Source organism: Sorex araneus, chromosome 7, assembly GCF_027595985.1.
Source record: "Sorex araneus isolate mSorAra2 chromosome 7, mSorAra2.pri, whole genome shotgun sequence".
Taxonomy (NCBI): Eukaryota; Metazoa; Chordata; class Mammalia; order Eulipotyphla; family Soricidae; genus Sorex; species Sorex araneus.
The window spans coordinates 69,556,509-69,700,687 of record NC_073308.1 but is presented as its reverse complement, the minus strand read 5'-3'; positions in this window follow the sequence as shown (position 1 = coordinate 69,700,687).

Below are 144,179 nucleotides of genomic sequence, written 5' to 3'. Positions count from 1 at the left end.
TATCAACCTTGGTGATCAATGGGGAGACAGATGTCACAACCACGTTGCCCTCACATCCTGCAGGCATGTTTGAACATCAGTCTAATGCCGAAGTGTAAGTTGGGGATGAGGATATCCCAGACAGACCCCAGCGACCTCAGATGACCGTGTGTGGGTTAACAGAGGCTGAAGATACCCAGGTGTCCGATGGAGTGTACATAGGACCCTGTGTTCCAGGAGCCAGAAATCAGCAACAGGGAAGCACAGTGATCACCCCCTTGAGGGCAGGGGCCCTGGGGCTGGATGGGGCCAGGGAGCAGGTGGGACGTGACACAGGCATTAGGGCAGGAGCCCGGGGACCCCTTGTCATGACCTTCAAGGTGGGACTCCCTGGGACTTCCTCTCATCTCTGCGATGACTATCTCGTCTGAGTGAACGCCTCATCTCAGTCACGTTCTGGACAAGAAATGGGTACCGTGCTCCTTCCATTTACAGATCAGGAAACTGAGGCTCCCGTTGTCCTAGCTCAGCACCAAGCTGAGATGGTAAACACGGGGCTGGGCCCCCCGTTGGGAAACTGATCCAGATGCCTTCGGCGCTGGGAAATGTTCCGTCCAAAGTTCTCAAGTTCAGGCTTAGCCAGCTTGGGTACAGGCAGCTCTCGCACGCTGGCAACGCTTGCCCGGCAAAGCCTCAGCAAGGAGGTGTGGCGGGGGGGGGGGGGGCACAGCAAGGAGAAGGCAACGTCCAGACGTCCACTGTGCCACAGCCGAGCGGCACCCAAGCAGCTCTTCCCAGGGGAGCTCTCCCACCCCACATGAACTCCTGTCAGGCATAAGGACGAAAGCCAAAGCCTTCTGCTCAAGAAGGGCCACAAGGAGAGCTAGGGGGACAAGCCAAGGGGTGAGGCGATTGCAGTGCGTACAGCGGGCCATGGTCTGATCCCAGCACCTCACGGGGTCCCGGAACTGCACCAAGAGTCATTAACCCCTGAGCTGAGCAGAGAGCCGGGAATAGACCCTGACCACATTTAGGCGTAGCCCCCCCGAAAAAAAACAAAAAAAAACAAAAAAATTTTACAAAAAAGAAAAAAGGGGGCAGAGTCAAAAGTATAGCAGAAACTGTTGGAAAGACAAAACACAAGCTTGATATCCTATTGGATGTTTTCCGCCTCACATGTGGCTTTATTGCTAAAGTCCAGCTAAGTCCCCAGCAGTCTGTGGCTCGAGCTAAGAAATATTTACCCACTCCCGTGGGACACACGGTGGTAAACTGCCAGCCTGTTGGACTACAGAGGGGCCCACAGGTCCATGCACAGGGTCTGTGCAGGCTGCTCAGTCTAGGAGGAGCAGCAGCTCTGATCGAACTCCAGCTGCCAGAAGGTGAAGCCACCACGCCAGACAGGATCTATCCATTCAGCCAAAAGGCAGCCCCTTTACATGACCTCCAGGACACGTGTCACCTGCTATTTATCTCCTAATCCGAAAACGTGCTTCCACCAGAGACTGTCTTCATGGGGTGAGACCTGTGTTTAATTTCAAGCGTCCCGAGTTCTTGCACTAGTTGTTGACATTGCGGTAAAGAGCCTGCCTTGAACAAAGTGCCCCGGGTTTATCTCCAACACCACATATGGTCCCCTGAGCACCACCAGGAGTGACCCCTGAGTACAGAGCCAAGAGCAAGCCCTGAGCACTGCCGGGTGAGGCCCTCCTCCCCCCAGAATAGCAGGTGGCATAACTGAACTAGCTTGAAGAAACATTCATATGGCCTACATTTTAGAAAAAGACAACCAACTGCTATGAGGGGTCAAAGAAATAGGAACGTCGTTCACTGTTAGTGGGGTTGTAAACTCGTTCAGCCTCTGTACAAAATTTCTCTAATGATGGAGACTTCTCAAAAATTAAAATCAGGACTTCCACATGATTGAGCAATTCTACTAGGTATGTACCCCAAGAACACAAAAATACTAATTTAAAAGCTATATAGGCCCGATGTCTATTGCAGCACTATTTACAGCAGCTAAGATCTGAACAACAATCCAGGGGCCCAACGACAGATGCGTGGATAAAGAAATTGAGTACAGGGCCAGAGCGACAGTACAGCAGGTAGGGGGTTTGCCTTGCATGCGGCCAACCCAGGTACAATCCCTGGCATCCCATATGGTCCCCCAAGCACTGCCAGGAGTAATTCCTGAGTGCAGAACCAGGAGTAACTCCTGAGAATCGCTAGGTGTGACCCAAAAATCAAAAAAAAGAAAAAAGAAATTGAGTGCAGGGCTAGAGCAATAGCACAGCAGGTAGGACGTTTGTCCTGCATGCAGCCAACCTGGGTTCAGTTTCCAGCATCCCATATGGTCCCCTGAGCACCACCAGGAGTAATTCCTGAATGCCAAGCCAGGAGTAACCCCTGTGCATTGTTGGATGTGATCCAAAAAGGAAAAAAAAAACATAAAAACAAAAGAAATTGAGTACCTAAACACAATGAATAGTACTATTGTGTATTTTTAACCAGCTATAAGAAAAGATGAGACGTTTAAAAAAAAAATTTATTAGAGAATCACTGTGATGTACAGTTACAAACTTATGAGCTTTTGTGTTTGCATTTCACTCATACAGTGATCGTTTACTGAGAGGATGAGACTTTTCCTTTCTCTAAAATATGGATAGAAGTGGTGAGGGCTGTGGCCAATAAAATCAGACTCCGAAACACTGAGGTCGTGGGTGTACATGCCATTCTCCCTAGACACAGCTGTAGACTCGCCGCTGGCCTGGCTTGGCGGGCACTGATTCTGGGCCATCTCCACCTGAAACCTGGCACCGAGAGCTGGGCCCGAGAGAACAGTGAGTTCAAGCAGCCGTCTCAGCTGACCCTTGTGGGACCACAGTACCAGGCTGAGTGACAACTCCTGTCCAGTGAAACACCCCCTAGCCAGGCTGTGGCTCACTCTGCGGATGGGACACTTCCGTAAGGCCCCTTGGTCCCACTCTCCTGCTCATCAGTCTTTATTTTTCTTTTGAAGTTTCATCATTTCATTTCATTCCATTCGTGAAACTCATGACTTCAGATCTAGATGGCTTGGATTCTTACTCTGCCGTTCAGGATGCTACTGCTGATCTCAGTTCAATGCATTTGCACATTAGGTAAGCATCTAGCCCATGTATTCATCTAAACTGTTAAGAAAACAAAAACAAGAACAGAATCTCGAAGCTGCCAGCCCACACTCAGTACACTCGAGGATGGATTCTAATCCCCTATAAAACCATTTGCCTGTGGCACTGAACTTATCTAAATCTATTAATTCTGTCAAATGGTATTTGCGGTTAGTTTAACACAACTTGGTTTGGGTGAACTCACGGGAAGGTCACCTCTGAAACAAGCTGCACGAAGGTACCAGGCTGGGACCCTCAGCAGGCGCCCGTCTCTGGTCAGCCCGGTGCATTGTTTGTACTGCTTATCATTTCCTGTGCGAATTATTTATTTCTCTAGCTTCTCATCTTACTTCTCCATATTCTGGAATCCTTGAGAGGGTTGTCCAGTTCTCCCGGCGGTGGCTGATGGAGATGCTTTCTGTTCTCGGAGATCAAAAGCCTCTGTCCATTGAGGAGCTGGACTTTACACAGAGACGAGAGACTTCCTGACTGTCTCCCATCTGAAACTTTATTCACTGACTAGTACCACGTGGGCAGAACACTTAATTCATCCTTGTTACTAATCACAGGGGACCTAGGGTCATTTAAAAACAGTCGTGACCAAGAGGAGCTGTGTTCGGTAGATTAATTTTTAAAATGATATACCGCCCCCAGCATTCGAAAATCCCAGTGGAGTTGCCCGAGACTCAGGACACACAGCTTTTCACCCTCCAAGGGCTCGTGCATCCGCCCCTCCCCTCCTGCAAGTGGCCTGAGCACCTCCCAAGCCCACCAAGAACTCAGGCTCCAGGGCTGGAGCGCTCGTACAGCGGGTAGGGCATTTGCCTTGCACACGACCAACCGGGGTTCGATTCCCAGTATCCCATAGGGTCCCACAAGCACCACCAGGAGTGATTTCTGAGTGCAGAGGCAGGAGTCAGCCCTGAGCATCACCGGGTGTAACCCAAAAAAGCCAAAAAAAAAAAGAACTCCGGCTCCTCTGTGGGATGTGGCTCCCCTGAAAGAAGCCCCAAACTGATGGGGGTTCTCCAAAACCCCTCCCGACGCACCTCAGTCCCTTAACCAGGCGGAGAGAAGGTGCAGAAAGGCAGGGACGCTGCTGGCCCCAGACGCTGCTCCAGGCAGGACACAACAGCCCCACAGAGTGTGGGTCCCAGTGATGACACAGCTGGATGAGAACGAGGTGGCACAGCTGGATGACAGTGAGGGGGCCTGGGGCAGCCTCTGGCCTGAGCCTGTTCGTCCTTTAGAGTTGATCTGGATCAGCCTTCCAGACACCTCACTTGCTTCTTTCTTTTTTTTATATTTTTTTTTATTTCTGGGTCACACCCGGCAGTGCTTGTTGTACCCGGGCTTTTGGGTCACGGCGTGAACGACACAATCAGAGAGACAGTAATGCAAGTACAAAGGAGTTTTATTCCCGTTAACTGGGGTCAACTATCTCACCCACAAAGTGGTCTCTTCATAGCACCCCAACCTCCAAGTGCAAGCAGTTCATACAGGTCCCAAGGCTGAGCAAGCGCTATGACAACAGTGACCAGGCAAGCGTTGTCAGTGATTAGTCAACATTTAGTAATAGTTAGCTTCTTGTTGTTCCCAAAAAATGGACATAGTGACAGTTTCTGGTTGTTCCCAAAAAAAGAACATAGCAACCCCTTATGACCAGTCAAATGATCTAGCAGTTCCTTACCAGAAACTGCAAGTACAATTTCTGGGAAGCAGAAACTTGGGCCTAGTCTAAACTGAACATTAGCTGTGGCCTGTCATGGCTGCAGTCTGGCTCTAGGCCTCGCTTTCGGGGCCCTAATGTGCTCAAGGGTTACTCCTGGCTCTGCACTCAGGAACCACTCCTGGCGGTGCTCGGGGGACCACATGGGATTCCGGAGATTGAACCCAAGTCGGCTGCGTGCAAAGCAAATGCCCTACCCACTGTGCTATCGCTCCAGCCCCGCACTTGCATTTTTTTGTGTTCTTTTCTGCCATTGGCTAATGGTGCGTCCTTCTGCCCACCCTGTGAAAGTAGGGTGCCTTCCCCCCAGCCCAGTTCTGCTAGGCTAATGGGTCCCACTAGTTTCATCCCAGACAGCAAAGCTTGAAGCGGTTATTTCTTGAACGCGCCTTGGGTAGCCTCCTCCACCCCCTCTTTGCAAATGTTACTTCTTGTCACCACGAGCACAGGATGAAAACTGCACTTTCGCACGCCCTGCAGAATTCCATGCCCAGTGCCTGTCTGAGCTCGGAAAGGACGGGCTGTCCAAACAATGGGCTCTCGCCGTTACTTTCCTCTCTGCAAGAGGCCGCCTTGCCGTGAGCTCTGCTCTCCGGGCTCACCACTCTGACTACACGGCTTCGAGGCCGTGTGTACGTCTGGCCCTGAGGGGGCAAAGACAAGATCAACAGTCCCCGTGGAGCAAGAGGAGCTGGCTAAGGCAAGCTTCTCTCTCAGGCCCCAGCTGTCATTCAAGGCAGCATAGCCCCAGACAGGGATAAAACGGGATCCACGGACTCAAGTATTCTGATGGTTCTCACTCAACTCCAGTGGACTCTGCCCGGAACTGTGCTGGGGGGGTAGGGGAGGTGATTATTCCTAACTGTCCGGCCTCCACCTTTCTTCGTTTGCCTTCTGGCTGCGTGCAGTGATGGATGACCTCATGCAGCCACACCAACAACTTTGCTGTGGTATCGCTGAGAGCAACTAACTTCCCCCACTTGACATTTCAGGGAAGCAGCTGCAACTTGGTCCCAGGATGAAGCCGGGTGAAGTGGGGAGCAGCGGTCTGGGCGAGAGGCGGCTCTCAAGCCCGTCCTGCCTCTGGACCTCTGGCCGGGTGAGTACTGCGCCTCTTCTCCAGAGGCCATTGCTGTGGGCTCTGACTCTAAGGGACTCGCTGACCTCCTCTTGGTCTCCGTGGCCTGCTGCCCCAGCCCCTGAGTTACTTCCGATCCGTAGGTCAGGCCCAGTGAATTCCTCCCTAGCTCCAACCCTCTACAGCGTGCAGAGACCATCCGAAACCAAGACTCCAGAGCTGGACCCGGGGCTGGGCTGAGGTTGCCCATTCCCAGATAAAGCGTTCGGGATCCAGGCCTCTTCCGCTGATGGATCCCGCCCACATTTGGGATGGTGTTTCCTATCACTTCTCCCAACTGCCTTCCAGAAAATAACTTTAACTTCCGTTTTAAGCACTCTACGCACTCACACCGCTACGTCCATTCACCGTCCACAAGGGGTCGGACTAAACGTTCCTGGGGGTCTTCTCACCAGGAAAACACATCTGTGGCTCTATAAGAATCCGTTCCTCCGGCTGCCCAAGAGGCCCCATAAATGTTTCCCTTTCCTCTGAGCGTACACCAAGTGGGACACCGTGGGAATCTCAGAGCAAAGCCATTTTATTTTATTTAGGATCCTTTTAGGACAAAGAGATAAACTAACTAACCAAAAACCTCCCCAGCCGTTGGCCTATCAGTTTTCATTTGCCGTCAGGCTGGAGGGAGAGTGTGTGCGCCAGAGAGACCAGCCTTACTGCCGGCCAATCACTTCGCGCTGCAGCTCCTCTCTGGAAAAGCCGCCTGCATGCCACCCAGGCTGGCTAACGCTGAGGGGGAGGGAGCAGACTCCCAGGGGACGACTTCTCGTGCCTCTTCCTCTGACCCCTCCACCAGAGTCCTGGGGCCCAACCAATCCATCGCACAGCCCGGATCCTGTGTGAGAAAGAATTTTGGAAATGCCTGGTGTCATCGCTAGAAAACTCTGGCCACTGCAGGGTGTGTGGTCTCCGAGGGATGTGGCTCTTTCTAGTCAGAAGGAGGAGGGAAGACGCCATGGCACCAGCCTGCCTCTTGTTTCTGCTTGTCACTGAGCAGAGGGTCCCCTGGGGATGGCCAGGGCCACCGCAGTGCCTGCTGGACTGCCACCAGCAAAGCCAGGGAATCCTCGTTGCCCACTTCAGCCGCCTCCATGCCCGCTGAGAGCTGTTGTCCCCTTGAGTGTGAAGGGGCAGAGGCACCCCGAAGGGAGGGAGCTTGTCTTGCCGATGGCTGACGCGGCACCACCTACCACCTACGGTCCCCTGAGCCTTGCTCTAAGCACAGAGCCAGGAGTAAGCCCTGACTACTGCCAAGCATGTCCCCAGAACAGAGAGAGAGAGGGCAAATGGTCGCAGGTAACCGCCGCCATCTGGGCTGGCTAAGACGGTGGATGGGTCTAGAACCCCAGAGGAAGACCCAGGCACAGGCCAGATGTGAGAATCTTCCAGGCCTGCTGAAGACTAGCCGGATTCCAGCAAATCCTGGAGAGAGCAAAGGCAGGGCGAACAGGCTCGCACACATGGCTGCCCTCTCAGGCCGGACACGGGTATGTCAGAGCGGGAGAGGGTCTGTGTCTCCAGGATGAAGAGACTCTGGCCTGGCCCCAGGCAGCCAGTGGTGATTTTCCATGCTCATGCAAAGGCAGTTGGGGTGAATGGAACCAGGTTCAGAGCATAGATGGGGGGAATGTCAACCTCCCCAACTGCATATTTGCAAAAAGGACATTACCTGGATGTTTCCTCATGATACAAACTATAACCAAAAGCAGACACTATGAATTATGTATGATAACACTGGTATGTCCTTTCTGGAGCTTAGGTTTATCAGGTTACACCCATCACAGTGCTCCCGAATCACTGCCATTCCTCTGTGCTTATCTGTAACTGCTCTGTGCTCTCTTCCTCAACTGGTCTATCACCTTTTTCCCTAATCAGACTCTGTTAACTTGAAAGGTCAGATCCTTCTAAGGACACTTGACTTGTATTCATGTATTGCCTTTCTCCTCTCCTTATGTCTTTTGCATAGTTTACTTTATAGCAATGTCCTTTTTGTATAGACACAGGAAGACAGTTAATATTATGCTTTTATAGCTTGGGAGTTATTTGACTCCAAATAATTTTCACTTCTGGGCATCTGCTTTCTCAACTTAAGCCTCAGTTGCCTTTAGTTCCTAGCACCCCAAACACCCCAAAAGCAGGGTACTGACGAGGGACTGAATGGACCCAGGGCAAACTGTGAGCTACCCTGGCATCAAAATGGGCCAGGCCGAAGCTCCATAATACTTAACTGTAAGTTAAAAGCATGGTCATGGACAAATGTTGTCATGATCCAAAAGTTACAAAGAGATTAGGATCCTGTGAGGGTTAGGGAGGACTAATCTGGCCTGAGCACTGTAGTCTGAAACCTATAGCAAGATGGCCCCAGGAGAACAATCCTATAAGCTTAGTGTATCTCTTACTGTGTCTATACAAAATGATTAATATTATGAATGTTTATATGTTTGTTGGACAAGGAGAGGAGGAACACACCATGGGATTCCTCTCTTGGGTGGGTCGTCTTGCTGAATGAGAATCTGTCCTAGAAGAAGCTTCCTCTGAGGGAAAGACTTTACCTCTGTTGACTGTGACCACACCTATGTGTAAGCCCCAACCTCTCATGCTTTGGGATTTAATTAGGCTGTAAGAGTGGGCTTTGATTCCAAGAAAACAGAGGTCCATCAGTTGATGATGTTCACCCCTTCATCCCACTTTACTTAATAAAGGATAGAGTCCTTTGGGTGCTTTTCTTTAAATTGCTCTAAAACATACTAATCTCTCCTTTTACACCAAAGGGGTCCCCCAGCGAGTTCAAGTTCACTTGCAATGAAGAACACTGGTCTCTATCATGATGGCCTGACTTCCATCAAAGCTACCATGACTGTTGAGAATGGTAAACTAAGGTTTCTACTTAAAGGAAGTGCGGCTGATTTTTCAGAAGTGAGTTATCCCAGAACTTGGGGGTGAACTATCAAGTGAAAAGTAAATTAACTGGCCCAAGAATATGACAAATCACTAACGTTATGGAGAGTTTGCCACGTGCACAAACCTGGCTCCATTCTCTCCGTGCCCACAAGCCTCCTCCTTCCCCATCTCACCCTGCTGCAAATCTCAGGGAGGGGCCAGGAGCCAAGCTCCCTCTGGGTTGAAAACTACAGCTTGAGGGTGACTTGATCTCCAAGCGATTGCCCTAGCAGAAGACAGGACAGGCAAGAGTGTCAGGCTTTTTAGAAGGGACAATGTAAAGAATTCCGGGGCCCCAGGAAGGAGGCACAAACCAACTATCAAAGAGATGCATGAAGACAGAGAATGTGGAGTGGAAACATTTTCAGATTCCCTTGGAAGGTTTCTCCCCACCAATATTCCATTCAAGAATATAAAGACCAGTCCTCCTGCGTCTGAGGAGGAAGCCAGAGAGAATCCCACAAGGAGGCTGTGATGAACTTTGCCCTTACAATTTGCTACACACACACACACACACACACACACACACACACACACACACAAACCCTTCAGGAGAAGTGACTACGAACCTCCGGGGAGCAGTGCAAGCTCAAGCCCGCCAGCCTGGCATGCCTCAGTGGGCTGAACTGACTGGGCATTTTTTATGAGGTGTTTGGCAGCCTGAGTGTTTAATTTCATTTTTTTTATTTTATGTTTCGGGTGCACATGCCCAAAGGCCTTTGGACAATTGCCTCTTTTTTAATAAAGCTAATAAATGCCCACAGGAAATTTACCTATATCTGAACTGACATAACAAAGCTGATACATCAGAGGGGTCAGGCAGGCGGGATTCCAGCAATTTATATAAATGGAAGAAGCTGGCGTGAATTTGGACCTGCCTGGGGTTATTACTCAGGCATTGGCGGGCATCCAGGTGGTTCATAATTTTAAATAAATTCTGATCTTGGTGATGTCTGCTTATTGATCAAGTTTTCAGAAAGTCATCACCACGTGCACTGGGAGTGTGTATTGATCTGAAATCCCCACCGCTCCCGAGAGAGCTCTGGCATCACATCAGCTATTATCTATACCCCGTTCCATCCATCTTTTCCACCAGGCCTGGGGGGAAGGGAGACACTCAGGCCCCCTTACCGTACTGAGCTCGTGCACCTGGCCAGGGGCTGGAAAACGAGATGTTAGGGCCTGTGTCTCCATTCACCACTTGGTTGCTTGGATTATTTCGCTTCTCAAATGTTCAGAGTCTCTTTCATATTAAAAAATAAAAAAAGATGGCAGGGGGTCGGGGAACATGTCATCTGTGTTAAGGAAGACTGGAACCTTTCTCAGTTCAAATTCCTCTTCAGAAGCACCAACCTGCTTCCCTCCAGACCCTGCTACCTTGCACGGAGACCTCACACCCACGCTGTCTGCGGGAAAGGGTGGCTGGACACAGGAATCTTCCGGGGCCTGAGACCTGCTGATCAGTTCCAATTAACTGGGCACTGGCTTGCATGAAGTCGACCCAGGCTCAATCCCCAAAACCCCTCAGCCCACCAGGACTGATCCCTGAGCACAGAGCCAGGACTAAGCCCTAAGTCCACCCGGGGATGGCCCAAAACCAAACAAAAACACAACTGAAAAGGGAAGGAGATTTGCAAGTCTGGAAATGGGCAGTTCTGAAGCAGAAATGGCCAGGAAGCCAATTGGTCACACCTTCACTGAAGCCTGGAGAGACCCGCACTGAGCTGCACACACAGGTCTAGAAGGTCATCGATCATGGTATGTGAAGTCACGGGGTTTAGGGCCACTTGTTCCAGCAAGCACAGGACACTGGTGCAATGACGGTCCTCCCCAAAGAGTAATGAATCACTGAGACCACAGAGGACAGTTTGTGGAGTTCACCAATCACCAAACAGCCACAGGGTCCGTGAAGGACCCTCTGGCCTCACAGCCACATTGTCCACGGCCAGGATGGCTCCCCTGGAAAACCCACTCCTCTTTGTTCCCCACTGAGCTTTAAGACCAGGCCCCCTCTGCCCCCTACGCTGCCAGTGGGGCCTTCGGCATCCTTCTATCACAAGAGGAAAATGCATTTCTAGAAAGTTCAATAGGGCATACGAGACAGGTAACAGTTTTTATGACGAACCCTTACTTTTCGGGGGCGGATGGGGACGGGGGTGGTCAGGGATCTGGGCTCCAACCCAGGCCTACCATGGAAGGCACGTGCTCTCCTTCGACATCCATCCCCTCTCTCCCATTTCGATGTTCCATACCATATTCCTGCTTTTATTACCCACCTACTGCCACGCATAGAATCCTGTGATCAGCACGGGTCTGGGGAGCATTTGGGAGTTATTACAACACCTGTATGTAGTCTGGCTGTTTTATTCCATCCATCTGCCCCTTTGGCTGTATGCCTGGTGCTAGTGGAAGGAGATAGGAGAAAGCAGACTCTTCCCCTCAGTGAGTTTTTCATTTATAATGGCATGGGACAGGAGAAGTAGACCTGCAGTCTACAAATACGGAACCCCTAGCTAGCAGCAGACACAAAATTATACTGAAAGACAGAAATGGGAGTTCCATCATGACCACAGATATAAAGGGGGTTAAAGGATCACAGAGCAGAGAGATGTGGGACCAAAACTGTCGCTGTATCACTGTCATCCCATTGCCCGTCGATTTGCTCAAGCAGGAACGAGTAATGTCTCGCCAAAAACAGTAACAACAGGTCTCACAATGGGACCAAAACTAAGTAAGTAAGTAAATAAAGCTGGCATATTCAGATTCTTTTATAGACATTTTTCCCCTCTTCAAATCCTTACAATATCTCTTCTGTAGCTATTAACAAATCCATTTTACAGATGAGGAAACTTAAGGATGGTCAGTCACTTGCTTTTAAGTCACCACAGATAGAAAGTGGAGAGAAGGGCACAAAATACCAAAGAACCCACCAGCATATTAGCCAAGACAAACTAAGGCAACGGGAAAGTTTGGGAAGTTAGGCAACAGCAAAGCGTTTTCATTTCTAAACACGGGCAGCTAGCAACCGTTACAGACTTCATCTCCGTCTTCGCTGGGGAACTTTACAAGTTCTAAGATGTGGTCATCTGTCGAGTCAGACGGTTTGTTGAAAGAAGGGAAAAGGTGTTAAAGCCCCAAAAGAAATTATCTAATAGGAAAAACACGTTAACTGATCATTCTCACACTCTTTCTGCCCTCAACTCTGGCCTGTTATTGTTTTCAAAATCTAGAGGGGATCTTTCTCATTCCTTTCAAGCCCGGGCCTGGTCACTGTGTTCTCTAGTCTGCGTCATCCCAGGCATGTGACACCTCAATTAATGCTAACGACTGAGCGTGTGTCCCACACCGCAGGCCCCTAGGAGTGAACTGGAAGACTCATCGCAAGGACCATGAACTGAACTTTTTTCTTGCAAAAATAAAAAAAAAAAATCTAAATACTATTTTGAGTTCTAATTAATTGGAAAGAATCTATTTTTCTAAGAAACCTAGGAAAACAGAAAGAGCACTAAGTCTGAGAATCAGAAACCCAGACTTCTGGCCAGAGCGCCACGGTTCAAAGTCCATCTCACCTCGGGCAAACACACACAGCCCATCTTTAGATCCAGTTTCCCCCACGACTGAAGGGAAACGAAAGCCCACCCCATAAAAAATTTCCATTTCCCACGAATTCCATGAGAAGTGATTTCCCCTGAATGTGATCCATGGTGCCACGGAGAGGAGCATTACAATGATGATCGACTAAGACATCGGCAAGAAGCAACGAAGCAGTAAAAATGCACCAAAGTCAGTAATTACAGTGAGTTTTTCCTGGAAGCAAAACACTGGACCAAAATAATAACCAGGAGCTATTACTCTGCGGAGTCACACCTACTACTCCTCGCTTGCACACGATTGGAAAGAGACTTGAGGCTCTCCTAAGTGCTCTCCTGCCGGCACATGCAGCGTTCCCCAAATTACCCAGCGTGGCACAGGTTTCTTAAGACATTTAGAGTCTTGAGGCTGTTTCATTTAGGACACCTCAGATGGGGGCAGGCGAGGCCCCTCCCCACCCCACCGGAGCAAAAACCAGCAGCCAGAAACCTTTAGAACTCAACTTCGCCCTACTCACGGCCGCTCTCCACACAGGCCTCACCCAGGAGTGAATCTATTCCTGGACACCTCATACTTTACTCCACCAATATTCCAAGAGTAGCACACCACATTTGATTGAGCTTAAAGTAGAAGCAACCGATCTTAGGGGGAAATATATTTATACAGATATAGATATAAGCACACAAGGCTCAGCCTTTACCAACATGTTAATAATGTCTTAAGGGCTTTAAGACATTAACCCTAATGTCTTAAGGGTTTAAGGGCTCCTGAATGAAATTCAACAATCTTCACACACTTTCCTCTAAGAAATCTTTTTTGTCTCGTTATTAGTGGATTATTCATAACAAGCAATACAAAATAAATTATCTCGATTCTGCCTTGGGCGCAGTGTTTGGGGTTCAGGATGGAAATATGTTGGTGGAAAGGTGTAATGGTGGTGGGATTTGTGTTCAAGTATTAAATGTAATAAAATATTGTGAACATTATAAAATAATATAAAAGTTTTTAAAAGACATTTAAAGTTTTGATCTTTCCACTGCGTTTTGAGTATAATGTTCCAGATATGGTCACGGAAGCAGAGGAATAACTACTAGCATAGAGCTTGCTTACATATTTCCATAAAACACAGAATTTCACTACCTCAGGGGAGGGGGGGTGAACTGCATTTCTTAGGCATTTTCAACCTGTCTATTTATTTTGATGACTTATTTGTTATGATGAAATTTAATTTCATCAAAATTAAAAAAGCAGGACTGTTGTTTTTAATTCTAAATCTGAGATGTTACTTATATTTTCTTGTAGAGTTCTCTCTCTCTCTCTCCAATCTAATGTAATCACTTAAAATGAGGATTCTCATCCATCACTTCCTCCATTGGGTTCTGTCATCCACAAATTTGATAAGAAAAATTTCTACATATTTACACAAACATCACATTTTTTTAATGTACAAGTCAGATTTTAAAGAAACTGTAAACAGATTGTTAGAGATTTTCAAAACTCAAGCTTTCCACTCATGGGGCAAAATTCTTTGGAATCAAATATTAACTGGGATGAACTATGTTCCTAGTGTTTCCTTAAAATTGTGTTAGAGATTCCCAGGCTGACCAACTTTCACATTTTCTTAGCGCACGCGCACACACACACACACACACACACACACACACATTTCCCTTATTTGATTTTTCAGCATCTCTTTGGTTCTGCCTGGTTTTAAAATAATTAACAAAACCAAACTCCACTATTATGGGCCAAGATCCTTGAGTGGTCTAAGGTAATACACTTCGACACTTGAGGTTTTATTTTTATATACTCAGAGTCTGCCTAAGTAATCATCATCTTCGGGTGTCTACAACCAATTAAATATTTTTGCCTTAGCAGCCCCATTCGAAATTCTTCTGGAGAAAGGAAACAAAACCCAAATCAACTTTGAATGTTCTTTCTCCCCTTATTTGCCTGCTCCGTGCCATCCATCACAGAGAGGATGTATTTTCATAACATGAAAGCATCTCTTTGTTGTCGCTCCCATTCCTTTCTGCGATCAGTGCTCATCTGTCATGCTTTTCTCATCTCCGTCCGCACTCGAAGCGCTCCTGCAAACCTGCACTCCCAGAATTACACCTGCCAGGGTGTGTTCAAAATCCCTCCCCACATCCCTTCCGACTGGAAGTCACCTGTCTCTTATCTAATGTCACTACCATGAATCCTACCACTACGGAGAACAAAGTGAAAATTCCAGAATCCAGAAATTTAGAAACATTTGCAATACACCCAAGAAGCACTAAGGTCGGTGATGAGGGCAGAGAAAGAAACATTTCAGAAAACCATCACCTCGGAGGAATTCACACAGGCTGCGCCTTTGGTCTACCTGTGCACATGAACTTTAACGACCAGCATGCTAATAATTACGCTGTTCCCACAAGTCCCCCTAACTTCAAATCTATTTTCAAGAATTGCATGTTTAGTAACTGGGTTTCCTGGGCATGTCTCACTAGATGGACTCAACTTCTATTGTCTGAGGTGCCATGGCGGCTGAGTATTGCCTTGTGTGATAGAAGACCAAGAGTCCACAGCTGGCCCCTCTTTCTCAAGAGAATTCTCAGTGTATGGTGCTTCCGTCTTGGACATTTGCCGAAACGATCACAGTAATGAGTGGAGAAGAGATGATGAACATGCGGAGAGAGAAAACTAACTTCTATAAAATAGGCTGTGAAATGATCCTGAGAAGTCAGGTGAAAGACGTGACATTCCAGGAGGCTCTCGGACAGGGGGTGAGTGGGATGGGGCCGGAGCAAAGCTGGGTGGATATTCCTCAAAAAGCAAACACGGGTGGGGCCGGAGCGATAGCACAGCGGGTAGGGCGTTTGTCTTGCACGCGGCCGACCCGGGTTCGATCCCCGGCATCCCATATGGTCCCCCAAGCACCGCCAGGAGTAATTCCTGAGTGCAAAGCCAGGAGTAACCCCTGAGCATCGCTGGGTGTGACCCAAAAAAAAAAGAAAAGCAAACACGGGCACTGGGTAGCAGCTACTAGAAGGGACATGGAGGAGGACGAAAGGTAAAATAATTTCTACTAATTTACTGGGGGGTGTGCGCAGAAGCTAGCTCTGGCTCTGTGCTCAGGGATGACCCCCTGGTGGGACTGGGAGATTCGATGACAGGCTGAAGATCAAACTGGTGTCAGGCCGTGGAAGGCAAGAGTCTCGCCCACTGTACTGTCTCTCCAACCTATTTGTAAGAAGTTTGACTATATGTTGTAAAATATAATTTCTTCCTCTCTGAATAGCCTGAATAACTTGGCAAGGTTTTCGAGAATGAGCTGGAGAATGAGTCCCCTCTACCAGATTTTATTGACTTATTGGATGTCCTAAAACTTCATGCATTGAGACAAAAATGCTCAACGGGGACACAACTAACTTGCTGAGAAATAGTTCACTTCAGTCCCAACTAATTCTCTTTTCCTAGTCTCCAATATGAGTTTCTTAAGCCTTTTTCCTTTTTCAAACAAATTTCCCCCAGATTTCTAACCTTTAGCACAGCCGGTAAGGCATTTGCCTTGCATGCGGCTGACCCAGGTTTGATTCCTCCGTCCCTCCCGGAGAGCCCGACAAGCTACCAAGAGTATCCTGCCCACACGGCAGAGCCTGGCAAGCTCCCCATGGTGTATTTAATATGCCAAAAACAGTAACAACAAGTCTCACAATGGAGACGTTACTGGTGCCTGCTCCAGCAAATTGATGAACAATGGGACGACAGTGCTGGATTGTTAGCCAGGGTCTTCTCCCCCGTAACTCGCTGAAATAACAGCTGAGCAGGTCGCTCACCTCCCAGGCATCCCTTCTCCTTTCTGTCCCTCTTGCTTGTCCATGCTCTCCTGGATGGCTTTGGGCTAACGCGGAGCGCCAGGTCCTGCCTGCTCACAAGAGGAAGCACCACGAACTCCCCGTCTTCCTTTCCATCCTGTCTCTGTGCCTTTTAGATTGAGCTTTTTGTGATGAATTCAGAGAAACAGTACTCTAAAGGGGGAAAAAATAGAGTAGTCGCTACACTGATTTATCGTGGTACCCACCTGAAATTTATAGAAGGTTACAAGTGCAAAGTTAAATTATCTCTAAAATATTGAGGTTTTTAAACCTGAGACTAATTTTATTCATAGTCACATTCTTTCCGCCTATATGTGACAAATACCAGTTACTGAACAAATTTGCTTCTGATGAGTTTGATAAACACACCATCATTGGACTATCTGGACTGTTTGCTGCTATTTTTATTTTGATTGCTTTCATTTTCACACATCACACACAAAAATATTGCTTCTGAAATAATGTTTAAATCTAGTAGCTTAAGCGTGCTTTTGCGTTTTGGTTTTAATTTGGGGGGAAATAGAGCAAAGAGAATTTGGTTAATAAATCTGACCCTTTAGAACGACCTCAGCATGAGCAGAAACAGCCTTTGCCTCTGCCTGGGTGTCCACTACAGGCCAGGCACTGACCTGACATGATCCATCGGTATAGAGTCTTTTTCTTCCAAAGCAAACCACGTGGTGGAATAAAATAACACATATTCAGGAAGAGAGGAACAGACATAAAATGACTGCACTCATTTGTGGAATATAAAAGAACATGAGGCTGACACCCAAGGACAGTAAAGACAAGGGCCAGGAGGATCGCTCCACGGTTGGAAGCCTGCCTCATGAGCTGGGGGAGAAGGCAGCTGGGACAGAGAAGGGATCGCTAAGTCAGTGGTGGTTGGAAGGTTCGGCCGTGATGGGAGATGTGTGCTGAAAGTAGACAAAGGACCAAAAGTGATGGCCTCTCGGTATCTGTGTCGCAAATTATAATGTCCAAAAGTAGAGAGAGAGTATGGGGGAAATTGTCTGCCATGGAGGCAGGGGGAGGATGGGAAAGGGGAGGTATACTGGAAACATTGGTGGTAGAAAATGTGCACTGGTGGACGGACGGGTGTTTGAACATTATACAATTGTAACTCAAACATGAAAGCTTGTAACTGTATCTCATGGTGATTCAATAAAATAATTTTTTTAAAAAAAGAATAAAAGAGGAAAAATTTTTTAAATAAAAATTATTTTTTTTAAAAAAAAGATAACATGTATTCCTTTTGCACGTGAGGAAGTTGAGTGCCTATCCCAGACCATAGCGCAGAACGGGGCTTCCAGGCTGTCTGTCTGTTCACAGTCTGTCTCTTGAACAGATCAGAGACAAATCTGTTCAAGACAAGAACCTGTGCTTGCTCAGTCAGTCCACGGCGTCCTCCCTAAGCGCATCAGGGAGAATGGTGAGGACTGGGTGCAGACTCCGGCAAATTAGGCGCATGTTGATTAGGAGCAGGGAAAGCAGGGCGCTGGGAGCGGCGGCTGAATGAGGGATGAAGTGAGTAGGCACTGGAGGCTAGCACAAGAGAACCCTTGTCACTGCGTAGCCACAATTTGGAGTGCTCGACTTGGTGACCACTGTCCCTTCTTGCCTCAGCCCTCCCAATTCCCTTCTGGATAACCTTCCAGGCTGGCCCCACGACAGCACCAGAGCCGATCTTCATTTCAGCTCCCGTTCACCTCTTATCAGAGCATCCCCCACTTCCTGGAAGGGTCTGGGAAACCATCGGTGCCCAATGGGTGTGATCACCCCCGGAGCCTCGCCAACTGGCAGGCAGCTTCACACTTTTCCTGCCAGTGTCTGCAAGTGTTTCCACCGACTCGAGGCAACGTGCCCCCGAAACGCACTAAGGAACACAGGGAGGAATCCCGTTGCTCGTCGATTTGTTTGAGCGGGCACCAGTAATGTCTCTCATTGAGAGACTTATTGTTACTGTTTTGGGCATAGCCAATACGCAAGGGTAGCTTGCCAGGCTCTGCCACGCGGGCTCGATACTCTCGGTAGCTTGCCGGGCTCTCCGAGAGGGGCGGAGGAATCGAACACGGGTGAAAGGCGAACGCCCAACCGTTATGCTATCGTTCCAGCCAAACAGGGAGGAATAGCAGAAACAATTGGAAGCAATTTTCCCCTGATATTTGGAGCTCTGTGCCCTGCGTTAATGGAGCTTTCATTGCTGGGAGAGCAATTTGGTTGTATGGAAATAAAGATGCTCCCTACTGCATCCCGCAAAGCCTGAACTCTTGCTCTGTGTTCGAGTCTACGGCCATCAATTCCCTCCCCCTGCCTCTCAACGCCTCCTCAGGCCTGACCCTCTCCCCATAGTAAGGGGCAATGTCCGGAGAGTGTGAAAATCCAGCCAAGAAAAATGTCTCTGTACTCGAAGCCCGATGCCAGATTGTTCTGCTGGAGAATTACCCAACTTCTCCTTTTTCCATTTTCTGCCTTTATGATCGTCAATGTTTCATTAGATCATAAGCCCATGGGGAGAGTTTGTGCTTTTAGGATCTCTTCAGCGAGGAGTACATTACAGATGCTGAGAAGATGCTTATCTTTGGAAATATGCAATGATGTAAAGTTATAGTAGTCATGCAGGAAAAGAACTGACCTATTTCTTGTGGAAATTATCTGCAGTTTTATGCCTCCAAGAGATAAAAGTGTTTTATTCAAACAATTAACCTCCAGAAAACCTCCCAGACTAACGGCAGGAACCTTGGCTGAGAGTTAGAAAACCAGGCTCCAGTCCTGATTCTTTCACCAACTCAGCCTAGGAAATTGGGCCAGACTTTGGGGGAGTCTGTGAAAAAAAAAATAGTAGCTCCAACCCCACTTCTCCGGAGCCAGTTAAGGACGCAGTTAAACACGCAGTCATTGGACAGAGCCATGGATTATCGGGGTTACTGTCATCACCGTGGGCTATGCTTGAGGGTGATTTCCAGATCACCACATGAAATAATACAGGCCTTTGGAGGAAGAGGAGGAGGAGGAGGAAGAAGAGGAGGAGGAGGAAGAGGAGGAAGAAGAGGAGGAGGAGGAGGAGAAGAGGAGGAGGAGGAGGAGGAGGAGGAAGTGGAGGAGAGGAGGAGGAGTAAAAAGAAGAGGAAGAGGGTGAGGAGAAAGAGGAAGAGGAGGATGAGGAAGAGGAGGAGGAGTAAGAAGAAGAGGAAGAGGGTGAGGAGAAAGAGGAAGAGGAGGAGGAGGAAGAGGAAGAGGAGGAGGAGGAAGAGGAGGAGGAGGAAGAGGAGGAGGAGGAGAAGGAGGAGGAGGAGGGGGAGGAGGGGGAGGAGAAAGAAGAAGAGGAGGAGGAGGAAGAGGAGGAGGAAGAGGAGGAGGGGATGAGGGGGTGGAGGGGGAGGAGGAGGAGATTGAATGGATCCCAACACAGGCCCCCAACGCCAACAGGGGTGAGGAGGATTTGGAAGAGGGGCAGCAGCCGAGCACAGCTGAGTGTTGGATAAAGGCGTGTCCCACCAGGCTGAGTGGGGCGGGCTCGGCACTGAGGGTCTGCGGGATAGAGCCGTTCCCGCCCTCTGTTCCTCTTCTCCGAGACAGGAAAAGGAAGCGCCCGGACACAGGCAGGTCAGGGGTCCCCGGCCTCCACTCCCCGGCACCTGCACCCAGCAGAAGCCCCAGAGGACCCTCCACTGCACACACCTGGCCAGGGCTTCGGGCCGGAGGGACATGTTCTGTTTGGGGGGGCTTTGGGAGCGGGGGGGGGCCACACCTAGCAGTGCTCAGGGAATTGAGGCCGCTGACTGCAGCCGAGGCCCGTCTCTCCCTCTGGTCCTCAGAGGGGGCCTTTGGCTCCAGTCACCGGGAGTGTTTCGGTGACGTGACATGAACGGGCACAGCGCCACGTGTGGGCCCGCTGGAGTGCGGAACACCGAGGCTAAAGCACTCACGGTGGGGCCCGAGAGAGCGACAGGGGCAAGGTGCTTGCCTCGCACCACAAGCTCCGTGTTTGAATAAGACACTTTCATCCCTTGGAGGCATACGCTACCGGGCAAAACTGTGGCGCCCGTCCCTTAGCCTGACGTGAAGCTATTCAACCCAGGAGAGAGGCAGAATACTTCATTATTAAACACAGGGCCGGGGCGTGGCTCAAGGGCAGGCCCTGTCCACATGAGCCCCGGGTGGACCCCCGGCACCATCTGCTCCCTGCCCAGCTCCACCGGGTATAACAACCTCTGGGCACACCCCCCCCCCCCGCCCGGAAAAGGACAACGCAAACGCGACCTCCTAGCCGTTCTCGCCCGTGGCCCAGGCCTAGCGTTGAAGCCGGGCAGGCTGGAGGGACCCAGAGCTCTGAGGCGCTCCCTGTCCATTCTCCCTGCCCTGACCCCAGCCAGCCAGCGTCCTCCCAGCCTGCGTCAGGCCCTGCAGAGCCCTTGGGTCGCCTCCAAGTTCCCGTCCCCCGGGAGAGTGCTCCTTGCGAAAGGAGAGCTCGGAAATACACGTTCCGTTGGAAGCTCGGGTATTTCTTCATAAAATTCATCAGCAACCACAGCAACTGGGTAGCACTCGGGTAAACTATCTGCGGGATGCTGGGGGTGGGGGTGGGGGGACTTGACACCCAGTGCCCCCCGAGCTAGGAGCCTGCTGGCAGTCAGGTCGGCTTTATCGGCTGAAACCCCAGCCGCTGTGCAGGCCAAGTGGCAGGAAGCGGCTCCTCCTTCCACCCAGAAGCCCCCTGGCTGGGGTGGACCGGCCCCCAGCCTGAGCAGTCTCAGCCCAGTGTCCCTCGGCCCAGGCCACCTGCCCTCGGGTCCTTGACAAAGGACGCAGCCGGCCCTTGCTGAGCGCCCCGGCTCCTGGCCTCGCTTGGCACTGGGCTGGGACTCCACGACTCTGGGATCTTGCCTTCTGGAGCTGACGGTCAAGGTGCCCAGCACCTGCCCTCCCGCCCTGCCTCCCCACGGGCCGCTCTCGTTCAGAGGGCACCGGCTGGACGGCCGCCTTACTGACCACCACAGACCCAGCCCAGGGGACAGCCCCAGTCTGAGAGGCCCAGTCAACCCTGCTGCCCGCACCATGCCCGCCCGCCCTTCCCCCTCCCTCCCCTGAGACCTTGGCTCCTCCCTCCCACCCGGCCCCTGCCCCCCCCCCCCCGGCATCCCTCAGACTCCCCTTCTCCAGGCCGTGTCACTCTCCTGTGTCCCACTGGATCAGGCCCATCAGACCCCAGAACGGAAGAGCCCTCCACGTGCCACTCTAGTCACTGCAACGTGCCATGGAGAGGGCACACGAGTCGGTCCGGGGGAGGGGGGCTCCGTGCTCCTCCTATCCAGCCCACCACCATGCCTTCGTGCCCGCCCCGGCCCCTACCAGCCCCGAGTGTTGGGGAGTGAAGGCCACGCTCTGGCTTCACGTCCACATCTCCCGCCCCGTCCCCTGGGAGAGCCACCACGCCTGCACCCTGCTCTGGGCGCGACACGGACTTTGGAAGCCTGGATGCGCGTCTCGCGAGAGAAACACTCAGGTCAGGAGAAAACTACAAGTGTCACCTGGCTTGGACACGGCGATTCCCAGGCGGCCTTGGGGCGTGCAGCCCGAGCTGGAGGGGCTGGGGCCTCGGGGGGAGTCAGGGCCCTGTCCACCGGGAGCACCTCACCCCCGTGGCCACTGGTCACTAGTCACATTTCAGCTGTGGCGTTGCTGTTCTTCACTCCTCCCCTCAAAACCTTCTAACAAGCAACGCAAGGATCATGGAAAGGGCCGGGAGTATTGTTCAGAGGGCCGGGCACAGGGTTTGCACGCTGTGGCCCAAGCTCAGGCCCAGGCCCACATGGTCCCCAGAGAGTACACTGGGTGTGTACCCCCCAAATATATCACTGTATCACTGTATCACTGTTATCCCGTTGTTCATCGATTTACTCAGAGCGGGCACCAGTAATGTCTCCATTCGTCCCAGCCCTGAGATTTTAGCATCCTCTCCCTACTAGTCTTTCCCAATGATTGGAGGCTCTTTCAGGGTCGGGGGAATGAGACCTGTTATTGTAACTGTATTTGGCATATCAAATATGCCTCGGGGAGCCTGCCAGGCTTTTCCGTGTGGGTGGGATACTCTCAGTAGCTTGCCGGGCTCTCCGAGAGGGACCCCCAAAATATACATTCAGATTAATACATGGAAGAGAACAAGGGAGGAAAGCAGTTCAGTTGAGTGGGGTCCTAGCCGTGGTTTACGTCTGGCTCTGGGCTCAGGGACTACTGGTGGTACCCAGGGGTCACTCCTGGTGGTACTCAGGGGTCACTCCTGGTGCTGGTCAGGGGTCACTTCGGTAGTGCCAAGGGGTCAGTTCTGGTGGTACTCAGGGGTCAGTCCTGATGGTGCTCAGGGGTCATTCCTGGTGGTGCTCGCAGGTTACTCCTGGTGGTGCTCGGGGGACCATATTCAGTGCAGGGCATTGAACACAGGTCAGCGCATGCAGGGCGGGCACCAAGCCGTCTAAACTACCTCTTTGGCCCTGGGATTCTCCTTAAGGACATGCCCTGGAGGGAAAGGAGCAGGTTTCCAGAACCTTCCACTCCATCAGCCAATCAGGTGTCTCCAGCTACACGGAGCCCAACTACATGGAACTGAATGTGTGTTTATTAACTGGCTACAAACAGACAAATACCTTGTCGATTTTCACCAATTAAGTCAGTGCTAGGGAATCAGAATGAGGATTTCATTGTGACAAGCATCAACACCAACATGCTTCTGATTTCTGTGTTTAACTAACACTCTGCACGGCGGAAGCCAGAAACATAAATGAAGCCGCGTTTGTCTTCTGCCTGTTATTGTATTACATTTATGCCTCAAATCCACGCAATGCTCCAGCTTGATCTGCTCCACATTTAATTATCCTTGTTTCACCCAAAGTCATCTGTGTTCACGAAAAAATTAAATACACAATTTAGAGAAGAGGAAAAACATGCCATTCAGTATTGCCTCACTCTCAGGAAATAATTCTGCCTCTATGTAGAACTTACTATGAACGAGGGAATAATTTAACTTTATGACCCTCATATTTGGTTGTTAATTACTTTTTCCTTGTCCTCAATCTATTTCTATTGCATCAATGGGAAGCAGGAGTCGTCCTCCAGTGACCAGAATTATACATATCAATTGTTATGAATATTAATTAAAACCTCTGTGTCTTCCCAGGAAACCAGCTACAGAACTTCCTACTTCAAAGACATTGACTTTCGGGGCTATAAAAAATTTACTGCCGTGAAAACTTTTCGTCAATAAGATGATAGGTCCTTTTGTTGTTCTTCTCCCACTTCTGGAAAGACAAATCTTTTTAAAGGCCGGCATTGATCTCCAACCCGGTGTCTGCAGCGAGTCGGTCTCAGCAGCAGGTGAGTGCTGGGGGCCTGGAAGATGGGGACCACGCACGGGGCTGCATGTCCACTGATTGGTCTCGGAGGCTCGTCCGTAGAGCCGGGAGAGACCGGATGCCTGTTTGCTGTGTCCGCTCACGGCTGGGTGACTGGCCCTGAGTACGGGGTTCTCCTCGATGGCCTGAACATCTAGACCGACACAGCTGCAGTTCTGTACTAGAAACAGGAAACAGCAAGCTTTGGAAGGGCAAGTAAGCGTCGGCAGGTCTGTGAAGCACCTCAATAACTTGGTGATAGAAAAACGCTCTTGGTTGTCTCCATCAGCCAGGCTCCAGATACATCCTCATTTGTGCAGCTCTCCGTCTATTCCTTTCCTCTCTGCCCGGTGCCAAGGGGAAAGAGTGACTCCCTTGATTCTGAACATGAATCCACACCTTCTCCCATCCCCCAACCTCCTTATTAACACACTTTAGGGACTGCATGAGTATTCTGAGGGAAGCCCACCTTCCCCTGCCTCCAGACGTCATAGAGAAACCCCCACACTCTAAAACAAGGAAATGACCTTAGATTTTATTTCACATTGTGGCGTTTTACCCTAAAACAAAATGTCCCGTTATGGAAAGTATATTCCTTCGCATTTTCAAGAAATGCACTTCCGACAACATGATCTCAACGCTTTTAAAATTCAAAACAGGAAAGACGAGAATGATGATGTGATAGCTACCAGGGTTCTAGTTAGTTTATTTAAAGTGGGAAAAAGGCACTCGTTTCAATCACAATAAGTATGTTTCAATTATATATGTCCTCTCAACTTTTGTGCCCCTTTGGGTTAGTAGGAGGACACATTAAATAAAAGATTGAGTGCATAAATAATCATTATGCTGAGGAAGAAAAATGATATGCAAATTAAATGGAGCGTGATATAGGGATGTGCCATAAAACAATCGAGCTGACGATATACAATCAACCACAGAATGTTTCTCTTAATGAAACAGCAATGACTGCAGGTGTCCAGTAAGGCCATTAGCATGTTGAAACTACGACTATCCATTATTCTGAGCTCTGGGGAGCACCTACTCCAAGCCCAGACTCTGAAGAAGTCCACAGACTCTAGATGGTTCATATCTAGCGGTATGCAGGACCCAGACAAAGAAATCACACACAGGGTTATGACTTACCTAGAAGAGTCAGAAGCTGCTCCGATTGCTTACACAGGTCAAATATAGAAGCTGCTCATCGATTACTTCCTTGATTTACTGAAGAAAGAACAATTGCTGGAAGATTCAAATAGCAATTATCTTCTACAAATGACAGAAAACTGGGGCAGTCACTTAAGCGGATTGAGATCTACAAAAGTAGAGTCTAGGAGTAGGCATGCCAGCGTCGATAAAGTGGCTCAAGTGTGTCATCAGGGACCACGTTCACTGTCTTTCCACTCTACTGTCTTAGTATGTGGACCCAGATCTGTGCTAAGGCTTTTTGCCTCCAAGTTATAAGAAAGCTGATGTGCTGCCAAAATCACATCCAAGTTCCAGACAAGAAGAAGAAAGGACTGGATAAGGAAAGAAATGTATAACTTCTTTCCTTAAAGATTTCCTGAATCTTCCACATTTTTCTGCTTATATTTCATTTCTCTAACCCATGCCAATAGGTACCCCTCAATGTAATGTGGAAGGAAGAGTTTTATTTTAAAACTTAAGATCTTAAGAAGCAGGGTAGAATGGATGTTGGGTAGGAAATGATCATTGGGTCTTACCAAGAGTTTTTCCATGGTTTGAAAATCCCCTGTAAGAAAAACTAAAAGCCTTCTCTCTAAGATCAGGCACAAGACAAGGTTGTCCACTCTTGCCACTTCTATTCAATATAGTACTGACGGTACTTGCCATAGCAATTAGGCAAGATAAAGATATCAAAGGCATCCAGATAGAAAAGAAAGAAGTCAAGCTCTCACTATTTGCAGATGACATAATACTACACTTAGAGAATCCTAAAGACTCCATGAAAAAGATCCTAGAAACAATAAAGCTGTATAGTAGAGTGGCAAGTTACAAAATCAATACCCAGAAGTCCATGACTTTGCTATATACAAATAATGAAAAAGAAGAGCTAGATGTTAGAGAAACAATACTATTCACAATCATGACTCATAAAATCAAGTACCTCGAAATCAGTGTAACTAGAGAGATGAAGGACCTAACCAAAGAAAACTGCAAAACACCACTTCAGTAAATAAAAGAAGACACAAGAAAATGGAAACATATCTCCTGCTCATGGATTGGATTAACATTGGATTGGATTAACATTGGATTAACACTGTCAAGATGGCAATCCTCCCCAAAGCAGATTCAATGCAGTCTCCATAAGAATACCCAGGACATTTTTCTTTTTTTTTTTTTTTTTTTTTTTTTTTTTTAAATTTTAAATTTATTTATTTTTAATTAGAGAATCACCGTGAGGGTACAGTTACAGATTTATACACTTTTGTGCTTATACTTCCCTCATACAAAGTTTGGGAACCCATCCCTTCACCAGTGCCCATTCTCCACCACCTGTAAACCCAGTGTCCCTCCCACCCTCCCCAATCCCATCTCCCCCCCACCCCACCCTGCCACTGTGGCAAGGCATTCCCTTCTGTTTTCTCTCTCTAATTAGCTGTTGTGGTTTGCAATAAAGGTGTTGAGTGGCCGCTGTGCTCAGTCTCTAGCCCTCATTCAGCCCGCAACTCCCTTCCCCCACATGGCCTTCGACTACAATGTAGTTGGTGATCGATTCTCTGTGTTGACCTTTCCCCGGAACGTGAGGGCAGCCTCGAAGCCATGGAGTCAACCTCCTTACCCAGGACATTTTTCAAGAAAATATATCAAACACTCCTGAAATTCATATGAAAAACAAACCCCCAAGAATAGCTAACTCAATCTTCGGGGAAAGATGGGAGGCATCACCTTCCCCAGCTTCAAACTGTACTGAGAGAGAGAGAGAGAGAGAGAGAGAGAGAGAGAGAAGAAAAGTGCCTGCCAGAGGCAAGCAGGGGAGGAGGCAAAACCTAGGACCTTTGATGGTGGGAAATGTACACTGGGAAGGGATGGGTATTGGAAGAGTTTATGACCCAACCATGAACAACTTTGTAACTGTGTATATCAATATGATTTAGTTTGAGAAAATTTTAATCCCCCATAAAAACTTTTTTTATAAATTATTTGTTATAAATTACTGTGTGCCTGCTAAGTCTTGAGGCACACTTGGGGGATGTTTTGGAAAATGGTGATACAGTGGTGGGGGGAAGGTCAGACTGGTGGTAGGATTGGTGTTCTAGCATCAAAAGGCCACACAAGTGTATTATAAACAACTTTGTAAACCACGGTGCTTAAATAAAGTATTTTATTATTAAAAAAACTTTAAACTTTAGCTTTTTATTTTTATGCTGATTCTAATTTGTTAATATAATCTAAATATTGAGCTCTCAGGTTGCCTCCAGTTATTTGAGCCAGAAATGCTTTGTGATTTCTTTGTCTATGTTTAAATCTGTATTTATGGTGGAACTGATGCCAAATAACATTACTTTTTTATAGGGAGGTGGATAATAAATAAACATATGCCTGGACAAAGTAAAAAGCCAATGACATCATAGCAAACTGTACTATTAGCAAAAGTAGATAAAATAGCCTACCCCATCATTAGCCAAGACTTTGCCTTTGGCCAATCTCTTGAAAATGTACATTTCCAGGCAATGACAAAGAGGTATTTGGAACAGTTTCTTTATTGCTCCCAGTGTTTAGAGATTAGGTAGTGAGAAAGCCATGCATTTAGAGCAGCTGAGCCCTCTAATTTAGACATTTCATTAACAATTGTGAATGTCACTGTTCCAAAAACATTAAAAACCCAGAAGTTTTTAAGAAGAAAAAGAGAACTGTATATATGTACATTATGTCTACAAGTAGTACATTCTTCTGTAGCTTTTTATAGATAGTCTCAGGGTTGTGTTTTGGGAAAACAAATCTCACTGTAACCATCAAGCATAGTTTTAAAAAACAAAATCACCCACTTTTAAGTCTCACCAGAACTAGTAGAGAAATTAGATGAACTTTCATTTTGCTGGCCGGGAAGCGCGGCCTCGTGATATTCCTGAATTCTTGCTCCCTTTCAATGCACGGTCTGTTGCATGGAATTTGGAGGTAGGACAGACCAAGCATTGGATCACTCTGACCAAGTCAGCCCATGGAACCAAACTTACTGGACACAACCCGCCTGGGTTTCAGACCCACCAACAGGGCGACAGGCAGTCAGAGGGTCTCCGCAAGTAGGGTGACTCCACTTCTCAGCATCGACTCCGGAGCCAGAAAATAGTGGTAGGCACCCCTTACCTTCACTGCTGCCCTTAGCACAAGCTTTAGAATCCGGAAACAACCCAAACGTCCAACAACCAATCAGTGGATAAAGAAGATTCGGATAAAGCAGAAATAAAGACGTGGCATATGTAAACAAGGGAGCACCACTAGACTGAGATACTGTCGTTGGCTGCAACACAGATGGGACGGGAGGATGGAATCTGGATGGGACGTGAACATTAACGGAATTTATTTCACACTCAGTGAAACAAGACAGAGGGAGGAAGACAGATCCCAGATCATCTTACTCATTTGCAGTCCGTAGAGAAACAAGGGGACAGGCAGTACTGGACGGTCACAAATCCTTGGCTGACCAACACAAGATCACCGAGGGGTGCGATGAAGGTGACAGGGAAAGAAGTCAGACTAGAGGTGAAAGAGGGCCACTTTGGGGGGACAGGAACATTGTACATCAAAGTCATAAATACTAACCCTATTATAATATAAAAGAGAGAGAAAGGGGGTGGATAGCACAGTGGGTAGGGCACTTGCCTTGCATGCTGCTGACCCAGTTTCCATCCCTGACATCCCCTTGGGTCCCCCAGCCCCTCCGGGAGTGATTCCTGAGTGCAGAGACAGGAAATAAGCCCTGAACACCACTGGGTGTGGCCCCCAAACCAAAAGAGGGCAGGGGAGGGTAAAGGGAAATTCCTTTCTCTGCCCCCTTTAGAGCCAGCTCTCCGCCAGGGCGGTTCTGAGGCCTCCTTGCTTCTATTTAACGCTCCTAGAAGTGAAAACTGCCAGTCAGAGGGGAAGGAGGCGGCAGCCGAGAGTGGGCATGAAGGACTCCAGCTTCAGTTGCAGATTTTGCCTCCTGAGGCTGATGGACTTGATGAGCTCCAACCCTGGGCCAGCCCCACCTTTCTCTGAGCCGTATCTTCATCTGCTCCTCGGCCGACTGTGAGTGGGGTGCCCTGCCGTGCCTCTCCTCCGGGCTGCCTTGCTGCCTCTCCCTCCCCCCATACTGCGAAAAGCTCTGACACTCCACCTCCCCCTGGTGCCACCCCACCCAGTGAGCCTGAATGACAGACGCCAGCCAGCACCTTGGGACTTAACCTCTGGGAAAGCCGAGGCTTGGGTCTCTGGACCCAAGGTGACACGTCTGGAACCAGGACCGGCTCTTCCAAAGATCTCTTTTCCCTGCCTTCTTTTCCTTCCCAACCTGTCCACACCCAGCTGGCTCCGATTCTTCCTGGTTCATCCTTGACTCTCGACCTAAGCTCTCGCAGACAATCTCGACTCCTCGTTCTGCTCCTTCCGCCTCTCTCCCTCTCTGTCTTTCCTGGGGCCAGTCTGAACCCTTTCCACTGGACTCCTCCGCTCCGGACCTCTCCTTGACTCTGGTCAGTGACTCAGCCCATCTCTGCAGTGGAGCCACTGGGTAACGCCCCAACGGGGTCTCGCGTGTGAGATCATCAGTAGATGCATCCTACTGAAACCGGGCGCGTCTTTGCTCCCCTGTGGCTTCGTCAGACCTTCTGGTCTTCCCCTCCTTAGCGGCGGCTGGTGCTGGCCCTGAGTTGCTGGTGGCACTCACCATCCAGACGGTGGCCCATTCCTCCAGCCACGCAAGAGGAGGGCCGGGGGAGAAGGCGGCCAAGCAGAATCCATCTCGTTCCTTTTTCCAAATAATGAAGTAAAAACTTCAAATGTGAAAAGTCTTGTGGAGAAAACCACTGACTGAGAAGAGGAAGGGAGCTGTAAGAGGGGCCTGGGCTGGTTCGTGCCGTGACGCTGGTGGAACACTGGTGGGGGCTCAGGGGCCTGCAGTGAGACAGCATTTAGGTTGAACAGGCTCCCCAAATCCCAGAGTACTGCACACCATCGGCTGAACAAATAGAAAATTTTTAATTTAGATTATTTAGATTTCCTTTCTAAAAATTATAGGGAATTAAAAAATTATCTAAATTTTTTAATTTTGATTATTTAGATTTCCTTTCTAAAAATTATAGGGAAGTAGAGGGCTGATGAGATAATACAGTGGGTAAGGCACTTGCGTTGCACACGGCTGACCCAGGCACGGCCCCAGCAGCACACACAGCTGACCCAGGCACGGCCCCAGCACCACACACAGTTCCCTGAGCACCACCAGGAGCAACCCCTGAGCACAGAGCCAGGAGTAAGCCCCGAGTACAACAGCTGTGGCCCAAAACTAACCAAAAAGAAGCAGCTCTTGTGGCGAACTCACAGGCCCTGAGGCTGGGGACCAGCTGAAGAAGCTGGTCGACGGCCACCAGGTGCTTGTCCACCAGGATGCTGGAGGCTTCCTAGGGAACAGCGTCAAGCCCAAGAGGCGTGCAGTGACCCCCCAACCTTCAATCGCTGCTTTCTCCACCAGAGCTCACACAGCCACCTCAGCGGGAGCCCCGGAGAAGCCCCTGGGGCTGACAATGGCCCCGGCCCCTTCAGCACGACTCACTCAGACACACCTCAGCCCACGGGGGCCCTTCCAACCCCGCAGGGCCCACGGGAGGTGGCGCAGAAGCAGGAGGCGGACGCATGACGGTGAGCAGAGGGGAGCCCCTGGCGAGTACCGGCCCTCTCAGGAAGGGCCACCAGCGGCCCGGGGCTCCCTCAGCCCAGCCCCCACTCTCTGCTCTGCTCCCCCGGAGCCCAGAAGGGCCTCCAGGCGCCTCCTGCACATGGCCACGCCCGAGGCCAGCTCCCGCTGGCGTCCCGTGGGCATCCCCCGCGCCCTGGCATTTCCTGTCGTTTCCGTCTCTCCCGCAGACCCCCGGGCATGCCACGAGCTCTCTCCACTCCGGGGCACAAGGGCCTGGAGCTCCGAGCTGAGGACAAAGCCAGGTGACCGTAGGTCAGGAGAGGGAAGGGGTGGGGGACCCGGGAGCAGGCGGGCTGTTCGGTGAGGGAGTGGGGGGTGACTAACTGGGGGCCCCTCGCCCTCCCCGTCCTGCCACAACCCCCCTCCCCTGCAGCTCTCCTTTTCCTTCTTGATTGCAAATCCAAGAGGAAAGCATGTGGCCCAGAAATGTCTCCCTGCACCCTATAGGTCGGTTCCCTGTTTCCCGGCATGAGCCAGGTCTGTCACCAGGAACACGAGCAGACACGTGCCCTCCGACCCTTCACACAGCTGTGCCACAGGGGCTCCGGGTGGCCCGGGCACCAGAGGGGACTCAGGCCCCTTTCCCCTGGGCAGGAGACCCCCGGGAACAGGGGGCCAGCCCATTCGGCCTGGCCTGCCAGAGCCACCTTGCAAAGGCCGCCTCTAGCCACTAGGCTGAGGGTCCTGGGAAGGACCATGCCCACAGCCACCCGGCCACAGCGGTGACCCCGGGACACACTCTTGAGGCTGTCCTCAATTCCTTTTTTTTAATTTTATTGAATCACCATGAGATCGTTTCAAGCTTTCATGTTTGGGTTACAATCTCACAACGATCAAACACCTATCCCTCCACCAGTGCACATTCCCCCCCACCAATATCCCGGGTATACCCCCCTTTCCCACCCTCCGCCTGCCTCCATGGCAGACAATATTTCCCATATTCTCTCTCTGCTTTTGGGCATTATGGCTTGCAACACAGACACTGAGAGACCATCATATTTGCTCCATTATCTGCTTTCGGCATGCATCTCCCATCCCGACTGATTCCTCCAGCCATCATTTTCTTAGTGATTTCTTCTCTATTCCACCTGCCTTCTCCCCTCTGCTCATGAAGCAGGCTTCCAGCTATGGGGCAATCCCCCTGGCCCTTGTCTCTACTGTCCTTGAGTGTCAGCCTCATGTGATGTTATTTTATACTCCCAAATGAGTGCAGTCCCTCTATGTCTGTCCCTCTCTTTCTGACTCATTTCACTTAGCATGATATTCTCCATGTCTATCCATTTATAAGCAAATTTCATGACTTCATCTCTCCTAACAGCTGCATAGTATTCCATTGTGTAGATGTACCAAAGTTTCTTTAACCAGTCATGTTTTAGGGAACTCAGGTTGTTTCCAGATTTTGGCTATTGTGAACAGTGCTGCAATGAATATATAGGTACAGATGTCATTTCTACTGTGCATTTTTGCATCCTTGGGATATATTCCCAGAAGTGGTATTGCAGGCTCATACGGGAAGCTCAATTTCTAGTTCTTGAAGGACTGTCCATATTGTTTTCCAGAAAGGCTGGACCAGTCGGCATTCCCACCAACAGTGAAGGAGCATCCCTTTTTCCCCACATCCACACCAGCACTGGTTGCTTTTGTTCTTTTGAATGTGTGCCAGTCTCTGTGGTGTGAGATGATATCTCATTGTCGTTTTGATTTGCATCTCCCTGATGACTAGTGATGTGGAGCATTTTTTCACATGCCTTTTGGCCATTTGTATTTCTTTTTTGAGGAAACTTCCATTCATTTCTTCTCCCCATTTTTTGATGGAGCTGGAGATTTTTAGAATTATACAATTCTACTAGTGTCTTGTATATTCTGGATATTAATCCCTTATCAGATGGGTATTGGGTAAATATTCTTTCCCATTCTGTGGGCTCTTTCTGCATTCTGGTCACTGTTTCTTTTGAAATGCAGAGGCTTCTTAGTATGATGTAGTCCCATTTGTTTATGTTTGCTTCCACTTGCATGGTCAGTGGTCAGACTCTACAGAAAAGCTCCTAGAAACAATAAGTCGATATAGTAAAGTGGCAGGCTACAAAATCAACACCCAAAAGTCCATAGCTTTCTTATATACAAATAATGAAAGAGAAGAAAGAGACATTAAAAAACAATCCTGTTCACAATAGTACCTCAGAAAATCAAGTACCTTGGAATCAGCTTAACCAAAGAGGTGAAGGCCCTATACAAGGAAAATTACAAAACACTGCTTCAAGAAATAAAGGAGGACACTAGGAAATGGAGACACATCCCCTGCTCATGGATAGGGAGAATTAACATTATCAAAATGACAATACTGCCCAAAGCACTATACAAATTTAATGCAATCCCTACCAGGATACCCATGACATTTTTCAAAGAAATAGACAAAACACTCCTGAAATTTATATGGAACAATAAACCCCCATGAATAGCTTAGACAATTCTTGAGGAAAAGAAGATGGACTTTTGGCATCACCTTCCCCAACTTCAAACTCTACTACAAAGCAGTAGTCATTAAAACAGCATGGTATTGGGATAAAAACAGATCTGCAGACCAATGAAACAGAGTTGAATATCCTGTCACAGAACCCCAAATATATGGCCACTTAACCTTTGACAACGGAGCAAGAAATGTGAAGTGGAACAAGGAAAGCCTCTTCGACAAGTGGTGCTGGGAAAACTGGATAGCTACCTGCAAAAAAATGAACTCTGACCTCTGTCTAATGCCAGGCGCAAAGGTCAGATCAAAGTGGATTAAAGGTCTCAATATCAGACATGAATCCATAAGGTTCATAGAGGAAAATGTCGGCAGAACTCTCCATGACATTGAAGCTCAAAGCATCGTTAAGGATCAAACAGCTGTCCCCAATTTCTGAGCAGCCGCCCCGCTGCAGGGACCTGTGGAGGGGGAGGGAGATCAAAGAGGCGAGCTGAAGCCACGAGAGCTGAGAGCATGTGAGCACGGATAAGAGCGTGTGAGCACGGATGAGAGCTAGAGGGGGGCGGCGAGGGGGGCGGCGGGAGGATGCCGGCTGTGATGAGGGGGCTCGGCCCTTTAACTCTTTAACTGTTTTCCTGGCTCGGCAGGTGGGGGGAGGGAAGGCTGGGCCGGTTGGTTCCGAGGCCCCTGGGGTCCCTCGCAAGCCTCTCCCATGTCAGCGGCAGCCACGAGCCACCGAGGGGCACAGCAGAGCAAGGACGGGGTGGGGGTCTCGGGCCTGCTGGGACACGCCAGCGAGAGGCGAGGCTGTCAGGTCTCCAGGGGCCCGGGGACAGGCAGTTGGAACTCGGCTGACTTCTGAGCCCACGGGAAGCAGCCCCAAGTGCTGTCACGAGCTGAGGAGCAGCCCCGGGGCCCAGGAAGCCCCTCAGGGCCGGGCACGGGGTGATGGAGGCGGTGGAGACACGGAAACGGGTCTGTCTCCCGCCTGGGGCTCACCACGGCACCCCATGGGGACCTGGGGGAGGCTGAGACCAGGGCAGGATCGGGGCCCCTCCCAGGGGACCCCACAAGCACCTTCCCCCACTATAGGAGCACTCAGGGAGAGTCCAGGACCCGACGCTGAGAATCCAGTGGGAATCCAGCCCAGCGTCGCCGCCCCCAGCCCTGCGGCCACACAGCAGCTGCCCCCTGGGGACACTGGGACAGCAGTGACCGGCGGGGAGGCCCGGGGACATGGAGGCAGAGGAGGATGAAGAGGGACACAGGTGGGTGGGTGGAGGGACAGGAAGGGGACATGGTGGAGAGAGGGACCCAGGCGGAGGAGGGACGATGGCCCCCAGCCGGGCTCACCCCTCTGTCGGCTGGGGTCTGAGAGCAGGATCCCCGGGACCCCTAAAGGTGGGAAGGGTCAGCAGCTCTCGGCGGGAAATGCTGCGGCAGATAGGATGGAGGAGGGGCAACTGGTAGTGGGCTAAGGGGGAACTGAGCAGCCCTGAAGGAGCACAAAGCCAAGAGCACCACGGCCCCGTGAGTGGTAAGGCCTGAGCTCTCTGGGGATGAAGGCACTGAGCCAGCACAGGGGGACGCCCTGCAGCCACGGGGACTCGGAGAACTGCAAGGCCGTCGTGGGGTGGGAAGCCGGGAGGGGCTGCACCACCCCCTGGGCTGCCCTGCCCGCAGCCCGCAGCCTCCTCCTTGCTGGAGAAGCCGAGTTCCCCGCCCAGGTGCGTCTGTTCCCCCCCGCCCAGGTGCGTCTCTCCCTCTTTCTCTCCTCTCACATCTCTCCAAGGCAATGTCCTGAAATAAAACTATTCTACTTTAGGCCAGAGAGAGGACAGCCGGCAGGCACCTGCCTCGCACGCAGCCACCCCAGGCCCAGCCCCCGCCTCCCTACAGTCCCCCGAGCACAGAGCCAGGAGGAAACCCTGAGCACCGCCGAGTGTGGCCCTAAAACCAAAACAAATTTTTTTTAATCAAATTATATATATGTGTGTGTGTGTGTGTGTGTGTGTATACACTCGTTACTGAGATTTTAGCAGCCTCTCCTTACCCGTCTTTCCCAACGACTGAAGGCTCTTTCAGGGTCAAGGGAAAAGTTTGCTAAAATCTCAGGGCTGAGTGTAATAGAGACGTTACTGGTGCCCGCTTGAGTAAATCAACAAACAGCGGGATGACAGTGATACAGTGATATATATACATACATATATTATAAGGCCAAGGAAAACAGAAGCCAGAAGGACTGGTCAATGGTTGGACCCTTGCCACAAGAGGAGGGGTGGGCAGTTAGGATAGAGAAGGGATGGACATGGCCATGACAGATGGAAAGGGTCCTTTGACAGGACCGAGTGTTGAAAGCAGGCCGAGGGATCCCCCTGACAACCTTCTGGTATCTATACTGCAAACCATAAGGCCCAACAGGAAAAGGAGGGCGAGGACAGACAGACAGACAGAGACAGAGAGAAAGTGCCCACCATAGAGGTGGGCTGGGGGTGGGGGAGGAATGAGACATCGGTGCGGGAAATGCGCACTGGTGGAGGGACAGATGCTGGAACCTTATATGACTGAAACCCTATCGTGAACAACTCTGTAACTGTGCGTCTCACTGTGATTCAATTAAAAAATAAATTAAATTTTTTTATAATCAAACGCTTCCAACATTAATCAGTCGTCGTGGGGGTCTGGAGCTCAGCGGTGCTCCGCAGCTGGGGTCCCCACCCCTGGATGCTCCGGGAGGCGCCCCCATCCGCGTGGGTCTGCCACCCTCACTGAGGGGCTTTCCGGAACCCACCCTTCCCAAGGAGCTGAGTCAGCACTCTCCTCCGGGGCCAGCGGGTCCCAGAGACAGTTGGCAGCAAAGGAGAGCTGGGGAGGGGGCTGCGAGTGACCCCTGTCACCCGGCTGGCGCTTCCGAGCGCATGACACTCGTATTCCGTGGGGAATAGAGACTTCAAATTAAAAGGGAAGGAGTTATTTTTAGTTTGCAAGGGGCTGGCGTTCTGCAGCCTAAGCGAATCTGCCTTGCTACCTGGCCTCCTGATTTCCCCGCGAAAACGGCCCAGCAGGGACCCTGCTGGCGGCAGTGCCAGCTTGATGACAAAGCGGCCCAGGACCGGGGCGTGGCCACAGCGAGCGAGCGAGGGGGCCGGTGTGGAGGGGCCGGGGCAAGGGGGCCGCCTGGGCTCCCCCGCACGGAAATCACCTGGGAAAGAGGCAGGGAGAATCGGGCGGTCCCTGGACACGGGGCGGGGGCTGCGGCCTAAGAGCGAGAGCGAACAGAATGCAAATTGCCCTAAAAAGGAATCATTTCTCTGTGCTTGGCTGCCTAACTGGGGCTGCCCGCGGCACAGTCACAGCCGATTTCGGAGGCCCCTCTGCGCACGGCGGGGGGAGGGACCCCACGCGGCCTGCTGGAACACGCGGCTGGAGACGCCCTTGAACGAAACGCGTGGAGGGGCAGAAGTGGGGCACGGGGCTCGTGTGCCACAGGCAGCCACGGCCGCCCCACCCTGCCCCTGGGAGCACCCTGGCAGACCCCGAGCGTCGCAGGACCCAGCAGCGCTGAACATCCTCCAACCTCGCACGGAACCACAAGTGCCTGGTTGGCCCAGAATCCCTGGGAGGGAACCCCAGTCCCAAGGAGACCTACAGGAGCACCCCGAAAACTACGGAGATGGCAACTCCTGTGATCCAGCAAATACCACGCCTGGGCATTTACCCAAAGGCCATGGGAACACTGATTCAAAGGGCGTCTGCATCCTTCTGCCCACCGCAGCCGAAACACGGTCGGTGTCAATACAGGCCCAGGGGCTAGGCAGAGGCGCTGTGGTCAGACGTGCCAGGAGGCCACTCTGCATTGACACCGGCCAATTGCATCTTTGGGGACAAAATGGCTGGGACTTGGGGCGCTGTTCAGTGCAGAGGCAGGAAGCAGAAGGCAGTGAGTGGCGTGAAGGCAGGTGTCTAGAAGGAACCCAGGCAAGCCACCTGGCCAAACAACTGACTTCTGGGGGTGGCAGCCATGATCACAGCACTACATGGCAGTGTGGGCGGACACAGAGGGGCCTTCTGGTGGGGGTGGCCCTCCAGAAGTCCATGGACAGAGATGCAAAGCATTAGCCCTGAAATTCTCTAAGAAACGAATGATCAATCTAGTTCTTTTTTTTTTCTTTTTGGGTCACACCTGGTGATGCACAGGGGTTACTCCTGGCTCTGCACTCAGGAATTGTTCCTGGTGGTGCTCAGACCATATGGTATGCTGGGAATCGAACCCGGGTTGGTCATATGCAAGGCAAACGCCCTACCTGCTGTGCTATAGCTCCAGTCCCGATCAATCTAGTTCTTAAAAGAAAACACACCCCATCAAGGATTTCTAGGAAACTGCTTTTGCAGGAGGCTGCTAGGCTGGGCCCCACCAAGAGATCTCGGCCGGGGCCTGCTGGTCAGGGCGAGGGTCCACACCGCTGGGGACCTGCAGGGCCAGGGCCTGCCTGGGTTAGCCTAGTGGCCTCGGGGCCAGCCAGGGCTGTGTCCAGCAATGCCAGGAGGTCAACCCAGCCCAACCCTGGAAACCGATGGGTTTGTTTTTCAAAGAGCAGCTCCTAGTTGATTGCAATGCGATTTCACTGTGGTTCTCCTGGAACGTTCAGGAAGGTTGTCACTGAATGTTCGCCTCTGCTTATCCACGTGCCCCACCACCTCAGAAGAGAGGGGCCAGGGACCCCGTCTCTCTGAACCCTTGCGGGCTGCCTCCTTCAGGTGGGGGGGGGGTGGAGGGCAGAGCACTCGGTTGGGGGCACTTCACCGACCAAGGGTGGTCAAGGCTATCGTCTCTGGTCAGCTTCACTTGGAGAAGCAGATGCCGGGGAGACGGGGGGAGACAGACGGGTGCAGGAGCCAGATGGCCACCAAGCTGAGCCCCAGGAGCCTCCATGGCTGCAGGAAGCAGCCAGGCGGTGCGAGGTGGGAGCTGGCAGCCCACCTGACATTCCTCACCAGCGAGCACGGGAGAGGCGGGCAGAGAGGGCGGAACAGTGCTGGGGGCTTCGGTGCACTACAGATGTCTCTGTGTGAATGGGGCCAGCCAAGGCAGATGCCCACCAGTCTCTGCATTCTGCCCACCTGCGCTTCTCTGAGGTTTTGTGGGCTACGGGGCTCTCTGCTCCGCTGTCCCCTGGCTGTGGCTCTTCAGGAGCTGGCACATCCCGCCCCGTCGGGGCAGCAAATGCCTGCAGAGACCCGCATCTCTGAGCTGTCTCTGTAGAGCTAGGTCCTGCAGAGTGGGTCCTGCAGACCTGGGTACTGCAGAGCTGGGCATCTCTGCAGAGTGGGTCCTGCAGACCTGGGTACTGCAGAGCTGGGCATCTCTGCAGAGTGGGTCCTGCAGATTTGGGTCCCGCAGAGCTGGGCATTTCTGCAGTTGGGTCCTGCAAAGCCCGTGGCACCTCTCTCGTGGGCCATACAGAGACCCGGGCTGGAGCCCAAAAGGGGTCTCCAAGGGCACTGTGACCTTGGAAGGACAGAGCTCTGGGAAGTAGCTGCAAGCTCCGCCCTCCGAGTGGGAGGGGCTGCTGTGTCCGGTGCCATCCGGCCAATAGCAGGGAGGCACTTAGGGGACGGGGCGGGGAGATAAGAAGTGGGCGTGTCTTCGCGCCCAGGACTTTTCCAACCCCTGCCAAGACCCCAGCTACCTTCCAGGCTCTGGGAACCCCAAGTTCCTGGGGGTGAGGGATCCTAAGTGCCTCCAGGCACTTGCTCTTTCTCCCCTTCCTGACCACGCCTTTGTGACGCCATAAACCACCTACTCACTCTGGACAGAGCAGGGCGTGCGTGCGTGGGGTCCCCGGGGCAGAGGGCGCCTTCCAGCCCCACGTCTGGGCAGTGAGCGGTGGTCCCGAGGGACGCCCCCAGGTGCCAGGGCCAGCCTCCGGCCCAGTCCCTTCCCCTCCTTAGGCCCGCCGGAGGGTCCGGCCGCTCTGGTTTTCACATGCCGTCTGGAATGCTGGCTCCCTCTTATCTCCCTGGGAAGGTCCGAGCTCCGCGGGGCGGCTGCCTCCGCAGGTGCAGGCGCGGAACGCGATGTTCCCTCCTGGGTGGTCCCCGGGACCGCCCCCGCACGCGCTGCGAGGAGGGCTCCCCCATTGGTGGGCTCGCCCGCCCGTGCTCCCTCGGGGCAGCAACGTCGGGGCCTGCCCCCCTCCCCCCCACCCCCGGAGCGCCAAGGCCCTCTGCTCTTCCTGCATTCCAGGTGTCGCGGTGGGGAGGTCTGGGGGGCAGGGGGGTGTCTGGGGAAACGTGGAAGGAGCTTTTGACTTGGAAAGAAACTACCGGGAGCCTAGTCATGGGCCAAGAGAGAATGTGACGGTGGAAAGGCCGAGTGCAAGTCAGACAGCCCCACGGGTGGTGCAAGGGAGGGAGGAGGGGGGCGCATCCGCGCAGGGGCGACCGCCCGGGGAGAAAGGTGGGCGCAGCAGCGAAGCCGGGGACCTCAGAGAATCCCCTGCACTCTCTGTGCGACCCCCTCCGTGCGCACCTCTGCGGAGAGAGAAGGGATTGCGACCAGGCAGGGCAGGAACGGAGGGAGGGAGGGAGGGCGGGAGCGGGGTGCAGAGAGGTGGGTGGGGAGTTGGGAGATGTGTGGAGGGAGGGGGGAGGGGAGGGATGACGGACAAATGGGAGGGTGTGTGGGGAGCTGGATGTATGCATGCTAGCTGAGGTGTGAGCTAGGGAGGAGGGAGGGTGCGAGGACAGTGGGCGTGGGCGGGTGCGGGAGGGGTGATGGACAGATGCTTCTGGGCGGGTGCGGGGAGGGGTGACGGACAGGTGCTTCCGCACTGAGAGCCGGTGAATGGGCGCATGATAAAGGGTTCGGGCCTCTCTTCCTCACTCCTGACACCATCCCCTTTCTCCTTCCTCCTGCTTCTTGGTTCTTGAAGGCCTGAAGGTGCTTTGGGAGAGACCAAGAGCAGAAGTGAAGGGAGCGGCCGTGTGGCCGGCGGCAGACGGGCAGGCCCAGCTCACCCCCTGGCCACCATGGTAGTTGAGATGCGCGCTAGGGGCATTCACACGCACCTCCTGTGCCCAGCAGCCAGGCTGTCTGTCTCTGCATGTGAGGCTCCAAGGATTTGAACTCATGACCACACATTTGCTAGGCTGTGCTCCCAGCCACTGCACTATCCGTCCAGGCCCAAAGCCCGACCAAAGAAACGGGGAGGTGATCACATTAGCCATGACACAGGGGCTAGCAGTAAGGAGCTGGCTCTCGGGCTTGGTGGGTGTTTCCCCCCGCCGCCCCCCTGCGCCTCTCCGAGACTGTGAAATGCCGGCACTGGGCAGACACAGCGGCCTGGGAGACCCTGAAGTGGCCGCGCTTAGCGGGCAGCGGGGGCCACTGCGGCTCAGGAACCCATGCGGGCCTGCGGCTCTCCTTTCCCGTGCTCGTCTCCGGGAACAGCGCAGGAACGCTCCCGCGACCCGCCAACAGCTGCGTCTGTCACATCGCCCAGATGGGACCCTGGAAGCAGCAGGTTCTCTGCGGTGGTTGTTTAGCCAAAAAGAAAAGGAAAAAAAATTTTTGTTGTTTTTGCAAAGACTCTGAGACAGGCACCCTTTGAGACAAAACATCAGATCTCCAGTGGGAAATAGAGCCCCAGACTCCACGGCAAATGCATTCCAAAGCCCAAAGCGGTTTAAAGGTGCTGAGGGGGGACAGGGTGGGGGGATATGGAGGGAGGGGGAGCAGGGCCCAGCTTCCCCCGGCCCCCCGCAGGAGACCCTGGAGGCCCTAAGGAGAAGCTGCACCGAGCTCGTGGGTTCATTTCCTCCTCCACGGGCAGAAGCCGGGGTCCCTCCATCCTCGTCTGGAGGCAAGTAGATGGAAAAAACGGGGGGCGGGGGTGCTGGGGGACAGGGAAGGGGCCCACAGCCCCCCAAGGAGAAGACTTGTCTGCTCACTGGGCACGTTCACTCGACGCTGCAGAGAAACCCCCTCCCAGCCGTGCTCACGAGGGCGTGGGGTTGGCACGCGGCTGGGGGAGGGGCACCCACTTCCTCCCACCTCCCAGAGCTCTGTGGGGGAGGGCTGTGCTGAATCTCTGAGGCCAGACCCAAAGACCTGGGGGAGCAGGTTTTCCTTCTAGACCCCCTCGGCTGCCATCATTCCAAAGCCAGGGGGGACAGAATCAGGAGAAGAAGCCCCGGCCAGCTGCAGTCCCAAAGGCGCAGGGGTCTGGAGACTCCAGCTGACACGGTGACGCTGCCTGCGGGGGCTGGAAAGACCAGTGCCACCTGGGGCCACACACAAACCCAGCCCCCCCCCCGCCCCCCCCGCCCCCCCCCCCCCCCCCCCCCCGTCAAGTGACATGGCCGGGTCTGCCTCTTAACCTGCTGACCTGAACTTCGGGCCATTATTAATAAGTCTGCTTAAAGACACAAAACATCTGTAACTTTGTAACACACAGGGCTTCAATAAAAAATAATTGTTTTATAAAGGACACGAAACGTTAGCAATTTTTTTTTCTGCACCCCTCCCTTTGTCAAACAAGGGTTAGACACCGGCAAAAATGTGTTGATGGGGGCACATAAAAGTATAAACACCAAGAATTTCCCAAAGGTGGGCAAACTGGAAGCTGGGTTTCACCCCAAGAAGGGGTGGGGGGGGTAGGGGGGAGTCCAGCCAGCTCTGTCACCACCAACCTGTGGCCGTGTCATTTCCGGGAGGGACACAGGCAGGGGAGTAGTCGCTTGGCCTGGAATCAAGGGCACAAGATGATATGGGAGCGCCGGACAAAAGGTGGAGAAAATGAAAAATAATTTCACTACCATAGCCACCAACCCTGTGTGTGTATTAATGGACCGATAAAGGATACCCTGGAGAGTCTTAAGACTACAATATTAAACTCTCTGCACCGAGGAAAGCAGGGCTGGCACATAGTAACAAGGAGAGTTTGGGCTCTGTAATGTTGGTTTTCTGGTTCCTGCTAATGTTCTGGTTTTAGCTTTGCTCACTTGGACGCATTTTCCTTTAAAGGGCTGCGGGCCACCGAGACGCTTTGCCAACCAAAGTGCAATGCTGCCCCCTGGTGCCCAGCTCGGGTAAGAGCGTCTGTGGAAATGCAGTGGCTCTGAGATGAATTTTCCCAGTTTCTGCCTCCATCTCATTTTGCCATCTTTTCATCCTCCCGACTGCAAATATTTCATCCTTAATGATTCTTTACACAGAGATACTTTCTTGCTCCGCCTAGTTCACACCACAAATCAAGTTAGCATTCTATCCCAAATACAAGCTGTGCGCTGATTACAAACCCAGCCACCTTGAGGAGAAGACCCCTCCCCCCCACCCCCCCAGCTCCCACCCCCGTTTGCTTACAGATTAAGCGGCCTCCCCCCTCGGAGAAAGCTCCAAAGCCGGGCCTATTTCGTATAACCTTTAGAATCCTGATTGGAATTCTCCCTGGAAAGGCATTTATTGAAAACTCAAGCTCCAGGAAATCAATGCCCAGGGCTGAGAGACATTCAACTCCCAGACAAATGCATTTGGTGTTTCAGCTCAGCCTTCAATCTGCGGAGGGGAATAGACCTGAGACCCCCAAACTCTGAGCATAGCAATGCGGGTGATCCCCTGCACCATCAGAGGCCCCTTGCTGGCTGCCTCGAACACACCCCAGAGTGTCCAAGGAAATCCCATCGAGCGGAAAGAATGTGCAGGACAGGGAATGGCCGGCTGAGCCCCAAAGAGGGGTGGCGACTGCATGGCCCCCAGCCTCTAGCCAGAACCCGACCTACCGCAGAAATAACCAGGGGCAGGTGTGGCTCGGTGGTAGAGCAGCTGCTGGCTGCGAGGCCAAGCCTTTCAGCCCCCAACACCGCCTCCCACCTGAGTGAGACCCCCAAAGCTCTTCAAGCTCTTCCCGTGGGGCCTCCCCCGGACCCCCCACAGCCACAGTGTGTGAGGCCGACAGCTCAGCGTGCGATCCCAGTCTCAGGGGAAGGACCACAGGAAGGCCGGGAGGGAGTAGTTGACCTCCCGGGGAAGGGCGGGGCGGGGGCAGGGAATGGCGAGGTCCAGGCCAGACTCCAAGTCCACTCTCGGGCTTGCTCTCGCCTCTCTCCCCGAGCCGGGCGCCCTGTTCGGCTGCAGGAAGGTGAGGTCCCTGCTCGGGGCTCCCCCCCTGGGTGGGGAACCTGCCCCCAGACCCCCAGCAGGGACGTGACAGGCGGGACAGCCAGGAGGCTTCAGAGGCTGGCTTGGGGGCAGGGGGGCAGCACAGTGAGCCGGACACGCCCAGGTGGATCCCCGCACCGCCTGGCACCCGCAGCCCGGAGCAGCCCTGGGAAGCCTCCAACTCGCACGGAAAGGCCCCCCCGCACTCTGTCCGCCGGCTCTCTGGAGCACCGTGTCGGACCCCCAGACCCAATGACGTCTATCTCCATGTTTTCACGAGGGGGCACGCACTGCCTTAGCCTCGGGGCCCCGCTACAGGGACAGCGGCCAGGCTGGGGCAGGGAGCGGGAGTGGGGGCCACATCTGGCGATGCTTGGGGCGGACTCCTGGCTCTGTGCTCGGGAATCGCTCCTGATGGACCTGGGGGGGGGGGGGGGGCCTGTGAGGTGTCGGGAGCAAACCCGGGCGGGCCGTGTGCAAGGCAGGTGCCGTCCCCGATGTGCTGTCCCTGGCCATGACAGTCACTTTTATAGACCTTTTACAGGCACTTTACAGGTGACGGGGTTCGGCCGCCCCTGCTGTATTGCCGCCTTAGGCCTGAGTCTGCGCTGTCTCGACCCAGGGTTCTCCTCTGCACGACTGGCCTCCTCCACACACAGTGCTCGGCCACCCGGGAGCCGTGACAGGGCCCCAGTGGCGACGGGGCACACTACACGCCTGGCCCAGAGCCCTGTGCAACTCCGAGAAGCAGGAAGCCAGACCAGACAGATGGCAGGAACAGAGCCTGGCCTCTGCCCCGACCCCCACCCCCCACCCCCACAAGAACGAGCAAAGGTGTGAGAAGGGAGGAGGGCCCGGGCAGACAGGGGCCACGGCACTTGCTGGCACATGGCTGATGGCCGTTCAGTCCCCGACACCCCGCAGGGTCCCCACGCACCTCCAGGAGTGGCCCTGAGCACAGAGCCAAGAGTAATCCTGAGCACCACTGGGCCCCCAAAACAAATCATTTAACAGAGAGATGACTTCTGCATGCAGGGCACCCGGCCACCCCGCGACACTTGGTCCCCTGAGCTTTGCGCAGGAACAGAGCAGACCCCCAAAGGCAGGACCCCCCACCCCGCCCTAGCCGCTTTCCTGTGCCCACAGCCCAGGGTCTCCTGGCCACCAGCGTCCCAGGTGGCTCAAGGCCTATGGCCCACAGGCAGCTTCCAGCCACAGCCCCCCCACCCCCGCAGGGCCCCGCTGCCCGCCCCTCCGCCTCCCCCAACACACACACACACACACACACACACACACACACACACACACACACACACACACACACACACACACACACACACACACAGTGGTCCCAGTGTCTGTCTGTTCATCAATCCGTCTCTCTCTCTCTCTCTACCCCCTCCCTTGCTCCAAGATGAGACTCTTTGGGGGGCGCTGTGCTGGGCTGTGCCTCCCCTGGGGTACTCGGTGCCCCGTGCTCACTGACAAGGGAAAGTCTGGGCACCTCTCCAGAGGTCTCTGGTCTTCCCCGGGCCCCTCTGAACGCCCAGACTCGGCCCCACCCAGGCACACACAGTCCCCTCCCCACCCATCTCCCCCGCCCCCCACCGCGGGGCACAGCAGGGAGACTCGGCCCCCCGGGATAATGGACAGAAATCGCTTCCCATCATGTCTAATGTGTTGCCATTTCCCTAACAGGCTCGGCGATTAGTTTGTCAATTTTTAACCAAATGCAAAAATAATCACAGTTCCCTGAGGCAGCCTCTGACCCGCCCTGACACCTTTCGGGGACACCCAGGCCCTGCACTCTGGGGTCAGCACCACCCCCCTCTGCCACCCCATGGACGAAGGAGCTCGGGGAGAGCCGGTGGGTGGGCCTGGCCCTCCGCGGGGCCACCCCCACACAGCCCCCCGGCCCCCAGCCCTCCTGGCCAGGGCTGGCCCAGCCTGGCCTTGTCAACCTCCGTCTCTGAGGTTAATTTCGGGATCAGCCGTCAGACTGTCCCTGGCGGGGCCGTGACAGCCGCCCGACACAGGGACAGGGCTGAGGGCGCCTGCCTGCACAGGACCGGCCCGGGATTGAGATGTGGCACCACACAAGGTCCCCCAGGCCCGTCTAAGAGTGTAAGCCCTGAGCATCACCAGGCGTGGCCCCAACAGACACGAGGCGGGGAAAGGAGGCCCCTTAGCCACGCAATGCTCTCTGAGCCCCCGGTCCCCAGGGCCTCTGTGATTGCTCCACCACAGGCCAGTGTCAGCCAGGGGCTGGGACACCGTTACTGCCTCGGCCCCCCTTATGCAGACGGAGAGACGGAAGCCCCGTTTCTCGGGGGCAGGGAGGGGCTGGCAGCGTTGGCAGGACGGTTCCTGCCAGAGGTCCCGGAGGTGACCCGAGACCCAGCAGAGACAGATGCTCCGAGCTCGGCCGCCCCGTCCACCTGCTCCCGGCTTCCCGGCCGTGCCTGGTCGGGGGGACCCGGTGATGTAGGGGAGGGGGGTCTGCACTTCAGAGCGTGAGCACCGTGGCCTAAGTAGTCTCAGGGGCACTCCGGAGTTGGCCTTTGGTCCCCATCTCTGTGCCAGCCTCGGAGCTGCTGGTGGGACCCTCGACCGGGCGGAGGGCACCGCCAGCACGAACTGCAACTGGGCAGAGAGGGAGCAGGGGCGGGGCTCCCGGCCACTGTGTGTGCAGGGTGCTTGGGTCAGCCCCGACCCTGTGGCAGGGGCTGGGGTCAGGCAGCTCCGTCGCTGCTCTGGGTGGCAGGGAAACAGGAAGCCAGTCACGTCCGTGTCACAGCTGGCAGAGCGAGGGGCTGTCAGGGCCTTGGGTCCCCAGTAACAAGGACCGTCCCCACACCATGCACCCTGCTGGCCACACTCCTTCCCTCTTACACAGACACGTCAGCAGAGCAAAGGCCCACGGCTGTGTGACTGTGCGAGACACACCAGACTCCCCCCTGCACAGCCCCTCCACCCCTCACCCCTCCTCTGATCTGCTCCTGGCTCTCAGCTGCTCAGTGCATTTCCCACCCTTTGTTCCAGCCTCCTGAGCACTGTTTCGGGGAGCCCCCCTTACCCCAAGCTAGAAAAAAAATTCCTTTAGTCTATGGCCTTTGGGGGCTGCAGTGTGTGTGTGTGGGGGGGGTCTGAATGACTGCAGGGGTGAGGAGGGCCAGGCCTGCAAGTACCCAGGCATCTGGCTGGAGAAGCATCTAGCGTCTTTTTGGTTTGGGTTTTGCTTTGGGGGTCACACCCACCCGTGCTCAGGGCTTACCCCTGGTGGGTTTGGGGGACCCCATGGGGTATGCTGAGGTTTGACCCTGGGTCGGTCACATGTGAGGCAAAGGCTCCTGCGGGGCCTTTTCCTGGCGTGTCCCTGGACTCTGTTCCCTCACCCTCACCTACTCTGCTCTACCTTGGGTTGCAGCTCAGACCAGCCCTGGCCCTGAGAGCCCCCAGAGGTCAGCTGATCACCCTAAATAGTTTTATTACTCCTCACCCTGCTTCCTGCTCACCTCAAGCCCCGTAAAGGAACAGGCTGTGCATCTCCTACTCACCACTGGTTCCCAGTGTGACAGTTTGGGGACAGCGGGCACTCAGGAACACTGGAGAGTGGTGGACAGACAAATGGATGGATGGTTGGGTGAGTGGCTGGAGAGACAAAAGGGTGTGTGTGCAGATGGTTGGAAGGGTGGGTGGACAGGTTATGGGAGGATAAAGGAGCAGGATAAAGCTGGCTGGGGGTGGGGGGGTGGAGGAGCAAATGGTTGGTTGGTGAATGAGTGGATGGATGGGTGGGTGGATGGATGGATGGATGGATGGATGGATGGATGGATGGATGGATGGATGGGTGGATGGATGGGTGGATGGATGGGTGGATGGATGGATGGATGGATGGATGGATGGATGGATGGATGGATGGATGGATGGATGGATGGATGGATGGGTGGGTGGGTGGATGGATGGGTGGATGGATGGATGGATGGATGGGCAGATGGATGGATGGGTTGATGGATGGATGGATGGATGGATGGATGGATGGATGGATGGATGGATGGATGGATGGATGGATGGATGGATGGGCAGATGGATGGATGGGTGGATGGATGGATGGATGGATGGATGGATGGATGGATGGATGGATGGATGGGTAGATGGGCAGATGGATGGATGGGTGTATGGATTCCTCCTGAATTCTCATCTCTTCACCAGCCTTGAAAGCAGCCCTGAGTGCAGGAATTTCTCAGTCATATAGTTTTCCACACCGCCAAATAGAGCTGCATGCAAAAGCCTCTCAATAAACCCTTTTGAATAAATGTGTGAGAGAAGTACGTTTACGGGATGTCAAAGATGGATTTAATGTATTAAGCAGCTTTATTATCTTTTTTGTTTTTATGTTTCCACAGCAACAGAGCCATGCACTAACCAAATGTATCCTCTCCTGCAAATAAGCCTTGTTTTCCTCAAGGAAGACGATGATAATAACACATTTATCCACTTGGATAAGTCACATCTTGGGAGCTCCCAGTGAAAATCTACCTTTTTCTTTCCTTCCCCCCTTCTCTACTTCAAAGCCTTGCCCTGGAATTAAAGTCCGGAATGAAGGATGAAATAGAAGTCTAGAAAAGCTTCCACGGAAATGAAAACGTGAGTGACAAAACTGCAAGAGGGATTATCAGGGGGCCTCTTCCCTGAGCCAAAGAAAATTCTAGGGTAATTTTTCCTCAGTCCGAGTTTTCCCAGCCCTAGTTTGAAGTCAGCCTCGAATGTGTCAACTTGGGCCACTCACAAGCCACAATGACCCCTGGCCACCCCAGAGCCTCCTCCAGCCCTTCTCCTGCTTGTGGGTCCCTGCGGCCAAAGGTCCTGGCCCGCGCTCTGAAGACAGACCCCTCCTCCCCGCTGCTCCTGCAGCTTCTGCAGCCCAGGACCCCTGCCCTGTGCTTCCTGGGGGCACCGGGCGCCCAGTGGACACACTGCCCTCCTAGGCACTTGTGGACCTTTCATCTTGGGAGCAAAGAGGCCCATGTTCTCGGCATGTCTTTGAATCAACCACGGAGTAGCTGGTTTTCTTCCCTCCGACAGGCGTGCCAGGAGGAAAAGCAGCCCCCTTTCTGGGAGTCCCGCCTGCATAAGTAGGGGGCACCCAGGTGCATCCCCTGCTGCATCCTCGTCCCTGAAGAGTCCCAGTGCTCGTCTGCTCGGCCTGCAGGCGGAGAGGAAAGGAACTGTGCTCTGCTGACCAGCAGCTCTGGGCGGAGACGCGCCCAGCTCGGACCTTCCCGAGGCGGAGCCACACACTTCGCACCCCCCATATACACACCCTCCCCACGCGGGGCATCTGCCGGACGGCCAGCTGCTCTGCCAGGGCCGGTCTGACAGCACGATCAGCAGCTGCAGCAACGACCACCAGGGAGGGAGCTGGGGTCTGCAGTGCCCCGTCCCCTCCGGAGCAGAAGGATGAAAGGCCCACGGTCCGGGCCCTCCTCGGAGCAGGCCGGTAAGATGCAGCAGGTGTGGGTGGACAGCTGAGCGTCTGCGGCTTGCTAATGCTCCACGGGTGCTTCCACTACGTGGCCAGACTTGAGGACCAGGGATCTGTGGTTCTGGTGTGATCACAGATGGGTGTGGCTGTAGTGGGCGTGGCCGGGTGGGCGTGGTTGCGCAGGCGTGGCTGAAATGGGAGTGGTTTGTGGTGGGGCGTGGCAGAGGTGGGCGTGGCTGCGGGGGCGTGGCTGAGGTGGGCGTGGTTTCCGTGGGCGTGGTTTCTGTGGGCGTGGCTGTAGGGCGTGGTCATGGTGTGATTGTGGTGACTGTGTCACAGCAGAGGGGTGAGGTCAAGAACGGAAGCCAATGTTTCATTAGGGTAGCACCATAAGGGGGTGGTAGAGCCTCCTCCCTTCCCCCCAAGGGACCCAGCTCCAGCAGCCAAATACCTACACAACCTAAACAAACACCACCACAATCAAGGCCGCTCCCCACATGGGCGAAGGCTCACATATGAATGAACATATTCCTGGACACATTACAAGACACTCAGTACCCATTCTCCATAATTACCACACCATATGTGATGGGGGTCAGATAGTAGGCAACAAATCACAGAGGGAGATGGATATTTATATGCATATATACACATTTTCAGACATATATACCAAAGCTCACATCACCCAAACTTTAACTACATGTTAGTGATATCCTATAGAATGTCTCAATGTCTCCTGCCAAAATAGAACAATCTTCACACTGTTTCCTATATGGACACCTTTTTGTAGGCATTTTCAGCAGTTCTTCATAACAGACAATACAAAATATACTATTTCGGTTGTGTTTTGGGACAGGGATTGGGGTTTGGGATAGAAACATCCCAAATTTGGTGGTGGGAAGGTATAATGGTGGTCGATTGGTGTTGAATATTAAAGGTAATCAAACATTGTGAACTAACTTATAAAATTTTTTAAAATTAAAAAATAAAGAGAATCAAAGGAGATGAGAAAGAACATTAATAAAAAATATTATGCACTTAAAAAAAAAGTTAAGAAGTCAGAGGGATAGTACAGCAGGGAGGGCACTTGCCGTGCACGTGGCTGATCCAGGTTTGATCCCCAGCACCCTATAAAGTTCCCCCAGCCTGCCAGGATTAATCTCAGAGTACAGAGCCAGAAGTGAGCCCTGAGCACCATTGGGCATGATTCCCCCAAAAAAAAAATTAATGGAAACTAGCCTAAAGGGTCCACGCCCCCCACCCCCACATCCCTTCAGCTACTCCAGTGCCCAGTTAGTGAGCAGTCAGCAGCGAGATAACTAAGCAGGACTTGTCTTCGGTACTTATTTCATGTAGAAACATGACCGTGAAATTAGTAGCATGCACCAACACATATTTACTTCTGTTGGAGGGGTCCAAGGTAAAAGCAGAGGGGGTCTACAAGCGTCGGTCAGTAGAGCTGTGTTCTTTCCTGAGGCCCAAGGGGAGGGGCCTTGTCTTTCCAGCTTCTGGGGGCCTTCCTGCAGGCCTTGCCCTCCTGCCCGCAGAAGCAGCTGCAATTGCATCTCCCCCACGGCTTCCCACTCTGACTCTCCGGCCTCGCTCTTCCACTTAAGGGACTCTAGTCTCACTGACCTCCAGGGTGATGCTGGCGGGGGCCAGGCCAGCTCCCACCCTCACAAAGCCCTGACAGCCACTCCCACACTCCAAAGCCACCGTCATGCCTCCAGCAGAACCCACCACCTCAGGACTGGACTCCACAGAAGACCTAACCTGCCAGAAACTTCAGGTACACAGGGGCAGGTACACAGGTCCTTTTGGCTGAACACTCCAGGCCTTCTCAGAGACGGGACAGGCCACCTCCCCTGCCCTCCATACTTCCAGAAGCCACAGCAGCCACACCCCACCACTGCCACCACCTAAGTTTATCTACCGAGCTTGTTCCAGAGACTCGTAAATAAACCTCAAAATAAAATATTAACTAGCAGCAAAAACTTTCTAGAACACTCATTCCCAGCTGAGATGTCTGGGCCAACTTGGAGGCGGACAGGTCAGTCCCCATCCTAGCAAAGACAGCAGCCACTCCCACACCCCACATGCCTCAAGCCAGACTGCCCAGTTACATATTCTAGATTTATTTTTTTGGAGCACGCAGCCACATTCGCGGCCACACGACATCTCCACACTCTACAAGACTGACGTCCCAGTAGTTGCACACCAGTTTGGATGGATGTAACATAGAAGCCTACCAGTCTTGACAAACGAAAGCATTAATGCAGAACCTTACCTTGCAATAACAGTAAACCCTCAGACAAGAACTTAGTATCCATGGGGCTAGAGTGACAGCACAGCGGGGAGAGCATTTGCCTTGCACGAGGCTGACCCAGGTTCAATTCCCAGCATCCCACATGGTCCCCCGAGCACCGCCAGGAGTAGTTCCTGAACAGAGAGTCAGGAGTAACCCCGAGCATTGCCGGGTGTAACCCAAAAGCAAAAAAAAGAATTTAATATCCATCGTGAGATACAACAATATTCACAAATTTTCTTCTATGGAAATATTTTTGATTAGTGATAACAAGCAATACAAAATATATTACTATGGGCCTCCCGCAGGGACAGGCTTGAGGGGTTGTTGGGCAGGAAGGTGACAGTGGTGGTGAGACTGGTGTTGGAATATTGAAGGCCTGCAACCATCATGAACAACTTTGCAAACCATGGTGTTTAAATACATTGAGGGAAGTATTTTTTAATTGTAAAAAAAAATAGTAGTCTCACAGACTGCCCCCAGAATTTGCACAATCCCCCCCTTTCATACCTTAAAATTCCTCTCTGATCCCCAGCTCTGGGGGTTGGATGTGAACATGGAGGCAACAGAGGGCCAGGCTATGCCCTGCTTCCCAGTCTTCCGGGGGCCCTGGGGTGGCCAACTGGAAGGGATAGTAGGTGCCTGGAAGATGATTCTCTCCTTGGTCTGCTCTCAGAAACTTCCCTAGCCTCAGTGGTCAGGGTAGCTGGCTCTGCCGGCTACAAGTCCACACTTCTGTGTTTCCTGGTTGGTAATTCTCTATTTTCTCTCCTTGTCTTTGGAGACATACATACTTGTAGAAGAGACACGTGCTCCTGCCAAACATCAAAATGAGACAAGGGCACTGCAGTTGGCACACACACACAAGAAAAATAATTTCTGAGCCGAAGTTTACAAACTTGGGGCAAAATAAGCTTAGGAAACTTTCTGGCCAAGTCTCGTCAATCAGCATACCCAGCACGGCTGCTCATCAAATGCCCTGCGAGTCAAGCAGGTCTTTATTGCTCTTGAAAGAGCAGATCTGCATCTGGAAAAAACCCGAGTGCCCTAGAACAGATGACTGGCTGAAGAAACTTTGGTACATCTATACAATAGAATACTACGAAGCTGTTAGAAAAAATGAGGTCATGAAGTTTGCATATAAGTGGATCAGCATGGAAAGTATCATGCTAAGTGAAATGAGTCAGAAAGAGAGAGACAGACATAGAAAGATTGCACTCATCTGTGGAATATAGAATAATAGAATAGGAGTCTAACACCCAAGAATAGTAGAAATAAGTACCAGGAGGCTGTCTCCATGGCTTGGAGGCTGGTCTCTCATTCTGGGCAACTCAGAGAAGGGAACACCAAGTAAAATGTGGTCAGAGGTCATGCGGGGGAAGGGTGATGCGTGCCGAATGTAGACTAGAGACTGAACGCAATGGCCACTCAACACCTTTATTGCAGACCACAACACCTAATCAGAGAGAGAGAACAAAAGGGAATACCCTGCCATAGTGGCAGTGTGGGGTGGGGGGAGACGGGACTGGGGAGGGTGGGAGGGACGCTGGGTTTACTGGTGGTGGAGAATGGGTACTGGTGAAGGGATGGGTTCCCGAACTTTGTATGGGGGAAACATGAGCACAAAAATGTATAAATCTGTAACTGTACCCTCACAGTGATTCACTAATTTAAAAAAAAATTTTTTAAATAAAATAAAAAAGAAAGAGCAGATCTGCACATTTTGGGCGATTCTAAATACTTGTAATATTGCTGGTTGCTAAGGATGTAAGTATGGCATTGGCCCTCGTGTTGCAGCTCTCTCGGGATGGTGAAGGAGAGGGATGGGGCTGTGGTGCAGCCTGGGGAGTCTGGCCCAGGGTAATGGGGGCCGGGGGAGGGCGAGGGGGAGAGCGAGTGCAGAACTGAGGAGGCAGGAGATGAGGCTCAATTGCTAAAGGACAAACAGCTGGAACTACACTGTAGTTGTTGGCGGAAATAAAGTTTCCTGGAAATTAAATTCAGGGAAGATGAAATTGCAAGTTAGCGGAAACGAAAATTCGGATTTAAGGAAGGTGCGTTTCAGTAGAAAAATGATGGGAGTCATTTCTCAGATACCTCTGTGTATTTCTTGTTTTGTGAATACCCTGTGCTTCTCTTTCATTCGTTTTTCTATTATATTGTTCATCTTTTTTATTGATTGGTAAGCACTCTTTGTGTATTAGGGCTATAAACCCTATTTTTTCCCCCTAAAATACGTATTGCAAGTAGATTTCCTATTTATCCATCTTGTTTGTGTTCAGCATCTGGTTCCCAGAAGTTTCACCTTTGTAATCAGTTAAGTCTCTCTGTTTTTCTCCTTGATGCCTTGCGAATTTACTATTAAACTCAGAAAGACCTTCTGTACCCTGAGATTATGAAACGTTCTCCCATTAATAATCAAAAATGCAAATAAAGTAAAATCTAACTCTTACCTATCAGCTTCATTGATTTATCAATAAACACTGTTCAGGTGTCCATTATGTGACAAGCTTTCATTATTCATCAATAAACATTTTGCAAGTGTCCATGTTGTGACTAACTTTATGCTAAATACTGGGAATCTAGGAAGAAAGAAGAGATGAAAGGGCTGGGTGGGAGCTGGGACAAGCACAGGGTTAGAGAACTGGCCTTGACGGTGCAGGGCCCTGGGTCAAAAAAGAAACAAAAAAGAAAAACATTCTAAGCCCTGTGATATTCTATTGGGTCTAAGTAAGCCACAAACCAGATGACAAGCCAGCTACACAATATACTCGAGAGAAAGTGCTTTGCAGTAAGCTCTAGCTGGGAAGAGGGCAGCGGAGGCCTGGACTGAGGGCATTCAGGATGACCAGTGACGCTGTCCCAGTGATGGGGCCGGCCTTGGAGGCAGCAGCAAGTCCTTCCCGTGGAAAGAGCAGCTGGCTGTGCACCAGGAACCGCAGGACGCCAGAATGACTAGAGAGGACCAGTGTGGAAACAGGGGTGGGAAGGGCCAGAGGTTGCAGGCCTGTGGCCATCGTGAGGAGCTGGGCTTGGACTCTGAGTGAGATGGGGTGACATGGGCAGGGCCTGCCTCGACTGTGTTACAGATGACTGGAACCCTTCCAACTTCCCCATCCAGACAAGCCTCTCCTAGAAGCCAGACAACCTGCAGGGGATCGATGTCCAGAATCCAGGGGAGAGTAGAACGGTGACTGGGCCACCCGGTAGCCCAGGATGGGATGTGTGGACAGAATGGGCTGTCACCGAGATGGAGACGGCTTTGGACTTGAGTTACCGGAAGGGTGGGGTATGCAAGCGAAGCCGATTTGGGGGGGATGGGGGGATGGCTAGGTTCCATTCTTGACACATTGGTCTTAAGGCACCTACGCAGGTGGGCCGCCAGCCCCAGTTAGGTCCTTGGCACCGGAACCTTCCTTCCCTTCCTCTGAACATCCCTTGGGAACCATTGCCAGAGAGCTGGCATGTGAGGCCCAGAATCCATGAGATTTACCCAGAGACTGGCCAGGCTGAAGAATACTAACAATGCCCACAATTGACGCATGCATAAGGAAATGCACGTTCTCACACATCCTTCACCTGCATGGGAAAAAGCCCATCTGGAGGATAGCCACCTGTATCAGAACTTAAACAGCACACCTTTGACCCAGCAATTTCTTTTCCAGGAATCCATTTTAAGGAGGGGAAAAAAAAAACAAGAACAAAAAATAAGGAGGTGGAGTCATTAATCACTATAAAAAAAAGGTAGAAACAACCTGAATGTTCAAGAAAGGGGAGTGAAGAGTTGGTGATTACTACCACCCACAATTACTCTACGGTCATGGAAAATGACCACCTAAGATTTCTCTGTCCCGATGCACCTCAGTACTTTAGTAGAGATGGTCCACTACAACCTAGATGCGCGTGCTTGTGCTTTTCTTTTATTCTTCTCGTTCGGCCGCACCCTAGAAAGAGAATTGTTCTAATGAGGACTCCGGGAGGTGGGCCCCCCCTGCTATCTGGAAGGCCGCTCTCCGGTGGGATTACTAAAAGCCCTCTGGAATCCGCATCTCTAATCAGCAACAACAACAAATTCTTCCGCAAATTAGCATACTGAACTTCAGAGCCCAGTTTTTCAAAGGGGAAATTAATGGCTTGCTAATGAACACAATAGATATCAGAAATGGGCGATCATTAGCAGCGTGTGTGAAATTCGAGAGATGGGAATTGGCGGCAGTGTTCCGGAGCTGCCTCTGTCCCCTGGAGGACAGAGCCCCAGGACAGGAGGCCCCAGGCGGGGCTGTGCAGAAGCCTTCTCCGAGTCGGACTCCCCGCGCCCAGCTGCCAGGAGAAGCCCGTGGGGGTTGAAGCCTACTCAGAGATCTCTCCCCGGCAGAGTCCTGGGGGCCGCCCCCAGCAGCAGAAGCTTGGCTGGGAAGGAACTTGATCTTCTGAGAGCCAAGCGGGCCTCGTCCCTGCTGACAAGGTTCCCGCGAGCACTGCCCGCAGGCCAGCTCTGGCCCCCTCCCCCAGGAAGCCTGTGGCAGACCCCAAAGAACTCCGGGTACACGGCCACACGGGGGGCGACTCAGAAAGGGTGGGCATCCAGCGCAGTGCTCTCGCGTCCCAGGTGAGAGGAAAGGAAAGGACTGTCGTGAGGAGGGCGAATTTATAATCAGGAGGAAAGATCGGGCTCAAAACGGCCGTGTGAAAAGTAAAGTCTCAATAGAACGTGAGGGGGAGAGAGACAAACAGGCAAGTACCGGGTGCCCACTGATTTCTGAGCTGGTGAGGTCTTTCACCCTCATTCCTGCCTTGAGGGATTGTTATAAGTTACACCCAGGGGGGATGCTTGGGGGCTATTCCTGGCTCTGTGCTCTAAAGCGCCCCCTGGCTGTGCTCTGAGGACTTTATGTGGTACAGGGGAATTGAACCAGGTGCAGCCACAGCACCAGGGGAGGCTTACCTCACCCCTGCACCTCTCTGCACCTCTCCAGACCCTGCCTTTCATTTTTAAATACATGCTTCAAATATGCCTTCCGCCTCTGTCCATCTCTCAAGAGCAATGCTCACGTCCTCACTCACCAGACTGATGCGGACAGGCACGAACCCAGACAGCCCCACCCACGGATTGGGCTGTGGACTGACCTCCTAGCTCTGGCTTTAAGGACCAAGAAGTGATTCTCGGCATTTGGATTCCCTAGGCTTCCCACTGATTCCTGCTTCCGCCCCTCCACCTCTCCACTCTCCTCTCTCTTTCAAGCTGAGAAATAATCCGGTTCTATGGCCCTGGGGCCAATGGATCCCTCCCCTCTCTCTCTTCCCTCTCTCCTTTTTTTTTTTTTTTTTTTTTTGCGCTTTTTGGGTCACACCCAACGATGCTCAGGGTTTCCTCCTGGCTCTGCACTCAGGAATTACTCCTGGTGGTGCTCAGGGTTTGAGGACAGCCCACAGGAATCTATTTAGCTTTCTTAAGACTCTTTTTATAGGAGCCGGCATTGTAGAATAACGTGTCTATCTGTCCCTGAGCAAGGAATTTGGATACAGGCACCCTGGGTCGCAAGAAGGGTGGTGGTCAGACCAGATAACAAGACCCATATCACAGGACCCAGGACTGCCCCCAGAACGGGGACATTCCGGAATATTGGCGCGAATACTGATCTCTAAAGCCATAGGCTAAGGAGTGATGTTCTTTTAAATGGATTGGTTAAGAAACTTTGCAATATTACAAATCTATTGGCTATGAAATGTGCGGGCTCTGCTGTAACAGCTGGGGAAGGCCTATATAAGATCTCCTTTGAAGAAGCTCGGGGTCTTTTGCCCAACCTGCGGGACCTGCGTGTCCGCGTAGGCGGCTGGACCCTGGCTAGCCAGTCTTACAATAAACCCTGCTTGCTATTTGCAGTCTCTGGAGTCTCTTTGTCGTTATAGGGAGATCTCGATCCACGCCCTAACAGGGAGACCCTATGGGATGCTGGGAATCAAACCCAGGTCGGCCGAGTGCAAGGCAAACGCCCTCCCCGCTGTGCTATTGCTCCAGCCCCCCTGTCTCCCTTCTAACTCCTACTCTCCGCTGTCCCCCGGTGCCCAGAGGGAAGAGTGGTGAGTGAGGAGCGTTCCGTCGGCCTTGGCATCTGTATCCCCCAACATTACAGAGGGTGTTTTGAGTTGTACAAACCCACCCTCTGAAGTGCGCGCCCTCCGTGTAGACTAGGAAGAGCAAGCATGCGGTAACAAGAATTGTCTGGAAGCCTGTTTCCCCACTGGCAGCCCGAAACGGACAGAGGGAGGGGGAGAGTTTCATGAGCCAGGCTGCAGCCTCGAAGCCTGGCCAGGAGCGAGAAGCAGCGTCTCTTGAGCTCACAGCCACAGTGCAGAGGGCAGGGCGCCTGCTCGCACACAGCTGCCCCGGGTTCGATCCCCAGCACCTCTTACGGTCCCCCGAGCCCCGCCAGGAGAGATCCCTGAGCACAGAGCCAGAGCCAGGCGTAGGCCTGAGCATGTCAGACGTGCCCCCCACCCCCCCGAACAAAACAGAAAGAAAAGCAGCATCTCCTCTGCAAGTGGCTTAAAGAAGAAACAACTACTCTCTGCTGGGAGCACCCCTGGGGAATCAAAGCAGCGGGAAGGGGCGCTGGGGGGCGGGAGGGCCCCAGACAGGGGAGGCCTGGCCCTCCTAAAAGCATTAAGGGCTGGTTCTTTCCCTGTCTTCCTCCTGCTCCTGCAGCTCGCTAGAGTCTGCCCTGAGGGAAATGTCAGGTCCCAGACAGCCCCGCTTCCTAATTGGCCGCAGTGAAAACACAAATTGTACCTCTGCGCTTTATTATTAGCCATTTGACGCCCAAAGTACCTCCTAGGTCCTGCCCTCAAGCACAGCCTTCGCACCCGCTGCCCCTCTGAGCACCCACTTCTCCATGCTGACCCCCGGAGGCGGCCAGGGGGTGAGAATCAGGACCACCCCACCCCGAGGGAGTCCAGCAGCGGCCTCTCCGCTCTCGAGGACGCAGCCCAGAGGGGCAGTGGTGTCCGGCCTGCACGTGGTCCTTCTGCACAGCCCGTCACCCAGCCCCGCACAGGTGACAGAGCACGGCTGAGCGCTAAGGCCCAGCAACACAGGCGAAATTTTTCTAAATAAGCAGAAAATGGTACAAATAAACCCTGACCTGCTTTTCTGCACGGATTTGTCCTTCGGCAGCTAGATTCTGAGGGGTCCTCGTGCCTTGCGGAAACTCTGGCCCGGCAGCTGGGCCGGGCGCTGCGTGCTCACCCCCGCCCGGACTCGGGGGCACTGCTGCTTAATGCATCGTTCATAGCTTGTCTACGGGCCTGTTCTCCCCACTCCGGTTAATGTTTTCATTATCTGCTTTCTTGTTGCAGGTTTTCATGAGTTTCAAGGGTTGCAGCCGTAATGACTGTTTTTTTCTTTTTGGGTCACACCCGGCGATGCACAGGGGTTACTCCTGGCTCTGAACTCAGGAGTTACTCCTGGCGGTGCTCAGGGGACCATATGGGATGCTGGGAATCGAACCCGGCTTGGCCATATGCAAGGCAAACACCCTCCCCGCTGTGCTATTGCTCCAGCCCAGTTATGAATTTTTTAGAGGACATTTCGGCTCCAAAGGGACAGTCCGAAGTGTTGCAGTGGTGACTTCGAGAGTCCGTGAAGGGGCCGCTCGGTCCTGGACTCCTGGTGCTGCTGGGTTTCTGTCCGAGCCTGGGGAACACTGACCACACAGATCTCTTCCTCGTGGCTCTTCAGCATTAAGGGCAGCAGAGTGGCGTTCCCTGCCCTGACCCTGAAAATCACCCCTGCCCGGGCCACTGAACCCTTAGAGCAAAGGCCTGGGAACGGCACTCAGAAGCACACCCAGAAGGAAGCGCAAGCAGAAGCAAAAACGGAGAAAAGGAAAACAATGTCACTCATGGGGGTGCGAGGGGAGATCAAAGAGAGACCCCAATAGGAAGAGGTGCTGAGGGGTGGGGGAAGAATACGGAGTGATACCAAAACCAAAGGGAATCCCAGGAAACAGATAAACGCCACGAGGCAACTGCTGGCTGCTAAACCATCCAGGAGGCAAACACCATACTTCCCTATAAGTATCCTGGCCTCTAGTGAGGGGAAGGGGCACAGAGAGATGCGAGTGATGGATGGATGCAGGGAGGGAGCGAGGGGAAAGTAGGTAGGTGGATGGATGGATGGATGGATGGATGGATGGATGGATGGATGGATGGATGGATGGATGGATGGATGGGTGGGTGGATGGATGGGTGGGTGGATGGATGGGTGGATGGGAAAGTAGGTAGGTGGGTAGCAGGATGGACAGTGATCCCTGAACTGAGGATGAGGGGATCAGTGTCTCTGTGTGACCATCTGAGGCCCCTCTCGGTCCCCATATCTGCTCAGTCCCAGGGGCAGGAGCTACAGGACGACACCAATCCCAGCTTCTCCCGGCTTCCACACCCGCCCTTAGCACACCATCCTTGAATTCACCCAAACTGAGCACACACACACCCTCCCCCTTCCTCCCTCCCTCTCTCTCTCTCTTTCTCCCTCTCTCTCTCTCACTCGCTTGCGTGCTCTCTCTCTCCCTCCTTCCCTCCCTCCCTCCTTTTGCCCACCAGGCCACCGAGTGGGCGTGCCCCAAGAGAGCCAGTGTCCAGGCAAAGCTTATTACAGATGCAGTTTTCAAATCCCGATGAGAAAACAAGAAGGGGAAGAACGACACATCACCACAGCCTGAGGGAGCGAGACCCAGCCAGCGCCACACTCCCCCATTCCCAAGGCCACTCTCTCCAGCCAGCGGCTCAGACTCCCCTTCTCCATCTGCCACCACCAGCGACAGCTTCTCCGCCATGGATTTCTGGTCTGGCTCTGCCACTGAGCTCAGCAGCCACAGAAGCAGGCAGGCTGCTGGGCCAGGAAGCTGGGGGGCGGGGGCAGCTGCAGGTGGACTTCCTGGCCCCAAGCATGGACGCTGCGAGCTTCCTTTGCAATTGATGTGCAAGGGGGCCGGGGTGGACTGGTGTGGCCCGAGCACGGGTCTCAGAGGGGAAAGAGGACGGATTTCCTCCACCAGGTGGCCAAAGCTATTGTCTTTGGGGCCTGGAGACACCAGACAGAGCGCACAGGCCTGGAGCCTTCACCCCGGCGCCATCTGGAAGATCAGATTCAGGCCCACGGCCCGCGGAAATGATGGTTTCAATAGCGAGAAGCACGGTGTGTCCAGGCCAGCCCCGGCAGGAGAGGCCAGCGTGTCCTGGTCAGCCCTGACACAACAGACCATCTGATCCATTTGACAGACGGGCTGGGGAGGGGGCAGTCTGTGTCCTCAGTGTCCTCGATTACTGATTCTTGAAACTTCCAAGCCAAGTGTCAAAGATTTCCCACCCCGCTGTCACCGAAGAGTCACTGTGGCTTCCAGGAAGATCTCACCCCTTAGGGACCAGAAACCTCTGCCCCTGGCTTGCTGCCTGCTGGGCAGGACGCACCAGGCCCTCGGGCGGACGGCAGGACTCCTCCGGGGGTCTGTGACTGTGCGTCCGTCTGTCTGACTCTGGTCTTCTTTGATTTTAAAGTGTCTCTATGACGACATGGGATACACCCGGGTAATCCACGGTCATCTCCTTAGGCTGGGTGACAGGTAGGGAAGGAGGGCCAGGGTGTGCCTGGACCCCCCAGAGATGATTCTGGTGGTGGCCACGTGCAAGGCAAATGCCTGACCCCTGGACTATCTCCCGATACAAAACTTGATTGAGTTTTTCCCCTACGTCATTGTAGTTGAGGCGTCCAGAGGGTCACGTGTGGTAAAACTGGGTGGTGACACAAAACACGTGATGTACTGGGGGTCGCACCCTCCATCCAGCCCTGGGGGGTGGGAGAGGGGGAAGATCCGAATACCGGAGACCCTGGTTCCTGGCTCTGAGACGTGCAGCTTTACACTTGCAAGAGCAGCTCGCCCAGCCCCTGACCCATTTACGGGGCTTCGGAGTCACTGAACTTCTACCCCAGATCTGAAGCTCATCAAAACCCTCATGGTGGGAGCCAGGCGCAACTTGAACCATTTAAAATCGAGCACAGAACTGGGGTGATCCGGGAACGTGTGGACGGCTCCTCCCAGAGCCGGTGGTGGCTGGCTTGCGCCAGAATGCATCCATTTCCTCAGAAACGGCCAGCGCCAAGGACCGTCCCTCGTGTGCAGGATTACTGTCAACTCAATTGAAACAAATTCTAAGTTCTGCCTCTAATGCTTCTTTTCACAGGTTGAAAAGCTGCATTCGGAGGCTCTGCACTGCTGGGCATCAACTTACGTGGTCGTGAGGCGCTGCTAAGCAGTTTATCTTCTCCCTGTCGCAGCAATTCAGACTGAATGTCAATGAGACCCTTGAACCCCGGCTATTGTCCTGGTCTGGGCTGCGCTGACAAGGTGACAACGAATCACACTGATAGCCTGCTTTAGGAAATGGGGACAGAAACACAGCTCTGCGTACAGTGCTCCCAGACCAGCTTTGGGGGGGGAAAATATAGAATGATTGCAGCCGCCTGTCTAGGGAGGAGCGACCCCGCCTCCTCTCCCAAGTGCTCAAACCATCAGCAGGAGCGAGTCACGGAGGCCGGTCCCCTCCAGCCTCACAAATCTCACCCGCTAGCAGAGCGCTGAGCACTGTGTGAGCTGAAATCAATTTGCTTTATTCCGCCTGGCCACTGCGGGGCTGCGGACAGCGACGGCCCCGCCCCGCCCCGCCCCCACCGCGGCAGGTGCCTGAACCAGAGACTCATTCCCGCTCGGGTGGGCCCCGGGGGAAATGCTGCCGATAACTGGGCTTAGTCCTTATCTCCCGCTCTCAGCAGCCCACCGAGCTGTCGGTGTGTTTGCAAAGAGCCCCCCGCGCTTACGTCGGTGACAAACAGGTGCACAGTGGGGCCTGCTGGGGCCTGGGGGAGGTGCCCCCGCATCGTGCTCAGGGCGGCCCAGGCCCGCGCAGCCGCCTGGAAGGAAGTGCCGGGGAGGGCGAGGAAGGGGGTGTCGGTCCTGGGGCATCACCAATGCAGCCGGGGCTCCACCGGTCTCCCCCGCTGCCGGGCTCTGGGTGGGCACCCAGCGGGCCCAGGAGCAGGGTGGGGGCAGCGGCAGGGGCCCAGCACAGATGTCAGAAGCTCATGCCCCACGCTGGGCAGGTGACGTCACTGTGTGAAAGCAAGGACCGCTCATCCTGGACTGTTTGGGGTCGAATTAAAAATGCCCAGATGGGGCCGGAGCGATAGCACGGCGGGTAGGGCACTTGCCTTGCACACGGCCAACCTGGGTTCGATTCCCAGCATCCCATAGGGTCCCCTGAGCACCGCCAGGAGTAATTCCTGAGTGCAGAGCCGGGAGTAACCCTTGAGCATCACCAGGTGTGACCCAAAAAGCAAAAAAAAAAAAAAGAAGAAGAAATGCCCAGAGAAGCCCCACATGGAGCCAATTTCCCCGGGGCACCACAGATGGAGCAGGTGCAGTCTCCCCGTCATCTCCAGATGGACTCCCGGCGACTGAGAGCTTCCACAAGCAAGCCCCCTGCCTCCCCGGTATGGGGGCTCCAGGACTAAATCTCCAGGCCCTAGGGTGGCAGAGGCGCCCACAGGTCCCTCCCGGCTCTCGCCCCTCCTCGGCCTGGCTGTCACACCCACCAGTTCCCACCAGGTGCGATCTTGGTGCAACAACAGCCCCGGCCCAGAGACCCCCAACTGAATCCCCAAATGGATTAGTGCCCTACAGACATGCCTCTGGGACCCACCCACCTACAATCTAGGATCCCAGCAGCTCGCGGCCACTTCGCAGCTGCGCAAACTCTCATCATGTTCAAAATGAGCAACGGAAAATAGATCATCTAGCATCTGCCCCTGGCAGGCAGACTTAAATGGCGGTGGGAAAATTCAGGCAAAACACAACGCCCAAAGGTAGAGAGGGAGTACTGGGGAAACTGTCTGCCATCGAGGCGGGCTGAGGACTGAGATAAGTGTGTGTGTGTGTGGGGGGGGGGGTGTACTGGGGACATTGTGGTGGAGAGCGAGCACTGGCGGAGCAATGGGTGTTCCATCATTGCACGGCTGAATCTCAGACATGAAAGCTTTGTAACTGCATCTCATGGTGATTCGATAAATTTTTTTTAGATGCCTGGAGCACTGCAATTAGGAGGCCCTCCACCCGTCAACTTGCACCTGCTGGGAAGGGCCCCGGAGAGTGGTGGCCCCTGCTGCCCCTCTTACAAGTCCAGGGGTCCAGTCACAAAGCGCCCCCGCCACCCCGTCCCATCCCTGATTCCCACCTGCTCCACTGCACTGCACAACCGCCGTAGCTCTACTTTCCCTTGACCCCTCACGCAGTGATTTACGGCGTCACGTGACGGCCACTTTCCAGGCTGCCGAGAGATGGACTGTCGGGGAAATCTGCGGGTGATGAGGGGAGAGGCGGTAAACCCCACCCCGACGGAGGCGCCCCCACAAGTCCTCAGAGAGAGGCTGAGGGGACCCAGGGTCAGTGTCCTCCTCGGTGGCCTGAAGAATGCAGAGCCCCCAGCCCAGGTGGGCTGCAGCGGCCACAGGAGGTGCCAGGCGGGGCCGGCTGAGCTCTGGGCTGTCAGGATGCAGGCCGGAAGTGCCCGTGGACACAGGATTGTTCGCCCCCTGGGGGCTCCCCAAGAAAGACCCCCAAAGCCACCCCACCGTGACCTTTCTTCTCCCCTCGAGAGAGGCCACCGTCAGCTGCTGGCGCGGCTCCCACCTGCTGTCCAGCCCACAGCAGCGTGCACTCAGCTGTCCCGTCCCTGCCCGCGTGCGCGGGGCGAGCATTCATGCTGAGGCACGTTCCTGCGGCAGTAGCCAGCTCACTTCTTTGTGGGAAAACAGGCAATTTGCTAGGAACTTCTGGAAGCATCTGCATCACCCACACATGTTTATGGCTCAGCGACTCCTCGGATTGAAGCGACTTTCAGCTCGTGTTTGCAAAGATTCCCATTAACACACTGAGCAACCTCTCTCGGCGCATTCCAAACCAAACAGCCTCTCCGCAGAGGGGGTCCTGGGTGGAGCTCCCCGCTCTCCTCCACCTGCAGGACACCAACCCCCCCAAAAAAAAACCCGCAGACAAAGGGCAAACCCGCCCGGCCAGGCTCACCAAGGGCAAAAGCCAAGGAGTTCCGGGTCAGCCCCTCAGCACTGATTTGAAATGAACCTCCAACCCCGCCACACCCCCACTCCTGCCTGCTTTGGGGATAATCCCCAAAGGGAAAAGGAAAAAGGCCGCCGGCCCCCTGCCAGCCCCCACACGGCCGCAGAAAAGCAGCATTTGTAAAGGGTTCGCTCTCCCGAGAAAATGCCATAAGCTATATTTATCTCGAACTAATCCACGTCTCTCTGCTCCAAGATTAAGGAATTAATGACGGCTACAGCGGCTGTCCTTAGCACATTAATTACTGTAAATTGGCCGCAGCCTCCAGAAGAAAAAAAAAAAAATCCACTCAATAATGGTAAGAGGGTAAGGCCCTCCATGGGCTATTGGGGACCTCCTGGAATGCTCAGTCAGCGCCGGGCCCCCAGACACTGCAGCCTGGGGACAGGGCTGAAGCGGGCAGCAGGTCAGCCTGGACACCAGCCACCTGTCCACAGAAGGCTCCGCCTCCAGGTGTGGGCAGGTGGAAATGACTGGTGTCCCGCCTTGCCCTAACTGCTGACCGTAGACCAGGGCTGGGAGGTGGGAGAGGGTGTCAAAGAGTTTCTGCGTCCCCTACTCACGGCCTGGGGACCAGGCACAGGGACCTGGGCTCTGAGTCCATGGACGGGCAGTTACCAGAACCTCCTTCCAGAGGACCCATCCCGAGTCCTGCTCGGCCAGACCAGGCTGGGCCGCCGCTGAGCCCCGCCTCACTCGGGAGGGCGTGCCCCAGGTACTCAGTGCTCCCTGCATCTTAGCACCACTTAGAGTGGGACCTGCCACTCAGCAGATAACAGCTCCTCGAAGCTTTAACCATACGGCAATAATCTTTTGTGGCAATAATCTTTTGTGTCCTCGGCCCGCTTGTTTGACCTCTTAAAATAATTGCCGAGTCTATTCTAGCAGTCTAGCAGGAAATCAGATAGGAAGTACAAAACAGGATTAATGCGGCACCGGAGTCAGCAGGGAACAGCAAGGAATAGCCCGCTGCCCCGCCCAGGCCCTGCCGACTCACGCCCAGCACTGGCCCAGGGCAGGAAAATGACCAGAGGAAGAGGGAGCCGCCACACTCCCTGCCCCCACCCCACTGACTCCCTCCCTCGGGATATGCCACTTTCCTGCCGGGAACAAGACCGGGCCATTTGGGCCATTGGAGAGCGTGAGGACAACAGGGCAGGAAGTGAAGGGCCTCTCCTGAGAACAAGCACAACCACGACGGCAGTGACAGCTGGAAAGGCTCATTCTGGGTAAGAAATGTGTGTTCTCGTTTGTGGAACATAAATAACATACTATGAGACTGACCCCCAAGGACAGTAGACATGAGGGCCAGGAAGACTGGCCCATAGTTGGAAGCTGGCCTGATGAGCTGGGGAGAAGGCAGCTGGGATAGAGCAGGGATCACTAAGACAATGATAGTTGGGGGAATCGTTCGGGTAGGGAGATGTGTGCTGAAAGCAGATAAAGGACCAAACATGATGGCCCCTCAGTAGCTGCTTTGCAAACCATAATGCCCCAAAGCAGAGAGAGAGTATGGGGGAAATTGTCTGCCATGGAGGCAGGGGGAGCTGGGGACATTGGTGGTGGGGAATGTGCACTGGTGGAGGAATGGGTGTTGGATCGTTGTATGATTGAAACTCAAGTGTTAAAGCTTGTAATTGTATCTCATGGTGATTTAATTAAAAATAAATAAATAGATAGATAAATAAATAAATAAATAAATAAATAAATAAATAAATAAATAAAAAGAACTGGATGCTGAAAGTAGGTAAAGGAACAAACATGATAACCTCTCAGTATCTATATAAGGCAAACCATAATGCCCGGGGCAGGGGTGAGAGAGAGAGACAGAGACAGAGAGAGAGACAGAGAGAGACAGAGAGAGAAGAAGAAGAAGAAGAAGAAGAAGAAGAAGAAGAAGAAGAAGAAGAAGAAGAAGAAGAAGAAGAAGAAGAAGAAGAAGAAGAAGAAGAAGAAGAAGAAGAAGAAGAAGAAGAAGAAGAAGAAGAAGAAGAAGAAGAAGAAGAAGAAGAAGAAGAAGAAGAAGAAGAAGAAGAAGAAGAAGAAGAAGAAGAAGAAGAAGAAGAAGAAGAAGAAGAAGAAGAAGAAGAAGAAGAAGAAGAAGAAGAAGAAGAAGAAGAAGAACGGAGGAGGAGGAGAGAGAGAAGAAGGAGGAGGAGGAGGAGAAGACTGTCTGCCACAGAGGCAGGCTGGGGGTTGAGGTGATGGGAGGGGGTACATAGGTACATTGGGGTGGGAAATGTGCACTGGTGAAGGGATGGGTGTTGGAACATTGTATGACTGAAACCCAACCATAAACAGCTTTATAACTGTGTGTCTCATGGTGATTCTATTTTTTAAATGCATGTATAAAAATACGTGACCGGACTGCATAATTAGACATGAATAATACATGTGATATCTGAGTGAGAATTTAGGCCTCTGATGCACCCAACAGACCATCACGTCTAACTCCTTCTGCATGTCCCCCCCTTTGCTCACTCCTGAAGACCCTGTCCCAGACCCAGCCTGGCTGACTCTCCCTTGAGAGCACCAGCACCCCGCCTCTGGGACGTTCTATCTCCTTCGTAAGGCTCGCTATGGTTGACCACACTCTGCCTTGAATACTTTCTCCAATGAAGACCAAGAACCGGTTGTTCAGGCAGAAGCCCTTCTCATGTCTTTTTCTGGACGGTTAAATCCTACCCCAAACTTGGTTCTGCATCTCCCTAAGGTTCTAATTTCCAAGTCACATAGATCAAGTGGACACGGGCGTCTCTGAGGGCATCCTGGTGGGACTGCAAGGTCAAGGTTCCAGCTGGGCAGGCACTGACCTCAGTTTCCTTGGAGTTCAGCCTTCTGCCTGTGCCCATCTGCCTCCTCCGTTTTCATTTCAGTGGCCTCCTGAGTCTCTCAATATCTAAGCTGAACTTACACTTTTTTTTAATTAACAAGAAAGTTGAGGGATTATATTACTATATAAAAGTTTAAACTACTACATGCTAAGAATCACCCAAATGAAAATTGAAACAAGAGGAGCTGGATCAATAGCACAGCGGGTAGGGCATTTGCCTTGCACATGGCCAACCCGGGTTCGATTCCCAGCACCCCATATGGTCCTCTGAGCACCACCAGGAGTAATTCCTGAGTGCAGAGCCAGGAGTAACCCCTGTGCATTGCGGGTGTGACCCGAAAGGAAAAAAAAAAAGAAATGTGAAACAAGAGGCAAAAATGCAAACTACATGAAATGAAGATGAACGTTGTACATAGGAACCAATTACAATTCACTTTTGCAAAATCTGAAAGGTATTGAGACTTGCCCTAGACAAGCAGCCAAAAGATGTATGCAAATAATTCTCAAATGAGGACACTCAACAAATGAATAATAATAAGCAGTGGAAAAACTGCAAGCACCACTAGAAATCTTAGGAAATGAAATTAAACACATTTTTGGCCCATAAAATGAGTATCTCTTTAACTAGAAGAACCTGCACTGATAAGAGTGAGATAAGAGAAAGAGACACTCATACTGAATAGAAGAATTTTATAAACCTAGTTTAGCAAAAATTATTATAAGCCTTAAAAACACTCACTTTGCATAATCCATCCTTAGAAATTAATCCTAATTACTGCGAAAGCTCAAAGATGCTCATTATAGCATTATCAAAGATAATGAAAAATTGAATATCACCAAAATGCCCGGCAAGTAAGTGCTGTATATTGCCAAGTTGACTTGTTACAGTAAGTATTGTATTTTCAAGCCATTAAGAAGTTGACTGAGAAAAAGAAAAAAACACAGGTACAAAAGTCCTGCTGTTAGCGTGATTACAAAGAAACTTATTTTTCCCAAGAGGGTTGAAAGGACAGTAACTGGCAGCCTGATCACCCTTGAGTAGGTAGAAAACAGGCGATGTTTCGCTCCTTTCTTCTCTGTTTCAATTTTTTCTTACAATGAGCACATACTAAGTTTACAGTAGAAAAACAAAAACTTCATAAAACCTGATTAACTTTTCTGCAAGTGCAGCTCAGGACAGTTTCGACATTAAAATACATCTTGCCGACCCACCCAGCCGCGGGCACGGGGCAGCAGCCCGTCCCACGGCTTCACGAGTAACCTTGGAAGAGGCGCAAGCCCAGCCTAAAACTCACGGTGCACTCATCTTCGGGCCAACGAAGAAAACCCTTCTGGGGGCTGGCGACTCTGGGGTCTCCTCGGTTGCCTCCCCCCAACCCCAGCAGCCACACCCACACCCCAGTGAGGCTGCGCGCACGCCACAGCCCAGCTCCGCAGCTTCCCCACCAGCCTCGACAAGACACGAGCCAAGCCACGGAGACACATCGACCCAGTCCTGCAGGTCCTGCAGTTCTTCGAGCGCATGGCCGCGTGCAGTGCCTCCAAATGCCACACTGCTGCTGGCTGCCCAGTTGGACCGCGACAAATGAGGTGGGAACGTAGCACAGAAGCCAACTAAGCTCAATAAACAAACACAGTAAGACGGAGGGCCCAGGGAGCAACAAACAGCTCAGCAAACCTCGCACGGGGCTTAATGACTCCATCATAAGATACAACCATTTTCACACATTTTCTTTTACTTAAGTATTTTTCAACAATGCCATTAGCCATTTATTTGTAGCAAGCAATATAAAATACATTGTTTTGTGCCTGCTAAGGGGGCAGGCTTGGGAGATGAGTGGGAAATTAGGGACAATGGTGGAGGGACGGTCACACCGGTGGTGGGATTGATGATGGAACACAGGATGCCCAAAACAACTGCATTATGAACAACACTGCAAACCACAGTGTTTAAAGTTTTTAAAACCGGACCCTCTGCTCCTAAAGACTTTGATTCCAGAGGTCTTCTAACCCATTTAGGCATACAGCGCAGCTTCTTACAGCAATGCACGGGACTGTGCGCTGGGCTACAACTACACGCTGCCCAGGGATGGATCTTTCCTCTCCACCCTGTTTTTCTGCACAGAAAATGGCAGCGGCAGCAATATCCACGTGGCAAGAGCCACCTTCTAAACTCCTAACTCAGAGGTATACGGTTTTTACAGTTTGGGGCTCATAGGCAATCATGGGAAGCGGGCGTTACCGGCACGCCCTCAGCCCAGATAAGTCCGGAGCTGCTGAGAGCGAAATGGACCCTCTGCACCTAAAGACTTTGATTCCAAGGACCTGATAACACATTTTGGCATCCAGAGCAGCTTCTTACAGCAATGCATTGGGACTGTGAGCTGGACTATGCAGTTTCTGGCAGAATTTTCCCTGGACTTTATACAGAATTCCAAAACTTAACATCTCTTAATTGTCAGCAATGTGAAACAGTTCCTTTTTAGCAGGTCTGACTTTGGAGGGAAACTCCAAACAATAACAGTGAGTTTTTTGTTGAAATATTGAAGGTTATTAAAGTAGCAGCCATTTCTCTAGACTGTGAACTAAGCAATAGCCCCACGCTGGCCGAGAAGAGGAAATATCCCTCTTTCCCGGTTGTTTCCCATTTTCGGGGAGAAACGCGGCATGGCGTCCACCATACTATGAGGCACAGGAAGGGGGATGAGAAAAAAACGGAAAAGGAAAAAGAAAAAAAAAGAGTTATGTACTTGGAGCAGTGGGACTACATATCTCTTCATTCTAAGCAATGGAAAACTAATTATCAAATGCTTCCTTGGTAGTAGGGTTGTCTTTCTTGGGGGAAAACTCCAACAACAATAGTGAGTTTTGTGTTGAAATATGGAATGTAATCAAGGTAAAGAGAAAATGAAGTGAAATTCATCAGTTATGCAGTTGGGGGCTGGGGGGCGGGAGCGGGAGGTACACTGGGAATTTTGGTGGTGGAATATGGGCACTGGTGAAGGGATGGGTGTTTGAATATTGTATAACTGAGACATAAGCCTGAGAACTTTGTAACTTTCCACATGGTGATTCAACAAAAATAAAATAAAATAAAATAAAAAATAAAGTTTTTAAAAACCTAAAAACAGATTTGAGAAATAAAAACCATGCTTTCTTCTATTTTAATGAACACTTGCATGAAAATTGACCGTGGCCAAGAGAAACCAAACCTGCTTTAATTCCAGGGTCATAAACTCAGTCACAAATAATCAGACAACAGACCGCATCCAGAGACAAGATTTCTCTCCCTTCCCAGATCCGGGATTTCCCTGACTACATCTGATCAAGTACAGCAACAGAACAGTGCAGCCAAGAGGGCCAGAGAGATAACACAGTGGGTAAGAGCATTCGCCTTGTAAGCAGCCGACCCAGGTTCAATCCCCGGCAACACCTCAGGTCCCCAGGCCCCACCAGGAGCACAGGGCCAGGATGAAACCCTGAACACTGCCAAGCGTGGCCCCCCACAAAAATCCCAAAATAATTAAAACAGACAAAAGTAATATCAGGTCGACTTATTCCCAAAATGACTTTTAAAAATTAACAATTTTTTTAAATTAACAATTCATGACAGTTCAGTGTATCTTCTACTCCTGACTGGAGCCTGATCAATAACAAGTATTATTACTCTGCTCCCTGTATCAGATTCATTAGACAGTAGGTGAAAGCAAAAGACTCATAACTGTCCCGGTTCCAAAGGATATGCTAACATAATTAGCAAATGGAAAAAAAGTAGATCACTGGGCGGGTGGGAAATCATTTATTTTCTGACAATGCAAGTCAGAAACTCATAGGATGTACAGGAGAATATAACCGGTCCTGCTTTTGTGTGTGCTTTTGTGTCAAAGTGAGAAGAATGTCACTGGGGTCTTTGGAGACGGATATCAAAGCCACCCACAACTGGTGCTTGAAGCCCGAGAACCTGAGGAAACGAAACGGAGCAACAGGAAGTGTGCCTGGTGCCACTAGCCATCAACGCACGCTGTCTCCCCACCCCAAGAGACCATCACCTCAGAGGGCCTGAGCCCATCTCAGGAGATCTGCTGCCCGTGTCCCGGTGCCGGCCCCAGGGCCTGGAAAGTCTGTCTTGAAATCGCCCCCTGCACCCATCCCACTCGTCCTATTCCCATACACTGAGATGAAAACATAAAGGATCGAACGGTCCGACTCCGGGCAGAAAACAAAGACGAGGGCGAGAACAGCAGCGCGTGAGAATGAAGGAAATAAAGGGGAATGAGATAATCTTAAAAGAAAGGAAATGAAAGGTTTGATGACTGATTGCACACACACACACACACACACACACACACACACACACGCTTCTATATTATGTAATAGATATGTTGTCTGTGTTCTCTGAGAAAAAGTAAAATCAGTGGGGTACGTGGCTGAGTAATCACAAGTGTAGAGTTCAATGAAGCGGAATATCTGCGCCCAGAACCAAGTCAGAGCACCCAGATGGGAGGACATTTTTGTTCAACGAGCCTGGATGGATGTTATTGAATGGAGTCGGGTTGAAAGCCAACCGCAGGCAGGAAAGGAAGCCCTCCCTAAGAATTTAACTTACTGCCTTCTTTTTTCTACTCAAGCACATTCTCTTCTGCCAGAAATCGCTTCAGTCACCTGGCCTGAGCCCTTCCAGTCCAGGCGGGATCTGAGCTGTGTTTCACTCTCAGCACGCGGCAGCTGGCTACAGCGGCCCCAGGCCGACTTGCCCTAGAGCCGGGCACTGCTGGTCATCCGCTCACACACGCCCGCCAGCAGGCCACGGAACCAGGATTCCCAAGGACATGCTGGGTGACTCGCACGACTCCCCTGGGTTCAGTGGCCCCTGGACACCAGAAAAATGCCAACTCCCCCCACTCCCAGTGGTGTCTGCCCAAACGAGGGGTCAGGTTTGGCTACTTGTTATTCAAACAGACTAATAACACTCCTTCCCGAGTCACACAGAAGCCTGAGCAAATGCTCAGTGTTAAAGAGCTCGTCCTCGGGCTAGAGAAATAGCACAGAGGGTAGAGCATTTTTGCCTTGCACGCGGCCGACCTGGGTTCGATTCCCAGCATTCCATATGGTCCCCCGAGCACCATCGGGAGTAATTCCTGAATGCAAGAGCCAGGAGTAACCGCTGTGCACTGCTGGGTGTGACCCAAAAAGCAAAAAAAAAAAAAAAAAAAATTTTAATTTAAATTAAAAAATAAATAAAGAGCTCGTCCTGCACCACCAGGAGTAATTCTTGAGTGCAGAGCCAGGAGTAACCCCTGACCATCGCCAGGTGTGACCCAAAAGGAAAAAAAAAAATTTTTTTAACCAAAAATTGAAGAGTTCCTCCTTAGGAGCCCAAGCACTGCTATGCTCCTGCTTGAGTGCTCTGCAGGATAAAGAGGAAAGGCTTGTGCAAGGAAGGGAAGGCAGGAGTTACAGAAAGTGGGAGTTACATCTCCTGAAACAAGTGTGACCTATGGTCCGGAAAACGTTCTTCCATTAATGGATGCCAGGAGAAAAGGTACCTCTGAATTGAAAATGGGGAAATCTAAGGCCTTAGCCACAGTAGTTTCGAGTCACAGGGAGAAGGTGGGAGGAATGGGAGGGACGAGGGGGATCGGCGTACATGAGCTTGTTGGGGACTGCTCGGGACCTGAACAAAAGAGGACCCCGAAACCTTTACCCTGGACAAACCGGAAAATTCCATTACCAGCTTTGCATGACCTGAGGCAAAGGTGCCCTTGTGACAAAGGAAATAGCTAAACTCAAGAAGTAAAAGTAGCCCAGGGCAGTTAACTAAGAGACCCCCAAAAAGCCCGTAAAGTAGAGTGCCTTCCTCTACACTAAAAGCCTTGTGCATTCCTCCTGACAGATGCTCCTGCCAGATAAACCCTTGCCTTCCTCTCCCCACTATTTCTCAACCTACTCTTGGAGAATGTTGTAAGCCCACCAAAGTACGCCCCAAACCTTTCCTTATTTGGTCTGAGAAGACACTTCCCTGATGATTGACAACTTATGTACCAACCCCCTGCTAAGAAAAGTATAAAACCAGCGTGGCTGTTAATAAAGTTGCCCTTGATCGGCATGTGTCGTCTTGGGCCCCCTATTTATTATCCTCACTAGTTTTATTTCAGATCGGAACTGCTCACAGAACCCACCCAATTAGGAGCGCTTTCCACTGTTGTCTCTCCGCGGGCCGGAGAGATCTCCGGGGGAACGCGCATGAGCTCATCGTCTCCGTCCAGTTCTGTAACGGGGCTGTGAGGTTCAGGAAACGATGCTTTGGGTTCATAATGTAAGATGCGTTTAGCTACAGTCCCAGGCCAGAGGGACCATCCAGGGCTCAGGCGCTTGCCTTGCCTGATAATAACCTGCAGCCTGAGACAAGGTGAAGGCAAAGCCGGCTGCGGGTCTGAGGGACAGTCTGGAACACGTGTGACTTCTGGCGACAGGATGGAGCACAGTGGGTGAGGCCGGAGAGACCCCAACACAGTGGCGGGAGGGCCTGTGGCGAGTCTGTGGTCCGTCTCTCCCTTGGAACGTGAGTCTGGTCGGCCACACCCACTGGGGTGGTGGGGACACACATGAGCATCTCACACGAGAGCTGCCCGCAGGGCCTCTGCGGAGACAGGATGACGTTCCTGGGATCTATTATTAATGTTATTGATTAAACCGCAGCGCTTTGATAGCCCCAGAAGGTAGTGTGTGTTCCTGCTTTTAAATAAGGCAGTCGGGCCACTCCCCTCCCCTAAGGCAGGGGAAATGCTTCTCCTGGGATGGAAAAGTCCCGGGGAAAAGCTCCATTCTTAGCACAGAGGGAAGGTTCCAGAACCGGAGGCCCAGCTGGTGGTGGGTGCAGCTATACCTGTCTGTCCACTCCCTCCCCCTGACCATTCCTCTCCACAGGACCTCTCCATAGGACCCCCCCCCAAAAGCAAGGGCTGCCCCTAATGAAAAGAACCCTGCGCAGGCGTCCCCAGTCCCAGTCTGAGCCCCAGATCAGGGCGCAGGGACACACACGGTGAACTCTGGATCTGGAGGAAATGAACAGACACCTCCGTTGCCCGGGAGGAGGCAGTCGAGGGAGCAGCTGGTAGCCTGAGAGCGCCCCAAAATGCAATCCCGCCGCAGACCCCTGCCCTGAGAACCGGCTTGCACCCAGAAGCAGCCAGCCTCCTTCTCCGATGTGGCAATGCAAGGTCAGACAGGGGGAGACACTCAGGGACAGACGGACGGGCTCGAGCAACAGCCCGGGGGGCACCGTCTAGAAAACCTGCCCTGACTCACGCCTCTCTCTGCACTGTCACCAGCACTGACACCCGTCGGTGGGGGTGTCTTTCTGCAGGGGACCTGGCCAGACGCCCGCGGAAGCCTGCGAAATGCATTGCTTCCTCTTGAAATCAGCAATTTCCCATCGAGGGCTTGTCCAGGGGAAGAAAGTCATGGCTCTCCACAAAGATTCTGCACAAAGAATGTTCCACCTACATCCATTTGCAATCATAAAAAAATAAAATAATACATTTTAAACCTGGAGATAAGGGCTGGTGAGAGTGTACAGTGGGGAGGGCACTTGCCTCGCCCGTGCCTGAGACAGGCTGGACCCTGACACCATATATAGTCCCCAAACACAGCCAGGGCTGATCCCGGAGCACAGAGCCAGGAATGAAACCTGAGCACAATTGGGCATAGACAAACTCCACGCCCCTCTGGAGTTTAATAACCACAAGGCCGGCATTAGGATACTAAATACATTTTAATGGATTGGTATGAAAAATCCAATGTACCATCTAAAAATAGTATCACAGAATATTGAATCATGTGATACAGTAGCTAGAAAAGATAAAATAATATGAACAGGACGAGTACATCTGGAGGACCTCGAACCTCGAATTAAAGCTACAAACAAAATTTTAAAAATCAAATTCTTTATGAAGTTGTTCATATTTGAGGGTCCCTTATAAGGTTTATTCAAGAAATATGCGCCAAAATAAAATATTTTAATGAATTTTAAATTCCAAACACATATTGCTCAATATTGATGATTAAGCTGTTGGGAAAGAATAAGAAAGGTAGAATAAGCATGGGGTTTTTTCCATATATATTTTAGTTCTTATTCCATTTCACTTACATAGAGGATCAGCCCTACTTGAACCTCTTTTCACAGACAGAGAAGATCATTAAAATGTATATTTGCGACTGAAAAAAGCAGGAGAGAAATGCTGGGAGCTTTCTCTGAATCCTGATCACTAACCCCCTCTGGCTGAGAAGTTCCCGCTTCCTGGACGGGGGAGGGTTCGGGCCTTTAATTGCAGAGGTGAAGATACTCGGGAGTATTCGCTCGGAGTGACAGAGCAAGTTTGCGCCTCCTGCGTCCTATGCAGTGAACTGTGGCTTATCCGTGGAGACAAGGACAGTCCAGATAATAAAAGCCACAGAGAACACCCGACTCGTTCCACCCAGGAGTGTCAACAGTTTACCGGAGCTGTTGGGAAGGAACAAAGCTGAAGTGAGTTTTATCCCCACATCTCCCCACATGCTCGAGGATTAAGCTAATGAAAAGTGAAATGATCAGCCGCCTGGGCATTCGTCGTAAGAATTGGCTTCTGACTCATCACGATTTGACTGGACGGGAGCAGACGGGCACCGTCTCCCGGTAAGCGTCGTAACTGCCCTGTAAATACGAGTTGCCCTTAAGCTTCCATTGGCCTGACAGGATTCCTGGTTTATTTCATGTGGGAAAGACCTATGCCAGCCCCATTGCTCCAGCCCTGAACTCTACATTCACCACGTCAAGAACTCCTTTCTCTTTGTCCTGTGCTAGTGTAGTAAATGAATCAGGAAACTTAAATTTCTAAAGAGGTTTTACTTAGAGAACCCTAAGTATATCACACCATACGCTTACCTCTTACCATTCCACGAACCAGTTAAGTTTGTTTAGAGCTCCTTAATTAAGCTAAAATTCAATCACCTAAAATGATTAGGTTTCTGAAACTTGGAGGGGAACTGTGACCTTTCTTTCACAGGTATAAATTGCAGAATCGGTCAATCCCTCTCCACTCAGAAACCAGAGCGAGGACCGTGGTCGTACTGAACAGATGCTTCTAACACCCCATATGTCCACACGCCTCATTCTAAATTCGAAATTAAGAAAGAAAGACAGGGGTTCTCGTCCTCAGGAGAAATCTCACCTCTCTGAAGCTGCTTCCACTTTGACGAATGCTCATAGACTGACTGACAAGACTTCTAACTGCATTAGCTTCTGAAGCTTCTTCAAGGTTCTGTCTTTGGCGAAGTAACTATAAATTTCGATCGGCCATTCCCCCAACCCCCACAACAAAGCCAAGTGAGATAAATTGGACTAAAACTCTTTTATGCTTTATTGAATACCAGCCAGTAATTAGGCAGGCTCGGAGAGCAGATTCTAACATCAGATGCACAGCATATTGGGTTAAAATCTGTCTCCTAGCCAGGAGATTCAACTGACCGATTCCAGACTTTGCAACTAGAACTTTTGTAATTCCTTCTGCAAAGAAGGGAGATTTTCTTTCCTCCCTTGCTGATGCATGCAAGCTTTCTGCCCCAAACCTGCCCTCACCTCCCAGAAAAACGTTCCCTTTGAAGCATAGCCCAAGTGAAATGTGACATCGTAAGAGAAACTGCTTTACGAGCAGTTCGGCTTCCACAATATCCCATTGTGGACCTGGTCATCGAGTCGGAAGGCAAACCCAAGCCAACACACTTGAACGGGTTTCAAGTTCAAAGTGCAGCTCGGTTTCCTAAGAATTAGTTGAGGCATTCATTTTTCTTAAACCAAAACTTATAACACTGGATGGACCCTAAAACACCAAGGAGAGATTAGTGTGGCAACTCCGCAAGGGTGAAATAATGGTTTCGATACTAGTGTCAACTGATACCTAAAAAAATAGATCAAAAGAAAATAAAATAAGACTGCAGGAAAAGATCCCCAAGAGAAACTTTTCTTAGTCTGTATATTAATTTGGACTCTCCTTCAAATTTTCTTTTCTTCAAATCCTACCTCAAATTTATTTTCTTCTAATTCTCTTGGATGTGTCCTTTACAAATGGGAATAGTTTCAATCAAGCCTCATGTTCACATCTCTTGATCTTCTACAGGAAAAACAAAAGGAGGTGACCCAGGGCTCTCCATTGGCCAGCAATCTCTGACACTCATCTCCTGACTCACGGGGCCACTGCTTCCAAACCTGATTACATTTTACAAAATACAAGTGCATTGGTTTGTCAAAGGTAAATAAGTTAAATACATGTTCCAATGAGCCTTATTACAGGATTTCCACATCACCAAATTCAGCTTCAATATTTAATGATCCCTCTTACTTTCCAAAACTAAATTTCAAGAAGGATTAAAAAAAAAAAACTATCACCCACCTAGCTGTGAATGAAGATGCCATAGATAGAACACCCAATCACCAAGCCTTCGATAATTACTTAGCACTGTAGCGCTGTCGTCCCACTATTCATTGATTTGCTTGAGCGGGCACCAGTAACGTCTCCATTGTGAGACTTGTTGTTGCTGTTTTTGGCATATTGAATACGCCATGGGGAACTTGCCAGGCTCTGCCGTGTGGGTATGATACTCTCGGTAGCTTGCCAAGCTCTCCGAGAGGGATGGAGAAATTGAACCTGGGTTGGCCGCATGCAAGGTCAACACCCTACCTGCTGTGCTATCACTCCGGTCCAATAATTGCTTACTTTAAGTAAAACAAATTCTGTAGTAATGATCAGAAAATTATGCCTTTTATGATAAAAAACATGATGCTGTTTTCTGACACAAATTTTTCCAGAATTGGCATGTTCTTTTTTTATTTTTAACACTTTCCTTTTACTTTTACCTCACTTCAACTTGTTGGCTATTGTCCTGGACATTGGAAAAAATTAAAGCTTTCAAAGGAACACAATATTCTCATTTACCAATCAGCCTGAACTCAGCATGAGACTACAAGCTGATTCACACACACACACACACACACACACACACACACACACACACACACACACACACACCAGTCCCCGAGTGTTTCTCCTTTCTCCTTCACCTTGTTCCAAAAATTACTTCTGACGGCTTTTTCCTCGGTCAGCTGTCTCATCCCCAACACCATCGATGTTTAAAAGTCATTTCCTGAATCTTGAGCGATGATAGACAGAATTGGGGACCGAGGGGGTGAGGAGAGGGGGAGGGGCAGTAGAGCAGTGTGGGGGGGGGGGAGTGTAGAGGGCCTGGGAAAGCAGCTCTACCACTATAAAACAATGACGTTAGTACCCCAGTCAGCACTGATACCTGAGGGAGCTCGCCTTGCCCATGGCTGACCTGGGTTTGATCCACAGCCTCCCATATAGTCTCCCCAAAACCTGCCAGGAGTGATTCCTCAGCTCAGAGCCAAGAGCAAGCCCTGAGCATCACTGGGTGTGACCCAAATACAAGAAGGAAAAAAAAGAAAAGCCTGAATAGAAAAGGCCATTTCATTGACGGTTCTGAAATGTTATGTAGTTTAGTCATTTTTTTTAACTGAAGATATGGTATTTGTGGGTTTTTTGATTCTTATACAGAAGCTGGAAATGCCAAAAAATGAAAGAATCTATGGTGTTGTGAGGTTGTAAGAAGCTCGGGCATGCACTGGGCAGCACTGAGCCAGGAAGACTCTGCTCTGAGGATGCTCATCACCCTTCAGACACCACAGCCCCTCGCCCCTCCCCACAGTCCCCGGCCCGCCCATCCTGCCCATCTTGGTTTCTTCAGTGAATTTACGCTTTGAGCAGCAGCCTGCCTGACCCACTCTGAATTTAGTCTGTTTGAGCACGCGGGGAGTCGGCAGTCAATTTCACTCTTTTTGTTTGGTTTGGGGCCACACCTGGTGGTGCTCAAGGGAGCACATGGGGAGCCAGGGATCGAACCCAGGCCAGCTGCCAGCTAGACATGAGCCCGACCCACTGTACTATCACTCCGCCCCAGTTTCATTCTTTTGCATGTAACCATCTGGCCATCTGGTTTCCCAGAAGTAGAGAGACTCTTTCTCCATGTTGTGCCTTCGACACCTTTATCAACTACAAGGTCGCTTAAATCCCAGACCGACTGTTCCTGTGGCCACTCAGTCTATGGAACTAATTCATTTCTATCACCTACACTTACTTTAAACCAATGTATGAAAATAAACTAGTCCTTTGTATCTCTATTGAAAAATATGTCCAGAGTCAAAAGAAGATCATTTCATAGTCTCCCATCGGGAATCCTTCCTGTCACCAGCCGTGTGACAAAGAGGGACTGGGTTGAGCAACAAACCTTTAGGCTGCATTTAAACAATAATAATAGGGCCCTGAGCGATAGTACAGTGGGTAGCGCATCTGTCTTCCATGCAGCCTACCTGGGTTTGATTCTTGGCACCCTTCATGGTCCCCTGAATGCACCAGGAGTAACCCCTGAGTGTGATCAAAAAGGTCAAATAATAATAGTAACAACAACAACAACAACCATAATACTTTGGAGCCCAGAGATCTGGGTAGTAACCTTCTGCTTTAACTCATACGGGCGTAGCGGATGCGATCTTGCTTCTTTCCTCCACAAGTAAACTCCTCCAAAGAGCATCCCAAGGGGCTTCCTTCCCTGGCTCCCCTTTCTGCCTGCCTGGGGACAACCTCCCCAACCTCAGCCTGTCACCTGGGCTGGGCTTAGCCCCGTCACCGGTCCCCTCAGACGGCACCGCTCCCGCCTTCTCCGTGGCTCCAAGAAGCCCCCGTTGTGCGGCGTGGAGGGTCACCAGCCGCTGCTGTGCTCCTGGGGCGTCTCTGCCGGCTCTGAGCACTAACTGGGCTTGCCTTCCTCGCCGAGCACCTGCGATGGTGGGGGCGGGGCCCCCTGGTTAGTCATTGCAGCCACTTTCCATACCGCACACTTGTCAAGCCCTGCTCACTTTTCAACCTCGGGCACTACAGAACCGGAGTCTCACTCGTAGCCTAGTGTTAGGACAGAGAGGCTGGGCCCGATTTCTTTTTTTTTTTTTTCTCTCTTTGGGTCACACCCAGCGATGCTCAGGGGTTACTCCTGGCTCTGCACTCAGGAACTACTCCTGGCAGTGCTCAGGGGACCCTAGGGGATGCTGGGAATCAAACCCGGGTCGGCCACATGCAAGGCAGACGCCCTCCCCGCTGTCCTATCGCTCCAGCCCCTGGGCCCGACTTCTTCCCAAGCTGCTCCCAGCAGACATGCCTCCCCTGGACAAAGCAGCCGCCTTCCGGGCACCCTCTCACCCAGCCGCTCACAGCTGCTTTTGTCCCTGAAACGAACATCGTGGGAGGTGCAGAGGGCCAGGGGAAGAGGACAGTGGGCCCTAGACAGTTCCGAAAGAAAGCCCCTCTCCCTCCCCTTCGCCCTCCCCTGTGCGCTCTCATCTCTCTCCCTGGCTCTGACACTTCCTAGCCATCTAATCAAGGCAGATCTTTCACGCGGCAATAAAATACAGCTACTTCAGGGGGCCCAGAAACAGAGGGCGAGGCAATGCGCTGACCGCCAAGGCCTCCCCCCTCCCCCGCTGGGCCTCCTGCTCCAGTTGCTCGCCTGTGAGCCCTGCCCCAGGAGGGAGCTGGGTGTGCACCCACTCACACCTGGAGCTGTAGAGCTGGGTCTCACAGGAAAAGTGCGCGGGGCACTTGCAGACCAGCGTCGGCCTCCTTGGCTCCGCTGGAACCAGCAGGAAAGGGCGCAGAGACGCTCGCTGCTCTGTTCCTGGCCGGTCACGACAAAATGTGGCGTTAGCCTGCGACACAGCCATCTCCGCTGTCCCCTCGTGAAGGGTCTGTGAAAGCCCCCGCATTTCCTCTGGCTCCCCGGACAACCGTCTTCCCTGTAGCTTCCCGAACCGCCCACCCGCGCCTCGGCACTCAGGGTAGCTAACGTCTGTTAGCCGCGAGGGGTTGCCAGCCGTCGAAGGAGATTCCAAGGGTGCGAGAGGCCCCAGCGTTAGCGATGTGACTTACCAAGAAAGCTCAGAGCACTCGGAGTCGAGTCTGCAGCTCGGCCCTGAATGCCGGTCCCGCGCCAAATCTGCCCAGTTTCCTTTGGAGACTCCAGGAAATGAGCCACTGGCGAGGCCTGCACGTGTCCTCCTCCGGGCACCGCCTCAGAGGAAGCGGCCGAGTGGCCGGGAGAGGCGGGACGCCCGCGTGCAGTGCTCAGCAGAAGCCTCCAGAAGGCCCTGCTGACTGCCAGCCTGGCCCAGCCGCCACCGCCTCTGTGCTTTGCTTTTGTAGCAGACGGTTGTCTGTTCTCGCAGCTCTGGAGTCCGGAATTAGTGCCAGAGTCACTACAGCTTCATTTCATAGTCTTCCATGAATGGGGGGTGAGGGGAGGGGAAAAGAGGGGGGGGGCAAGTCCTGCTGATAGATAAGAGATCGACAGGCCCATCGGTGAGATGGAGAAATCGAGAGGCTTGATACAGACTGATGGGAGACAGGCGGGGGGAGCGTGGGAACGGCAGGAGCCCGAGGAGACCCTGTCCTTACCTCTGGGCTGCGGGGAGGGCAGGCGCGTTTCCTCCCCCCGCCGCTGCTTTCATGCTGCCGCCCCCCCACCACACACACACAGCCTTGCCGTCCCCCTACAGCCCGTTTCTTGCAGTGCCCTCGTGCCAGTCTCGTGCCAGCCCTGCACAGTGCTGCCTGTCCCCCGCTCGTCTGTTTCACAAAGACGGACCTGTCCGAGCTGAGACTAAAGACAGCGTGAGGGGTGCCTGCACGGTGTCTCAAGAGCCTTCTGTGACAGCTGGAAACTATGACCCCTTATCCGTTTCAGGGGGGCATTCGGGGGCCACACCCGTGACACTCCTGGGAGTGCCAGGTATCAGGGAAGCACTTTAAGCCCTACTCGCTCCCTCTCTCCTCCCTCCCTCCCCCTCCGTCTCTCCTCTCTCTCCTCCCTCCCTCCCCCTCCGTCTCTCCTCTCCCTCCTATATCCCTCCCCTCCTCCTCTCTCCTCCCTCCCTCTCTCCCTCTCCCTCTCCCTCTCCTTCTACTCTCTCCCTCCCCCTCCCTCCCCCTCTCCCTCACTTCTCTTTCTCCCCTGTCACTCCCTCTCTCCCTCCCACCCTCCCTCACCCTCTCCATCCTCTCTCCTTCTCTCCCTCTCTCCTCCCTCCCTCCTCCTCCCTCTCTCCTATCTCCCTCCCCTTCTCCTCTCTCCCCCCTCTCCCTCTCTCTTCTTTCCCTCTGCCTCTCCCTCTACTCTCTCCATCCCCCCTCCCCCCTCCCTCACTTCTCTTCCTCTCTCCCTCCCACCCTCCCCCTCTCACCCTCTCCATCCTCTCTCCTCTTCTCCCTCTCTCCTCTCTCCCCCTCCCTCTCTCCCTCTCTCCCTCCTCCTATCCCTGCCCCTCCTCTTCCTCACCCTTTTCTCTCTCTTCCTGCCACACAGGCATTCAATTCTACAATGACAAAGTGGCCAAGGGGGCTGCTGCTGGCATTGGCCAGGCCAGAGCCGAAATCTCACCGGCAACCCCCATCACCATGGTGCGTGCCGCACGGGGAGCCTGAAGGAATCACCCGCTCCTTGATGGCCCACTGGGAAGCCCCCCTGGGAAGCCAGACGCCAGCCCAAGCGGTCACAGTAGAACTCACCCACCATCAGCCCAACTCAACACAGTGCAGGGAACGCGACCGAGGGCAGCAGGCAGGGGGGAAGCCACATCCCCAGACCCTGACAGCGACAGGAGGCCCTCAGTCACCACCGCCTCCTATCTGCCACCAGTCGGCCCCTCTCGGCCTCAGCACACGCCCACCGTGGACACGTCTTGATAACGCCAACAACAAAGTATTTTCAACATCTTCCCAGCCTATCCATTCAGCCGTAAGAGGAAAAGAGAGGACACCCCAAACCAAAGCAGCTGACCCCCAACACGGAGCGGCCCCTCCCTCCCCCACCCCATCCACACCTCCGAACCCCCCCCCCCCCCGCCCCCGGCCCAGGCAGCTTCCTGTCCAGGGGTGTGGCGAAAGGGGAAGGGAAGGTCACAGCAGTCTGGGGGCTCATCTCAACGGGCAAAAGGAATAAGCTCCTCAGGCGGCATCTTTCTCTTCCCGCCCTCCCCGCCCTCTTCGGCTTGGGACAGGACGCCACGGCTGGGTGCGAAGCGCTGACAGAAAATGAACGTGGTCCGCCATTTACTTTCCAATTAATTCACCGAAGCAGCAACTAAATAATCTGATCCTATCAAGTCAAGACATAAAAATGCCATCTGCAATCCGAGGAGCCGAGGGGGACCGGCACTTGTAAACACCCTCCACATTTGCTAGCCCCTCACGGAGTTATTTTATTTTCGCCCTGAGAAGCCCGCAAGGAAGAAATGCATCTCTGACTCACGCAGACTCTCGGTGCAGGGGCTGTGCCCACAGGCTCCCAGAGATCCCAGAACAGCAGGCGACAGGCGCAGACCATGGCCGAGGACTCTGCCTCCTCTCGTGAAAATAGGAATTCTTAAATTGGGGGCGGGAGGGCAGGGGTAGAGAACTTGCCTTGCTCACAGCCAACCCAGATTCAATCCCTGGTACCCCCACCTGGCCCCCCGAGTCTGCTAACCGTCCCTGAGAATAGGGAGCCAGGAGTAAGCCTTGAGCGCCAGTGGGTGTGGCCCCAAAACAAAATCATTGTATCACTGTATCACTGTCGTCCCATTGCTCATCTATTTGCTCAAGCAGGCGCCAGTAACATCTTCGTTCGTCCCTGTCACATTCAGGGTCAGGGGAATGAAGCCTGTTATTGTTACTGTTTTCGGCATATCGAATATGCCGCGGGTAGCTTGCCAGGCTCTGCGGTGTGAGATTCTGCATCAGAATCTCCTGCCCCCACGCTAGGCTGTCTTCACCGGGGCACCCTGGAGGGGGGGGCAGGGAGGAAAACTCAACTCAAGCAGAGCCCCAGCAGCGGGCAAAACAAAATCAATAAATAAATAAATAAATTCTTAAATGATAGAAATTAACACACTTGATGTGCATCTAACTGTGCCCTACGTGAGGGTCTGTACTGACGGCTTTAAATATCCCTTTCGTACTTTCCCTTCTCTCTGCTGCTACCGATTCTTAAGTAGAGTTGTGAACTTCTTGAGAAACAACCGATTCTGTTTCTCTCCCTGTCCCTGGCCTCCTCTTCATCCTTCCTTCCCTCGCTCGCTTTTCCTCTCAGAGATCCGGGCCGACAAGATCCAGTGGCTTGATGGGAATTAATGAATTGTGCTTAATGCAAAATTAATTCCGAATACAGACTGTTCCATGTTAATGGGTCCTTCTCATGTGCATTCCTGCTTGGCATAACTTTCCGGAGAATGAAGGTCCAGTAAAAACTCCACAAGACGTACAGTGTATGTGTCAGACATCTAAAAGTTCTGGAGAAAGCAATTATACTGGGAGCGGTCTAATAATAAATCCGAACGGACATGGGACGCTCCCCGCCCCCACCTGACTCGCACTGCCGCGGCGGCGAGAACAGATGTTCCGCTCTGGGCTGGGAAATCAACAGTTACCACTCATATGTTCCGGAAATGCAAGGGCCTCGTGCTGCTGTTCCAGGGATGCTAATTAATTCGCGCCCTTATGCTGCCATATTCCTGCAGCTTCAGTCGATTGCTCTCTCCCGGGACTCCGGGCACCAGAATCTCCTCAGAACGGCCCTGGGGAGAGCCGGGAAAGTGCGTGTCACTGCCCCACCCTGGGGAGAAGGGACCCCGCTCACAGGCTGTCCCCACGCCTCCTTCCTTGCACTGAGAGCAGCCAGGAGCCAGAGTCCGGGCGAGCTGGCCGGGAGCAACGCCTTTGGGTCTCTTTTCTTCCCCCGCTCACGTACCAAACACAGGTGAGGCCTGAAAGGGCAGGCAGCTCTCTGGCACTGTTCCTGCGCTGCTCACCCTTGGCTTGTCTGGGGACCGTCTCCGGGGGAGGGTGCACGGCATGCAGGAAAAAGCACGGTGGGGAGGCGGGCTCCCAGCTCAAAGCCCAGAGGAAGGGGCATGTGGAAGCTCCAAGCAAAGGCCCGTTTTTAACGGTTTCTGAACGGGATTATATATTCTGTCCCAAGTGTCCAGGTCAGAGGCAGGTGGGCTGAGGAGCTCAGGGGCAGCGCCCACCCAAGCTTACAACGGGGGTGGCCCCTGCCTCAGCGGACAGCACACAGGCAGAACCAGAGCTGCGGGCCCACGGTGGGGGGTTCTACCCGGGTCCCTTCCCTGCCGTGCCCTAGGGCTGGGCTCACCGGATGAGGTGACCGCTTGGCCCTGTTTCGGTGAGGAGCGTGGGGTTCACCTTAGGGGCAGGAAGTGGGATGGGAACGTGGCCGCCAGCTGGGCACCGAGATGGGCCCTTGTCCAGGGTGCAGTAGGAATGGGTCTGCGCCCGGGAAGTCCCTGGCAGGGGAGAAGGATAAGGGCCGGAGGGACAGTCCAGCCGGAAGGGAGCTGGCCCCGCACAGTCACCCGGGTTCATCCCCAGCACGCCAGGAGCCTGCCCCTGAGCACAGAGCCAGGAGTAAGCCCTGAGCACCACCGTGTGAGGCCCCCAAACAGAACAAAACAAAGAATTCCATTTCTGTGGGGGGAGAGGTGGAATGGGGGTAGGGTGCCGGCCTGGCGCTCGGGCGACCCTGTTCCATCCCAGCACCTCAACCGCCAGGCGCAGCTTCTGAGGCCCCTGAGCACTGCCAGGGTGGCCCCAGGACCCCCGGAACTGCAGGGCTGATGAGCAGCGCCTCTTCAGACCCTCTCACTGTGCCCAAGCAGAGCGCGCGGAGAAACAACAGGAAGGTAAAACAGCGACCCTCTATTTCCTCGCGATCCCGAGGGAGTTGCATCACCTGTCCCCAGCCCAGCCAAGACTCCTGATGGGAACTGAGCACTGAGTGCATCTGGAAGCAAAAAGAACCCCGGAAAGGCTTATCAAGGGTTCTGTGGCCAGTGGGTAACACAGGCCCGGAGGCGTCTGTGCTGAGGAGGCCAGATGTTTGGATGTGCGATCAAGAGAATGTTTCACTTCAGGAGAGGCGGGAAGGCCCCTTTCTAGGGAGAGAGTGCCCCGGCCCCCAGGAAAGGACAGCCTGTCTCCACGGGGCGTGACTCACCGTGGTCACCATGGGGCACACTGAGGTATCTCGTGACATGCTGTGGTATCCCATGACACCACGTGGCCATCGTGTGGCTCTCCATGCTCAATGTATAGCACTCCATAGTCAGTATCCAGCCTGGCCACTGAGCTTGGCCCTCAACGTCCACTCGCTGGTCCCTCACTAAAGCTGGCCTGGGTGCCTTTCCTGGAGGGCCACCACCCTGTGAAGAAGTGGGGCACTCCAGGGCTGCGCCCCTGCCTTCCCATGAGGAGAAATCAGGCGAGAAGGGTGAGGAGACAGCAATGCCTGAACAAGACCCTTGTCTCTTACAACCACATATTCTGAGGCAAAAGTACCACGAGTCTGGTGGATTTGACATCTGCTCCCTTAAGACATCTAGTCTAGATGGAGGGCACTGAGGGTCTTCCGGTGAAGTTGACATTTGAGCTGGATGCCGTGGATGGTGCCGTGGATGGTGTCATGGATTATGCCATGGATGATGCCATGGATGGTGCCATGGATGATGTCATGGATGGTGCCATGGATGATGTCGTGGATGGTGTCATGGATGATATCATGAATGGTACTGTGGATGATGTCATGGATAGTGCCATGGATGATGTCATGGATGGTGTCATGGATGATGTCATGGATGGTGCCATGGATGATATCATGGATGATGTCATGGATGGTGCCATAGATGATGCCGTGGATGAGAAAGAAGGAAGGAGCTGGAGGAGTTACACTTCTGGATGTCAGCCTGAGCAGAGGCGCCAGGCTGGGAGCTCGTCAAGCCCCAGGAAGGAAGGATGGAAGGAGAGTGGCTGAGTATGCCCCCACTGACAGAAAGGAAAAAATAATAGACCTTCCTGACTTTGCTCAGATCTAGAGCCAGAATGAGCGTACAGTGGGTGGAACATTTGCGTCACACTTGCACACGACTGACCAGGGTTCGGTCCCCAGCACCCCGTTGGTGAGCCTGCCAGCAGTGCTCCCTGAGTGAAGAGGCAGGACTGAGAGCACTTTCAGGTATTTCCAAAAACCAAAATACCAATAATAATGCTAAAGAGAAAGCGTCCTTCACGGCCTCTTAGCCTTAAGTAAATCTGCCTCTCACCAACCCAGTCGTGTTACCCCACCATAAAGCCAGCGGTGTGTGTTGGGATCACGAGTGGACAAGAGCTATGTGCCCAGCACATGAGTCGCCCAAGCACATGTGTCGCCCTCCTCTCCCCTCCTGAGACGTGGACTTTGATGCTTCCATGCCTAATGCTGGGGTGTGTGTAGGGACTTTCTCCACCCTCGGAGGAGCCCACACTCTCTCCTGGGCGCCTTCCTCCCTCTCACACTTTCCCTCTCTCTTCCCCTTCAAAACCCTCCAAATAAAATCTGTTCTATTTGAAAAAAAAAGATTTTTAAAGATACCTTGCTGACAATTGGCTAGTGGTGAGACCATAACCCTACCTCCATCTCCTGGCAAGACAGAAAGCCCAGAAGGAGACCTGCTGGGCAGCCTGAGAGGGGAGATGCGGGCGGGTGGCCGCTGGGGTGGGCAGCAGTGGCCAAAGGAGAAAACCTTTCCTCCGACTGCCGGCCAACACCTCTCACGGTGCCGAATTCATCCTAAGGAGTGGCTCAGGGCAAAGCAGCTTCAATCTCCTACGTATCTTTCTGCAGTCTGAATACTAGGCTATCAAAAATAAAAGCTGGTTACAAACACTATCTCCTTTGCAAGGCCTCTGTCCCAGGTGCCGCCAGTGGCACCGCAGGTCTGTTATTTTAAAGCTTGGTATCTGGGGGGCTGCAGCAATAGTACTGAGGGGAGGGCACCCGCCTTGCATGCGGCCGACCTGGGTTCCATCCCCAGCCCGTACGATCACCTGAGCACCGCCGGGAGTGATTCCTGAGTGCAGAGCCAGAAGTAACCCCTGAGCAGCACCAAGTGCGACCAAAAACCAAACAACAGTAATAATAGAGTTTTGGTATTTGTTCCTTCCTCTGACAGTTCCACAGCTTTCTCTCAGTTGGCAGTTTCTATTTCTATTCCAACGTATCAGTATAACAAATTTAAATACAATCCTCTACTTGTATCATTAATTAGCATTTGGCAATTGGCCTGATTAAATGTCCTTGGCAGCAGAAGGATTGAAGTATCTACAAGGTTAATTTTATCATTGATTAAATTGTACCTGTGAGAACTGTTCCCACCAGCCTCCCCCTGAGGGTGTCACGGAATGACCCGGCAAAGGGAAGAGACAAAGGCCAGGAGGAAGCAGGAGAACCCCGGTCAGTCAGCACCTGTGCAGAGTCTCCCCTCGAAGGCAAGCACCCGTCTGCCCTTGCAGCTGGAGACGGGACAGGCAGGGTCCGGGTGACAACGGAGACATAGCACAAAAGATGCAGTAAACGCAGGACTGGGAGTCAGGCTTCCCTAATTGTGAAATGAGCAAAAATGGGGACAGGAACCAGACCCCGCCTTCATAGGTTAGCCTGTGGGCGCCATGGGGGTAAGGGGTGGGGGGGTTGTTTTTCACCCTTTTGGCAGTGTTGGGGATTGATCCCGAGAACTCCCAAGGTAAGTGGTTCATCATCAAACTACAGCCCAGGTCCAAATTCAACTTATTTTATTTCTTGGTGGTGCCAGGGTTCAAACCTAGGCCTTCCGCATGCAAGGAATGTCCCTAACCACTGGGCCACATCACTGGCTCTGCGGCCCGGATGTTTTTGCCCATCTTCCCTCGTGGCAAGCAAGCCAGCAGGACTGTTTTTTTAAAAAATGCTTGAAATGGAGGCAGTGTAGATGATTCAAAATTTGTTAAGTTTAACTGACTCAAATAATGCTTTTGCTAGTTCTTACTGGACCTCAGAAACCAGGTTTACTCCTCATTATTGATATTTTAAGGAAATGTGAACCAGAGGTTCTATAACCAGTGGAATTCCTGATCCGTACTCACCCAAGACGCTGAATGGACTTCTCCAAACCGCTGGGCTGAATCTGAATTACCTGGATCTGGGAAATGTTCACAGCCAGAGACTCTCTTTCATAGTCCACAACTGCATTTCCAGCAAGACATTCTGAGTCTGGCCATTATAGGAAATGCTCCTAACTGTGTGTGAGGGGATGAAGGGGAAACTCTCAACGGACAGTGCACCTGGGGCAAGATGGCCCGGCCCGGGGGAAGATGGCCTGGCCAGCGGGAAGATGGCCCGGCCAGGGGGACGACTCAAGGGCCGGGAGCAGACTCTATGTGGGAAGGTCCAGATTTGATCCCCAGCACCCCTGAGCACTGCCAGGAGCAAACCCCGAGCCCACAGCCCCTGAGTAGCCCCTGAGCACCACCAGGTATGGCTCAAAAATGAAAAGATAAATAAATAGGGGCCGGAGCGATAGCACAGCGGGTAGGGCATTCACCTTGCACGCGGCCGACCTGGGTTCGATCCCCGGCATCCCATATGGTCCCCCAAGCACCGCCAGGAGTAATTCCTGAGTGCAAAGCCAGGAGTAACCCCTGAGCATCGCTGGGTGTGACCCAAAAAGCAAAAAAGAAAAAATATATAAATAAATATAAGGTGAATTACTGTGTAGTTTTACTCATTTGGAATCCCATTTAAATATGATCTATAACCACATGCCAAATAATATAGGCATAGTACAAAAAAAAATCACAGTTGATATTATACTCAGTGGAGAAAAACCTAAAAGCTTTTTCTCTAAAATCAGAAATAGGAACAAAAAATAAATAAATAAAGCCCTTTCCCTATCTCTACCCATGTAGTAGGGTTAAGTCAAGTCCTGGAGCTGGAGAGGTAGTACAGCGGGTAGGACACTGCAGTGGTACGATTCTTTCCTTGCATGTGGTACCTCAGGTTCAATCCCAAGCACCCCATAGGGTCTGCCAGGAGTGATCCCTATGTTCACTGTACAAAAAGCTTTGTGTAGTTTCATGCAACCCCATACTGAGCTTCAAAACAGAACCAAAAGACACTAGGTTTATATCGTTTTAAAAGGTCTCAAATATCTCTGGGAGTCCTGAAGATGATAAAGAAAAATGGCGGCGTCCTGTTCCCTGACTTCAAAGCGGTGCAAGCAGAGAGATGAGCGTGTCCTACAGTGTCTGAAGCCGCAACCACCAGAAGGCAAAGAGGCCCATCTCGGGAGCCGGGAAAAGCGCTGAGACGCAGGATTCCGAGCAGGGGCAAGGAGGGTCCCAGAGAGGAGAGGCTCCTCCAGGGGAACCAAGGCCAGCCACAAGACATCAAAAGACCCTCGACTGCTCCGAGCTCCCCACCCCGGCAGCATGTAGCAATGGACTCCTGGGGTGGGAGTGAGGCTGGAAGACCATACAGCACTTGGCAGAGAAAACGGGGGCCATCTCTGGCCCACATCTGTCTGAGATGTGGACTTTCCTGCATCGGGTACATTTCCCCATTCTGGAAACATGGCCCACACATCCGTGTTTGGGGTGTAAACCTTGGGCTTCAGCCTGTGCTCTCTTGAGCACATCATTATCTGCCTCCCTCCCCCCTCCCCCTTAGCTCTCATCTCCCCCTGAAGTTCTTTTTTTGTGAGGGAAAGGCAATGGGTATGAAAACCCTGCGGAAGATTTAGGACTGAGTTTCCTTTCCTACAAAGAGCAATGCTTCACTCCAGTCTGGCTTCCACACCACCTCAGCCCACCCCCAAGGCCCCCGAGACATCAGGCGAGAGGGATCGTGAGAAATATTCATGCTTCAAGAAAACCTTCAAGGCAGAAAGGCAAACTAGAAACTTTCAGAGTAAGAAAGGAGGGGAAACCACAGACACAATACACAGAGCCTGGAAAGATCTTCCAACTCTTGGAAAAGAAATCTGGGGAACAGAATTCACTGGTGCCTTCATTCATAGGTACACTATAATTCAATTTTAGCAAGAAAGATGCCCAAAGATTGAAGGAGAGTCTATTAGGTCTAAGCTATATAGTAAATAAAGTATTCATCAATCAAGCAAATAAGGAGAAGCTAGCTACTTTTCAAGTATAATTCTAAGTGAACAAGGTGAATTTTAGATCCTGTGTCTGAGGCTGAAAATTGTTCTCTGAGTAACTGAGCAAAACTATGTAAACCAGACAAAACTATGTAAACTATGCAGAATACTGGGAGAGCTCATTGTGGCAATGTGCAGGGCATTATCTGAAAGTGCCTAATTTTCTTTTCCTAGGTTTCCTTAGGACTGGAGCGATAGCACAGCGGGTAGGGCGTTTGCCCTGCACGTGGCCAACCCAGGTTCAATTCTTCCGTCCCTCTCAGAGAGCCCGCCAAGCTACCGAGAGTATCCCGCCCGCATGGCAGAGCCTGGCAAGCTACCTGTGGCGTATTTGATATGCCAAAAACAGTAATAACAAGTCTCACAATGGAGACATTACTGGTGCCTACTCGAGCAAATCGATGAACAACGGGATGACAGTGCTACAGTGCAGGTTTCCTTAATGCAACTGAAAGGTAAGCAAACCAGGAAAGGGCTGTGGCCCTTCAAACCATTGAATAGTCTTGCCCAAAACATAGGCTAGATTGATTCTTCTCAACCTATTGTATAAGCTTTTATTCCATAGAGGAAAGGAACACGGAGAAGGTCTTCACATGATGTTCCTTGAGCCTGTGGTACAGGTTATTTCTCTAATCCAATGGCTCTGTACATTGCTACTAGCAGAACCTGTTCTATTTGGAAGAGAAAAGAACTGAGCATGGAATGGGCTTGCCCCTTTTCACAAGGCTGCCGTCCGCAGAATGAGGACTAAAGGCCACCAATAAGCACTCATTCCTGTAGGATCTTCCTTCCGCCTAGCTGAGTGCTACCAGCTGCATCCCAACCCTGTGTTCAGGAAGTAATGATCAGCCATCTGCATTGTGGCCTCTGAGGATACTACTTAGGGAGCTCCCTGGTGAAGCTCCTATTTGCCTGGTTTATAGATGACGTGTTTATTTATCTTGTGTTGTGGTCATCCCTACACTCCACCACCACCAGATTTATTCTCTAGCATCCCTAACACAGTGCTTGGCAAATAATTAGCAGTGAATCGTTCTTGATGCAACTGAAATAGTCTGAATGGGACTGTGCTGAGTAAGAGGCTGAGGGAGTCCCGTCCACACATCCTTGATTCGAATCATTATGGAAAGCCAACCCTGGACCACTGATGCTGCATTTCTCAGTGCCACCCAGAATGTTCCCTTTTTCACCAAGTCTTCTCAGCCATGCATGAGGCTTTGTTTGTAGTAGCCCCGGAGAGAGCTACTGGGGCTCTCAAAAGAGCATTTTACATTTTCACATTTGGCCTAATTTTTTTTTTATTTTGGCTTTTTGGGTCACACCCAGTGATGCACAGGGGTTACTCCTGGCTTTGCACTCAGGAATTATTCCTGGCGGTGCTCAGGGAACCATATGGGATGCTGGAAATAGAACCCAGGTCGGCCACGTGCAAGGCAAACGCCCTACCCGCTGTACTATCGTTCCAGCCCCCTGGCCTAAATTTAGAGCAATAAGTCAGCACACTACACAAACCCATGGTGTCTTTCTCTGAGAGACGCCTCACCCCGGGAACAGTGGGCATGTGAACATTTCATCCTAGAATTCTTTCAGCTGCATGGGTCAGAGTGATCGGACAGCAGCAAGGCGTTTGCCTTGCACCCAGCCAATCCAGGTTCTACCCCCAGCGTCTCTAATGGTCCCCTGAGCCCACCAGGAGTGATCACTGAGCACACAGCCAGGAGTAAGTCCTGAGCATTGCCAGGCGTGGCCCCAAAAACAAAACAAAAAGTCTTTTCAGTTACAGAGTCAGTTCTTGAGACACGTGGTGGGCCTGCGGAGGGGTGTTTGCCTAAAAGTGAGGCATCAGAGAGTGTCAAGGGACTCTGACTGACCCCCCTCGTGCTCAAAGATCCCCTCCACTGCGTGTCCAGAGGCCCCGAGCCCTCGGCCCTGAGCCCCTTCATGTGCGGGTGTGTGTCCTTCCTCCCCACGTGTCCCTGTGCCTGCGTGTGGCTCTCTGGCTGGTGAGACTGCGGGTCCTTGGGGAGTAATTAAGGAGGCGCCGGAGGCTTTCATCAAAGCACGGTCCAGCGCGGCAGCTCCACAGCTGCTTGTGCAGGTTAACTGCTTGGCAGTCCTCGGATGTCCCGGAGCTGAGCTGTGTTTAAAGGATGGAGGGGAGTGGGCAGGCCCCAGCCGTTTATCTCAGCTGCCTTCGCATTTATTAGCACGCCGCCTTCCCACACGGCTCTGCCTGGCTGATCCAAATCAGTGACCACAGATCACCAGAGTCACCGGTGTGGCAGGCAGAAGCCACTCCTTGTTCGCTCTCCACAAGAGGAACGGAAATAAGCATGGCCATACATGTGCTGGAATTGCCCGAACACAGAAATGGCTTATTCCAGCGCAGGAAGTACTACTGATCAGCAGTGTCATCTTCTCCGTCCCTCTCTCTTCCTACCGCGGTTAAGAAGCTATAGATGTTTTCCCAATAGGTGAATATTCTAAAAGACCAGATCAACCTGTAAAATTGTGTCAGTCCACATTCTCTCTGCAGCCAACATGCCCAGTATTTAGTTTCAAATAGGGAACAGCCAGTTATCAGGAGGAAAAGTTTAACCCGATTCTACTCCCTATCATAAGGTCGTCTCCCCGCTGAAAGGCTTATGAAAGGTGTCCTCCTGGGGCGAGCGACAGAACAATGGGTGGGGGGCTTGTCCTGCATGCGGCTGACCCCATTTCAGTCCCCAGAACCCCATGTGCTTTCCCGAGCCCCACTAGGAGTGATCCCTGAGCGCAGAGCCAGGAGTAAGCCCTGAGCACAAGCAAGTGTGGCCCCCAAAACAAAACAAAACAAAACAAAACATGTATTCCTAAGATAGCTCCTGTCCAAACGGCACATTCTCTCTGTCACTCCTAACACTCGACACAACAGAAAGTTATTAGGTGTCTGTTGTGTTCTACAAGGCCAGGGTGAGGGGACAGAAAGATAAGGAGGCCAGAGAGGTGGACGACGCAGAGGAAAAGGCAACGGGAAAGAAATTCTGGAGCTTGTGCAAACCCCCGGAATCAACGCACCCAATCAAAGAGCAGAGACACAGAAGCAGGACACGAAAAGTCAGTCAACATAAAGGTGACAGGCAGGGCCCTCAATTCGGACACCCCCGAGCGGAAACAAGGCGCCAGAGAGACGGGTGGCCCCGCCACTGCCCTGACGCACACAGGGGCTTTGCCAACTGGCCCTCTGGATCCCAAGAGCAGCCCCCCCGCAGTCCCCAGAAGGCAGGAGACACACCTGGCCGGGCCGCCGCCCACCCTGCCGTTGAATCCACGGGTACAAGCGGGGCCCACACTGAAACTCCGCCTGCTCTGTAGGCCGCACGCCGGACGTCGCGTCCTTCCATAGCCAGAAGATCACAGAAAGACCAGATCAACCTGTAAAATTGTGTCAGTCCACATTCTCTCTGCAGCCAACATGCCCAGTATTTAGTTTCAAATAGGGAACAGCCGGTTATCAGCTGGCTCCACAGACAACATTCCCCCCAGGTGCCCAGAGGTGGGGCCCCCTAACCCGGGGGGAGGGCGTGTGGGCACAGAGTGCAGGAGGGAGGCTTTCCTGCCTTTCCCCTTTGAGGTGTGCCTGTCCCAGGGGTCTCCGCGGGGAGCATTTTTGCTCCATTAGCTCCCCACAAGCCTTCCCCGACACACGGCAGTGTGAACTAACAGCCTGGAGCCCAGAGGGGCCGCCCGGCCACCTGCTCTATAATCTGCAGCGGGTGGGTGGCCAGTGTTGCTATAACGACTTTGCAAAGGGGCCTTCTTGGGGACCTACATAAACAATAAATAAATAAATAAGTAGCACTTCCCAGCACAGACCTGCCCAGGCCAGAGAGGCTGGGCTGGGACGGCCACCCCGGCTTCCCACTCTGGTCTCTGCAATTGTCTGGGGACCTTCCCCGGAGCTGTCAGATATTGAAGCAGCGCGAAGTGTCTCTACCCATTGTGTTAGGAGAATGGCAGAGGAGCCTCCCCACCCAAAGAGGCTGCCCTAACTCGTTCCCGCTCTCCGGGGCTTTTTCTTCCCCCTTTGATTGAGATTCTGCGATTTCTAACACCCTTAATGATGACTTCTCAAGCACATCATCCCGTTCCCAATTTCAAAGGTACAATTTTTCTCTTGCATGCAGGATTTTCCTAGCCCTCGTTGCAAGAGACTGTTCCAGCCCACCTGGTATTATGTTCAAGTCCCCCCACCAAGAGAAGACTTTTGATTGACAGAAGCAAGTGTTGACGGAAGAGGAGAAAGTTCCCCGTGTCCCGCAGCCCCGTCCACGGCCAAGGACAGACCATCCCAGTGAGACAGATAGTGAAGGACTCCTTTCTCATTTTCCAATGATCCCAAGAGGAAAAATTAAAATTTTTACTTGCTCCAGTAATTATTTACTTTCTGCTCCACACGTGGTTTCTTGTGATAATTGCCAGCTCTGCGAAACGCTAGCGCACGGGGGCTGATAGGGAGCCGAGTGGCTTTTGACATTTATGAAGTGCTGATTCTCTATAAATAGGGAAAAGTGGTAATCACCACCAGGACTCCTCGGCGGGCCAGATCAATAGCAAAGGCGCTGGCCCTTCTTTCGTTGAAATTCCGGAGGCACAGTCCAATTTTTTTTTTTATCTCTTTGATAAACTAGCACATTCTGTGACTTGCCAAATAAGATTTAAGACGGGCGCTCTGACACGGACGCGGGGAAATTTTAGGAAGAAAGGAATCATAGGTCACCGCGGCCCATTTCCACGCTGGCACAGATCTATATATAGATATACGAGTGCAGGCACCTTTGGAGACGGACAGCGGCTGTGAGCCTGTCACTCACCTTGTGCTCTCGGAGGGGGGGAGACAGCCCATTGTGGGCCGCCTGTAACACAAACTCAGCGATGATATCTATCACAAAATTGCTGGAGACGCAGATAAGCTTGGGAGAGCGGTGAGGGGAAGAGCAGGTGTAAATTGTGCTTCGTGTTCCGGTGACATTTCTGTCCCCTCGCCACGCTGGAGGAGGATGTGGATCCAACACCTCGGCACATGCAGCCTGACTGAGGAGCTTTGCCAAGGCTGGAGGCCCCTCTCTGCTATCTCATAGTTGGGAGGGTTGGGGGGCGGGGGGGGGCCGCTGGGGTCTGGCCAGCTGGGGCGGCGGCATGAGAGCTCTTGGTGGGAGAGTGAGCAGCTCTCCCGTGGCCCTGGCTGGAACTCGGTGGAGTGCAGCATCCTACAAGTCTAAGGGGGCTCTCGGCCCCTCCCCATCACTCTCCTCCCTTTATCTTCCCATCTGAAATGACATAAAATCTTGGTCTTGCATGGACTTATCATTAGTTTATCAGAGAATCAGGGTGCTGACGGAACCCCAGAAGGTTCTAATCCCCACCTCTCCCGGTGATAAAGGTCTCTGGAAATGTGCCATATGGCCTTGTGCCTTTACGGGTCAAACACTCCCATCACTGAGACCTCCAGGGCAATCCCTGGAGGGGGTGGATGATGTTCCCACCCAACCAAAGCCCTGGCAGCCACACCCACACCCCAACAGCTTCCTGCCAGACTGGAATATTAATCCATTAAATATTCTGGATTTCCTGAGACCTGTGGCCACAAATGTGGTCATGCAATATCTCCAAATCTACAATACTAACGTCCCAATAGGAGCACACCAGACTGGATGGTAATGTAATGTGGAAGCCAACTAATCTCAACAAACATAAGCATTAACACAGGCGGCTGAACTTACAACAACTTAACTTGTAGACCCTCAGAAGAGGATTTAGTTCTGCTATGGTGAGATACAAAATTTTCACACAAATTTTCTTTCACTGGGACTTTATTTTATCATTTCATCAGTCATTTGGTGGTTACTATGGGCCTGCTACAGGGCCAAGTTTGAGGAGTGGTTGGGAAAATGAAGACAATGGTGGAGGGAAGGTGTGATGGTGGTGGGGTTGGTGTCGTAATAAATCATCAAGAACAACTCTGTAAACCATGGTGTTTAGATGGGGCGGGGGGGGGGGGGGGAGACAGTATTCCTATCAATACAGAAGAAAGAAGGTGATGATAACAATGTGTGGGCTAGAAAAAAATTCAAACTCTTGAACTAGGCAATCAAAAGATGACAGGGGGTAAGGGGGGTTTGTGTCTATGGCTTAGGGGTAGAGAATATGTTTCACTCTGTGTTGGATCCCCAGAACTGAACCCAAAGAAAGATATTTGATGACCCATCTTTTCAAAAAGTGACAAATGAGAAGACCTTAAGAGCATTTTCCAAAATATAATGTGGTGATACTACTGAACTCAGAAAAAAACCTGATCAAAGGCTTAGTGAAGACTATTATATTCAAAGCAGAGCTAAAAAGCAGTCCAAATTTAGATTGCACCATATACTTATTTTGAAAAAGTTTCAGAAACAGCTAAATACCTGATAAGAATCTGGGATCCTATTGTCGAATTCTATTATTTGAGCAGCAAAATTCAAGAAATCTAGTCACCCCTAACAATAAGTGCCTTGGGCTGGAGAGATAGCACAGCAGGTGGGGTACTTCCCTTTCACACTGCCAGCCAGCATTTGGTCCTTGGTACTCTCCATGGGCCCCAGACCCCCACCACAGTGATCCCTGAGCACAGAACCAGCAGCAAGCCCTAAGCACTGCCAGGTATGGCCCAAATACCAAAAACAAGCAACAGAAGCCTTTGTGCTCAACAACTGTCAATTCCTTAGGAACATCATGATTTGCATTTACCAGGTGTTTTAAGTCACTGACCTTCCTAATACATGGAGAACATCCATTTCCCTGTCTCCTTTGGCCTTGTGACCGACTCTGGCTTTACAACGTGTGAGTAGAAGTAACAGCTGCCGTATCCTGACTGAAAGCTCTAAGAGTAAGTCCATGATTTACTCTGTCCCCTGTCCTGGCAATGGTGGGTTAGAAATGGCCAGCAGGTCTCCAGGCTCTGGCCATTCAGGTCTGGAGACCTTCGCCCCTCCCTTCCCCAAGCAAGCCCTAGAGGCATCGTGACACTGTGCTTAGTGCCCACCACAGACCTGGGAACGTCACCCTTGTTCTTGGTGGGAACAGCGCTGCCATGCAAGCATGCCCAGGACAGGCTTCTCGGGTTGGATAGAGCACAGCCATCCCAAGGAGCCCCTGGCCGGTTCCCGGCTGACACCCGATATCTGTGGCTCATGTTATCCCACAGGAGCCACAGAGCTGCCCCTCTAGACTCAGCCCACCCACTGAAGTGAGCCAGAGGACAGCTGCTTTCTGCCTGAGCTCAGAAGTGTTTGTTACGCAGCAGCTTCAGGAGCTAAGACATCAGCCCGGACAACCGCAGAGTGTCTGATGCTGTTTCTTCCGTCGGGCTGGGTCTCTGGGTGACGGTGGCGGAACAGAGTTCCTGAACTATGATGAACATGTAACAGGAGTAAGAAATGACCCTTTGGGCCAGAGCGACAGTACAGCGGGGAGGGCATTTGCCTTGCACACAGCTGACCCGGGTTCAATTCCCAGCATCCCATATGGTCCCCCAAGCACTGCCAGGAGTAATTCCTGAGTGCAGACCCAGGAGTAACCCTGAGCATCGCTGGGTGTGACCCAAAAGGCAAAAAAAAAAAATGACTCTTTGTCCCCTAAAGCACTGCACTTTTGAAGCTGGTTTTCACTATAGCATAATCTCGCTGATTCAGAAATCAGTATCTACATGAGGAATTCTCCACAGCAGAACAAAACTGAAATGTGAGGTCAGAAATTGGTAGAATGAAGACGCACCTTTCAGAAGCACCTTCCCGAGCAGGCAAGGCTAGGAAGTTCAGTAAAATGTTCACCTGTGTAACTCAGGATGCAAAAAAAAAAAAAAAAAAAAAAAAAACCATTACCAGTAAATACTTCCCTCTAAGGAAGAGTAAAGAGGACACAGCCAAAACCATAACCCCCGATAATGGGTACTTAACACGAGAAAGAAATTGGCCGCCTGTTTTTAAGCCATTAAAATGTCTGTGGGTGATTCTATCCATGCATCCCCTGGCTAATATGGTTCAGGAACCAATATCAGCACCAGAAGAGTCTGTCCACAGAGATACCAAGTCTGCTGCTCTTCCGTGACCTACAAGGGAGAAACATTTGCCAACAAGTGAGACATGGCTGATGGTGAACTGAGACCTGAAGCATTTGGCTCTGAGAAATACCACTCTGAGGCACTCCCCGAAAGTCTAGCGTCCCCAAGAACATTCTGTAAGCTGGTATGGCGTAAAGAGAAGAAGCTGTTACAATTAGCTGCAATGGTGGAATGGTGAAAACACTTTTGGGTATTCCCAAGTCCAAAAAAAATAACCTACCAGAGCACATTTAAAAAAAAAAAACTGAAATAACTTCTAGTAAAAGCAGGTGTGATCTTCCCACGCAGTGTCTGACAGAGAGTGCTGTGTGCACTGGAGGGCTTCTGGGGGGAGCGGGAGCCTTGACCTTCAGGAGAGCCACTGCCAAACCAGTGCTGAGTGCTGATCACTGCTCCAAGGTTCCACCTTCTGTTATAAATGCAAAGTCCCTTTCAAAGGTCCCTCAGGGAGCCGGAAGGGACGCTGTTGGGAGTCTTCTGCTGAAGCAAAGCCTGGACAACACAGGTTTTCAGAAAGCGGGAAGAAACCTGCACTGGGAAATGAAAACAAAGGCCAAAGTTTCAGAGCAAGTGACCTTTCTGGAGAAGCATCAGGATGCTACGAAGTCCCCAAATAGGGAGAAACCCATGAACGCGCAGGAAGAATTTGTTGGGTGATTTTTCTCCCCTTTTAATATTCATCATTTTGCCCTGTCCATTGGGAATTCTTTGTTACACGTGGCAATGCTGGGGAAAGCATGACACAGAAACAAAACAAAACAGAGTAATTCTATGATTCTTACTAGTGAAGTCTAAGATAGGTACTATCAGATACATTCTTATATAGAATGTGGCTTGGGATCAAAGACTTGTTTGTTACTTGGATTTAAAGATAGTTTTGAGAAATATGATTTTTCTGAGATGGCAGGACATTAGAGGAACTAGCTTTAAAAAAAGAAGAAAGAAGAAAGAAAGTGAAAGAAAGAAAGAAAGAAAGAAAGAAAGAAAGAAAGAAAGAAAGAAAGAAAGAAAGAAAGAAAGAAAGAAAGAAAGAAAGAAAGAAAGAAAGAAAGAAAGAAAGAAAGAAAGAAAGCAGTGATTCTTAGACCAACCCAAGCTTTCCTCTGATATTTTTATAGACCTGACCTACACTCAACCTTTCTTCCTTCAGGAACTGCAACCACCATGCTTGAAGTGTGTAAAAGAGGACTCGGCTATCAGCAGGGGCTCCAGGTGGGGAGCGAGATTTAAGTGCAATTGATATCAGGCATCAGATAAATCTCAGCCACGGGAATGAGCCTGTCCCTTCTCAAGCAGCAGGCTTACACAGGCCTGGCTCTGGATTGATAGATGTGTACTGCCGTTTCATACCCACCAAGGTGACCCCATTCACTCAGAGCCTGCCATAGCTGTGATTCTTAAATAAATGTCCCCTACTGAGAAAGGAGTGCAAAAAGTGATTCCAACTAGCCAGACTCATCATCCAAATCAGCATCCCTGAGTTCCAATGACTGAGCCAACTCAGGCTGACCCTGGGGAGTTCAGAACTTCACCAATTGCTCTTCATACAACAACAGATTAGAGTTTCCCCACCCTGCAAACTCAATGGGTTCTCATAAAACTAAGTTTCCCGATACTAATATTAGTGGGGCAGTTGAGAAAATCACTATCGGTTATCTAAGAAAGCCATACATATTGGCTACAAATTGAGGAAAGAGCCAAGAATCAAGCACATAAATCCAAGCAAAGAAAAATGCTTATGAGCAAAATAGGTAATGCTAAATTACTTGAACGTTTAACTGGGGCAAGAGTCGAATATAAGATGGTGACACTTGGAAAGTAACTTATTTATGATTCAAAGTTGCTTTTTTCAAACAAAATAGGCACCAGCACAGACTAAAGAATAACTTTTCTTTTAAAATAAAAATGCATCGGGTTTGCTACAGGCTGAATCACTATCTCTCTTTAATAATATCTGTAGACAAAAGATGCCGGGCTTGGTAATACCACACAGTTGTCACTTTGGAAAGTATCTGGTTCTGTCTTTAGAAATTTAATTCAATAACAAGTTTATGGCACGCCTTCCTTTTTATTAAACTTTTTAATTGAATCACCGTGAGATACAGTTACAAAGCTTTCATGCTTGAGTTTCATACAATGATCGAACGCCCATCCCTCTACCAGTGCATATTCTCCACCACCAATGTCCCCAGTATACCCCACCCTTTCCAACTCTCCCCCTGCCTTTATGGCAGACAATTTCCCCCATACTTTCTCTCTACTTTTGGGCATTATGGTTTGCAACAATACTGAGATGTTATCCCGTTTGGTCCTTTATCTACTTCCAGCACACACCTCCCATCCAAAACAGTTCCTTCAACCATCATTGACTTGGTGATCCCTTCTCTATTCCAGCTGCCTTCTCCCTCAGCTCATGAGACAGGTTTCCAACTATGGAGCAATATTCCTGGCCTTTGTGTCTACTGTCCTTGGGTCTCAGTCTCATATTATATTATTTTATATTCCACAAATGAGTGCAGTCCTCCTATATCTGTCCCTCTCTTTCTGACCCATTTCACTTAGCATGACACTCTCCATGACCATCCACTTATAAACAAATTTTATGACTTCATCTTTTCTAACAGCTGCATAGTATTCCATTTCATAGATGTACCAAAATTTTTTTAACCAGTCGTCTATTGCGTTTTTTCCAGATTCTGGCTATTGAGAACAATGCTGCAATGAACATACAGGTGCAGCTGTCATTTCTACTGTGCTTTTTTGCACCCTCGAGATATATTCCCAGTAGAGGTATTGCGGGGTCATATGGAAGCTCAATTTTTAGTTTTTGAAGGAATGCCCATATTGTTTTTCAAAAAAGCTGGACCAGTCGGCATTCCCACCAACAGTGAAAGAGCGTCTCTTTCTCTCCACAGTCATGCCAACACTGGTTGCTTTTGTTCTTCTGAATGTGGCACACAGGCACTCATTTTTTTCAGATGAGCTTAAATAAGAAGATACAGCCCAATTCCTGTCACTGAATCCATGTACAAGAATCTAGAAATAACAGGCAATATGAAGCATGAACTTGAAGACTAAGGGGTAAACAATAAACTAAAAATATGGATTTCCATCATTATTCATGGATAAGGAATACAACTTTCTGTTAAAAGATCTCTGAGCCCATAAAACAGGAACATGGTAACTTGAACAGGTTTTCATTTTTTGGTTTGTCACTGTTGTCATTTTTATTTGGGAGTGGGGATACATCTTGTGGTGCTCAGGGCTTATTCCTGGCTCTATGCTCAGAATCACTACTAACAACACTCAGAAGATCATATGTGGTGGCAGGGATCGAACCCAGGTCAGTCATATTCAAGGCAAGCGCCTTCCTTGCAGTACTATCTCGCTTTTAGAATTGACTTAGAACACTGTGTAAGTTTAAAACATGGACCATAATGATTTGATCTGTGAATATATTGAAAAATGAGTCACGAGAAGCTTTGTTAACACATCCCTTGTCTTAGAATAGATTTTAAGTTCATTTCTCCCAAAGTATAACTCTATAAAAAAGTTCAGACAAAATGATTTTTAATATCAAGCCAAATAATGTGATGCCTCTTTACTTCAGTTGTTATTGTCCAAATATAGATAATAGGCTATTAGGTAACATTAATTTTTTTCATCCTGAGCGGGGAGGGAGATGCATGCTGAAAGTAGACTAGAGACTGAACATGATGGCCACTCAATACCCCTATTGCAAATGGTAACATTAAAAATTTTATCAGATCATAAAATATCAAAGGAATTGCTTTCCTACCCAAAATTTGGTCTGTGTTGTCACACTTTCCTTGGTCAATACCAATTTCAACAGAAAAATTTTAGCTCACTTGCCATTCTGGGAGATGAGTCTTCATTTTCAATATTTTTTTCTTGTTGATTTGGTTTTGTGGTTTTGTTTTAGGGTCACAGCTGGTAATGCTCGAGGTTATTCCTGACTCTGTGCTCAGTGATCAATCCTGGCAGTGCTAGGGGGACCAAATGGAGTGCCAAGGATTGAACTAGGGTGAGAAACATGCAAGGCAAGCAGCTTACCCACTATACTATCTCTCCAGCTCCATCAACATTTCTTTATCCAAGAGAGATAAGGCAAAGTTCCATGAAGACCCTAACTCTAAAACAAATCTTTTGTGCTTCAATAAGAGAAGCCAATATTTTGCTTCTGTTTGGCCAAGCTACAATAGAATTCAGTCTCAATTTACTGGAAAAGTGACTATTTGCCTTCTGCTTTCAACTGTCTAATGTGTCCCCAGGATTCTAGGAGACCAGGTAGCAGCATACAGGTGCATGAGGAGATGGCAAGGAAGGGAATGTGGACTAATTTGAAGATCTTTCCAAATTTATACTGATCTGTTAGCTGATGGCTGAAAGCTTGTCATTCTAGCCAGGATGCTTTTGAATGATTCAAAAAACTCCAGAATTCTCATGTGAGTGGGAGAAAAGGGTGTGAAAGTACCATGTTATTTGTTTTATATGCTCACAATAGAAATAATTAAAGCCCAAGAAAAGTGAGTGTGTGTGTGTGTGTGTGTGTGTGTTTCCAATGTCCAACAAGAGAAATCCTGCTGCTGCTCTTGAACAGATTGGTATTAAAAAGGGGGAGGCGGGGGGGGGGGCCGCAATAGATCACCGCTCTGCCTTATGGATGGTCTGCATTAGCACAGCCAGGCAAAGGAAGTCTAGCTCCAGTGTCATGAATAATGCATGCAGCGTCCTGAGCAATGCAATCTCTCTCTAATTGTTACTGCTCTTCCCCCAACATCTGAGACAAAACCTCGGATTTAAGAAGCACATAGTCTGTTACACATGCAGGAAGCTGAGGTCAAGGGTACAATGAACATTTTAACTCCTCTTGTACCATGTCCACGCCATCACTCTGGGACAGCAGAGCTTCGCAAAAGGACAGCTCTCATAAAAGCCGCACCTGCATCACTCTCGAGCATGAATTCTTCATGACCAGCTCAGGAGGATGCCTGGGTTTAAGAGGCTGAACACTGAAAAAGCTTCAAAGATCAAAAGGCAATAATTGCTTCTATATTTTTCCGAGCAAGAGCATACGCTGGGACTATTTTGCTATAATTCTATGATCCTTTAATTTGCTAGAAAAACAAAAAGCAAGGCCTTTCTGTTCAGATCAGATTACAACTATACCCATCCTATTTATGTCCAGTGGCATGGCAAGGACAGGGCAGAATCGAAAAAGACCCAAGGGCCTCAGACATTTCAAATAGCTAAGTTTTATGTCCCTAAACTTCTGAGACACATAGCTTCACACGGGTGCTTCCCAAACTCGGTGTGAGAAGGCTCTGTCAATTCCCAAATCCCCTGGGATGTTCATTCTCCAACTGTGTATAGTTCTATAGTTCCTCTATGATCTTGGGATACTGTCTTGGGAGAAAGTCTCAGGCTCTTATTAGCTTCCTGAAAGGATATTTGCCAAACTAACATTGGGCATGTCTTTGATTAATAAGCTCCTTAAAGGTAAACTACATTTGGAAATTTTTTTTAATTTTTTATTAGAGAATCACTGTGATGTACAGTTACAAACTTATGAACTTTTGTGTTTGCATTTCACTCATACAGTGATCATTTACCCATCCCTCCACCAGTGCCCATTCACCTCCACCAATGATCCCAGTATCCCTCTCACCACCCCTACCCAATCCCCCACCACCCCACCCTGCCTCTGCAGGGCATTCCCCTTTGTTCTCTCTCCTTTTGGATGTTGTAGTTTGCAATAGAGGTGTTGACTGGCCTTCATGTTTGGTCTATACTCTACTTTTAGTTTGCATCTTCACATACAAAGGAGCACCCCTTAGATTCACAGCAGACCTGTCAGAGGAAAACCTCCAAGCCCGAAGGCAGTGGTGGGATATAGTGAAAAAACTCAATGAAATGAACACTTCACCAAGAATTCTTTATCCAGCTAAATTTTCATTCAAACTCGAAGGAAGGATACACTATTTTGTGGATAAACAACAGCTCAGGAACTTCATAGACTCAAAACCAAACCTTAAAGAAGGACTAAAGGGGCTACTGTAAGACAAGAAAACCCCCTACAAGTACCACAAACCCTTACAGAAAGATGGCACAAAATCCCATAATAATAATCTCTCTCAATGTCAATGGTCTAAATTCACCAAGTAAGAGACACAGAGTGGCAAAATGGATTCAGAGACTGAACCCAACATTCTGCTGCCAGCAAGGAACACATTTGGAAAATTTAACACACATACACACATACACACACAACCCTTTCACATACAGTTCCCAGAAGTTGGTCGTGGGTGGTCCCTGGATCCCTCACACTGCTCTTGGCCATTCCAAGATAGATCTTCAAACGCCAACAGCCACTACAGGACCTATGCACACAGCAGTCCTTAATATCCGCAGCCTCCTTTCTGGGTACCCTTCTGGTGACTCCATCCTGGCAGAACAGGACTCCCAGCTTCACAGACCTATGTGTGGATTTAACAATAGGTGCTGTGTGGCGCTTGCTCTGTAGACTCTTTTCAGGGAAAAAAAATTACTAAGCAGAAACTCTGTTTACCGCTTAATTTCTCTGATTTCTCACCAGCCCAGAAAAGAGAAATTTTGGAAGCAATAGGAAATTTGAGGGATATGATTCCTGAGCCTCTCAGTATATCAGGAACATTCTATTGAGTGAATGACTGTGGGGAAAATATAACATATATAAAGCATTATATATATATATATATTTATGACCACAGTCATAGCACAGCAGTTAGGGCACTTACCTTGCACATGGCTGACCCAGGTTCAATCCCTGAATCCCACCAGGAGTGATCCCTGAGTGCAGGGCCAGGAGTAAGCCCTGAGCACTGCTGGGTGTGGCTTTGAATAAATTTTAAATGTACATTTTTGTCAAATTTCTCCATGTGATATTTAATATTTGACATTGATTATGCTTTTTAAAAAAGTTCTAAATCATTTAGACAGTTGATCTCTTAACATAGATTGCTCCACTCTCCACCGAGATATAACCTGAGTGCGGCCTCTTCTACCATGGTCCTGAAGGCCAGCTAAACTACTCTTGGTACCAGCAGCTTTTTGCAGAAATGTCTCTAGACTATGAACTAAGCCACGGCCCCATGCCGCCCCAGGAGGGGAAAGGTTTTTCTCTCTCGGCTTTTTCTTTCAGGGACGGGGGGAGGAGTGGTGACCGCCATATTATAAGGACCACTAAAGAGAGGTACAAGCTTGCAATGATGCAATTTATGGCAGAAATTTCCCTCGGACTTAGTTATTAAAATACTAAAATACAGAAATCTAAAACCTCATATCTCTTCATTCTCAGCAATGGAAAACAAATTATCAAATGCTTCCTTTTCAGCAGGTCTGATTTTGGGGGGGGAAACTCCAAACAATAATAGTGAGTTGTTTGTGGAAATGTTGAATGTAATCAAAGTAAAGTGAAAATTATCAGCTACACGGGTGGGGGCGGGGGTGGGAGGGAAAGTATACTGGCGTTCTTGGTGGTGGAATATGTGCTGTGGTGAAGGGATGGGTGTTCAATCACTGTATAACTGAGACTTAAGCCTGAATGCTTTGTAACTTTCCACAGGGTGACTCAATTAATTAATTAATTAATTTTTTTATAAAACTGATTGCTTTGGTTGACAATTTTACCAGTAAAACTGTAAAGCGAAAATGAATGTTGTGACTTTATTACATTATTTCTTTTTATAAAATACATCCCATCTTCCTCTGTGTCAGTATGAAGTTGCCAACTGCCTTCGACTAGGCTGCACTTTTCTTGCATGGTTATAATCCACTCTAATTTGAAAATATTTAGCTGCCCTCTATTTTGTAAACTTATTTTATAAAATCAGGTGAGAGACACTTAGTAGGAGAGATGGCAATATAACCTTTCCTAAGTGACCCTTAGTCACCAAATCCATATGCCAGGCAGTGATGTAGAGCATGATGTAGATGGATTTATCGCTTTATTTCCCACTTAGAGTGGGCAGCAGCTCTCAGGGAAGGTGATGGGGAATGAACAGAAAGGAACAGGCATGCGCTGAAGTTTGTGGGCCCTGTGGTGGCTGTTGGGGTTTGGAGTGGCCAAGAGCACTGTGAGAGATCCAGGGACCACCCACCATCCTATTCCAGGGCCTCCCTGTGTTCCGCAACTCTGGATGCTAAGTGCTGCCAAGCAACACTGAGAGCCAAGGTCTCCTCTGCAGAGACATCTTGTAGGCATCGAGTTTCCTATAAATCTAAAAGCTGTTTTCAGAAATGTTCCTTTGGTGTATTTATTTATAGAGACCTCTGGATTTGGGGGGGTTATTTCACTTTTATGTGTCCTCCCCTCTGGGTATGTTTTAATATCTCAAACAGAAGATGTTGCTGCAACACAGCCAAATCCAGTAGAAACCAAAGATTGAGCCCACCCGGTCCCCGAAGCCATGTGTCACAGAAACTGCCCCCGCAACTCCATTCCAGTCATTCTGAGCATCACCTACACCTTCCCTTCACTTCTCCAGTGACTGAGGACTTGGAGAGAGTTTGAGCTTTCCACCCAAGGCCATTCAACAAGCTCAATATTCACCAAGCAAACAGGGGCACTGGATCTGTAAATATTAAAGGCCATGTTGATAGTAAGTGGAAAATAGACTCAAAAAAAATCTTCTAAAAGACTCTGGCAGAAGCCTGAACTTCCTTTTTTCTTCTGTTAAGAATTGTGCCCTGAGCCTGGGAAGTGTGTGGTCACCTAGGGGTCTGCTATTGAAATCTCTCTGGGACACTCAGCTTTGGTTTACAACAAAGAAGTCTCATTCTGCAGCCACATAAAAGGACCTTCTAATAAAAAAGCTTCTTACCTGTCTCAAAGGAACACTGGGAAGATGGATTAGATAATGCCTTCAAAAAGCTACTTTTAAAAGGTGCTATGGAAATAGAAGATGTTGTTGCTATTGTCGACTCGTTATCAACAACAATCTTACTTATTTTCCTTGGGAAAACTACCTTTCCATTATAAGAGAAAAAAAAAAGGAAATATACTTAAAGCAGCTGTTTTAAGGACTTCAAAATGCATCCGTGGGTAGTTGGTCATTTTCCTTCTTGCTTCATCCCCTCCCCATCCCAGGAACCTCGAGGGACTTGAGATTTCTACAATCAGGACAGAAGAATTAAGAAGGTGAGAGCAATCACCTACGAGCAGAAAACAGCTGGAAGCCCATGTTCTCCCTTGAACACTTGCTTGTCTCCCTGCTTCTTTGCTGTCCGTGTTCTCTCTTGAGCATGTTCCCCCTCTTTCTCTCCTCTCACATTTTCAATAAAAGTTCCAATAAAAACTACCTTGCTTCACTAAGGGGGAAAAAGCAGAAAATAGCACCCGGGTGGGGGATGAGGGGGACTGAGCAGCATCATAAAAGGAGAATGTGACAGCATGTAACTCAAACTCTCACTACACTAGGGGAGAGAGGTGGTGTCAGGAAGATGAAGCAACATTCCAAACATCTCACAGCCAGTTAGAACTGAGCTGTGGCTTCGCTTGAGCAAAACCTAAAGGCTAGAAGGAGACGAAGCCCCCAGACCTGTTTCAGCATCCCCAGGCGGCTCCTGAATTTCAAACTCAAGTTCAGGAAGTATAAAACCAGCACTTGAGCAGGGGCTGGAGTGATAGCACAGGGGGTAGGGCGTTTGCCTTGTGTGCGGCCGACCCGGGTTCGAATCTCATATGGTCCCATGAGCACCACCAGGGGTAGTTCCTGAGTGCACAGCCAGCAGTAATCCCTGTGCATCGCCGGGTGTGACAAAAAGCAAAAAACAAAAAATAGCACTTGAGCACTGACTCCTGGGGAGTAGGTTGGCAGCCCAAGAAGGGTGCACTGGTCCCTTTCTAAATCCCAGCCGTGAGCCTGGGAGACTGGGCGAATAATTCTCCAAGTTCCATTCGCCTCTGCCTGTCAAAGGCAGGTTACCAGCACCTGTGGCACCAGTGGGCGGCTGAGACCAGCCAACAAGCCCACACAGAGTGCCTCTGTGTGAGACAGCAGTGGAGCGTCTGAGCGTAACTGTGACTCTGAACTTCTCTGAGTAGCAAAGCTAACGGGATTATTGAGAAAATACACAGGAAGGGCTCGGCAGAATAAGCGATTAATAAACACTGGGACACATCTTTACCTCAAGCTTCCAAACATGCCACTCGTGTGACAAGAGTCTCCTGAGGCTTTTGTAGAGGCCAGCAGCCAGGCTGTTGCCTGAGGACCCCCGTCTCCCCCACCCGCCCGCTCTGCTCACAGGACTCGCATCAGCGTGATGGAGTTAACCTCCTCCCCCGGGCCAAAGCCCAGGCCTGCTTTGGCACGGTCCCCAAGCTAAGCATGCATCTGTTGGTGCTGTTTCCGCTGTCTTCCACCGTGCTCATGTTTGCGAGGAAATCACAAGAAGGCTCTGAGGCGCTGTAGGATGCATCGAGGGAACCCAAGTTCCGGGCGGTAATGAAACCCTGCTGGAGCACCGCCAGTCCCACGCCGACAGCCTCCAGCAGCGCGTGCCGCCGTCCTGCCCAACCACATGGCCAGCAGCCTCTGAGCTGCTCACCCCACGGCCACTCTCCTGGTAGATGATTATAATTCAGACGAGCACTGGTGGCGGGGGACGAAGAGGCCAACTCTCAGGGAACTTGAGAGAGCTCCGCTCAGGCGCTGTGTCTTCCCTGTGGGCGGGATCTTGCCCTGCGAAGGGGCAGTGGGAGCCAGAAGGGCCGAGGCTCAGGGACACCGAGCACCCGGGACCACTCAGGGGGCTTTCCCGGGTGCTCTCCACCCCTGCACAGCAACTGAGTCCAGCTTGGGATCCCGCTGAGGGTGTCCCCTTCCCGGTGGGAATGCGGTGCAGGAGCCTCCTGCAGAGCCCGTTTCTCTCTCGGTCCCTGTCTGGAGGCGTCCCCGGGGGTCCCAGGACCCAGGGAAACGACCCCGGACCCCCGGCCCCAGTCTTGCTGCTGACCCCAGCGCTGGTGCTTCAGGAAGGCAAACGTGCGATGACGAACGGGAGCAGAGCAGCAGAAAACACGGGGCACGGGGAACTGTCGCCTCAGGGGACAGAGGCGACAGTCGTGAGAGCCGCGGGGCCTTCCCCGGACCTGGCGCCGGAAGTGAGGGGGACCGGAAGTGAGGTGGCCGGAAGTGGAACTAATACACAGCCGTGCCCGCACGTGACTTCCGGGCCCTCGGCCTGGGACTCAGTAAAAGCCCCGTGAAGGTTCCGCTGTTGCAGAGTCAGAGGCTGCCAGCACCGTGGGGCCGCGGGAAGCAAGAGAGACAGAACTCAGAGGGGAGATCCACGGCCCACGCACCTGCAGGGACCTCCCGTAGCTGCTGAGCTTCTCCTCTCTGACTTGGGGGCGGGCCCGCACTCTCCCCTGCACCCCCAGCCTATTCAGCACACCTGCAGGCACCCGCAGGACAGCCTCATTTCATTCCGGTACACACACACACGTGCACAGACACAGCCAAAAAGGTATCCAGTCAAAATAGGTAATAGAAGGCTGGGGTGGGAGAGAAGAGAGAATTAAAGGAAGCCCCTGGCCAGGCAGTGCCCTCTCGCCCCTCACCTATGCAGGACAGCAGGGAGCTCACCCTCATGCACAAGGAAAACCAGGCGGGCAGAGAACTGCTGGGGTATGGCCCTAGACGGGCTGGTGACAGATTACAGAGCAGCAGTCCCCAGCTTGAGGACACAGGTCACAGGATTCTGCTGCAGATTTCAGATCAGGACCGGGTACCCTGGCCAAAGAACAGCACAGGGACAGAACTGGGCCATCATACATTGGAGGAGGGCAGCTGGTGTAGGGACACCACCATGGTGTCCTATCTGGACCAGGCATTGAGAGACGGGTTGAGAGGGGTTCAGACATTGGGAAGGGACAGACTCAAAAACTCCAACTCCACAACAGTTACTTCTTTAAGCATCTAAGTGCTGTGTCCAAATCTTCCATACAATTCTCAAAAGCCCACAAGCTCAGGAATAAATACACTCTTGCAGTAACAGTGACTCTGCAAGACGCTGACCCACTCTCATGAAGCTTCTGTGGAGGAGGAGAGACCAGGGAAGCAATGATCAGAATGTTCTGGAAGGTGGACAGCTACCCTGTCTGGAAAGGCCCCTGCCAACACCCACAGAAACCCACAGGAGAGTGTTGATTAAGCAAATCTCTGGCTTCCACTGTGGGTGCCACATAATGTGCCAGAGAATCCAGGTCTCACGAGTGAGGCACCCAACGCAGACATCACCTCCCCTGCTCCTGCATCCTTCTTCAGGCCTGCACCCCTCGCCTTGGTAGGAGCTCCCCTCCCACAAACAGATCTCAGTGGCCACCACTCCTGGCCAGCAGGGCTGCCCGCCCAGACATGCATCTGCACAGCTGGAAGCGCTGCTGTGTGTCCCTTCCTAGGGAGCTAAACACCTGCCCCACCCCAAGAAAATAAATTGAAAACATCAATCCGTCCGCCCTAGTTCATTTCTCTGTTGAACATGCTTGAACTTGTAACTCAGAAAGGAAATCAGGATGCCCACCCCAGGCAGCCAGGAACTCCAACTGAGCAAGCCTGGATGCACAGAAATTGCACCATCCAGCTGGACGCATTCCAGATAGAATCTTGTCTATCTGCGTCCTTGTCATCCTTCCCACGATATTCACCCCCTACATCCAGCACTAGCATTCAGAAATGCTCTCTGGCCCTAAGCACCTCCTTGTTACAGTCTTCCCCACAGCCGTGTTTTCTTAAGTCTAGAGCCAAATTAGCCAACCATTCAACTACAAGAATTCTCTCCAAGCACCCGTGGTCAATGTGCTGCCTGGCTGCAATCAAGTCACTGGAAAAGCTACTTCCTTCGTCCTCCACCCTCCCCACACATCTCCTGGCTCCTAGCAGCAATGGAATAAATGTTTTTTTCACCTGCTCACTGTAAAGAACTACTACCTGCAACTCACCTTCATTCAAAATGAGTAACGTTGTTATTCTGCTATTGATCAGTGTGTTAGAGCATGCACAGCCCTTGGACAATAAATAAAACTGTAGCAAATAGATCTCTACCCCAGGACCTTCCCCAGCAAAGGAAGAAATAAAAGGAAAATGCAGATGAAGCCCTGGACGGGCAATGAGAATGTCCTTTATAGAATGTCAAAGGAAAGATGAGTCTAGGAAACAGAGCGAAAGGAGCATGAAATCGAGACAGGAGATGAGACCTACTGGAGAGGGAAGGGCCAGCTCTCTGCTGGCCTCCATCATGCCCCCTGATGCTCAAGAGAATTTTCTCTGCACAGTGACCCAGGGCAGAGAGAGAGCAGCAAGGAGGACTTGTCTGTAGGGGAAACAAGATTGTGGTATCTGAAGTCTGCTAAGAATCTCAAGATTAGGCTTGGGTCAACATCCTAGGCCACCTCGGTCAGCCCCAGTTTCTTTGGCTATAAAATGGGCAGATAGCAGTATGAAGGCCCATGGTTTCAGGAAGATTCAAGGAAGTAACGAAAGATTCCATGAAATCGTGAAAAATGAGCGTGACATAAAAACCAGTCCATCAGTCTAATCTCTATTGCCTTTCTCTATTGCCTTTCAAAGGTGGGTATTTTCCCTGTTCCAGGGAAAGAAAGAACAAGGTGGGAGAGGCAAGGGTCAAGGATATACTGGGTGGTGCTCAAAAGACCACGCTAGAAAGGTAGCTCACAACTCTGGAACCAATTTCTTCAGAGAAAACACAGACTGTTGGACTAAGGTCCCTTCCATCATTAAAATAAGTCACTTACCCTGAGATTAAAACCAGTGATTCCTCTCTCACTCACATTTCTTGCCAAACACCAAGCACCAGATGGGTTCTCTCACTCTCCAGGGTCATACATCAAATGCTTCCCCAGCTGACAAATTTAGACTAGAGTGTGGGTGTTTGTCCTGCCTCCTGAGGGGGTTAATCTGCCTTATTATAACTCAGCCACAGTCCCCCAAAAACCCAGACTCTTTCTCCCTCTCAAACTTTCTCCAGAAATGAGGTGGTGACAGTTACCTTCCATCCCCAGGCCTGGAATCATGAAAACAGACTTTGTTTACTTGGTACCATTTCCCTAAACCTATTGAGAGCCCTCAAGTAGAGACATATGCTGCTTACTCGGAACAATAAAAAAGAAATTTGTTATTTGTTTATTGTTTACAAGATGCAGGCAGGGCTGTATGCATAATGGCAGTAGATGGAATCCGTGAAACATCTTTTTCTGGAAAAACATCTGATAGGGGAAAGAGTTCTGAGTCCAACTCGTGGCTCTGAGTGGCACATGTACAATTTCTGAATGTCTCTTCATTCCTATTTCTCATAACCATAACTGCAATACTCTTGCTCTTTTGATGAGAGCTAGATAACGTTTCATTTCCTTAGCGTTTCACGATCATTTTGAAATCCTGTAACAAAAGGTGAGATGAAACGGATGTGTGAGATTTATCTAAAATTCAATTGTGTTTAGCAATAATACTGCCTACAGAAATCCCCCTGTACAAGGTCCTATGTGATGTATTCACCCGGCCAAACACAGCGGCCACAGGAGGTGAAGGGACTGATTCCTTAAGCTGCAAGAATTAATGTGCCCTCGTCTCCCTTTCTCTGGCTATTTCATTCCCCTTGAGCAGAATCTCATTTCTATGTCATCCACGGCCGTTTGCTTGAATGTGCTGCATCTCTCACATATAAATTGAATTAAATTCCTTCACAGCTAAAGTCAGTCCACAGACCAAAGCAAAGACCCCCTCTGCATGTCTCCACTGTACCATCATAATTGGTGTTCATTTTTGTCCAGGAATATTTACTGATGAGCAGTCCAAATAGTTTAGCTGTAATACCCAAAAAATACAAGTAGGGTTTTATTGTGCTGTATTTTATCATATTGACAAAGATGATGGGGTGACACTGTATATTGCTAAATGAACAAGGTTCTGCCTCCAAAAAAACCTGTCTTTCCATCCTGACTCCGCCAGGAGCCCAAAAGATTTGGCTCATCTGTCAAACGAGAGTCGGGACACTCCCCTCCAAGGACCATCATGAGGATTTAAAAAGCAATTTAGATCAATGAAAGCGAGCCCACAAGTGTTAGCTGTGACTGTGTAACTGAATCAGCATAAGCCTCCGATTCTGTGGGGAGAGAGGCAGAATGAATAAGTGGATGAAGTGACCATAGCCAGGCCATGGGTGGATGGAGGCAAATAAGATGACCAGAGAGAAGTAAATAGGGTAATAGATAAAATTAAAAATGGAAGTTGTTATTGATAACAATTACCAACGTGTGTGTGAGAACATCTCATTAGAGATGAAACTTGAGGGGCAGAGAGACTGCCCAGAGATTAAGTCTCATGTTGGGGCTCATGAGACCCAGGTTTAATCTTCAGCCCCAGATGATCCCCCGAGCATCTCTAGTGTAACCCAGTGGGCCCCCAAATCCCACTGGGGTGGCCTGGATCTCAGCATTGCAGGCCTGGCTCATGCCTGCCCACCTGGGCTAGGAGGGTCCTTCGGTCCCCCAACAGCACTCAGAAGACCAAACTAATCAATAAACGAACTAAACATGCAGAAGAAATCCTGGAGCTTTAGATCAATGCTCCCTCACTGGGCAGGTCTTCCGAGTACCCTACAGGGGAGGAGACTGAGGCACAGAGGAGCTGAGTAGAATCTGGGTGTTGACGCTGTGTCTCGGGTCAATTATTGTCTCAGGTCAATAATATTGCTCTGCGCCAACATCCACAGATGAGTAAGGCCTGTCTCCTCTCCCTAAAGGAGTTGACCCTTCCCAGGAAGCTCTGGAAGGCCAGCAAGTAGAAACTGGAGGATGGACCCCCTCAGCGCTTCAGTGAATGATGATTTTCCTGGGGAGTCCCAGATGTTCTTGCCCTCTGTTGGGTCGCACCCAGGGAGAGCTTGCCAAACACAAGTGCTCAGGAACTGCATTAATCAGGGAGAAAGGAAGCATCAGGCCCTCAACGGTCCTCCACCCAGCCAGCAAGAGATTTGGATCATGCATCAACAGTTTGAGCTCTGCGTGGGTATCTGGTTTACCTGAAATCCTCGATTTCAAAAGACAAACCTGAGAATATCCCATACTCTGTTTTTAAGCAATAACATCACTCTCTACTAGGAAACTGGGTTTTATTGAAGATAATCCCTATGAAAGTCTAAGTCTGCGTATGGGTCTAGGCTAAAGATTTTCAACAACTTGAATGCTGCGGGGGAGGGGGGCAGATGTTTCTGAAAGTGTGGGGAACTTCTTACCAAGGATCTGTTGATAAGCTCTGTGGCTTCTGGCTCTGACCTCCATAGAGACCCCTTGAAGACGCAGCCCCCATGCCAGGCTCGCTTGGCACAGAGCTGGTGGGAAGGGTTTTTCCCCCATCATTTTTGAAGTGAACTGTTGCAGGTCTGGAAAGGCAGTACAGGGATTAAGGCACTTGCCTTGCATGAGGCCGATCCAGGTTCAATCCTTGGCCAGGAGTGATCCCTGAGCACAGAGCCGGAAGTAAGCCCTGAGCACCACTGGGCTCAGAAAACAACAACAACAACAATAACAACAGCAATAATAATAAAGGAACTGTTTCAGTTATTTACTGCTGTGCCTAAAACCATCCTACATAACAAAGCAGCAGACAGAATGAAATCTTGCCCGTGAATCAGGTCAGACTCCTGCCAGCCTCCTCTAAAGAGTCTCTCCTCTTAGGTTGACTCCATGGCTTGGAGACTGATCTCTCATTCTGGGCAACTCAGAGAAGGGAACACCAAGTAAAATGTGGTTGGAGGTCATGCGGGGGAAGGGTGATGTGTGCCGAATGTAGACTAGAGACTGAACGCAATGGCCACGCAACACCTTTGTTGCAAACCACAACACCTAATCAGAGAGAGAGAACAAAGGGAATACCCTGCCATAGTGGCAGTGTAGGGGGGGTGGGGAGACGGGACTGGGGAGGGTGGGAGAGATGCTGGGTTTACTGGTGATAGAGAATGGGCACTGGTGAAGGGATGGGTTCTCGAACTCTGTATGGGGAAAACATGAGCACAAAAATGTATAAATCTGTAACTGTACCCTCACGATGATTCACTAATTAAAAATAAATAAAGTATAATAAAAAAAGAGTCCCTCCTCTTCTCTCACCACAGATGCTCTCCAATATGGCGGCGTCAAGATGGCAGGAGGCGTCAGGACAAGGCCTCCCAGGTATGGGGCCCGAGAAAAAAGAATAGGGGACGTTGTGTTTCCTTGAATGGTCCTGGCTGAGAAATGGCGCTGCCTCTCTCCCACCGCACTCTGTTCTGATGCAATCTACCACACGCACCCACAGGAAGAATCCATCTCAAACGCCGTATCAGGAATTAATATCACAGCACCAAGAAGATGTCGGCTGAGCTAATAAAGCTGTGGGCCCTGCGTCCCTGCTTCCCACTGGCTTTCAGAAAACGCAGAGACAAATGTACTGCCTTCCTCCTGCCAGCCCCCTCGGCAAACTTCATACTCAATAACACCTTGTGTTCATTTTATTTTCTTACCATTATTTTCCCTTTGCTCTAATTTTCCTCACTTTTAAAATGCCCTGTTATAGTGTACGTAGTTTGCTAAGCTGCCTTAAACAAATTGAAACACAAATTTCAAAATACTCTAAGTAGCCGTAACTCCATACAACTTGTAAAATATATATGTACATAAAATACATATATACCAAAGAACATAACCCTAGCAAGGTAAAGTACATTAAGAACAAGATATCATTTTGTTTTGAGGCCACACCAGACAGTGCTCAGAGGCTACCTCCAACTCAGTGCTCAGGAGTCACCCTCAGTGGTGCTCAGGGGACCACTGGCGCAGTAGATGGAACCCAAGGCCTCCTGCATGCAAAGTGTGACCTCTAACACTCTGAGTTCTCCCTCCACCAAAGATATCACCTTTAATGTGTCACTTAAGGCGGACCCTAAACCCAGAGCTTCATCTGTGACAAGAACTGCTCATTTCTGGGATGATATTTTTCCTTTACTCAGAGGCAGGGGTCAAGGTGGGTGATTGGAGATCTCTGTAGGCAAGAGATCGGGGACCCACGCCCTAGCGAGGAAGGGAGAAGAGCACGAGCGCACGCCGTGGGCTCCCCCCAGAGGCCCTCCACAGTGGGTTGTGCCAATCTCGAGTCTACTTTGTGGGAAGCCTCCAGGGTACCTGGTGACTCCACAACACCAACAACATGGGCCAAGGGCAATTCGGTACTGGCAGGAGGCTTCGTTTGTGCATGGTCACCAGGACTAGATCTGTCAGTGACCCTTAGAGCCAAGGTGCAGAGATCAGTGACCTCATGGACAGTCTTCAAGTCAATGGACACAGCAGTGGTGGTGCCGTGAATAAACACCCACGCCAGAGTCCATTCAACACCCGCAGTCAAGAGTCATCACTGGCCTTCGCCAGGAAGAAGTTACAGAACACCCACATGGCCGAGACACCTTCATCTAGCCACCAGATCTGAGAGGACTGGCCTCTGGGCACAGCCAATGAGAGCACAGATGTGGCCTTGCCCATACCAAGGAGGTGTGGCCAGGGAAGTAGGGCGTTACACACCCTACTTTTCAGTAGAGTGGAATCTTTTCGCTTCTCCATCACGGAATCACCTACTCACCCTCGGAAAATCAAGCTCCATGCAGCCTTTCACACCGGCTCCTTTCAGATTCTTGAACAACATGGTGAGACACACATCCCAGGGCTATAAAGGCCACGGCTCCTCTAAGAAAACCCTGAAGGCGGCTTCAGCCCTGACCCCCAAGACGAAAACCACCACGAGTCACCTGGGCTGGAACACATCCTCGCCCTGTACCCCAGCCCCTGGCAGTGGGAGGTCAAAACCCCAACAAAGGGTTGGAAACTTTTGACACCCAAGCAGGTTTGCAGCTCTGTCCTCGAGAGATGAACCCTCTGAAAACCAGCGGGGCTCATGTTTACAAGACCCCAGGAAAAGCAACGCGAGACTGAGAACAGCCCTTCACTCGGACCCCTTCTCAGGGACCAGCTCAGAGGCAGCCCATCAAGACCAGACTTTATTCTTTTTGGAGGGGTGTGTGTGTGTGTGTGCGTGCGTGTGTGTGTGTGTGTGTGTGTGTGTGTGTGTGTGTTTGGGTCATACCTGGCGGTGCTCAAGCGCTCCTCCTGGCTCTGTACTCACCCCAGCAGTGCTTAGGCATCCCCGTGGCTCTGGGCGTCAGCTGCCTGAGAGCTGTTCTCTCCAGAGCCCAGCTTTAGGGAAGGAAGTTCACTCATTCCATTCCAGCTTTGGTTTGCAGTGCAAGCCTTTCAGTGACCCTGCACAGGGCAGCCCGGAGATGAGAGCCAGCACCATCTTCCTGCTCTCCCTCCTCCTTCCCACAGCTGGTCAGCATCATCAAACTATTGTTTCTTATGGCTTGAACCTGAAATATATATCACTTGTATCACTTGTCATCCCATTGCTCATCAATTTGCTCGAGCGGGCGCCAGTAACATCTCCATTCATCCCTGTAGTGTGCTAGTGTAGCCCAATGGCATCTGCTCGCTCCAGGAACACGAAGAGCATCAAACCATTCGTTCAGGGTCTTGATGAAGAAGTCTGACCATCTCGTAGGTGGGTGGTCAGGCGTTCTTTTGACGTCCCATGGATTCCAATCAGTAATGGCCCTAGTCCAGCAGTCGTCTCCAAATAGCATTACATATCCGGCCCATCTGATTTTTGATGCCTTGGCAAATGAGGCAGCATCCCTGATCCTCGATCATCCACAGAGGTCGGAACTCCGGATTCCCTCTCTCACTTGAGTGAAACGTGATACTCCAAGCATAGCTATTTTGATTCCTCTTTGGGATACCCAAGTAGTGTTTTCGTAGGGCCCAGGCCTCTGAGGCATATGTTAGTGCAGGAAGAACGGTGGAGTCGAAAAGATGTGCCTGGAGCTGGCGGTTCTTTGTCCTCTTAACAATTTCTTTGATGCTCTTGAAGGTGTTCCACGCCTCTCTCTTCCTCCTGCACGGTTCTGGTGCCAACTCATTCATCATGGTGAGTTCTTGACCCAGGTACACACAACTGCTGCTGTTCATTCTATTGAGAGCAAATGGAATATCAGGAACTAGTTCCTGAAATATATATACGTACATATATATGTATGTATATGTATTAAAATAGTGAAATCATAAACACCCATTCCCACCACTAAAATGAACAGTACTATTTTGTGAATCAAGCTGCGTGTTTTTGTCTCCTGAGAAAGCAGCATAGTCGAACACTTCCCCATCCATTCCCTTCTCCATACTCAGTTCCCATCTTACTCGCCATCCAAGAGAAAGCCATGCATAAAACTTTGAAATACACACGAAAATAATTCAAATCATATGTTTTATGGCTGCACAAACACAAAGCAAAGGTATAGTGGTGAGAGAAAATGACTATCAGGGATTTCCAAGAAACTGATTCTTCAAGTATTATAAACTGTGAGGCGAGCGTGGTTCTGTTCAAATTCATGGGAAAATGGTGACCGGCAAGTCAAATGCTTTCTAGAAGAGAATGACAGCTATAACTGCACTCTTCCTTTTCAGTGCAGTGTGGGAAAATGAGAGAGGAAAGTTGGGAAGTGGTATCAGGGATAGTATTTCTTCCTTCCAACATCTTTTCCTTTTGTTAGAAACTGACAGAGGAGAGTAGGAGATTCCCACCTTTGGTCTCTGTGCAGTGAGCAGCTGGAGGCACCATGAATCCAACCAGGCCGATGGATAAGATGAAATCCCTTGCCGGGGCCTTGGAGTCCAAGGGGGGAGAGCAAGGCATGCTGCCAGCCGCACCCAACCGGGCTCTCCGTGTGTCTGACTACAAGCAACAGACCTGCCCACAAAAACCAACTCAAAGTTACCCAAATGTTTTTCATAATCTTTCCAAAGTATTTCTCAAGGATGACAATACAGAGCTTTCTCTAAGAACAATAGCCACTATATGTATCTTAAGATTCTCAGCTGAAAAGCAAAAATAAAGTACAAATTGGCAATTATCTATCATCTATGACGGGTCAGGTTGCCAGTTAAACATCAGACCTATGTTTATCCCCGTTCCTTCCTGAAATCTATGTCAGTTAATATTAAAGCAGCAAAAATATGTGAACACCCTTGTTCTCAGAGCAGAATGGGACCAAGTGACAGACCTCGATGAGGAGAGAATGCAGGTCCCCCAGCAAAGACCACCGGAAATCAGTGTGCACACAAGCACCAAAGAGACGTTTACCCAGGTTCCACGGGCTGTGAGAACTGGGGGGGTCCCAGAGAGAAAAGGGGGAAGGTGCCACCTGGAGGCCTGGTGGAAGCGGACCCCACCTCTCCGGGCCACACAATTCCAGAAAGAGGGGAAGCCACACAGATGGATTAGCGCACCCCAACCTCCTTGTTTCGACTGAGTCCACACCCCACTAAAAGCTAAACACTGGAGCCACCTGCAGCAAATCCAACATCACCTTCCATGCAGAACCCGCTGTGGATCCTGGGCCAGATCCTTATGGGAACGGAGACAAAAAAGGGAAGATCTGGGGCTGGAGCAATAGCACAGCGGGTAGGGCATTTGCCTTGCACGCAGTCGACCCAGGTTCAATTCCCAGCATCCCATATGGTCTCCCAAGCACCGCCAGGAATAATTCCTGAGTGCAGAGCCAGGAGTAACCCCTGAGCATCGCTGTGTGTGACCCAAAAAGCAAATTTTTTTTAAAAAAAGGAAGATCTGTGTTTCCTTTGCTGCAATGTTCTGAGAATCTTCTGCCTGCAAGATACAGAGATACAGAGATCCAGATATCTTTATCAGAAAGGGGCGCTTTCAGCCTTTATTCGTTTATTTACTTGATACAAATACACCCAACAATACGCTAATGTGAAAAGCATCTTTTAGGATAGATAATTCAATTCTGAGACAAAGGGAGACCGTGAGAGGAGGGAGAGACTTTGCATCTGGTTGCTAGCTGGCAGAACAGCCGTCATGATTCCCGTGTGATACAAGCACCTAACCTGGCTTGGAACCCCGAACACCACCAGGAGTAACCCCTGAGCATTGCCAGGTATGATCCAGAAATTATTTTTTAAAAACTTGTCCTGTAAGATAGAAAATTCTCTTCTCTGCTTCTGCATTCCATCTATTGAGTTCACGTCCCAGGCTGCCTCTGGAGAGATCCCTGCTGTGCTCACAGGCGAGAGCGAAAGAAAAGTTCCCCAAAAAGGCTTAGTATTGAGCTAACATTAGCATTATCCACATTCTTTCGACGTTTCAGATCCCAGTCCAAGGACGCAAGTATCTAATGAGAGTCCCTCTCCCTGCAGAAGTGGTGACAATGCACCCACACAACATCAAGGATGCCCCCAATGAGGCTAACAGGAAGCAGTTTCCTGTCCCCAGACCCCCCAGTCTTAGCTGCCACAATTGCTCTCACTGCTGTCAACAGACTGAAAGGTCCAGAAGCAGAGTCCCTGCGGCCTGAGGTGGGCTCACCCTGGGAAACGGGAACAGCCAAGTCTGCACCCCAGCCGGCTGCCCCTCTCCTGCTCCTGGGCTCGTGGAATCCAGGCACCTCGCTTTGTGACCCACCCCCCAGTACAAGAGGAGACTGGGTGGCTTTTCTCTAGGAAAACCAAACAACCCGTGACAAAAGGGTCTATAAATCCCGAGGGTCGGGATATCCATCAAGAAGTGGCTCTGAACAATCGCCCTAAATTAAAGCCCACGTGTGGACAATCCTCTGCCCGGCGCCAGTCAACTGTGGCTGCATCACCACTCAGAGTAGACAGGCAAGCTGACCCAGGCTAAGCCAGTGGACAGGAAGCAGCCAGGGAGGGGGAAATAAGCAAAATGGTAAATAAAGAGTAAAGGGCAAAAATCTCATTTAAAAAATAAAAATAGAAGAAATCTTCCTCAAGCAATAAAGGACTTTCCACATTTAAAAGTACGACCGCAGGGCCAGAGAGGGAGTACGGGGGCAAGGCACTTACCTTTTATGATGTCATCTGGGTTCCATCACGCCTCCTCCCTCCACATCACCAGGAGTGAGCCCCAGCTCAGAGCCAGGAGCAAGCCCTCAGCACCACCAGGCCTGACCCTACCCCCCACCAAAAAAAAATAACCAGCAGAAATTTCTAATTCAATAACAGTCCAAAAAAGAAATGATCAGGAATGGCCCAGACCAGACCGAGCAGCAGTTAGGTGGGCACCAAGAGTCGTTAGAGCAGACCCAGTTCAGACAGAGGCGGGAAGGCCGAGCGTGTGACAAGCTGTCTGCCCCCCACAGGGCAACTGAGCCTCTCACAGTGGAGACAAGCCATGTTCAAGGACTTCGGTGCAAGTGGACTTGGAACTCTTCCCTTTGAACCACAAGTGCAAATAGATACACAGAAATTGAAGCAGAAGAAATACCGAAATGTTACTTAACTCGAGAGTATGTTCTTCAGCCCTCTTACACCTACGAACCGGTACCTGGCCTGCACGCCTGCCCACAGGTCAATGGTCAAAACCAGGCGGGAGACCAGCGATCTCCACCCTATCTGTCACAACTGAAGAACACTGCTCCCGCAAAAACAACTATTCAAGAAACAAAATCAGAAGCAATAGTACAGGGGGTGGCGGGAGAGGTGGCCGAAGGGAAACTGGGGTCATTGCTGGTGGGGAATGGACACTGGTGGAAGGATGGGAGTTGGCCATTGTATGACTGAAACCTGATGATGAACAACTTTGTAATGATGTATCTCATGGTGAGTCAAAAAATAATAATAATAAGGTTTAAAAAATAGTCACCAGGGGGCTGGAGCAATAGCACAGTAGGTAGGGCGTTTGCCTTGCATGAGGCCGACCCGGGTTCGATTCCCAGCATCCCATATGGTCCCCTGAGCACCGCCAGGGGTGATTCCTGAGTGCAGAGCCAGGAGTAACCCCTGTGCATCGCCGGGTGTGACACAAAAAGAAAAAAAAATAGTCACCATCCTCCATTGAATAACTTTTCCCCCCAAAAAAGAAAGAATAGTATACAATAGATAGGGTATTTTCCTTGCAAGTGATGGAATCTCCAGCATCCCCAAAATTGACTAGCCAGGAGCCATTCAGGCAGCCAGGTCTGGGGCGGGGAAGTGGACGGGCTCAAAGCGGAGACCCACGGCATCCAAGAGACGCTCCAGGCACCCTACAGGTGCGCCTCCGACACCAGAAACGTCTCCACCCAGCAAACAGTGTTTATGGCTCTCAACAATAAAGCCTGACCTTCACTGACAAGTGCTGTGGGGTTGCCCTGGGACTGCAACCCAGAGGCAAGCCCGCGTGCAACGTGTGCAACATGACATTTCGGGTATCCCTCAAGCACGCCGGAGCTTCCCCTTCTATATCTCTGATGGTTTCCCTCCCAGGACAGAGTCCAGGCCACAAACCTAAAGGGAAATGCACAATCGAGGCAACCCAAAAATCAGGCTCCCAAAAATTGACTAAAATATCTAAGCATTTTTGTTTGGGGCCACACCCAGAGGTTCTCCAGGTTTGCTCCTGGCTCCTGCACGCAGGGATCACTCCTGGCAGGGCCCAAGGGGCTCGTAGGGGGTGCGGGGACTGAAGCTGAGTGGGGTGCCTGCAAGGTCAACACTTAGGTGCTACACTATCTTTCCTGCCCAAAATGCTTAAAATAAAAGTGTTTTAGGGGGGCTGGAGCAATAGCACAGCGGGTAGGGCGCTTGCCTTGCACGCGGCCGACCCAGGCTGACCCAGGTTCAATTCCCAGCATCCCATATGGTCCCCTGAGCACCGCCAGGACTAATTCCTGAGTGCAGAGCCAGGAGTAACCCCTGTGCATTGCCAGGTGTGACCCAAAAAGGAAAAAAAAAGTGTTTTAGGGATCCATGGAATCCAGTAAATCCCCTGTTTTTTCCATTTCTCTGGAGAAATGCAAATCACTGTAGCAGTGGAGTGAAACTCATGGGCAAGTAAACCGTTGCCCATGGGAGGTCAACAGCTCTTGGTGAGGGCAAAGAGCCAATCACTGTTCGGGGTACGAGGTGTCCAGAAGTTCACGCCGCCACACACGCAACACTCGACTCATAGTCTGATGCTCACGCTGGCTCGCTGGCCCCACGGTTGGGGTGATTAGGCAGCTCCTAATGGATTATGGGATCTTCTCTTATTATGTTTGCTAAATGGTGGTGCATCTAATCATTTTTATCATGGAGGGAAATTTTATGAGGTCTCTCTGGCCCAACCAAATCCCCAAACACAATTCCCAACTATTCCCTTACGCCATAACTGAAAGTTAGTTGAACCAATTAAAGGGGACATAATAAGCCAATTAGTTGTTCCCTACTTTACCTAATGAGTGTATAATGTGTGCCTGCTCAAATTACAGCTCATTTGGTAGGATTCTTTGCTACACTACTACCACAAATTGGCATTATTTCATTTCTCTCTGCATTACCATTATCAATCCAGTAGCTGAGATTCTCCTTTGAAAAACTTTAGGAACTGAGCCTGCCCTTACAAAACAAGCATTCACCCTTCGCTCCGACCTCTCAACCAGCAATCTTATTTGTTACAATCTGGTGACCCCACAAAACTCAGATGAAGCCAAATCATATTCCATGGAAGCAATTGGTCCTTTGGATGTAAGGGCTTTGGGTTCTCTGACTGCAATGTTTACATGACTTTCTTGCTGTCACCAGAGAACCTATTCTATTCGGTTCTTTTGGCCATGACCCATCCACTAAGATCAAGCATGTAAAAGGAGCAAAACCCATCCAAAATCGAGGTCCTATTTCTGGGTTACAGGGAAACAGAAACTCTTAGGTTATTGTAAGGCAGTCAACTTTTGTTTCTAAAGGGAGAACGGGCACCTAAAAACAAATGCAAAATAACAAGGACCAGGATAGAGTTGGAAAATTCTGTAACTTCGTCAACATTTATTTTCACCAAACAACTCATTAAATCACTATAAAAGTCAACGCCTATGGTTGGATGTGACAGTTTAAATTCCAGAAAGAGTTATAAGTCAAGTTAAACTCATAATGCATAATGCAGTCTGGGTGCCTCATCCATGAATTATAATAGTTTTACTACGTCCCAACTGCAAATTACCAACTTGATCTCTGTCCTGCCAATCTCTTGATTAAATGGGGACTGTTAGGAGTTATGAAAATATATTACAGTAAAGGATGACTCCATCATTCGTCTTGGTTATTTCTGTCTCCTTATTTAAAGCTGCTCACTAGAGCAGCTGGCTCCAAGTAAATTGTTGATTCAGCAAAGTATTAGAATCAGGAAAAATTTAGGACCCCAAAATTGGTCCAGAAGTCCACAGTCCACATCATAATGTTGCTGTGTCTCCTCTTTCTCGAACGTAGAAGAGCCTTGTTATACTTCTGTGTCCGCTTTCACCCCTTTAGTTCTTTCTCTTCCAAGTTATTCTTACTTTATAGACCTTACTCTCATGGGCCCACCTGAGGATATTTTATTCTGTATCTTACACGGATAATGGGCCAATAAACTTGTACCCATCAAGTTTCCCCATAAAGTGGTTTAATGTCCTCAAGTACTGCCAATAGGTCAGCTGAAGAGTGAGTCAGACAGGGATCGTTTCCTCTTACCAGACCCCCAGACTGCATCATAGCTTTCTAAAGAACTGGCCGACAAATCAGCCTCTTTTCAATTCTAACACTAAAGGACATAGCAACATTTTTAATTATCAATAATAGATACCTACAGACAAATCAGTTTTCCTTCTGACTATATTTGTTTAGGATCAAGGTAATTAATTTACATTTTCTACCTGAAATTTTTAAATACAAAATATCCTCAAAAATGAAAAAAAAAAAGTAAAGGGGATTGTGAGATAACAGTGTTTAATTCCCAGTATCAAGTGGTTCCCCAAGCCTCTCTGGGGGCAGCCCTTGAACCCTGCCCCCACCGTCTGTGCTCATGATCCAGATCTGCCAGACGAAGGGGGGGGCGGGCAGGGGCGGAGACGGGGAACCATTTCAGGCTGCAGGGATCCGAGGGTGAGAATAAGAGAGATGGAGACAGGTGGGCTTAGCAGGAAGCACAGAGCCAGCGTAGATGGCTGCCACAGAGGAGGGCAGAGAGCCTGGCACTGTCTCTCAGAGGGATGAAGTCTGGTTTGATGGAGAGACAGAGAAGGTCTCCACAGAAAGCCGTGTCAAAGTGACAAGGGAGAGACTTAATGGGCCTGCTGTGCCGTCTTCACTGTGTGAAACCAGGAACACAGTGTGGAACTGGAAACAGTGTAGAGCCACGAACACAGTGTGGAACCAGGAACACGTGAGACAAGTCTCCCACCATCTTCAGGTGCGAGAACACTGAGATCAGGCACCCACAAGGAATCCCGCAGGAACAGAAGCCTGCACAAACTCTTCTGCTTGGAACATTCGACGGCTGGGCGAGTCCAGCAGGGCCCGGGGGCCAGGGGGGCTGGTGGGGGCGCTGTGGGAGAGTGTGGTTGGGAGCAGGCAGTCTGCCCACCACGATAGCGCTGGGGCCTGCACGGTAGGCGTCCTGGGGGATGGACCTGTAGGTGACACAGCACCTCTGTGTGCTCACCCACGACAGTGAACCCTGTCACCCGGTGACACGTGGCTGGGAGATGAAGGTGCCAGACGGGCTAGCCAGCCAACAGCGTCTGCACGCCCCATTTGTTCCCTCAGAGAAAAGCTTTCTAACGGGAATAACCCATCATTATCTCACTATCAAGCACCAAAAATGAGAAAGAGAAAGGAGTGGGCAAGGGAAAGGGGGAAAACGCATTTCCACCCAGAAAGCAATTTCTTAATATTCAATTGCATTTATGGACACCCAAAACCATCTCCTAAGTGAGGCGCTGGCGTGTTTCTCCCTGGAGACAGTTAAGGATGTTCCACTGTGGCCACAAGGACGGAAACGCCGTTGGGTTTCTCTCGAGTAGAAAGCAAGGAAATGGACAGGCCGTTCCCGGAGCTGTCATTTAGCCCTAATCGGTGAGACTTCAGAGAGTTCCCAGCCGCGTTTCAGAGACTTCGTGGAAAGGAACTGAGGCCAAGAGGAAAAACAAGAAAGCACCAGATACATTTTAAAATGAAGATACGCCAGCATTCTCAGGCATACACTAGCACTGTGGAAGATCAGATATAATGTCATTTTATGTCACATGATAAATGCAGGGTCACTAGTACCTGTAATGACCTAAATTCTGAACCTGAGATTTACTCAAACCTGTAATAAATCCAGCTAGGAGGGGGTAAAAAAAAAATCACAAAATATTTAAGAATCTACTACTTAAATAGGGTGTTGTGACCCTAAATATTCAGGATATTTATATACTTGAATGTGAGAATGCGTGTGTTTCAGAAAGAGAGAGAGAGAGAGAGGAGCAGGGTGGGAAGCTTGTTCCTATAGAAAAAAGGGAGAGAAAAACTGAGGGACAAGGGCTGGAATGATAGGGCAGTGGTTAGGGCACTTGCCTCACATATGGCCAACCCGGTGTGATCCCTGTCATTGCATATGGTCCCCCAAGTACCACCAGGAGTGATTCCTGAGCAGAGCCAGGAGTAACCCCTGAACATCGCTGGGTGTAGCAAAAAAAAAAAAAAAAGGAAGACTAGCGGTAAAAAGAAATAAAAGTGGATTTCAGAAATGAACCCTGCCTCCCCTGTGAAGATGCTCTTGATGACAGTGCTCTCTTGCAGGCCCAAGGGCTCCCAGTTGGCACGTCTCTGACCACAGATGACCACGTGGTCAGGAGGGAAGTCCCTCCTCCAGGACGTCACAGCCCCGCAGGCCCCCTCACGGCTGTGGCGACTCTCTCAGGGGAACCTTTCAGCCTCTGCTCTGCCCACGCTCCGCCCTCTGCAGACGCCCTCTCCGTCTTCCTCAAGCGCCCGGGCCCCGGATCTTGCTGCCCCCACCGCTCTTCACCCAAGGACCCGCCTCACAGGTTTGGGCACCAGCTGCTCACCGTCCTGCCTGGAACGCAATGGAATCAGGGTGCCTGGGAACAGTCCAACGAGGGATGTGGACGTTGTGCTCTGGGTGTCTCCTGGACAGCCTGGGCTATCTGTGGCTGGCGGGCGACTCTCTCGAGCACAGACTCCGGGGACGGGGAGTGGGGGGGAAGATGAGATGTGTTCCTGCGAGAAGCTCAGATCCTTCCGGATAAGAATGAGGCTAGAGAGTGGGTGAGCCAAGACCAGAGAAACCCCTTTGGTACCAAGCTCCTCTCCACATCCCCAGGGGCCCCGGGGAGCCACGCTGGGGGTCCAGAGGCGGGCGACTCCAAACACTGACTCTCAGAGTGGACAGGCCGGCTTGCTTCTTAGCGGGGCGGTCCTGCCAGCATCGACAACAGCTCTGATGCGCGCTCCTCCAGCGAGACCCCCTAAGAGGGGAGGGATGCGTGAGGCCCTAACGGCACGGCCTTGAGTCTCTGCTGTTATCTGCTGCCCCGCCAGGACTGGCAGAGAGGAACACGGGGCGGGCCGCGCCATGCCCACACGCATTGCCCGAGAGGAGCGAGAGCAGAGATCAGGGCAAGGAGAAGGCCCTGCCCCAGTCGCGCTCAAGGGCTCAGCCCGGAGAAGCAACCGCCCTAGGCACCTGCAGGCAGCACGACTCGCGGGTCAGGGCCAGAAACTCCCGGAAACCCCACGGGCCTCATCCTCGCCAGCCTGAGCCACAGACTCCCATGAGCATGCAGTTCCGCCTCACGCCCGGACACAGAGACCCTGGCGGAGCGGAGCGGGGTCTCCGTGGCCGGCATGCCTGGGCTCGGTTCTCATGCCAGGAGGCCGCCTGCGTCTCCGCAGGGTTCGGGGGTCCCCTCGCGGCAGTGGACTGTGCTTCCCGTAGTAGACAGTTCCCTCCTCCACGTACGTCTGCCTCCTCCCGAGGCAAGAGCTCATTCTCCCGGCCACTATTTCTTTGTGACCTGAGGGAAACGACGCCTTTGACTCCACTGTCACCTTCTCCTTATGCATGGGACTCCCATGGCCCCCTGGCGTGCCAAGCCTGCCAGATGGAACCCAGCCTGCGAGCAGGACCCCAGGACAACAGGGTTCTCCGTCTCCACCGCCTGTCTGCTTCCCAAATGTGACCCAGAGAGACTAGCTCCACACAGGATTTGAAGAGAGAGGAAGTTGTTGCTGCAGTTGGTGTTTGGGCTGTTTTATTTCTTTTTTTTAATTGAGGTTCTGTGAGTTACAGTGCTGCCAAAAGATGGTTCCCGCACACATAATTTCAACACACACACACACACACACACACACACACACACACACACACACCAACTAGCTGTGTGGGTCAGTTCTCCCAGCATGCTACCTTTGAACCTTCATTGCGACCTCGCTGTGTATCTTAAACCCCCACATATAAGAGAGAAGTTATCATTATTTTATTTTTGGGTCACACCCAGCGACCCTCAGGGGTTACTACTCGCTCTGCACTCGGGGACCATATGGGATGCCGGGGATCAAACCCGGGCCGGCTGTGTGAAAGGCAAAAGCCCTGCCTGCTGTACTATCGCTCTAGCCCCAAGTTGTCATCTTTTTTTTTTCTGCTTTTTGGGTAACACCCGGCAATGCACAGGGGTTACTCCTGGCTCTGCATTCAGAAATTACTCCTGGCAGTGCTCGAGGGACCATATGGGATGCTGGGAATTGAACCCAGGTCGGCCACGTGCAAGGCAAACGCTCTACCCGCTGTGCTATCCTCCAGCCCCTCGAGTTGTCATCTTCTTAAGGCAGGAGAAGAAAAGAGATTTCGTGTCTAAACTGGATTTGAGAAATGCTGGGGTTATTCCTTTTCTCCAGCTGTCTTTCCTGCAGGCCTGGTCAAAGCCTTCAACACACGGATGTGCATCGGGAGTCCACAAGCGAGCCTCTGGGGCAAGCATCTCCCCTCTCCCAGGATACAGGTGCACACAGACAACTGTTAGCAAAGCGTTGCTCTGGGAATTCCCACTCTAGCCTGTCCAGGACACACACACACACACACACACACACACACACACACACACACACACACACGCTGTACTTCGTACCCCAAGGAACAGGGATAATCTTCCCTGGTATAATTCTGTCCTTCCCCCCATCACCACCTGTTTCCCTATCTGAAAGAAAGAAGAATGGGTTGAAGAAGCTGCTGGAACAAAAAGGAAGGCAATAATCTTAAATTTGGGACAAAGATTGATACCTGATATCTGGTTGTTTATCCTTGTTCTTTGCTAAAGATCAAACTGCCTTTCATAAAAAAAAAAGCGGCAGCATAAATTATTACCATTTCTTTCGGAGAGTATTCTCCAAAGAGCTTTTATAAAAATATATGTATGAATGAAAGTGGTCAGTTTCAGAATGCCTAAAAACTACAGCACATTTTTACTGAGTCCGGAGAGATGGTGCAGGGGTTAAGGCCCTTGTCTTGCACACAGTGAACCCCAGTTTGATCCCTGGCCCCTCAGTCCCCTCCCGGAGTGATTCCTGAGCACAGAGCCAGAAGTAAGCCCTGACCACAGCAATGGTCACCCACCCCCCAAAACCAGTTCTGAGCCTGGGAACTAGCATTACTGACAACCCCAGTTCCCTTCCCAGCACCACACCCCTTCCCCATATTCCCTAGAGACCCCCCAAACACCAGTGCTGGCCCTGGAGTGTTCAGTACTGTGGGGCCCAAAGCAGCACCACGCCCTCAGGTCCTGGCGATCAACCTTCAGCCCAGAGGGCCAAAAATCACCAGGAATAACCCCTAGACCCCAGGGCACCTCTGGAGTGGCTCCAGCCCAGCCCAAAGCAAGCACAAGTGCCACATGTGTGAGCAAGCATGGAGAACCTTGCAGGCCCGGAAGGCGTCTCACAGAGGCTCCTTGTCAAGCACCCTAAGTCTCTGGCATAGAAGACAAAGCCATATGAGCGGCATTTATTTGGTTTATTCTAATAAAACCATGCCACCAGGTTAGCTCCAAAGGCACTCAGCTGGAGAGGTCCCAAGCCTGGGTCTCAGCACAAACAAAATTCAAAAGGAGATAGGAACTCTGTGTGTGCATGTGTGTATGTGTGTGTGTGTGTGTGTGTGTGTGTGTGTGAGAGAGAGAGAGAGAGAGAGAGAGAGAGAGCGAGCCAAAAATGTTAGAACAACCTAGGATGCTCATTATGCAAAGAATCTCGTGAATCTCGTGCTAGAAACAGAAGCAATGCAGAAGCCGCAAGGCTGGGGTGACCAGGATGTCCTGCACGGCCTCTGCGATGCTTCATCTTTAGGAGGTAATCAGGGTTTTGGGGAAAGAGCCATCAGCCGGGACCTAAAGCAATATCCCTGTGAGATGGAAGTGTCATTATGGACCCCGGGCAGCCCATCCTTCACTTTGGGCTACCTTCCCTCCCTCGAGGAGACCCCGGGAAAGCCGGCCGCGTCTTCTCGGCTGCTCCTGATTCAGGGGGCTCCCGTGCTGTCTCCTCGGCCACGTGCAGGGAGACCCTGCCGTTTCCGCGTTTCCCCTTCTTCCCGGCAGCAGATTATGTGGGTCCCAGCGTCACAAAATGTACCAGAGACAGGATGGAGGTAATTCTGCCTTGTTGCTGTCGTTTTTTTTTTTTTTTTACTTTTTTTTTCTTTTTGGGTCACAGCTGGCGATGCACAGGGGTTACTCCTGGCTCTTCACTCAGGAATTACCCCTGGCGGTGCTCAGGGGACCATGTGGGATGCTGGGATTAGAATCCGGGTCGGCCTCGTGCAAGGCAAACGCCCTCCCCGCTGTGCTATCGCTCCAGCCCCTGTTGTCGTTTTTTAAATTGGGGGGGGGGTAGTGGGGAGCTTTTTGTTTTGTTTTGGGGTCACACCCAGTGATTTTCAGAACTTATTCCCAGCTCTGGGCTCAGGGATCACTTCTGGCAGGCTCAGGGGACCATATGGGCTGCCGGGGATCAAACCTGGGTCAGCACTTGTAAGGCAAGCGCCCTCCCTGCTACACTGTCCCTCCGGCCCCAGTGCTCCTGTGAGGGGAGCCGCAACGCCTGATGCCTGAAGGGGTCTGGAGACTGGGTCCTGCCTCTTTTGTCTTCAGCACGTGTGAAACACTTTCCCCTCTTCCCCAGGGGTAACGTGCTCCTTCTTTTTACCAGGTTGAAATGACCCCATTAGAGGTCCTTTCCTCACTCCCATAAAAATAAAGCGAGTGGCATTTGGTAAATGCACTCCCTGTTCTTGATTATACTGCTCTATTGATCTGTGTCTCTGGAGAAATTTTGGTTTCTTCCAAGAAGTCTTGAGTAACTTAAAACTCTTTTTTTTTTTTCAACTGGGGGTGGTGGGGGCACGCCCAGTGGTGTTCGGGGCTTATTCCTGGCTCTGTGCTCAGGGCTCACTCCTGGCTGTGCTCGGGGACCCTGCATGTTGCTGGGATTGAGTCTGGGTCAGCCGTGCGTAAGGCAAGTCACCTACCTGCTGTCCTGCCTCTTGGCTCTAGCGGCGTGAAATCAGAGGTTAATGGAGCCAGAGACTAATCCGAGGAGAACCAGGTGCCTTGCGTGGGGTACCTTGGTTCTTCCCTTGATCCTCTCGTGGAGACACTCTCAAGGCTGGTGGGCACCAGAGGGGGTGATGCCATGGTTCCTGTTGCCTGAATGGAAGGAGATTCCTTTGTGAGAAATGCAAAAGGTTGTGGGGACTTTGGGAAATCGGAAGGAGACGTTGGCCTGGAAAAGGAGGGAGAAACCTCCTTATGTTAAGCAGGAGCACTGGGGCCAGAGGGACAGTATAGCAGGGAGGGCGAGAGAAGTCAAAGTTCTTCTTTATTTTTGTTTCAGGGCCTTGCCCTGTGATGCTCACTCCTGGCTCTGCACTCAGTGATGGAGGACGTGTGTGTGGTGTGGAGGATGGAACCCAGTCAGCCCTGAGCAAGGCAAATGCCCTTCCCCACTGTACGATAGCTCTGGCCCTAGAGCACTAATGTTCTGTCCACTCTACATAATGCGTGACCACAAAAACGTGGAGGACCCCATCATTTTGCAGACCATTCCCCTCTCCTAGCTAGACGGAACTGATGATGAAATTGGTCATTGCCAGGAGGTCTCTGGCTTCTCAGATATTAAAATATTAGCCTCCACAACCAATCATAGAATGAAATATATACATATTTACAGATATACATACGAAAGTTCACAAGGCTCAACCTTAACAACATGCTAGTGATATCTTATAGAAGGTCTTAATGGCCCCTGCCAAAACTAGAACAATCTTCACACTCTTTCCTCTATGGGTACTTTTTTATAGAATTTTCAATGGTTTTTCATAACAAACAATGCAAAATACATTATTTCGGTTCTGCTTTGGGACAGGGATTGGGGTCTGGGATGGAAACATCCCAAATATGTTGGTAGGAAGGTGTAATGGTGGTGGGATTGGTGTTTGAATATTAAATGTAATCAAGTGTTGTGATTTTAAAATTCTTATAAAAAGAAAGAATTTTTAAAAAATAAAAAATCTGTCAGCCTGCAGAGTCCCGCTCTCCTCCGCACAGCTGGCTGAGCTGCCTCACTGCCTGCAGCTGGCATAAAGGTCGCATGTTTCTAGTATCAATTTTTTTGGTTTTGTTTTTGTATTTGGGCCACACCTGGCTGTGCTCAGGACTTACTCCGGCTCTGCATTCAGAGATTTCTCCTGGCAGGCTCAGGGAACCATACGTGGTGCCGGGGATCGAACTTGGGTCGGCCACGTGCACGGCAAGCGCCCTACCCATCGTCGTTTCCCACGGGGCCCTCGTCTCCCGCTTAAACACAGTGAAGAAGACAAACAGCACTTGCGGTCACGCACGTGTGGAAGACGGAGGGGAAAAAACAAACAACCCACAAGGGGCCGAGGTGCAGCTGAGCTGGTTGAGCGGTGCCGGGCGCCTGCAGGGCCCTCAGCGTGGGGCCAGCCGTGCATGTCCACCCTGGCTCCTGCACGGTCAGGGCTGGCCCTGCGGGCCCCCAGGCACTGCCGCCGCCCAAACAGAAATAAACACGACCTCCCAGAGTGCAGCAGCCCAGTGGAGACCCCCGAAGGGGAGAGGGGAGACGGGGGCCACACAGGGTCCAGGGGTGAGCGGTGTCGAGGCTGGTGGCAATCAGGTGTGGAACTGTGCCCGGGGCTGCGTACCCAAAGCTTATCCAGTGCTTCAATAAGCTCATGCGTGCAGGGGTGGGGGTGGAGGGCTCGCCCAGCGGCACTCCTGGAGGTGCCCCGGGGACCCTATGTGGTGCCAGAGATGGAGCAGGGTCTGCCGCGTGCAAGGCAAGTGCCTGACCCGCCCCTGGCCCTGCGCTGTCTCGGGTCCCCGGGCAAGTGTGACTTCGCTGTGTGAGGATCTGGCCCCGGACAGCCCACAGGAATCTATTTAGCTTTCTAAAGACTCTTTTTACAGGAGCCCGCATTCTAGAATAACTTGTCTATCTGTCCCGGAGCAAGGAATTTGGATACAGGCACCCTGGGTCGCAAGAAGGGTGGTGGTCAGACCAGATAACCAGACCCATATCACAAGACCCGTATCACAAGACCCAGGACTGCCCCCAGAACCGGGACATTCCTGAATATTGGCGCGCATACTGATCTCTAAAGCCATAGGCTAAGGAGTGATGTCCTTTTAAATGGATTGATTAAGAAAGTTTGCAATATTACAAATCTATTGGCTATGAAATGCGCGGGCTCTGCTGTAACGGCTGGGGAAGGCCTATATAAGATCTCCTTTGGAGAAGCTCGGGGTCTTTTGCCCAACCTGCTGGACCTGCGTGTCCACGTAGGCGGCTGGACCCTGGCTAGCCAGTCTTACAATAAACCTGCTTGCTCTTTGCAGTCTCTGGAGTCTCTTTGTCATTATAGGGAGATCTTGATCCGCGCCCTAACAGCTGCATATTTCTGAAAAGCAAAAGCGACCAAGACTTCACACACGGTGGGGACCGAGGAGGCAAGTCAACCTCTAGGTCCCCAGAGCGTTTCCTAAGACGGTCCCTTGGTCACCCGTGACTTGCCCCACATGGGTGAGACGCCCGGCTGGTGGGTGTCGCCCTCCTTCCAGGAGGCCCCAGGCGGGGAGCTGGCGCTGCACCTCCAAGCCTCGGGCCCGAACCCTGCGCTCTGTGCAGCCTGCCGCGCCTGACTCTGTCCTGTCCCTCTCCTGCGTCTGCTTCCTCTCTCTGTCCCTCCTTCCTCCTCCGTCTCCCCCCCCCCCCCGTGCCTTCTCTCCTCAGGCCCTGGCAGCCGCGGGTGTGTGTGAGGGTTCCTGGCCGTGGCCAGGCTGCAGAGGGCCGTGAGGGCTGCCCAGGGAAACATCGGGTCTGAGGGCACAAAGCTGCCCTTGCCCACACTCAGCGGAAGCCGCCTCACTCCAGGCCGCGGTGCTGCCCAGGTCAGGGCCAGGAGCCCTGGAGAGTTTCCCCATGCGGCTGATTGATGGCTGGGGCCGGGCCCACGGGCGTGCGGGGCGTGATGAACCGCAGGCGACAGCGGCTGAGCCGGCTCAGGCTTCCTGGCCGCCGTCACCGCGACCAGCGCGAGCGGGGGAGAGCTGGCCCGGCCCGGGTCTCCTCTGAAGGCTGCTCTGTAATCCACCAAGCTGGCGGCAGCCGCCCGGGGATAAAAGATTTAAAGAAATGGAGACACAAGGGTTGGGGTTTTGTTGTTTTTGTTGTCTTTTTGGTTTTTTGTTTTTTTTTTTAAGGCAAGTTGGAAGAAGAAAAAGAAAATGAGAACAGTGAGATTTATGTTAACCCATTGGGAGTGCTCTGGAAATCTCTCCGATGGAGGCTGGAGATTGCTTTGAAGCCGACTTTATTGAAGCCAAAAGCAAGTGTGGAGTGCGGAGCGGGGGTGCACGGGGTCACCATCAGTCCTGCGCGCCCCGCGCTCCCCTCTCCTTGCAGATCCAGCAGAAGGCCTCGGTCCTAAACGCCCCTCTGCAAAAATACCCTCCCCGGGACTAGGGGCTTGTACTCGCCCTCAGCGAGAAGAACCAAGGCCGGCAGATCATGTGACACAGAGACAAGCACCCAGAGGAGAAGGCACGGCCAGCACGCCCCAAGGGCAGCCACAAACGGCTGCCCACCCATCTTCACAGTGTCCTCTGACAAGCCCACCCGTAAATACCCCATTTCAAGAATGAGGGAACTGGTCCCCAGGACGTCGGTATTTCCACAGGGGGCTCGGAGGCTGGACCCATCTGCCTAGAGCGAGAAGAGAGATGGTTTGTGCTGTGGAGGAGCCCAGGTGGGGCAGCCTGGAACCGGGGGTTAGAGCTTGCCCTAGGCAGGCCACCAGCCCAGAGGCTGTGGAAGAAAACCGGGACCGCAAGGGAGGGGACGAAAGGGAAGGAGCCCAGGCCAGCAAGCCACGGGACGGCTGGACAAAATCCCGAAGCCGAGCATGGAGAGAAGCTGAAACTGGCTTATTCTTTCTGGATAAGCTGTGCGGGCAGCTGTGCTCGGGATGTTATTACAATTATTCTTCTCTTTCCTTGTTGGCTGCAGTTATGAAGTAACGTGGCTCCTTTTTATTTGTTTCAGGATACCTGGGGTCAAACCCAGGACCTCACCATGGAAGGTATGTACTCTACCACGAAGCCAAAGATGATTTATATTTTTTAAACAACTACAGCTTTTTTTATTCAAAGAGGGTTTGAATACATTTTCAAAGAGATCAATGCAGCTGGCCTGAGATGTTCAAGTCCCTGAAATACGCAAACTCTCTGCTCTGTGACGCGTGAATTGTGTCCAAATGGCAGTTTCCAAAAGGAGGTCACAGGAATGGTTTGAACAACCACAAGGCAGGATTCGTGGTGCCCCTGGAGTGGTTGTTAAACCTTCCCAGCTCTCTCTGGAGGCCACATTCCAGAGGGACTGAACAGAAATGAGCCAATGATCTCAAAATGACCTTGCCGGGTGGTTGCACCCAAGGAATTGGTCCTGCTTATTCCACAGCCCTTGACCGGCTCCTGAGCATCACAGCCTCTGGTCACACTGACCCTCAGGAGAAGCGACAAGGTGGGCACCATGCCAGCTCCAACTTCTCCATCCCCAGAGCTCCGCCAGGCTGCCATCAGCCCTGACCAAGAGACACGCACACGGCGTACCTCAGGGACTCAGCACCCAGACATAGACCCAGCAGGAGCGGCCAAGGGCAGTGACCACTCCCGGCACCCTCCGTCCACTGTGCTTCCGTGGGCCCCGCAGTAAGCAGGCCTGGCCGGGAAGGAAGGAAGGAAGGAAGGAAGGAAGGAAGGAAGGAAGGAAGGAAGGAAGGAAGGAAGGAAGGAAGGAAGGAAGGAAGGAAGGAAGGAAGGAAGGAAGGAAGGAAGGAAGGAAAAAGGGAAGGAAGGAAAAAGGGAAGGAAGGAAAAAGGAGGGAAGGAAGGAAGGAAGGAAGGAAGGAAGGAAGGAAGGAAGGAAGGAAGGAAGGAAGGAAGGAAGGAAGGAAGGAAGGAAGGAAGGAAGGAAGGAAGGGAGGAAGAGAGGGAGGGAGGGAGGGAGGGAGGGAGGGAGGGAGGGAGGGAGGGAGGGAGGGAGGAAGGGAGGAAGGGAGGAAGGGAGGAAGGGAGGAAGGAAGGAAGGAAGGAAGGAAGGAAGGAAGGAAGGAAGGAAGGAAGGAAGGAAGGAAGGAAGGAAGGAAGGAAGGAAGGAAGGAAGGAAGGAAGGAAGGAAGAGAGGGAGGGAGGGAGGGAGGGAGGGAGGGAGGGAGGGAGGGAGGGAGGGAGGGAGGGAGGGAGGGAGGAAGCAGAGGGTTTCTTTACCATTACTGACCCATTTCTCTGATGAACCAAGATGATGTGGAAAAGACAGCACCGGGGTTAAGTCCCATGCTTTGCTTGTAGCTGACCCTGGTTCAGTCGAGGCACCACATGGTCCCCTGAGCACTGCCAGAAGTGAGCCCTGAGCACAGAGCAGAGAACAGCCCCTGAGCACTGCCAAGGGTGACACAAAAGCTCCCCCCACACACACAAAAAGAGAAGAAAAAAGAATGAAGTTCAGCCCCCAAGACAGGCTCAAATCCACAGCAGACAGGAAAGACGATGAGGGGATTCTGCACGAGGCTCTCCCCACGGCAGCCGGGAGCGTCTGGGCGGCCTTTCCACAAAGCCTTTCGCAGGACACTGACGGGCGCGCGTGGCTTTGGCTCAAGGTTTTCGAAAGGCCCAAGGCCCGTGCAGGATCCAAGGCGGAACTTTCTGGCTTCTAAACTCAAGTACTTCCCCACTCCCCCAGCTGAGCGCCCAGGACCCCCACCAAGGCGCCCCGCCCTTGCTTCCTGCTTGCGTTCAATCCACACTATGGAACCCCAATTCGACAACAGACTTTAATTAGGAACCAAAAAAAAATTGCATTTACCAAATAATTGGTCAAGAAGTTCCTTTCGGGGCTGGAGCGATAGCACAGCGGGTAGGGCGTTTGCCTTGCACGCGGCCGACCCGGGTTCAAATCCCACCATCCCATATGGTCCCCTGAGCACCGCCAGGGGTAATTCCTGAGTGCATGAGCTAGGAATGACCCCTGTGGGTTTCGGGGCAGGCAGGGTTCCCCCGAGATCTCTGTGTGCATTGCCGGGAGTGACCCAAAAAGCAAAAAAAAAAAAAAAGAAGAAGAAGAAGTTCCTTTCCCCGGGATCTCATCTGGGAAAGCTTCCCAAAGGAATTCCCTTCCCGCACAAGGGAGGCGACCCGTCTAGTCACGGGCCCTTCCCGCACCGCGCACCTGTGCCCCCGCCTGCACCCCAACCCCGCCACCGCCAGCCTGGCCAGAGTAGCCAAGCAATGGCCCAGCTCCGCTTTTCAGGGGCCCCTCAGACCTGGCGTTCACAGGTGAAGGGGACAAAGGAAGAGGATGAGCCTGCTAATGCGAGGTTCCGCTCCGCGCTGGGCTCCCGCCTGCAGCCCTGGCTCCCTTCCCCAGCTGCCGCCAGCCAGAGCCTCCTCGCGAGGGCCTGTCAGCCAAGCAAACTGTCAGAAGAAGCCGGTAGCAATCTCCCACGGAAGGATCTGGAAGGGGCCACTGCAGTAAATCCAACCCGATCCAGCCACATGCAAGTTGCCTTAACCCCCGTATCATCCCTCAGCTGTGGAGTTTTTATTTTTTTTAATGGAACAATATCTAGAATTACAAAGTTTGACCCTCAGCACTGCCTACAGCCCCCTGAGCACCACCAGAAGGATCCCCTAGCAGAGAGGCAGGAAAAAAATCCTGAGCATCACTGCGTGTGCCCCAAAAGCAAAATAATAAAACTAAAATGTGGGGCTGGAGTGATAGCACAGCAGGTATGGTGTTTGCCTTGCACGTGGCCGACCTGGGTTCAATTTCCAGCATCCTATATGGTACCCTGAGCACCACCAGGAGTAATTCCTGAGTGAAGAGCCAGGAGTAACCCCTGTGCATCGCCAGGTGTGACCCAAAATACAAAAAAAAAAAATTTAAATAAAACTAAAATGCTATCAAATGCAAAAGATACTCATTGCAATTAAAATAATAAAACAGCTAAAAAATGTACATTCATAGGTAACATAAAATGATTGAGCCTAAGCGATGTGCGTCTATGTCACTAGAGATGTTTCCTGTTTTACAGGAAACTTGGGTGAAAATTCATCAAATAGGATGTCATTATAAAGTGTCTTATGCTAGAGATTTATATTTTCTAGAAATACTCAATATGAGTTAGCACCAACAGCAATCGTCTGGAAGAACCAGCCCAACTTCCCAACTAGGTGACACCAGGAGGGGTACCAGGCCCCCGGCTGGGCAGAGGGCAGGACGGAGAGGGGGCTGGCAGAGAGGGGCAACGACAGAGAGAGCAGCTGATGCGCTCCTCAGCTCCTCAGCTCCTCAGCTCCTCAGCTCCTCAGCTCTTCAGCTCCGAAATATTTTAAGAAAAAAGAAAATATCATCTTGTGTTACTGTATAACTTGACCAGAAAAGACATAGGAAAAAGCATAAGTGAAAATTTCAAAACATTCAGATGATTTACCGTGGATGGTGGGCTTATTAAGGGGGGATTCACACAGATGAAGCATGGGGTCGGCTGTGTTCGGAGGTCTTCTCCAAATACATCAAGAAAGTGGAAAGAAGGACCATTCATGTTTGACCCTTAGTCTAGCGGAATGTTCACTCATTCTTGAGTTGCTGGACTTCAGAGTGGCCATTTCCCGGCTGGCCCAGTATATGGGAGGTAGCCCAGGAACTGATCGGCTACAGCCAGCTGCTTCAACACTGCATCTGCGTCTCCGTCAAGCTGGAAGTCTCACCTTGGAAAGCAAAGAAGATCTTAGAAGAAATCAGCAGAATCAGTAGATTTTTGTGATTAAATAGGATTCCTCATTGGACCTAAAACACTTTTTGTTTTCAAAATGTCAAGATAATTATCTATTTTAAAGTATCTTAATACGCCCAAGAAATTCATATTTCAGTTCTAGAAACCTGGAGAAACATGAGCTTCCAGACTCCCATCATTTACCTCCAGCCCTTGGAAACTGTGGTAACGCCAGAATCCTTCATTACCCGGTTACACACTAGTGGACGTGATGACATTTTGCTTGGAAATGACACAGGATAATATGATGGAAAATAACTGCACTTTTTCTATTGTGCTTCTCCTGTAAGGCTATAAATAAGTTGAATTGTGCTCCCTTGATTTATGTTTATGACTGTTATTAGGATGATTTATTTTGGGCTGAGTGCTGACAATGTGCTGAGTGCTCTACCAAGCTCGTAAGAAGAAATGGTTATGCCCCTGAGGCTTACACACCAAGACAAACAATTCAGCCATAAAACACACCAGCTAAGAGACGCTGAATGTCAGCGGTGCAATGCTTCTTGGAGTTTATTTGGAGATGGAGAGAATCTCCTCCCCCTCGGGGAAGAAGGTTAATGCACTCTGAAAGGCCTGGAGGGCCAGGGTTCATCGAGGGACAGAGGCAGATGAGTGTTCAGGCTCTGGGCGCAGAGCGGAGGAGATGGTTGGCTGGAGTCGCCCCAGCAAGCAAGAGCCTGAGGTTTCGAGTTCAGTGATGGGGCGAGAAGACTCCCCTTCACCGACCACACTCTGCTCTAGCACCCTGGGGTGGGGGGGTCTGTCCAGGCGCTCCTGGGATGCTCCCACCACCCTCCGCCTGCTCTGGAATGGCCCGGGCATAAGGCAGCCGCATCCCGCAGCTGTTTCCAGAGTATCTTTCAGAGGACATTGACGTGGAGGGCCTGCGGCTGTGCGGGAGGAAATACAATTTCCGCCGACGCATCAGCTTAAGCAAGAAAGACTGGGTAACACCAATGGAAACCAGCGTCTGTTGCAAGAAAGCTGGATGCCATCCATCAGGCCCTGAACATGGACGCGTTTGGCTGCAAAGAGGACGCTGGGCTGAGGCAGGGAGCGGGCACAGAAGGAAGCACCCAGGCTGTCGCGACACAGGCCAAAGTGATGAACGGAGCCTCCTGCTTGCTTGCAGGGCGACGCTTGCAGGCACCCTCGGGCTTCTGATCCGAGTGTCCACGGGGTTCCGAGGGCCCCAGCTGAGCTAAGCAGGACCCATTTCTGACCACCGCCTTCCAAGCACAGCTGGAGGGAGGAGTGGTTGGGTCTCCGGTGTCCCTGGCACTGCTGCCCCCTGAGGCAAGAGGCTTTTCTCAGCGTCGCCACAACTCAAAGGCGGCACTCCAGAATTTTCAAGATCTTTGATATCCCCAGCTGATAGCCCATGAACCCTTAGTTTGGTCACCGAAAGCGTCAATCCCTAGGGTCAGAGCAATAGTACAGCAGGTAGGGTGTTTGTCTTGCATGCAGCCAACCTGGGTTCGATCCCTGGCACCCCGTATGGTCCCCTGAGCACTGCCAGCAGTGGCCCCAAAATAAACAAAAACTGCTGTTTGGGAGGCCAGAGCAATAGCAGAGCAGGTAGGGTGCTTGCCTTGCATAGGGCCGGCCTGGGTTTGATCTCCAGCATCCCTATGGTCCTCCAAGCAACACAGGGAGTAATTCCTGAGCACAGAAACAGGAGTGAACTCTGAACAATGCTGAAGGTAACCCAAAAACAAAACCAAAAAGAAAACAAATGTTTTGAAGCATCAGCACTGTAGCACCATAGCACTGTCGTCCCATTGCTCATCAATTTGCTCGAGCGGGCACCAGTTACGTCTCCATTGTGAAACTTGTTGTTACTGTTTTGGGCATATTGAATATGCCATGGGTAGCTTGCCAGGCTCTGCCGTGCAGGCGGGACAGAAAATTCACGTGCCTTGATTGCAAGGTCAGGGTCTCTATGTCTCAGTTAGGAACCAAGACTCAAAGGTCAACAAGACCCTCTCTGAGGCTCTGGGACCACCATCCGGTTGTCTGGAAACTTCTCCTCCCTTGTCCGGGCAAACCAAATCCCCACTGAATGGTTACATCCCAGGGAGAAAGAGAGACGGGCAGCTTCTCTGGAGACAGGCCTGTCTCAGACAGCCTGTTGGGCATCAGCAAGTGCCGTCCACTGGGAGGGTCAGCACCGACGGAGTCTACACCGCACACCAACGGAGCCTACACCACACTCAGGGGAGGCATCGCAGCCAGGCTCTGTGGCTCACGGGGTTCAGAAACAGGGTTCCCCGGGCAGGGCTGCATATTAGCGTGGCCCAAGGCATGAGTGAGACCCCTCGGAAGGAAGCAGGGTGATCCCGAGCCACTCTGGGGGCACGGGCGCCCCAACACCGTGTGCACTAAAGCCCCGGGTGCGAGAGAGAAGCAGGCTGAGTCCTGAGCAGCAGGAACTGGCACAGGAGACACCCCGAGGACCTCCTCCAAGCCCCGACCTCGGGGTCAAACCCAACACCAAGCCTGTCCCCGTGATTTGGACGCTACCCAGGCTGTGTGGCTCCTGTGGGTTTCGGGGCGGGCGGGGTCCCCCGCGGTCTCTGTGTGCACAGCCCCTCCACCGCACAGGCTGCTCTTGGAAGAATTCTGCACAGCGATGCTGGAATTCTTTTCTCCTGCTGCACCAAGGCCAGAAATAGTCCATGACCAATGATCCGCAGCAGGCGCCGGGAGAAATAAATGTACTGAAACTCGGCAGCGGGCTAGATCCGGGGCCTGCATGGAGACGCACGGGCGGCGATCAGCGTCCCTCTCGGCCCGGAGCTGGCGGGTAATTACAATTAGGCTTCAGCAGATTAGCTGCCGGCATGACTATTGTGCATCTCTACTTTTCCAGCAAACTCATGCATGTGGCTGGTTTTTTTTTTTTTTTTTTGGCTTTCCCCACACCTCACCCCACTTTCTCCCCAGGGGAAAAAAATATTTATTTCTGGTGAACTGCAGAGACCATCAAGATGACTGAAAAAAAAATGAACCGCTCCCAAGGCCAGAGGGATGTGCTGGAGTGACGAGCCACATTGTTTTCTGAAATGCACAGGTCACACACATTACTTACAGGGCCCTGGCTTACAGTTTTCAATTAGGAGATAATCAGTGTGCCATTATGAGTAAGAACTATCGGGATGACCTTCTGGCGCATATTTTAACAAGCAAACCTTTGGGGAGGGATTGATTGAAAGCATGACAGGATAACAAGGGGGTTAGACGGATGATAAATAAGCACAATTATCACACGTATTATCTGATAAATAATTTGTGATTTACTATTCATCCATCTCGTGCCACCTCCTGCTTCAAAACACTCCCCCAGAGACTGGCTTCCTCGGCCCTCCTCACCTTGTTTCGGAAATGC